General features: G+C 35.4%; 10 protein-coding genes and 2 non-coding genes across 14 annotated transcripts in view; 5 read left to right on the forward strand and 7 right to left on the reverse strand.

Annotated features, from left to right (window-relative positions):
* Positions 1-1,388, reverse strand: part of LOC132847558 (uncharacterized) — a 6,971-nt gene extending 5,583 nt beyond the window's left edge. The window contains exons 1-3 of one of the 2 annotated variants that reach the window (XM_060872957.1): positions 1,245-1,388; positions 1,103-1,142; positions 651-765 (exon numbers count right to left, since the gene is read on the reverse strand). In XM_060872957.1, the coding sequence (XP_060728940.1) occupies positions 651-696 (46 nt within the window). In that variant the 5' untranslated portion in view covers positions 697-765; positions 1,103-1,142; positions 1,245-1,388. The remainder of the gene's footprint in view (positions 1-650; positions 766-1,102; positions 1,143-1,244) is intronic. The other variant, XM_060872958.1, reaches the window with a different exon arrangement.
* Positions 1,389-2,984: 1,596 nt separating this feature from the next.
* Positions 2,985-5,949, reverse strand: tmem109 (transmembrane protein 109). The gene is made up of 3 exons (XM_060872974.1): positions 5,435-5,949; positions 4,153-4,255; positions 2,985-3,860 (listed from the first exon to the last, which is right to left on the reverse strand). Exons 1-3 carry the CDS (start codon positions 5,612-5,614, stop codon positions 3,496-3,498), a joined length of 648 nt encoding a protein of 215 aa, XP_060728957.1. The 5' UTR covers positions 5,615-5,949; the 3' UTR covers positions 2,985-3,495.
* A 3,706-nt stretch (positions 5,950-9,655) lies between these two features.
* Positions 9,656-13,758, reverse strand: tmem176 (transmembrane protein 176). Of its 2 annotated transcripts, none has more exons than XM_060872978.1 (7): positions 13,621-13,758; positions 12,337-12,475; positions 12,030-12,140; positions 11,890-11,946; positions 11,186-11,332; positions 10,901-11,017; positions 9,656-10,365 (listed from the first exon to the last, which is right to left on the reverse strand). In XM_060872978.1, the coding sequence occupies exons 2-7, from the start codon at positions 12,460-12,462 to the stop codon at positions 10,354-10,356; spliced, it is 570 nt and encodes a 189-aa protein (XP_060728961.1). In that variant the 5' UTR covers positions 12,463-12,475; positions 13,621-13,758; the 3' UTR covers positions 9,656-10,353. The 2 variants fall into 2 exon arrangements, with proteins under 2 accessions (XP_060728961.1, XP_060728962.1); XM_060872979.1 differs by lacking the exon at positions 13,621-13,758 and adding an exon at positions 13,167-13,350.
* Positions 13,759-13,785: 27 nt separating this feature from the next.
* si:dkey-9i23.16 (uncharacterized protein LOC571915 homolog) lies at positions 13,786-20,039 on the forward strand. Its single transcript, XM_060872980.1, has 6 exons — positions 13,786-13,922; positions 17,538-17,612; positions 17,886-17,996; positions 18,179-18,235; positions 18,509-18,664; positions 18,786-20,039. The coding sequence occupies exons 2-6, from the start codon at positions 17,538-17,540 to the stop codon at positions 18,891-18,893; spliced, it is 507 nt and encodes a 168-aa protein (XP_060728963.1). The 5' UTR covers positions 13,786-13,922; the 3' UTR covers positions 18,894-20,039.
* A 573-nt stretch (positions 20,040-20,612) lies between these two features.
* Positions 20,613-27,555, forward strand: vps37c (VPS37C subunit of ESCRT-I). The gene is made up of 5 exons (XM_060872968.1): positions 20,613-21,115; positions 21,807-21,915; positions 23,058-23,229; positions 24,825-24,907; positions 25,075-27,555. The coding sequence occupies exons 2-5, from the start codon at positions 21,823-21,825 to the stop codon at positions 25,720-25,722; spliced, it is 996 nt and encodes a 331-aa protein (XP_060728951.1). The 5' UTR covers positions 20,613-21,115; positions 21,807-21,822; the 3' UTR covers positions 25,723-27,555.
* Positions 27,556-28,687: 1,132 nt separating this feature from the next.
* Positions 28,688-37,283, forward strand: LOC132847568 (T-cell surface glycoprotein CD5). Its single transcript, XM_060872971.1, has 7 exons — positions 28,688-28,795; positions 29,433-29,487; positions 32,854-33,246; positions 33,373-33,492; positions 33,750-33,800; positions 34,064-34,129; positions 36,100-37,283. Exons 1-7 carry the CDS (start codon positions 28,778-28,780, stop codon positions 36,177-36,179), a joined length of 783 nt encoding a protein of 260 aa, XP_060728954.1. The 5' UTR covers positions 28,688-28,777; the 3' UTR covers positions 36,180-37,283.
* Positions 37,284-41,336: 4,053 nt separating this feature from the next.
* On the forward strand, positions 41,337-49,412 carry tmem132a (transmembrane protein 132A). Its single transcript, XM_060871516.1, has 11 exons — positions 41,337-41,400; positions 42,190-42,404; positions 42,504-42,713; positions 43,638-44,140; positions 44,235-44,387; positions 46,093-46,288; positions 46,554-46,697; positions 46,839-47,041; positions 47,671-47,890; positions 48,048-48,239; positions 48,570-49,412. The coding sequence occupies exons 1-11, from the start codon at positions 41,337-41,339 to the stop codon at positions 49,299-49,301; spliced, it is 2,832 nt and encodes a 943-aa protein (XP_060727499.1). The 3' UTR covers positions 49,302-49,412.
* Positions 49,413-49,925: 513 nt separating this feature from the next.
* Positions 49,926-49,997, forward strand: trnae-cuc (transfer RNA glutamic acid (anticodon CUC)). Its single transcript has one exon. It is a non-coding gene; the product is annotated as a tRNA-Glu (tRNA).
* Positions 49,998-50,550: 553 nt separating this feature from the next.
* Positions 50,551-50,623, reverse strand: trnak-cuu (transfer RNA lysine (anticodon CUU)). The gene has a single exon. It is a non-coding gene; the product is annotated as a tRNA-Lys (tRNA).
* A 1,230-nt stretch (positions 50,624-51,853) lies between these two features.
* Positions 51,854-59,895, reverse strand: si:ch211-89o9.6 (zinc finger protein with KRAB and SCAN domains 5). Its single transcript, XM_060872946.1, has 8 exons — positions 59,365-59,895; positions 58,234-58,358; positions 57,581-57,680; positions 57,239-57,342; positions 54,968-55,076; positions 53,934-54,019; positions 53,690-53,792; positions 51,854-53,530 (listed from the first exon to the last, which is right to left on the reverse strand). Exons 1-8 carry the CDS (start codon positions 59,654-59,656, stop codon positions 52,680-52,682), a joined length of 1,770 nt encoding a protein of 589 aa, XP_060728929.1. The 5' UTR covers positions 59,657-59,895; the 3' UTR covers positions 51,854-52,679.
* Positions 59,896-60,631: 736 nt separating this feature from the next.
* On the reverse strand, positions 60,632-64,405 carry dok1a (docking protein 1a). Its single transcript, XM_060872907.1, has 5 exons — positions 64,263-64,405; positions 62,857-63,156; positions 62,648-62,720; positions 62,077-62,249; positions 60,632-61,736 (listed from the first exon to the last, which is right to left on the reverse strand). Exons 1-5 carry the CDS (start codon positions 64,317-64,319, stop codon positions 60,837-60,839), a joined length of 1,503 nt encoding a protein of 500 aa, XP_060728890.1. The 5' UTR covers positions 64,320-64,405; the 3' UTR covers positions 60,632-60,836.
* A 3,000-nt stretch (positions 64,406-67,405) lies between these two features.
* Positions 67,406-72,493, reverse strand: paip2b (poly(A) binding protein interacting protein 2B). Its single transcript, XM_060872908.1, has 4 exons — positions 72,334-72,493; positions 70,509-70,666; positions 69,939-70,112; positions 67,406-68,080 (listed from the first exon to the last, which is right to left on the reverse strand). Exons 1-4 carry the CDS (start codon positions 72,467-72,469, stop codon positions 68,024-68,026), a joined length of 525 nt encoding a protein of 174 aa, XP_060728891.1. The 5' UTR covers positions 72,470-72,493; the 3' UTR covers positions 67,406-68,023.
* Between the last annotated feature and the right edge of the window lie 71,686 nt (positions 72,494-144,179).

The raw sequence follows: 144,179 nt of genomic DNA on the forward strand, positions 1-144,179 counted from the left end.
TACCTAAAGTGACTGATGCAGCAGCACATTAGTCCTTTACTCTGTCCATCTCTGTAACAACCTCAGCTGTACACTCTGCTCAAACACACCAGGTTCCAAACTTTTGAACTTTCTTATAATATCCCCATCGAGCTGAACTGAGACTCTGCATTAATTCACTGCAACGGTGTTGTATATCTGCATTGCATTCTGGAATTGTAAATCCAACATTTGCTATCTCCACTACTTCTACTCCAGATCTCCCATAAGTAAGATATTCAACAACAGTAAAAAACGGTGAGAAAACATGCTCTTGCTCTTTTTTAGGATTTAACAGTAAAACTTGATTGCTTCAGGCTTGTTCAACATGGGAGTGGCAGACAACTGTTCATTTTTTATAGGAATAACAAAAATACAGCACTAACCAAATTAGAGCCAGTATCATAACACAGCACAAATATTTTACTATGAATATACTTTATATATGAATGTGTTTCATGGTGGGCTATTAACTAAAAACTGGGACTTTGCTTGAATATGCAGGGTTTTTTTGCATTCACTTAGTGATGACAAAACAAGTATTACATTTTGATAATTGTACAGCCCGGGTTAAGAATTAAACTCTAGTAATTTGTAGGATTTAAAAAAAATCTTATTAGCTATACAGTTACCAGTGATAAAGTTTCCAGTTAAGAGTAGAATCCAAAGCACCCACATGTTTTATGGAAAAGGTACGGCACCACGAGGAAGAGTGAAAATATGACAATTAGATTTTCATGCCCAAACCTGAAAGACAAAAGACAGCCAAAAAGCATTTTCCATAGTTTGCTCACTGATATACAAGTAATGACAGTCATATTGCCATGTAAAAGTTCTTAATCACAGTGTACCTTTGAGATTGTACACCCTTAATTTGTATAGACTGCAAAATTAGTTAGTTTTAGAGTAGCAGTAAAGTAACTACAGGAAAAAGCTGTTATATTTCTTTAACACTGCATACTAATCATGACATGACATGCACGAAAGAGAAATCTGATCTGATGTTTAGATGACAACAGTCTACAACCACATGCAATAAGCATATGAACAGATTAAAGGAATGATTTTTTGAGTGAGTACAAACCTTGTAGGTAACAATCGTTTTTCTGGTAATCAGCTGGAAACTACAACAGATTAATATTAGGTTACCACCCATTAGCACCAATCTCAAATAGTTATACTACTCTTACAAGACATACATTTATACGTGGTTAAATTTTACTTACTTTCGTTTTTCTGGTGTAGAAGGAGGAAATGTGCTACTTTGCTTACTGCAACAATTCTAAAGCGTAAATTGCTGGTTCCCAAGAAAAAGCATGACAAAAAATGCAGGTACAGAACGAAAGTTGTCATGTACAGACATGTCTGCTTTTCCTGGATAACTCATCAAACAGGCTGATTACGTCAGTGCGTGTATGCAAGTTAGAGGTACACCCTGGAGGATATGCCTCTCCATTACAGAACATACACATTCCCATGGTGTGTAGTTCATTTGTACCAACAGCACCGCATAAATCATATTGCATGAATCAGGCTGGCAGAGAGTCTTTCTAAACTTGGAGTTGCAACTAATGTATTCTAAATTCTCACTAGAGCTCTATTCAGTGTGTCTGCATTCATCACGTTGGCAGTGAATATTTAAGTGAAGCCAAATTGCTATCATCAATCCATCACATCAACTTGAATTTGCACAAAAGGGTACGGATTAAAACTTTGGCCAGTAAGTGTGAGTACAGAACTGGTACCATTTTTGGATTCCAATCGATTCAGACACTGGCTGCTTTAATAATAATTTAATATTGCCTTTACACAAGCGAGTCATTTTCCTAGGAGGACAAAGTTGGAAGTGTTCTAAAAAACACCTAAAGAACATGTGTATGATGATTATTTGAAATGGGTGTCTCCAAAAATTTTATTTTTAGCTGAGCAATCATTTTAAGAATTCTGCCCTTGGCCATATCACCCAAATACGTTGATTGATGTTGCAGGCTTCAGTGAGTTTGAGCTCGCATGAACATGCCACTTTCCATAATATACAATACATAATACCTTACACTTTTACAGATACACCAATTGTAATGGCCAGGGATCCTTGCTGGCAAGACGAGAAGGATGCACTGGTCTGCAGTCACAACTCAGTAAAGGTCATTCTTTTATTAATGACTAGACACATTATGGCCAAACGTATGTGGACACGTGACCTGATATTGTTGAACATCCCATTTAAAGGCCAATTCTGGAGCTTGGAATGTGGATGTATGGATTTGTTTTCATTCATGCTCAAGAGTATTGGTGAGGGCTTTAGGTTAGGAAGGCCTAGTATTCAAGCATTTGTTCCAAAATATGTTCAGTGGGGTTGACGTCAGGGCTCCATGAAAGCCACGTGAATTCTTCCACTCCAACATCAGACATGTCAGTGGTAGAACAGGTTTGTAACTCTTAGTTCCTGTGAAGGGAAATCTAAAATGTAACAGAATATGAAGACATTCCAGACAATTGTGTGATTCTTGAAGTTACAATTATGGGAAAGCCCACATAGGTGTGATGGTCCAGCTTTTGGCCATAGTGTGCTTTTTAGAAGACTGAATGTTCTACCTGATCATAATTTATATTAGACTGCATCTACTGGATTCAAGGTCTTTCATGTTTTCTTCATGTCTTTGTATGTGCATTATTTCTTTCAGCATCAACTTCAGAGTCATACTGTTCACTATTTTGTTTCTCTGGTAGACCGGATTCATATAAACAACTAACATAAGCTATAATAAGCTAGAACAGATGGGTGACCAATCTGGTAACATTAGATATAAATAAGATTAAATCTAATAAATAAAATTAGATAAATTCCACATAAATCCGCATCCTTACTCATAAGTCACTCATTCTTAAGATACTGTGCTAACAGAAATCTGGGTGGATGGAGGACAGGTATGCAGACAACCCGAAAAATTAATGCCACGACAGAATACCAAAGAGGACATTTATTTATTTAATTATATTTCTAGATTCTTAATACACGTCAGAAAGAGAAACCTGTTCATAAATCATGTAAAATTTGGATAAAAAGTAGAATCTCTTATTTAATTATGCAGTGTTTTAGAAGAACAAATGTTTATTCTTTAAAATGGAAATGTACACAATAAAATAAACATAAGTTAAAGACCAAAAATGCACCCCAAATACACAATGTTTCTGAATATAACAGGAAACTGGATAAATATATATATGTTTGCCCAATAAAAAAAACAAACCCCACAACATCCACACCTTAATTAGTGTTTTCCAACATATTTACTGAGTGACTCTACACGTTTTATGTTCCTGCTGTTCTAACATGTCAGTCACTTCATGTCTGGAGCAACACTTAAAAAGACTAACACACTCCTAAGTCAATGATGTGCTAACATCCAATTCAGCAACAAAAGATTCAACATTCCTGTTCCTTTAACTACATCATTTATTGAATTTTTGTGGCTCTCATTCTTCTTTTCTCTTCCTCTCTACCTCTCTCAGCCGTTTCTCCAGCAACTTTATTTTTTTCTCCAGGTGGGCATTGGCGTCTCCCCTAAAATATGAAGGTCCAATTCCCAGCAGGACACAAGCAAGCACCAGGCCAGCTAGTCTCATCGCTGTGGTTTCAGCACTGGCTCCACCATCACTTACAATCAGCCCGAACACGGCAACAGCAACGATGACTTTCAGCAGAAACAAAGTCCGTCTTACAACACCAGCAATCAGACAAACTGCCAAGGACAGCAGCCAGTATCCAAGCACAGCCAGCAAGGCCCACTGCACCACAAAGACCACACCTTCAGGGGTGAAGTACTTTACAGGCAGTTTGGCTGGAGAGAATAAAAAAAAAACATTATTAACCCAAAGCTTTCATTTCATTTTTATCTCATAACTTTTAGCATGATGAAGTTGTGTGATCCATGTGATTTTAAAATTTTAAACACACAATTAATATAGAAAATATGCAATCAACTTAATATTTTCATTTTTACCATACGTCTGAGCAGACAACAGCACATGATTTCCTCTGATAAAAGCCACTTTATGCTTGGAATGTGTTGCTTTATGCTTTGGTTGTGTGGAATTTAGTATAATACTTAAACAATAATAGTATAAACTCACCATCAATTCCAGCAGCACCCAGAAAATCTGTAATGTATGAAGCCACTACATTCAGAGCCTGAGCAGCAGCATGTGATGTCACTTTTATGGCATCTTTCACGGTCTGTTTTAAGGAATAAAGACAACATTACCTATAGAACATTCTCGCTTTCACATATTCCCTGATATTTGTAGGCCTAGAACTAGGAGCAATAGGAATCCAATTTTCATCATGGAGTCAAACAGCTTACATGTAGATTATGTGACCTGCAAATCTGTTTGGAAAAAGTAATTACTGAAATACTGTAATGTTATGCAATTTACTATTTTGGCCAGATCATTTATCTGACATGAAACTTTTATTCGACTGAACTAGGAAAAAACATACAAAGGTTATAAAGGGAAGAAAAAGAAGGTCAAGAATGGTTTAAACTGACAGGAAGACTCTGATAACCCATATTATCACTGTTTACAAACCCGTTGAGCAGAAAAGCATCTTAAAACACACAACATACATAGTAGTACCTTATCAATGGGTGGCACAACTAGATATTCAGAACGGCTTTCTTCAAACAAGATGAAGGAGAATGAATGTGTGGATCATTTTCACCCTTTACTGTCGTCATTCCTTTTGTTAGTCGCTGCATATTTGCATGAATTTAAACTATTCTCAACTGGCGTGTCGCTGGACACATCCACTTCCAACGGCTACTGAAGCCCAAGTCACCAGCTTTTATTGAAAACGAATGGTTTCCAGCTGCTATACACTGAACACTATACTCCTTATAGCCAAAACCACAAATCTGACACTACAGTCAGATCAGAACATGATCACTTAAACCCGGGCAGTTGAATATTGGAACTATATACTATATTGGCACTATATACATATAATTATATACATAGTATTATGACCATCAGATGCTTCAGTGTTGATTCATTTTCCTGGAAACTTTTAAAAACTAAACAAACTGTATATTGAAATGAGGAGCTCCAGTTTCTAGCTGTAGACTTTCAAGTGAATCAAAAGCTTTAGGCTGGTCCTAGAATTGGGCTTTAAAAATGCAATGTCCAATGTTTTTGTGCCTGTTACACCAAACACCCACTAACATATCAGTGTCGCTGCATCACTAAGAATTTCCACCACCATCTGTAAAAAATAATGTACCTATAAAAAAGTGCCTTTCATTATATAATAAGTGCAAATAATAAAGTGGACCATTATAATGAATCTAAACTGGCTAGAGTGACACTTTTCTATTTAGTCTGTGCAAATCATTAGAGAAACATCAGGTCTTCTTACCTTTAGTAGAGTGTCGACTGAATTTTTACCCAAAAGTGATATTAGATATGAGTGAGCATCATCAGCCAGACTCTTAAAGGATGAATGTGCAGTGTGCCACATGGTTTCTGACACAGAACACACGCTCCCACGTGTCAGTGTGGACAAAACAATCACCATAGTGATCACAACCTTCACCATTTCACCAGCAAGCAACCAACAAAGCTTACAGTACGTTTTCTCCTTCGTATATCTAAATCTAATTTAAACCTCAGTTTATTCCATTAACTATCTAACATTCTGGAGGACAATAGCGAAAGTAACGGACATGTCAAAAAACCCCAAAAATACCGGAACTAAAAACACGTGGTTTGGAAAAGTAAAGCACGTGGTTTGGAAAAGTAAAGCACGACAATGTATTCTGTCTTCCAAACAACAACAACAACAACAACAACAACAACAACAAAAACACTTAAAACTTAAAAATAAACGTAGTGCATAAACAGCAGCAACATCTAAATTCCAGATATGATCGTTTTAGTGGTACATAGCAGGCTGAATCCCAAACTACTCCCTAGTGCCCTAAATATGTGCCCTATATCAGGAATAATGGCTTTTACACTGACTAGCCCACTTCATTTACAATATAAAGCCATTTGGGATCTAGCCTGTGGTTAAAAAAAACAAAACACGCAATACTGCCATCTACTGATAAATTCAAGAATAACATCTCAAAAAGCCAAGCTTGGAATGTCATAGTAGTTTAATCTGTATTCATAAAGATCACTGCTGGATTCTGTCTTTCATAAGATTTAAAGCTGCAAAACAAAAAAAAAAAATCTGTTCTGATTTGGTCTGATTTTGTGTGAAGAGGTTTAAGGCCCAATTCATCGCAGACTCTCTCAAGTTCTTCCACATCATTGTCTGCAAACCTTGTCTTCATGGCACTTGCTTTGTGAACAAGAATTATGGTATCTAGTCAGTGTTAATACTGATTTAGGGCCATAAGCTTGACTACTGACATAATGTGTCTTTCCCAACACATGCACACATGAGCACATAAACATACACATCAGCTGCATTATTCTTGCAACCCAGACATCTAGTTTCACTGGAGAGGTCAGTTAAAGGGCATAAAGCTTTCACAATAATGAAAGCTTTATTTTATTTCTTGTTTGTATGATACCTGTGAGTGTGTGAGATACCTGGATAGTTTCTTTAGCTGGATGATTTCTTTTAATCACTGTCTACTCTAGTTCTTCATGTCAAACACAGGTCAAAAATCCAGAACACAAAGCACTGGTTTATTTTAACATTTACCACTAACAGAAAAAGACAAGCTGCTCACTTTAATAATAATGGAACTCATCATCTGTGTTTATAAAAAGTATGTGAACCTTTTGGAAATTCATGGTTTTCTGAATAATTTGTCATAACATGTGTCATAAACATAATGTGTCTAAAAATAATTACACAAAAATTCTTTCATGTCTTTATTGAGAACAACCAAAAAACCTCATAGAGCATTGTGGAAAAAGTACATAAACCCTTGAGTTAATGACCTCAAAAAGCTAATTGGAGTCAGGTTTTAGCACACCCCTAAACAGGTTTTGTAACAGGTTTGATAAAAACCCCTCAAACATTTGGAGTTTGTGCTGCACAAGAAGAACATGCTTATGTGAACCATGTTTTGCCAAAAAGAGCTTTCGGTGGCCCTATGATCAAGAATTGTTGCTTTACATAAAGCTGGAAAGGGTTACGAATTTATTTCAAAGACTTTAGAAATTCACCATACAGTTAGGCAAACAATCTACAAATGGAGATGCTTTGGGACTGTTGCTACTCTACAAAGAAGTGGGTGCCCTGTCATGACACCAAGAATACAACGAAGACTCATCAATGAGGTAAAGAAACAACCCTGAATGACAGCCAAATATTTGAAGGCATCATTGGAACTTGCTAACATCTCTGTTCATGAGTCTACAACATGTAAAACACTGAACAAGCTGGGTATCCACGTCAGGACACCACGAAGAAAGCCACTGCTTACTAAAAAGAACATTGCTGCACGCCTAAAGTTTGCAAAAGAGCACATTGACACTCCACAGCAGTATTGGCAAAATGTTTGGTGGACTGATAAATCTAAGATTTAACTATTTGGAAAAAACACAGCACTACATCTGGTGTAGAAAGGGCATGGCATTTTCACCATGAAAACATCATCCCAGGGCCTGCATCAAATTTCAATCATTGAGGGGTAGATGAATTCCCAAGTATATCAGACAATTCTTCAGGATAATGTGAGAATGTCTGTCTGTACGTCAGCTGAAACTGTGTAGATGGTGGGTGATGCAACAGGACAATGACCCAAAACACTGGAGCAAGTCCACAACAGAATGGCTTCAGAAAAACAAAATTTGCCTTTTGGAGTGGCCAAGTCAGAGCCCAGACCTCAACACAATAGAGATGCTATGGATTGACTTGAAGAGGGCCATGCACATAAGATGTCCAAAGAATATGACAGAGCTAAAGCAGTTTTGCCAGGAAGAATGTGCTAAAATTCCTCCTCAACGATGTGCAGGTCTGATCCACAGCTACAGGAAGTGCCTGGTTGAGGTTATTGCTGCTAATAACAAACAAGTAGACTCTTGGAAACCAGCTGTTGGAAAGTTGGGAGTCGACTCTTGTTTCTGGAAAGAATTTCTTAACATAACAAATTGATCTCATGACACTCACTAAAATGCATTGTTTTTCTTTATTCATGATTTTATAATGTTATGTATCGTAGACAGTGCAACAATGAAAAAATTATACCATCTAACGTCTGAATTGTTTTGTACATCATAATTCTGGCAATGTTAAAACATGTTTGACTCTTGCTTTATGTGTGACTGGGGTAGCAGGCTGCTGCTTGATATTCTTGTGTGTGTAGTGTAATGGGGAAATGAACATGTTAAGTGCAGAAACAGCAGTACATCATAAGGCAGAAATGTTAGACGCATCCTTCTTATTTAAATGAGATATTGTTTATAATATAGTTACTTAAAAAGATTTTATAACAAACACACTGCAGAGAATAATGCAGTTTTAGTAATTACAAGGTAGACTTACATAAAGAATTAATTATATTCTAGAGGTCCTAATAAGCCCTCTAAAGGAGTTTGACATAAGTGAGTCCATGTGGAAGGAGATTGTTACTTAGAGATTTGGCTGTACTGTGGTTAGACCTCCTGATTGGGTACAGGCTTATACTCATGTAGGTTGAGGCTGCATCTTCCAAGGAAGATCATTGAGATACTTAAACTTTTAAGCCTGGGTCCCATCTCTAGATTTTCTACATTAAACTGGCATCAGTTAAAAAATGATATCATCAAGCAGTAAACATTTTCAGTGATCATCTTTACCCAATCTGCTTGACAAGGCAGCAGAGATTGCATGCAGAGGTCCATTCAGTAATGTTTATAGGCAACCATACATTCACAACATCAGTCCAGGGCAAAGAATGGAATGGAGAGGTTCATGACCTGGGCAAGGATGAGCTTGAACTTGTGAGTCACATTGTGATAGCATGGATCACCCAATCAAGAGTCTGCAGAGTTATATCTATCCAGTCTACCATCAACAGAATTGAGTTGTGGCTCAATGGTGTGGAAAAGTCGGGTTTAAGTAGCAGGTTCAAGTCTTAGATTTACCACAATTTAAATGAACCATCTAATCTCTATTAGCAGCAATATTATGGTAATATTATGTCATAGCACAGTAACACTGGATACATAGGTTTGTTTGTTATTTAAATGCCCAACATAACTAACTGGCTGATTTGTAAGAAAATCATTGCTTAACTAATTACTAACCACAAGCTTTGTTAAATAAGTGGTTCTTTTGAACTTACCGTTTTTAATGAATAAACAGATTTAGTTCACATGTCCGTCTGATTCAAAATCGTTTGTTATTGGTTAAAAACTCTAACACAAAACACCACACAATCTAACATATTTAGAACAAGCGAATTAAAAGCGGGCTTCTTTTCTATTGAAAGGCCTGAAGTACTTCAACCCTGGTGTTGGCACTTAAAAAGCAACCCTTAATATACTATATTATACTGTGTGTTATTTGTAAACAAACACAATGTGCCAATGAATACTGACCAGGGTATACTGACCAGTTTCAGTTCAGTGATTTTTTTTTGGTGTCGAAATACAACAGAAACAATGGATGAAAAGAAAAAATAAAACAAATGTATTATAGACATTTTTTAATAAAACATGTTTACATTATAAATGCATTATATGAAAATTAGTATTGTAACATTAAAAAAAATATGAAATTGTTCTCTCAGAAATTTCCATACAAAGATAGAAATCAATAAATTGTAATAAAGAAAAACAACACAAAACTAATTCGCTGTAGATAACAACTGAATGTGATCATTCATATTTGGCATCTCTATATTTGGAGAATATAAGAAATTTTGGGACAATTTACTGTACAACAATAGTAGACTGTTTCCCATTACAAATCCAGCAGAAGAGCTAAGTACTTCTGTTGTTGAGAGCCAGAAATTCTGTAGGGAATTGTGAAAGAATTTTGGAAGATTGAAGGCCACCAGCTGCAAGAATGGACATAACACAGCTTGTACTGTACAGTCAAGGAAACTAGCAAAACTGGGCCAGAATTATGTATGCAGCTGAAATGTACTCATTTAATACTGTTTTAGTGCAGCTCTGTTGCAATTTTGAAAGATTCATTGTATATAACCTATATTATAAAATGTTAACAAAATGTCTAATGCATCTTAATACATACTGTTCATTATATAGTACAATTTATCTAAGAATAAGTGAACATAATGTATTATAGAAATATGTAAAAAATAAAGATGTGTGGTGGTTAGTTGATTGAAGTTCAATGCTGTCAGTTTTTTCAAATACAGGACATCCTTAATTCACAAACTTTAAGAGAAAAAAGAGAGACACAGATTTAGACATACCAACAAAAAAGGGCTGAATATTGAAGATTCCGCAAATCTTTAGATCCCGTAATATCAGCCAATGATTTGGGTTTGCAATTATAAAATAAATGTATCAATAAATTTCAACATGTGAATAGTTTATAAAGTAATAATGTAAATAACCCAACAACAAAACTCATTTTAAAACAATGAATTGCAAATGCAGCTGTAATAAACTCTCTTGTGAATGTATTACTCTGCATAGTCAAAGGAAACCAAACATAAAGAAGCTTTTGTTTATGCCTTATATTCAGACCACATTTCCCAGCATCTCTTTAATTTTTTTTTTATCTAGCAAAATAGAGACAGAGAACTTATTCAGACTCTGGAACCTGTCCGTCACTAAGTTATAGATTGACCAGTGCATGAACCTTTGAACAAGTTGCACTAGCAAGAATGGTTTAAATCTATGATGAAAATAGTAGAACTGAGCTGGGTATGAAGTTAAGACAGCTGTTTTTATGTATTGATCTTACCATGTAGTTGTTAAAATTTTGCCTTTCTCTGTACAGAATTAATGCAAAAGCAGAAGCGATGCCAGTTTGAACCATGCTGAGGGACATGAGAATTGACTTCACTTCTACATTGAGTCTCTGAGAAAAAGCAAGGGGAAAAATTCAAAATTACAGTCAGTCAGTCAGTCAGTCCTCAGTGTAGCTTGTAGCATAAAAAGTAAAAATAACATGCCTCCAGGTTGTTGCAAACATTACATAATTAATGAATTGTAAAGTTTCAGAATGGCACAATAGCTTCTGCCATACCGTGAGATGATATTCTACACCACATTTAGGCATTGTGTTGCTCTGGCAAGTAGTCTGAGGGTGGTTCACAATATCAACCATGTAGATAATTATTGCAATGACCGAGATGACTGCAGCGAACAGTGTCAACACCATGCATATAAAGACCTAGAAATGTTAAACAAAAAAAATATTGCAAATAATGAGTGGAAATGATGTAATGAGTACTGGTTGTGCTTCTGCTGGAACATTTTTCTGGTCAGTGGATGAAAACCTCACATTTTGTGGCCATATGTTATATGATATGGCCCAATGTGAAGCAAGTGATTTATAGCTCTTATATCACAGTTTTGTATGCACTTATTTGTATTTAATGTTGTTGAATGTCTGTCTAACAAGTTCCTGTTACAACAAATGTTATAGTTTAAATAATATAGTAAAGTATATTCAGACCCAGTCTTTCCCTCTCCAGTGTCTCTCTTTTGTTCTTTCTAGGGTTAGAAAGTAAGCTTAATGAGCTTAAATGAGACAAGTGCTGAAGTCTCTTCTGTGCTGGAAAACTCCTTCCATACAAGCTCAATAACAAAATTTCTTTATAAAACAACCATTTTTTGTTAATGACAGTATGTTTTAGTTAGCTTATTATTAGGCTTAAAGTTATTTGGAGCATAAACATATTTTAATTAATATTTTAATGGAATAATGTGTGTGTGTTTCATTCTTACCAAAGAAACACTGCTATGTTTTTCCATTATAAGAGCAACAGTACCTGCAATGACAAACTGAAAAGAAAAAGAATACATGGAGATGTAACAGTGATTTTAAGTTTTATTAACTGATATTGAAAAAATAAATTATATCTTACGGATATACCACTCCACCACGGCACACCAAACATGACAACCTCTGTGAATTCGGAAGAGAGCAGTGGCACAGAGTAAGAGATGATCATAAATCCAAGCATGACCTGGGAAATCTAGAAGGAGATTGCTTTTTTAAGTAAAATGGGACTCATGTTGTGTCTTATAATGAGAGCCCTTTTGCATCATATAGATAATGAAACATTCATATGCCATTTTCTGGCCTGTATTTCACATTTTAAACTTGACAATGAAATATTGAATCTAACATGGGAATACAACATATGGGCTCTGTTTGACACAGTGACTTACCCCCAATGATTTTGATTCTCCTTTCTGTATTCTCCTTTTAAGTACCTCCTGCATGTCTGTTAATTTATTAACATTCTGGTCTGTAGTTACAGACACAGACAAGTCACTTGACACCGTCAGTGCCATTCTCGTTCAGTGCCTAGACATTCATGAAAAAGAAAACCGTTTAACAGTGATTTTTAAATAAAAAAATTAGGCTTCTACATAAACAAAGATTATTTAATAGCTACTAATATAACAGTAACATAAGAACAGATTACAGGGCCAGGTGTCACAGCATTTATATCTGGTTCACTAAGCGGTGTTGTTGAAATGATGATATTAAAATATTACGTTACCTTGGCATAAGTCATCTTACTTAAATCATGTCAGCAAGAGATTTGATATAAGAAAAGCTTTTCTGTTTTTCATAAACGGGATTGTCTTGATGATTATCAAGTGAACAAAGTGGAGTGTACTGTGAATGTTTTTTGCTTATTTTCAAGGGTGGAGGTCATTAGCATGCTCTTAAACTCTCCTTGTAAGGATGAGTGACACAGGCATCAGCCACCTCAATAACTGTATGGTACAGGATATGTGTGTGTGCAAAATATGGATGGTAGAAGTGTTACAGGTTGATAAATGTTTTCTAAATTCTTTGCTTTTTAATGCTTTCTTATGGCAGGTTTGGTGTTAGGTACATAGATAGACATAAACTATATCAACAAGATGCCTAGGTATGAGACCTGTATCAGTGAAGTTACATAATAATAATAATAATAATAATAATAATAATAATAATAATAAAAGTAGTAGAAAAGCAGAGACAAGTAAATATATGCATAGCCTACCTTAAATTTATTTGAAGAAACAAATAAATTACAGTGAGGATTAATAAAGGCAGCATAAAAATGAAATTAAACCTAACAGTTTATTGACTATTAGGTTTGACAATTACTTTAAGTCTTTTGTAGCACTCAAACTGAATCACTTCAGATAAAATAATTTATCTTAATTTTTCAAGGAGATCATGTCCGAAGCAAACTGTCCAAGTCACTAACTTTGCTGGTATACTACTATTGCCTACTATTCAGTGCGTTATTGCGCAATTTGGGACGCAGCCGCTGTAGTGTCACAGCTCCAGCATCGCTTAGACACTGACACGACGACATACACACACACACACACACACACACACACATAAAAACACACACACACACACACACACACACACACACACACACAAACACACACACATTTAAAAAATATATACATTTTGTTATCAGTGTAACCATGTGAACCTACCTGAAGTGTTGAAATATTCAGAATTGCTCCAAACTTTCAACTTGGATTACACTGTGGAGAGAACAACAATCAGACAGAGAGAGATTTGCTGAAATGCGGACACATCACGTCCCGCCCGTTTCTCCGCATTTCTGAGAAAGAAATGGGGTCTTTCCAGCAGCCCCCTTCCCCTCCTCTCCTCTCCCCAGTACATTAATACATGCGCACTTTATTTTCTGTGCTCCTCTATATCACCACTACCCCAGTTTCCCTTTCTCCTGCTGAATACTGTGATTTCTGGGTCACAAACTCCTGCTGTCAAAGTAAGTCCATGGCTTTGATTTGACTTTCTTAGAAATAAAATATCAGATCTTTTTTTTTCTTCATGTAAAGTCAAATGTTACAAGTGTATGGTGTGTATACTGTGTGTAAGTGTGTGTACTGTGGGGATACTAATAGTAAGATTTGTGCAGTGGTTTCAGTCATTTTTGGTGAATTACTAAGTTGATCCTTCTTAGAATTTGATATGGAGTCATCGTGCTATTTAGCAATGAAGGGCTCTGTGTGTGTGTGTGTGTGTGTGTGTGTGTGTGTGTGTGTGTGTGTGTGTTTGGAGAGGGGGTGATGGTGAGTTACTGGCCCTAGAACAGCTGGATACAGTGTTGCCAGAGTGTTAAAAATGGCACCAAATCCATGGGTTCCAGTAATGCAGTGCTGTAGGGGACACAGTTTAGCAATCTACTCAATTAATACACCATATTCAGCTCATTGGTTAATTATAAATGACATTTGCTATGCTAGGTTTTGTAAAAAGATGAACACAATTCTGTTAGACTGCTATGCAGGCAGGAGTTTGGAACTAAAGTGAAAAAAAGTTAAGATATTATCCCTTTCATTTATACATGCACAGCAGGATTGTTTTTTTTTTGTAGTAAAATCTCATGTCATCTCATATTAATTACATTCGTTGAATGTAGTTACATTTTTCAAAAGTGAGTTTGTTTGTGTCTTATGGTGAGGACAAGAAGTTGAGGAGGGCTAAATGTAGTAAAAGATGAACTTGAACATTTTTATTGTAATGCTACACCAACAAGCGCATTAATAAAAATCTGATTGTTTGAAAAATTAATCAACACCTTCAAACTGATCAGATGTGAGCTTTGAGGTAGAATAATGAATAATACTCATGAAGATACCCTTTTTATTCTGTTTTCTATCCCTCTGTTTTGTGGTGCTGGAAACGTTCATAATAATGTAACAAACAAATTTCTCATTCTCCCCTGAAAAGGGGTTGTGGTAACAGGTTAAACGATACCTCACCTTTTTGCATAATTCTGTGTATATATTTAAAATGTCTACTTGTCATCTTTCTGTACCTATGAACACATAAATACTCACTGATAAAGAAATAGACTGTCTCAATCTGTCAGAATAGCTGACTGCATGGCAGTAATGTATTGATAGATTTTGTATTATTATGATGATGCCTCCATGTTATAAAACAAAAAAGAAACACTATTTACAAAACTGATGCCGATGACTGAGAAAATGTTCATCATTTTTTGAATGTTGGCCAATCTGGCAACACTAACACACGAGTCCACCCTGTCTTTCAATATTGATTTACTGGAGTTCGTTGTTCACCATTTTAATGACCCATTTGACAGTGTTTTTTTTTCATCTTTGAGGCACAAACCTACAAGTTTTGTGTTCATAGTTATGCATGCTATTAGCTATGTCTTAATGGGTGTAGAGCCTGTGTCTCTCCCAAACACAGTTTCATTTTGCATTCCACAACTTTGAAACCAGAACATATGGTTTTCATCAAAGCTCCCTGTTGTTCCCTCTCTCAGTGTATCTTTTTCTCCTTGGATTGGTTCCAGTATCCACTCACTTCCTGTGTAGAAATCTCCAGTGAAAGAATAAATACACTTCAGTTGCTTCATAAAACAGTAGTAATTTTGTTTTGCCATTCTTTGTGAAATTCACTGTAGAATAGTACTTGTAAACTGAAAGGCTTAAGTTGGAGAATTTTTAAGAAGCTGCATCATTACAAATGTCACTTGTGGCCCCTGCAGTGTACATTCCACCAGTAAAAAGAATTTGTTCCACTCTTCCCTCCCTTCACAAAATTGTCCTGCAGAAACCAATTGTAATACTTTCATCTGCGTCAACAATGAGGACAACATATTATGTAAGAAATAACACACAACAGACCATGTAGTTATATATAAATAATACAGTAGGGAGTTTGTTATTCTGATTTAAACACAGCAGTTGATTTTTTAAGGAACTAAATGCTGCACATTTAAATGGTTTATAGCTAGATTTAATCTTGTGGAATGTTCATGAAACAGTTTAGTATCTGTTATCACTTAAGTTGAAGCCACATTAAACAGTCATTCGTTCCTCAGTCTAAAGTATAAAGTCCTTTGTCCTGAAGATTTTCCCAGGTTTGAAAACTTCAAAAAGCACAGCAAAAACAGCGAAACCAGCAAACGTCACAACACCAATGATTATACTTTTTTTTCATCACTTAAAACAAAAATATGTTTATCTTAGATCTTTTAGTCCATCTACCATGCAACAGCCTGTGCAATATGCCTGTGTGTGAGCTGTGATTATAGACAATAAAAATGTACATTAAGAGTACATTAACATAAACCTATAAGTCATGTGTCAGGAATTACAGAGACCGTCTCTTACCGGACAGGGTTCTGGCAGGCGTCTTATCACTTGTTTAATGGCTCATTTCGTTATATTCAACATATATTGTCATGTCTTGTCATGTCATGTCTTTTGCTGTACCAGCCCATTCATGTCTTTTTATTTTTATGTTTATTAAAGAAGAGACTGAGCAATAGTTTATCAACTGTATTTTTTCTATTTTGCTGTTCTCCCTTTCTACTGATTTACAACCAGCCTAACAAACATCCGCACCATTAATCTATATACATATCCTCAGTCCAATAAGCTAAAATGTCTATACTTAGTCTTATTATACACTGTTCTTTCCTATTTAAATTACAAGTATTACTATTACTGAATATTGGATAATATATTATATAACCTTGGATAACTACAAGGTTATATAAAATGCAAGATTATATACTAATCTGGAAGAACAAAAAATTTAGCTTTATTGCCACAAATTTAAATAGTACAGAATAGTGAGAACCAACACACACACACACACACACACACACACACACACACACACACACACACACACACACACACACACACACACACACACACAGAAAAGTGCATACAAGAGTAAGATGATAGTGTTTAATTTTTTCTCAGGCCTTTCTTATTTGAATTAACTAATAGAAATACAGACCAGAAGGTGGCGCTAGTGAACAAGTATATATTCCAACCTAGTAGAATCTATTAGACTACTAGACTATCAAATTAACTAACTAAAGAAATATACAAACAAACAAACAAACAACAAACAAATAAACAATTTTCTGTGCACACTTTCTTTTCTTTTCTTTTTTTACATAATTTGAGGTAGGTATATATATTCATTTACCATTAATTTGTATATTTCTGTGCTATACCAGTTTAATGAATGATTAATCCAATATGAATTGTAAATTAAATTAGATATAATCTGGCCTATTTATTTATGAGTGTGGAGAGATATAAAGATTTCCCACTTACAAAACCCTGAACACCATAACTGATCACCATACTGAATATTATTGAATAAATCATTGTAGAGGCACAATTAGTGTCACAACATGTACAGACGAGGTTCATTTCAGCAGTGTCCATTAGACTGCTTTGTCGTTAACATTAGAGCAGACCTTTCCCCCACTGTTATTTAGCTGCAAGAAAGGAACCAAGGTCTGTATTTAAACTGGCCTTAAACGTAATCAGTGTTTTTGCTCTAATGGTCATGTTAATTTTCATATTCCTTTTCTTTTTAGATGGCAGACTCACAGAGTGTACCACCATGCAAACTGCATCGTCTGTTCAGGGTTTATGATCCTGAGGTTGTAGCGGTGAGTGATGAGATGTGGATCTGTTGGTTAAACTTTTATTACTAAGCTTTTATTTATTATTTTATTACAAAAGATCAGGCATCCCATCAAATCTATTGTTTTTTTGGTTTTTTGCCTATTGATACTGTATATGTACCAGTGGAGGTACAGTAAAGAAGTCAAGATCTCAAAGATGTTGCTGTTAATTTCCTGCACTAATTATTATTTTGTGGTATTTGGTTGTAGTTCATTATGAAATTAGTCCATTGAAACATGGTGCTTTGTCTTTTATAGGTTATGACAATATTACTTGGACTGTTCCAAATGCTTCTGGGACTTCCAACTTACTACATGAGCGTCAACATAAAAGTACTACATGTGTGCCCAGTTGTTGTCGGAGCAGCAGTAAGTTTTCTTTTCCTGTCTTTTTTTTTTAATGAGTGCAAATGAATCACACAGATGAATTAGTATCTTGTTCGATTACCATAAAATTGATTTTAAATATTAACAAAGACACAAATAAAGGGAGCACACAATTAAATGTACAAATTTTTCAATAATTATTCTTTATTGTCATCTCTGTGCAGTTTGTAGCTGGTGGAGCATTTGCAATGGCATGTGAAAGAGCTCCTAGCAGGCAGCTGGCAAGTTTTTTCTTTTTTAAACCTAAAGTGTTATGTTTAAAATCAAATCTAATGTTGGTAAAATATATTAAAGCTAGAGTATGTTCAGAATGCAGCTAAAGCAGCTAGCTTCAGGTACTGTAACTTCTGGCAATATTTCTACCTTTAACTCTAGGCAGAGCCAACTGCAGATTAAAAAGAGAAAACTAACAATTTTATAGAGGACAACTGGCAAATAACTTACCTTTTTGATGCTAAAACAATTCTGTTTAATTGTTTTCATTTTTTTTCTAGATGAAATCCTGTGTTTATGCCAGTGCCTTTGGGCTGTTGGTGGGATTGTGTGCCATTATTATTTATGCCTATGCAGTCAATGACATAAAATCTGTAGAATCTGTTTGTGAACTCAACGAAGGTCGGCGAATTGGTTGTCAAAAAGATCTTGTCACTGTGAGTTTTCGCAGCTTTAAACCTTTTATTTGCCCTTATTTCCTTTAATACGTTAAGCATACAATGCTGGAATGTTTCTAAAATCTGCTAAAGCTTTGACCTTTTTTTGTTTTCATTACAGGAATATTTCATATCAGTCTCTGCATTGCTTTTGATTTATGACATCGGAGCACTCACCCTTCAAGGTCTCATTTTATTTTCAGCTATGAAAGGTTTGAAAACAAGCTGAATATACAGTATTTTTTCATAAGTGAGAAGTTGAAAAATGTAGAGTATAACTCAGAAATTTAAATGTATGTTCATGTACTTTTTAATTTTGCACTTTTTTTTAATAAAAGTGACATTTTAAAAAGTAAGCATAGTAGTGTAAACTATAGTGTACACAAAAATGTTCTCCATTTAAAGTGGAAACAACATATGACTTGTGTGTCTTCAACTCTGTATGTCAAAGTCATTTTGGATTGGTGTTGTAACTATTCATAACATTGTACATTGTTTTCAGGTTTTGTTTGTGCTTGAAATACACAGAGCCTGCTTTACTAATTTGTATAATACCATCATATACAGTAATATAATATATGAAACAATACAGAAGCTCTACACAGTACCTACATAAATTGCATTGATTATAATGCAGTAAGTGTAAGATAGGCAGTACAGGCAGAACAACAAAAGATTAATATGAATAAGATGATGCACATTGTAAAATAGTAAATGATAAATTGAATATACAGCATATCTGCTATTAGCTTGTAATAATAAAATGGCAAAACTCAATAAAAATAAGGAATTAGAATTATTTAAAATGATTTCACTGTTTTTTTTGTCTAGTCACCTTTATTGCTTTATCTGATGTATACACTCACTGGCCGCTTTTATGGAAACAACCCCTGCTTATTCGTGCAAGTATCCAATTAGCCAGTCATGCATGAATGCTGTAGTACAGCGCATTAAATAACAATAGAAATGTGCATGTGTGTGTGATTCTACAGAAGTCTGCCACTACCACATGATTGGTTTGGATAAAAACATATAAACCGCACACATTAAAGTGGCCAAAAAATGAACGTCAGTTTATATAATACACGTCAAAGTCTTTTATAAACCCTTTAAACCGCCCTGACTAATGTGGAAAAAGGAAATACAAATTTTTAGAATATTTATCATAATTACTGTAGTTAACTACTATATTCTAAACCAAACATACTGTGTCTAGATTACCCGTGTCCTTGAGATTTTACATGTGCATTCCTGTTATATTAGTTATCACTTTTTGGATTTAGATTTCATACATTTTTACTACAGTGTTTGGATGTTTACTTTATTTTCCTTTGTGTTTTTTTATTTGTTAAACAATAAAGAAATATTTCAACAATATTGTTGTTTTAAATGTCTATATCTGGAAAGCGTATTTGCAGGGAAAGGATCCTTTTAGTTCTAACATAATATATTTATAACAAATCAAAGGTTTAATTAGACAATTTAGAAATTAGACAATTTGCAGAAATAAATGTATCCCATTGAAAAAGGTCTAACAAGAGAAATTGTAAGAAATCTTGACTAATTGATATTTATTTAGGTTCTTTTTTTTTTTTTTACAAAAGGGAATTTTCCAAAAACATTTTTAAAGAATTATACACAATCTTCCGTTTCTGTGATCTCATAAGCAGCAGTATAAAGAGTTTATTGATGCACAGAGATATTTATAATGGAAATAAGCCTCTGTTCTGAGCTCCCCTGCTGGTACAGAGCGAATGGAACATTCCCGTCACATTGGAGTTTCCCATGAATCAGCTGAACAACAGACGATACCACTGACGAATAGTAGTCGGTTATACATTTAAAACGTCCTTATTGCCATTATTAAACGCTATCGTATTACACGTTAAACTCGTTAAAATTGCGATTAAATCATACTGTTCGTTTGTTATTTGTTCTAACTTCAACATTTCTCATGTTACATTTCCACCGTCCCCCTTGACAGGGTCTAGAGTGGATTATTCCTAAATATGGCGGCGGTATCTGTCAGCAAGAAGTGAAACTTTCGCTTAAGAGAGTGACTATTTCCTATTAAAAGCAGCATTTCCTGGATGTTGTCGTCGGTTCAGCTTTTAGGTCGTTTAAAGTAGAAACGATATTTCGTGTACTTTTTGTGGTCGTCTTTCATTCGACGGTTTTTTCCTTCTATATTTGTTCTTAGCTGCTAGCTGACTAGCTGACTGTAAGGCTGTCGATAAACACAGCTGTGAGGACGGAGATCAACATTAACGGTTAAAACCGGCTTCGTTTCACATTAACGGCTGATTTGAAGGTTAATTCTGCGTGTAACGTTTCATGAGACGTATGTTGATAAGTTATTTATTGACAACCAGCGCTTCCGTGTTCGTTTTACGTCACTGGATGTTTGTCGATGTGTTTTCTGTCCCAAGGAATTTGATTTGCTAGCACCTTGTAAGTAATTCTACTTTCTCATGAATTAATAACGCATGATATCGACACAGGCGTTATTAGATACATGTATTGTTGTCCTTGTAGATCATTTATTGTTCACTGGGGTTAGATTAGGATTGTGGAGATTAGATTAGTTTAGACAACATAACAACAAACTACTTTATTAATCCATCCTGGTGAAATAACCCTGCTCCGTTAGCATGTAAATACATCTTTAGTAGTGACAAGGACAAGTGTCAAGTAAAATATGTAAATAAATAGGGATGTGGTAGCCTTGTGTTTAAGGTGTTGTTATTTATTATGTTATTAGTCTGCCAGATCTCAAGTGCAGTTTTTGTATTTCAGTTTCAGTTTTAGCAGTTTTGACATTACCTTTATAATTATCGTCTGGCAGACATGACACAGTAAAGATGGACTCCCAGTTACAGTCGTGTATGGACCAGAACCTAGCAAATTTTTTTGCCCCTTTGCTCAAAGACACCTGTTTCAGTTAATCAACCTGCCAAAGTGTTTGAGAGAAGGGAAATTATGTGTCTAACATACCTCATGGTGTTTTAACTGGTTGACGCAAACAAGATAATTACAAAAAAATACTATTCTTAAAAGTAAAAACAGAAATGGCCATGTAAAGTATGAACAATTGCAGAGGTATTTATATGCTTGTCTTTTTGTCTGCAATTTTGACTGATAGCTGTACTGGCAAATCAATGGAGAAGCTTCAGGATCTCAGACAATCCGAGCTACAGGATTTGCTGGATAATTCGGAGGGGGTGGAGTCAATGGCACTGGAGTCCGATGAGGTGAGATCCTATAGGTTTCAGGTTTCAGAATTTTACCTAATGTGTAAGTATTTTTGGTTGTATTGTAGTGTATTGACCTTTTTAGTTTCTCGTTTGGTCATTGGTTCTGTGGTACTTTCCAGGGTGATCTAAAGTTAAATGCACTTAAATCCACTTAAATGTACTTACTACTAATCCCTTAATGGGTAGGTAGAGCAGGTGAAGTGCTTCTTTAAATAAACCTTTTGTGTTAACCATGCTTATATGTGCAGTTAATTGTCAAGAGCACACATCAATTCAGTGTACTGATCAGAAAAATTGTATATACAATCAAAGGTTAGATTCCCTTTTAAAATGTGCATTGTTCGTGACTAATGTAAAATACGTTAGTCACTAATATACAGACCTCTGTTATTCTACATTACCATCAAACATTGTTGTTAATGTTAATAGTTAATTTCTGAAAATGGCAGTGGAGTTTGTTTACTCATAGATAGCCACCGGCTAGAGATCATTGTGCAAAACAAGAAAATGCTGTGTGAGAGGAATTTCTTTAAAAATGTATTTTGCTTCTAATTAATCAAATACCGACTCAGCTTCCGGATGAGCTAGCAGCAAAATGCGACAGTAATAAGTAACTATTTCTCAGAAGCAGTACGTGTTGATTGCTTACATTCACACAGAATGAACTTGTTCTACGGATGAACAAATGTGAAAAAGGCTAAGCAAGCTTTTGTTCAGCTAATTAGTTTTCCAGATGTTCTCTTCACAAACTGCCTGTTGCTTTATTCTAAGCCCCACCACGGAGCAAGAACCTTAACCCCAGAGTAGAAATGCTGTTGCCCAGTGTGAATCAGCCAAAGAGGGCTTAGATCACTTTGCTGTCTTGGGCACATCCAATTAGATTATGGTGCAAGTGCAAGCTGTCACTTTTACAGGATACACAAATTAAAATGCAGAGTTAACAAAACACTTTATGGCATTTATATAGACCACACTCTTATAAAAAGCCTTAAGATCATACAATTTCTAGTATTAATTAGAAATGAACGAACATAATGACTTATTTTTTTAAATACCACTTTATGTATGAATGTATCACTGGGAAATTTGATTTCTGTCCATGGAAGGAAAAGTCACTTTTGAACTTTCTTTCTTCATAGATCCAGAATATTCAACTGGAAAGGGAGATGGCTCTGGCTTCCAACCGCAGCCTGGCTGAACAGAACCTTGACATGAAACCGCAGCTGGAGAGTGGAAGAGAACGGCTAGTAGGGAAATATAATGAACTGGAGGAAGTGAGGGAGAGATACAAAAAGCACTGTGCTCTCAGAGGTAAGGACTGGGTATGCTAAAAATGGAAAGTGTGGATGAGAGATTAGGAAAATGAGATGCAGTAAGATTAGGGGGATGAATTATAGCTGCATATCTTTTATAGTACAAATGTTAGTTTCATTCATTGATTCAAAATGTCAAGCATTTAACATTGGAAAACCATGTATAGACACAGACCGCTACATAAACATGGTTCTGTTAGAGATGCTGCCTCACAGCCCATTGGTCCCCAGTTTAATCTTGAGTCCATCTTACGGGTTGTGAGCAGTTTCACACACGCACACTGTGTCTGCATGGATTTCCTTCATATTCTCCTGATTCTGCTCATTTTCCGTATACATTAGCGGACTTATCTAAATAGCGTATTTGCTTTTTTGATTGTCCGAAGCCCAAACCTCCTGTTTGTATATTAATTAAAACTGTAAAGCCTTTTGATGGACGTGTAAGTACAAGAGACAGTACAATTACTTAAAATGAAACAACAGTAAAGAAAGGAGACCTAGTTGAAAAAATTAAACCTACAGTACTTTGTGCAAAGGGGAAAAAACCACTGGTAAGATGAAATAAAATTGCTTTTCACCTCCACAGCTAACACTTGTACTAAAATTAGGTGATGTTAGCTTGTGATAGCATTAGGAAGTTTCTCCTAGAGGTGTTATTCAGTGAATATAATTTAAGGGATTCCTATTCTGATCCTAAATTTAACCACACTGACATGATACAGAGGAAATACAAGAGCAGTATATGTCTTGAAAAACATGACCTCATTAACAATAGATGAAAAAAATTGCAGCTATTATTTAATTGTGGATGATTTCATTATCCTGTCATCTGTTTTGGTAAAGCAGTAAGTTGCTCAGCAAGACTGTCCAGTTTGTTCTCTTAAGTCACAGACTTGATTTCTATTATCTTGTTGTGTACTTACTTACGTCACCTTGTTCTGGGAGTCTCCTAGAATTTAGACAGACTTTATTTTGTTTCTCTAGTAACCTAATTGTGAACACCAGCTCTTTCTATGGTCATATGATTTTTCTTTTCTTTTTCCCCACATTGGAGTCAGTTGTGGGTATTAAGCATTAAGTAGTCAGTAGTACTCCCTTATTTTTTCTTTACGTGTTTATACCCCCATCCCCCACCTTTTTTTTTTATTTTTTTTTTTACTATAGACTTAAAATCTGTTCATTACCTAACAGTTGATCACAAATATATACTTGTTTTTATTTTGTTCTTAAATATTGAATCAATTATTTTTTGTTAAACTGCTTTGTCAGTGTGAAATAGTCAAAATCATTTCATTTCTTTGTGACTGCTGCTTTATTTAATGTATTGTGCCACTGTGGTTTAGGTGATATACATCCCATACTGAATAACACCACTTTTAAAAAGGTTTAAAGAAGCAGGTTGTTATCTGGAAGGTGAACTTCAGCTGCAATTAAAATATTCTCAGTTCTCTTTTAAAGTGCGGGTTCATTCACTCTCTTCCTGCCTCCTCTCTCTCTCTCTCTCTCTCTCTCTCTCTCTCTCTCTCTCTCTCTCTCTCTCCTTTTCTCTTTCTCTCCCCATCTTATGCCTCCTTTCCTTTTTTTTATTGGTAGATGGGATTATGGGCCTGGTGTCACCTGAGGGGTTGTTTACTCGTCTACAGGCAGAGGGCGCCAACACAGAGGCAGAGTCAGAGGTAAGTGGCTTTTCAAGGCTGTGTAACAAAATATTGTTCTAAATATTTCTTTATTGTTTGTAAACAATTAATTTCATGTTTAGCTATCAGACTTTTTATTAACTTACATCAGTTCACTTGCTTTCACACACCAAGTGTTGTCTCCTTTACACTCTTGCTTTCCGCAGGCTCTAGCTGATGAATTTCTAGAAGGTTCCTTGTTACTAGACTCATTCCTTGAGCGCTTCCACTCTCTCCGCTGCCTCGCTCACAGAAGACGTGTGTGCATCGAGAAGCTGCAAGAGATTCTACGCCAGAAGAACCAAGGAGCCGGGGAGTCTGGTGTGACGTCAGAGCCGTGCTCCAATCTGGAGGCCGGCTCAGTGTCACTGTGGCAACAGCAGCAACCCCAGCAACAGCCACAGCAGAAACCTACCGTGAGCAACAACCAACCCAACTGTGCCCTGCCATACACTCCATACCCTGTTTCTCCTCCTAGCCAACCCTGTTCAGCCTCTACAGCCGCCCCTTCCAACCCCACTGGTGCTTTTCAGCCCTACTCAAACCATTCCACAGCTTTTACTCCATCCTCAGGCTACCCTGCTGCCCGGCCTGCCTTTGCCCCATCCACATGCCCATACCCTGCCCAATCTGCATTTCCAGCTCCCCAAGGTCCTCCTTTTGGGCAGTTTGGCCCTAGTAATGCACCCTACCCCAGCCCGTACCCTTATGGAGGTTATAGTTACCCCATGGGCTCACATATGCCCCCTTCTCAGTCACCTACAGGTAGGCCGCTTTATAGGCCAGGGTTTGGTGTACCACAGCCGTATTCCTGAACCACATTGTTCCCATCTTCCCCACTTCCTCCCCCTTTGTCCATTTTTCTCTGTCTCTCTGTGTCTCCTAATCCCTCTGTTCTCTGTCTTTTTTCCCTCCTCCTTTGCCTTCAAATGACACTGAGTTTTGTGGTCTGCATACCCCGAATTTTTTCTTCCTGTTTTCAGGCTTGCACAAAATGTTTGACATTGGGTTGCCATGTGTTTTTTTCCTCTGACACCTCAGTGAAAGACTTTCTCCAAAAAAAATTAAATGAAAAATGTCAGAGACCAAAATGGACATCAATGTCAATCAACTTTGGACTTTAGTTCCTGACTGTTCTAGCATGTTTCCAGCTTTGAGACTTTAAATTGTTGATTGAACTTTATGCCATTATGTTTTCATTTAATTCAATAGAATTGTGTTGATGTCTGGCCTTCAGACTTCAGAATCATATCTTTTTATTAACGTATGAGATGTCACACTAATTAATCATAAGACTAATTTATCACCTGGCTGCTTTCTGGTTCGTGTAGCCACTTTTTCTGCCCAGAAAATGACATCACTACCATTCATATAAGACACAGGCTACTTTACAAACTGTAGAAGTCTCCCAACAAATGTTTAATGCCACATTTTCAGGTACTTTTATTTGGGTGGATTATTTGACCCATGAGTCATATTGTCTATATGTTGTTACAAGAATAGTCAGTTTTGTATTTAACGCAACTGTGCACTCGTTCCTTCATCTCCTTGTCTGCTGAGCTGACTTTTTTTCTCCCCTCTCCTTCTCTCTTTCTTAACCGCCCCCCCATCCCCTCCATTTTTGTTTTGATCACACGGTCCTTGCTCCGTGTACAGCGTGTTGATTGAGAACAATGGGAATTAGCTGAAGGGACTGTTTAAATACGCTAGTGAAGACTGTGGGATTTGTATAAACAGATAATAAGGGTAAATTAAAAAAAGGGGGGGAAATAATATAAACATATCTTTATCTGCTATAGCACAGTATATGGTGTGGTGTTTGAGGCAGTTGGAACCATAACACAGCACAGTGAGCAAGCGAGGGAGTTTGAGCTACATCACATCCTTTGGCGTTTACATACAGCTTTCTGTAACCAGCTTGCCGCTGAAAATGTTTTAGAATGAAGATTGTGCAGACAAGTTAATCTTGTAAGCTTATATAGGTCTGTTACAATGGTTTAATGGTTTATAAGGGTTTAATTAATTCAAATATGATTGTTATTAATTCCTGGCAAAGCTGTGGTTTCCTGACATGGATGTAAAAAAAAGGCTGTATGTATCTGTGAGGTTGTATGTAGTCCCCGCAGCAACCCTACATTTTGGAGTGAAGTGTGTATCTTTTATGTGTTGATTGGTAGATTGATTGATTATTTGGAATCACTTTTGCACTCCACAATAACAGCTTCCGTCCCTACGGTAAAAGGACCTGGGGGCGAGCCTGCAAAAAGTTTTAGAAGGGGTAAACTTTTGAATTTTATTTTCAGTGTTTATTTGTAAACTTGGAAGCAATCAAAAAAACAAAAAACAGAGGCATCCCCAATCAAACCTTGTGTGGCTTTAATGAATTAATGATCTCAGTAATTAAGACTCAGGTTCGGAGTAAAACCCTGTCATCTCTAGGCCGTCCTCAGGACCTGAAACGAGGGTGAAAGCTGGCATTACATAAAGCGGGGGAAACGGGGGTTATTTAGTCGCACACTGTGATGTGCAGCTTTAGAAGAAAGGCATTCTGTGGGATTAATGGTGATGACTGTAACCTGTTAAGTGTATTATTTTTTATTTTTATTTCCTTTGGTGTGGATATTAAACACTAAAGTTGATCTATGAAAGCTGTTGTCTGCATTATTTTTGTGTCGTGCCTCTTAATTTCCTGGAAAGGAAGTTATATTACCTGTTTTGCCCTTAAATTAAAAAATAATAAAGTAAATCAAATTCTTAGTGTTTAGTAGACTTTTGTCACTAAAATAGAGTGAATTGTAAGTACACTTTTAAGTGTTTAAGCAATAGAGGTATTACGTTTACAGGTTAGTTTTTTTTATTTAATTAGGAACAGGCAAAACAGGCAGTTTGACTCACTTTCCAAATGTATTGAAATACAGTTAAAACTGAATCATAATCGAGATTTGAGGAGGTGTTGTGGGGATTTTTGTTCGGCAAACCAGAATTTACGGGCCTTTTTAACACTGCTACGGCATGGTAAACCAACAGAGCGAAGCATGACAAAGACTGAGAGACTGAAGGAGGAATAAGAGGCGATAAGGCAAGAGTGTAAACAAAAAAGAAATGAGCAATAGTAAGATGAAAGGAAAAAAGAAAAGGATGAGCGACAGGGTATTAGGTTCTTGCATCATTTGCATTCGGTGATTCACCTTGACTTGTCATCTGTTGTCATTAAAATTAGGCCTAACTCTTGGGCCTTTTATTTAAGATTTACAATATGTAAACTAAATATATGATATATTGTATTATGCTCGCTCTCTAAAAAAAAGGAAATTATTCTCTGGTCACAAAAATGGGGCAAATTATAAAATTCCAGATGAACTCCCAAATTTTTTCCTTTGGAAAATTTAGAAGTTAAGAGAACATTTTATTCTAAATTAAAGTCCTCTACAAAATGCTCAAATAAAAACACGTCATATAAACAGGAAGTTCGGCGAAGAAAATATTCAATCTGTCTTTTTGGTTTTATTCTGTAGTGCCTTGGCTCTACAAAAGGCAGAGGAGTTTGTATAAAAATGAACACATATAAAATTACTCACGGCACTACATCACTATTTCTCAGCCTCGTTTATTATGCCACTCACTGCACTAACACCCACTTATTATAGTCTACATGGCTTTTTTGCTCAAGTTTAACAATTTTTGTCTTGCTTTGAAGTGAGGAAACGGAGCAGCGTGCAGAGAGCAACATTCAAGCTGTGGAGATGCACTGTATGGAGAGAGTGAGTTAGACAGAGATGATGGGGGAGGAGAAATGAAAAAAGGATAGCTTTAACACCTCTGCCTGTTTCCTTTGACTTCATTTCTATCTGTTGCTTTGTATGTTGCTACATGCTTTTTTCAGCTAAGGTAAGATCTTATATATATTCTTTTAAGTATCTCTAGACACCTGACGCAATTGAATCTAAAAATCCTGGTGTGGGATGCTGGTTAAACACGGAAAAGGATATGTAATTCTATAATAAGATTCATTTCCCTCCAATTTATTAATGTGTGTTCTGTGACCGTCTGCGATCAATTCACTGTAAAGACTTCATTTAATGATTAAAATGAAAACTTCAGTCATGAAAAGTACAGCGATTCTACTTAGGTTGAGATTTAGGCCTTAAAAATTTGTAACGTACTCAGTTTTATAAAATTTAATGGAAAACACACATTCTGGGCCTGTTATGTGTAAAAATTCAAGTGTTGATTTGCTGTGGTTCAGGAAGATGGTATCTTAAGGAACGGAGACCTTATTTGTTCTTCAAAGACAAAGCTACTTGTTTTGAAGTTTTAGATAAGTCTATTTCTTTCTTTCTTTCTTTTTTTTTTTTTTTTTAATTTTGTTTTCTTTTAACTCCTACATACACTAAATACACTATCCATGACACCTCAGCATTCAGCTCTTAAATTACCAGGAAAAATAAGGTTTGAATAATTGTGAAACAATATATTTGGAATATAAATTCTATTCTCAATTCGGTGTCTTCATATTTTCTGATAGTTACTGATGGACCGCATTTTTCTGCTGGTGTTCATGCCTGCTCTCATCACTGCTGGTGAGGACCACTTTCTATTTCTTTATATTTACAAAAGATGGGCCATGATCTATGTTTCAACACCATGTAAGCAAAGAATATTTTTGCTGAATAATCTGTCATATCAAAGATATTCCATGATCGGTTCTGCCCTGGATCAAGGTCACTTGAATAAACCCGTAAAATTTGTGGATTTATGTGGATTTATTTACAATTATGTTGCAATGGGTGTGTATTGTGAAAAACTGCATTCAACACAATATTGCTAGAATATTAATAATCCAATTAGGCCTTTGATAGCTAGAGTCCTATTTAATATTATTCAGATTCTAACCATTCCTCATCATTGAGTTTTAGACAATAAGACACTGTTTCAAGTCCCTGATACTCAATACTGTATATTTAAAGCAAGAAATGTATTCAGTTCAGTATTTGATTTATTATCACATCTAATTCTTGAACCTGCTTAAAAGATTCATCCTATATTAATGCGGGTTTAGATTTTAGGAGTTAATAGGAGTTTGCCACTGGCTAATCAATATATTACTGTAGACCATTCTAGATTTTGACTGCACCTTCAAAACTCCTGATTGTGCACAGTGCATCTGTGTTCAAGCCACATGAAAAGAAAAGTACTACAGAATGAAGCAAGTCTTCAAATGCAATGTACGAAAACAGCAAGGCACAAATGCTGATTTTTGTCATATGTCATGACCAGACACCAGCTTTCCTGCACTGGAAAAATTATATACTTCATCTTGCTGTTTCGTTTCTACTGAACGCATCAATATTTTGCAAATGTTTCAATAGGAACTTTTACTCTAGAAAATTTTTAAACACAATCTGCAATTGGTTTTTGTTTTTGCATCAGTCTACAAATGATTGATTCATTCGCAAAGGCTTATCAATAGCTGTGGTGTGTAAATAATGAGCTCTATGCCTTCAGTATAAAGCCAGAATATATTTATGTGTCCAATATATGTATAAATGTATTTTGATCGTAAAATCTGATTAAATTTATAGTTTAAATGGTCTCTCAATAAATAGCTGGTTTACAGATGTGATTGGTTCAATCCTGTGTGCTTAGATGGTCTATTAGTGATTATATGATTTATATGATATATTTCACAAGGACATTTTTCATGAAGATAAATCCCTTGCCTATATCTAGTCTGCATAAAAATAGGTATTTTTATGTATTTTAATATTTTCAATTTGATTTTATTCATGTATAGTGCTTTTACAAAATGACGTGGTCTCAGACATTTTTGATCCATTTACATGAGTTATTACCTCACCATAACATAATTAATGTCGTATCAGTGAGTTTTAGATTATGTTAGCATTTTAATTACATAATTACGATAGCATTATCTCTGTTGCGTCTATTGTGTTTGAACTGTGAAATCTTTTTTGAAAAAGTGCATCAATATACTGCATAATCTTTACAAAGACACAAATTTTATAATATAATGTTTAAAATCCAGCATAACAATATATTTCATGCAGCAAATTAATTTAGTTTAGTGTTTGCTTTGTCATGACTGATGCTATACATGCTTAATAGGAAGATTAGCAATCATTAAGGTATTATATAGTGTTTTTATATGAATAATATTAAATGGTATTTAGTAGCTTTTACCTTTATTACACCAAAATAAATGTTGCTTTAGAGTTAACAAGTTTGTCTTTTCAACATGCCACTGGCTAATCACGCTTCATCTAGATTTTGAGCGTACTATCAAAAATTCTGCAAAGCCTGAGCTTGCACGGTGCAACTGTCTCAAGCCACATATTTTGAGAAATACAAAATGTGAGTGCATGTGAGCAAAGCCGCAAATGTTGATTTTGTCATACGCCATGACCTAGCATTATAAAAGCTTGTCATGTCAAGGTGACAACAGCAAATGTAATTAGAAGGTTGTGTTTTTGGCAGTAACACATAATCACATTCAGTCAGTGGGATAGTGGGAAAAATAAATTTTTTATCTTTTTAATAGATTTATACATTTTATTAGCAATGCTTTATGAAAGCGTTCATTCCCTCACCCATAGATTTCCAGTTAAAAGGTTTTTTTAATGTTATGCTACAATTTATTTATTTACTAATGGTAAATAAATTAAAAAAAAAAAAATGCAAGAATCATTCCGTCAAATACAAGCCTTTGTATTTAATAACCTATGTATAGTCCAGAGACATATTCTAATGAAGAGGGCTTTATTATACAGATAAATATACATTTATAAATCGCACTTTAATCCTAGATTCGTCTTACAGTTAATATTAGAAATTCGTCAAGTGTAAAACAAATACATGTTGGGAGTTAAGAGTCTAATTAGCATAATCCAGCACTTTCAGTGTGTATTGGGAAGAAGATCTTTTACAGAAATTATATTTATTTAAAATGATTTCATTTTGCAAGACCGATTCAATTATGACTTCAGTCAAAGTTGCAGTTGAGCAGCTGAGGGATGACGACTGCACAATTGGCCAGCCATTTACCTCTTATAACATTTTTTGTGTTATCGTTTTCATCATTGTGTCATCATGCAAAATGTCTGTAATTTCTTTTCACGGATTCTTTGGACAGTGGCTGTAGTTTGGTCTTAAATCAGTAACTGGGTTGAATTATATCATTTGTACATAATGAGCAAATAATTAACTCAACTTCATTCTAATGATTTAACACGTTTTTAAAATTTCAAAAAATAAAAATAAAATAAAAGAACTTCCTGTAGTTCCATGTTCTTAAGGACATCCAGATAATGAAACATCCAAATCTGAGTGTGTACAAATAACAAAGTTGAGGGAATGTTGTGGTACAGTATACGCCGAAAATGTATGTTTTAATAATATATAGTAGATGACTCATTGAAAATTATTATTGAAGATTTGATAATAATATAATAATATATTTTGTTAAGCAAGCAAATTGATTAACACATTTATAAGAATGAAAAATAAGAGTTTTTAAATATTTTAATGAATATATTTCAAAGTAAAGTGTAGTTATTGTGGGCTGTGACAGGCAAAAATGGGTCAGACAAAGTGCTTTAGATAAGCATAAAGAATATTAAATATTTTATCCGTTTTTCTTCAAATTTACATGCACACATATTTTTGAAGGTAAAAACAGTGGGGCAAAAATGTCAGACCGATCATGGAATCACACAGTGGGTCTCTGGCAGTGCTGTAGTTTGAATTCATGATTTTTCTGATTACTAGCAAAGTGTTTTAACTGCTCTTGTGGAAACTTGTCCAGATTCAATTCTAAAGCCACTACAAAATATTCTATCAGAGAATAATATCTAAAAGATTTATGGTTTTGTCACTCAGGTTGCTTCCAATATTTCATAACCACATAGTCTCTGTGATTTCTGTTACAGATGCAGTTACTCTAAATACGGTTTCATCTAATTCGTCTGCTTGTTCTAATACTAACTGTACTTGCAATTCTACAACTATGTCAACAAGAATCAGCCCTGTGCCCAAGATTATATATGTGACCCTACCGCCTATAATGGGCAGGTTAAAGGTGAAATGGGAAAAGAAAAAGCCGTGTCAGGGCAGCATACAGTTCTCCATAAATTTTACACAAACAAGTAAGCTGTGTTCTGAAAAAATTATCACTCCAACATTGGGTAAAGAGTTATGTGAGGAAAGAAGATGTGGAGAGTTCCTTGGGTTCAAGCACAATGCTGAGAAAGGGTACATGATCCATGAAAACCTAACTACGGTCAATGAGGCTCTGTGTAACATAACAGTCCTTACTTGCAAAGGTATGTGCATGTGTGTGTGCTTGCATGTGTCTGTGTGAGCGTTTGTGTATAACATTCAATTAAATTACTGAATCATACTTCGTACACTGTATTTACAGTAACCATTGTATTTCTGTTTCTCCCAAGAGGAGAGCACCAAAGAACTGACTGTCTACAAAGTAATAACAGGACTGTTACTGACACTGATTGCTGTCGTCCTTCTCTGTCGATTTGCACAGCCAGCGTACATAGCTGTCCACAATAGATGTGAGTCACGGAAAGGTTCATTTTAATTATAATCATTTGTATTATTCGTTATTCACCCTAAAGCACATTATTTAGGATCTATTAAAAATATTTAGTTATTATGGTTGAAACTAGTAGGAACACATTTGTACAGGCTACAAATCATTCATGTTTACTGTTAAAACTGATTAAATACTGTTAAATACTGATACTGTTAAATACTGAATATATATGTTTCAGCATTAATATATACAACCTGTGGTCTTCATTTGATGTAGTTTCACAGAAGCAGCAGAATCGCTGGATTGGACCAACACAGAGTCAGAGTGGTGAGTCATTTTGCTCTCTCTCTCTCTCTCTCTCTCTCTCTCTCTCTCTCTCTCTCTTGCCCTTGCCCTCTCTCGCACACACACACACACACACACACACACACACACACACACACACACACACACACACACACACACACACACACACACTCATACATGAACATTCTTGCAGTGGTGAGAATGTTCATCATTCACTCTTTCATCCTTTTTATTATTTCATTTAATTCATTAATTCTTTTTTTTCTTGAATTTTTTTCTTCCAGTGTCATATCATAGAGGACAGGGCAGTCAGCCCAATAATAATAAAATGAAGAGGCAGTCTTATCCAGGTAAGTGTTTGTACACACACACACACACACACACACAGAGACCTCTATTTACTATTGAAGCAAAGATTAAGATCAATTATATCAGTTAAAGTGTCTATTTTATTTTTTATAATGCATTTATAAAAAATGCATGATATCCAACACAATTTACAGATGCTGGATGCATGACTACATTTTTACAGTACTTTTTTACAATGAATTTCCCCCCTTTTTTTATATTTATATTGTATATTTTCTCAGTTTCCTTAATTTCATGTGGCATCCAGAAGTCTGTAAATGAACTAACAAACTATGCGTTAAGTTCTTGAGTCTTGAATACATTAATACTGAAAGAGTGCAATCGCTGTAGAGCCTAAGAAATGTCCAGTGCTGTGCAAGTCTTTTTCTTGATAGATGATTTGCATATCAGATATGATGCAGCTATATTATATCAGCAGAATAGACCTTTCCAGATGTTCATTTTCCAAAAAATAGTTAATAGAGGATCTTTTATACCAAAAATATCTATTTTATATCATAAAAATAAACCAAATTAAAAGTTAGACCATTTTATTCTAAAGATTAATGTTGTATGTTTTTAGTGTTTATTTTATGTGTATTTTTTTTATGTGTATGTTTAAAAAAACAAACAAAAAAAACCCTGAACAAAGTTTTAGGTTGATGGTATACTAAGTGTGTAACCTAGTGAACCAGTGTTAATGTATTCACTGATAGAGACTTTAAAGCACTTTTGTCCATCTCTCTGGATAAGGGTATATGTCAAGAGCCATAAATGTAAATTAAACAAATCATACAGGGCCACACGTCCACCACAGATTCAGTTTTCTAATGCACTTTACAGAATTTTTTTCAAATGCTTTTCATTATTTTGACGGTATTATTACCGAGCAGATGTTTCATACAGTAAGTGAACTGACTGTGCAGACTGCATAATAAGACATCTAAGTTAATAAGAGTACACTAATTAATTACTCAAATAATAATACAATTCCTTATTGTAATTTACTTGAATTAAAGTATAGTTTAAGTCATTATTTAAAATGAAACACCTAAGTTTCCTGAAATTATATTATCGTTCTTCTGATCAAGAAATAAAGGAACATCTGAAAACATTTACTAAGCATAACCCACAGCAGCTACAGGTGCATCCCAAATGGCTGAATGTTAGCTAGCATAGTAACACTACAGTACATCTAGACTGCATGCTAATAATTTACTATCAATGCAAATTGATTAATTGATTTCTATTCAAATTTACATTTATCGCATTTATGATGAACACAAGTTCTTTGAAGACTCTATCTGTGAATACATTAACGCTAGTTCACTAGATTACAGACTTATGATACCATCAACTATGTTCTTTTTAAATACATAAAACAAACGGAAAATAATCGCTAGTTTAAGTGTTTCAGGAAGACATAGGTCTTTACCCATCGTTTTGAAGATAGCCGGTGACTAAGCTGTTCGGACATCTAGGGGAAGTTCATTCCACCACCTTGCTGCCAGAACAAAAAAGAGTCTTTAATGTATACCTACCTCTTATCTTGAGAGATGGAGGGTGTAGTCAAGCAATGCTGGTAGATCGGAGAGAGCAAATTTCTTGAACCTCAAGAGTTTTTCTCCTCGCACATCCTTTATGCTTGCTTGTGAGTGTACAGATAACCAATCACAAATAAAATACAGATTTTTACATCAAGGTATCATTCGACTACCTGTTCTTGTTGTTTCAACAAATCACCAAACCAACTGATTTCCAGAAATATATAGATTGCAAAACACTCAGTTTATTTTTTTCACAAATTGTAGTGAATAAGTGAAAGAAACTCATAATACATGTACTGAAAATATAAACACATACTCTTGATTATACATAATTTTGCGTCTTATCAATTTTGAATTTTTACCTAACTTCTGCTCACTGAACGCACACACTGGAACTATGATACAAACATTTTTTGTGTTTCCAGGCTTGGATAGACTTACAGTATATCCCAGCAGAGAGCCTTCATCGAACAGGAACAGCGACTATGACTCATATGGTTTTTAAGCCCCTCTCGTACAGTGTAGGAGTTTGTGAGAATACGTCTTTTGAAGGCTCGGATGTTACTCGAAGATCAACTTGGTACTCATAACCACCAGTCTGATATTACATTTTGTCAAATTTCAAAATAATGTATAGTTTATAATGTTAGCCAGAAATTTTTCCAGCAGTACTGATTTTTTTATAATCACTATTCATAAATTCATAAATTTGCTACTAATTTATTTGTTTTCACATATTTGATTTGCTATAGTAGATACATTTATAATGTTTCTGATCAACTAAACCCACATGGCATACTAAAGATTATTGTTTATTTATTGGTTTGCTTTTTTGACCAGAGATTGATTCATATCCCTCATAAACTTATTCTTTATCTGATTTTTCATACTCTGATCTGTTAATAGTCAATTATATTGTCCATTACTGTTGTATAGTTTAGATTGTATTTTTCTATTCTAATTTTATTTGAATTCCTGCATACTGTTACAGAGATTTAATATGAAATGTGATACAGTTTTATTGTGCTTTAAAAGTGTTTAAAATATTAATAATTCTTTTCTTTATGGCTCCTGCGACTAATATTATTTAGTGCATTAGTTAACATAAACAAACCACAGACACCAGCATTATAAATCATAAGTACTGTTAACCAAGTAGTTAACATGAGTAATGATTGATTTTTGTTACAATGTAAATGAGATAGACCTGCGTTGACTGTTAAGACACAAGATAAAAGAAAAATAAGTCCACATAAATAAGTAAAAATTCAATCACAGCATGATGCTATATATTGATGACATATTTCTTTCTGAACTCTGGTCTCTAGGTATAAATATTCCAGCCTCAGTTCCCAATATTCCCAGTTCTCTAACATGAATATATTTATTCGTTTTACTTCCTGATGGTATGAATGTTGATTTATTCAGATGATGAATATTTGGCTTATTTAATATTTGGCTTATTAAATATTAGTTATTTTAGTAACTAATACTGGTTACTGGTTTATTTACTAATGCATTCCATAATGTTAGTTATGTGAACTTTTGTGTAAAGACTTTAATGTAAATTTCCCCTAGTCCTTTTATTTAATAAATAAATTTTGATGAATCTCTCTCTCTCTCTCTCTCTCTCTCTCTCTCTCTCTCTCTCTCTCTCTCTCTCACTGTGTGTGGGTGTGTGTGTATGTGTGTGTGAGAGTTAGTGTGTCAGAGCATGATTCCCATTGTGTGAATTTGGGTGGAGGAGGTAGAAACAGACAGACAGACAGAGGCAAGAGGGGAGTGTGCGAGCAGGTGATGATGGGAGACAGGCAGGGAGGAATATGAATGCAAAGCTTTGCAGCGCTGTGGTTTCCTGTCGTGTTTGGACTAACTTCCTGTTTGTGTTATTTCTGTCGTTCATTCTCTCTCTTGCTCTAAAAATATTGCAGGTTCAGAAGAGCGCCTTTATTTGTTTCTTTCAAAAGTGCAGACATTTCACTCATTCATTTTTATTCTCTCTGTCTATTCTTTTCTACTTCTTGTCTTCCTTCCTTAATTTCTAATAACGTTATGCAGTGGGAGAGGGATTTTCTTGATTTACTTTATCCTTTTCCATCCATAGCTTAGCCAACTTAATCTTAGCCAACCAATCTTTTTTCTGACATTGTTGATATAAAGCATTATGGATACGGAAACATTTAAGACTAATGCACGTGTGAGAGAGACATGCTTTGTTAAGAATGGTTAGATAAATGTAAGAGTATGTATGTTATATCCGATTGATTTGCTTTGACATAACCTTGATGAACAGGCAGTTCATCCACACCAACCCTCCAATGCGGCTGAATTAAGACAATTCTATGTGAAATGAAATACTCATTTATGTTTATCGTAAATGCTTGAGTGTAGTTGTTGGGTAACAACTTGTTATTAGGTTTAGGTGGCAATTACTTTTTCACATAAGGCCAGTAGTTTTTTTCTCTTAATAAATGAAATCATCATTTGAACGCTTGATGATCTCAATTATTTAAGAGTGACCAATATGCAAAAAAAAGGAAATAGGAAGTAAAAAAGGCACTTTGGGTGCTGTTCATTTAAACAGATAAGACAGATAACATCATCAACAACAACAACAATAATAATAATGATGATGTTGATGATAATAATAATCATTATCATTATTATTATTGCTATTGTTGTTGTTGTTGTTGCTATACCTCCAACCTAATAAAATCTTTATGAAATTTAAGTATTGACAAAAAAGAGAAAAAAGAGACAAACAGGCCATTGTTATTACACAATAGACTTTAATATGCTCCCATTTAAAAAAAATAGGAAACTGGAAAAAATAGAAGTTGTATATGCGTGAGGTGATTAAAATGACTTAAAAAAATGTAAAGCATCAAGCTTTATATGTTATGATAAGTGTATATGTAATCACTATTCATTAGTCATTCACTGGAAAGGAATGACCAGGAAAGAATTCATATTATGCCTGTAATGAATTCTGACCTATTAGATGAGCTCTTGTTTTTTTTTTTAATTCAACTTGAGTATAAACTTTTGTAGACAGGACATTATTTACATTACATTTACATTATTTCCTGTCCAGGGTCACCTAAATGAGGATGAGGTTCCCATCTGAGTCTGGTTTCTCTCAAGGTTTCTTCCTCATATCATCTCAGGGAGATTTTCCTTACCACAGTCGCCTCCAGCTTGTTCATTAAGGAGAGATGTTAGAGATATATAGTAATTTAAATTTAAACATTAAAATTTTTATTCGGTTTCTATGCTTCTGTAAAGCTGCTTTGAGATAATGTTAATTGTTAAAATTGTTACACTATACAAATAAATTAAATTGAATTAGTTAGTTATTCCACAATGAATTGTACAGTTGTATCTCCAGCTTCCTATAATTGATTTGAAATTGGATAGTGAACTTATAATAATTTCTATATGCCTGTACAATAGCAGTTATATTGTTGTAAACAATATATCTTTTTTAATAATAGTGCACATATAAGACATAATTTGTGTCTGTGTGTGGGAGAGAGGGCAAGTGGGTGGTTGGATAAGTGCCATCTCTTCCTCATCCTCAGGTCAGAAAAGACGATTATCTCTATTGTTTGAATGAGGTTGCAGCAGAGCACAATGACAGCTGACAACAGATTACACATAGAGATTAGCACAGCGACTAAATTCCTCCACAGACATCCATCATCCTTCCTTTCACGCACGTACTGCAACACAAAAATAAATTGGAAGCGTAAAGCAAGTTTTTATGCTTTTAAGCTTTAATTATATAAATATATTATGTTAATCTTTGTATATTATACATCAAAAAAGGTTTATTGTGCTGTTTTATTTAAACAGCACCAAAGACACAGACATACATGCAGTACACGAGAGAAGGAATAAGCAGCAGACATCTGTGTTTATCACTGTGTTTGTGTGTGTGGGAGAATGATAGTCTGACATCCTGAGTGTGTGTCTGCTTTGTGTGGTTTAATGCTATAGGGTTATGCTAAGCTCTTTGTCTTTAATCTCTTTCTATTCTATCAGTGAGCCAAACTGTATCTGATAAAGGAATATTCTGGGCTCCTCTTTGGTGAGCCTTCACGTAAGGCTGATGTACATAAGGCTAGAGAAATTAAGATGAAACCCTATTAGCATTTATAAAGGCTTATTCTTACATGAATAAAATTAAACTGACTCCAACTTTAACAAAAATATTGAATAAAATGTTGAATGTTTAGTTCAGGACCATTGTGAGATGTTACAACATTGCTCATGAAGGTTGGCACCCACAGGTTTATAACAGTTGTCAAAAAGAACTTAAGGTCAAACGTAAGCCTATGAAAACTGCAGTTAGTGAAATGTTATTGACATATGTAAAGAAACTTATCTTCTCAAACCTGAAATTATAAATATTTATATGGGAAAAGAGGGCATTTCCACAATATCTACGTTCAGCTGGCTACACACACTATATGCTAATGAGGATTATGACTTTAAAACATCATGTACTGCTTTTGCCCTCATGGTAACCCTTTTCCTTTTACATTTTAAGTGTTGAAAGCTTTAAATATTTAAAGCTTAAAATGCTCAATTTAAGCAATTTATATCTTTGTTTATTTACTGTGATGGGAAGAAGATATTCAGACACATTTGTTAATGTTAATTAATATACTTCCACTTCCAGTTTAGACATCTAATATCTTCTGAATTTGTCATTTTAAATATAAAATTGGCATAAACATATAAATGTTTTTAAAATCAAATAAACAGAAAAACAGATATTTGCCCACCACAAAGTAACATCATTATTGCCTTGTTTGCAGTTCCAGCTTTGAGACATCTACATAACATCGGCGATTCAGTTTTGACTTGTCCAAATCATCTTCAATTCCCAAAGGCTGCATGGATCAGTCTGATAGATTTGCACTTTCAAAATCCTCCATAAACAAAGTTAGACAATTGACAAAATGTTTGTTTCCACTGACCAAATTATATTGATCGAAAAGAGTTCTGATTTGTCTAAATGCTTTTAGATGAGTGACGTGACGTGACATACAGTACAGCTAAGCATGGTGACCCATACTCAGAATTCGGTCTCTGCATGTGCATGCTGTTGTTTCTGTTTGAGCAGAGGAGTTTTGCGTGGGTTGCAGGAATGGAGATGATTATGGTGCAGATCATTGTGTATTGTGTTTTGCTTGATAGGTGTTACGGCTGTTTTCAGGTCGTCATGCAACTCTTTTTGATTGACTGCTGTTAGCTGAGAGCATGCTGGAAATTCTTGTGCTGGGAGAATTCATTGTGATTCACTGATATATATATATATATATACATTGTGTATATCCTTGTATATACAAATAAACACAAAAGGGAGATGAACACACAAAGGGGAAAGATGATAGTGAATTGGAACAGAGAGAAAGAGAGAGGATTATTTCCCATTTTAAATAAATAAATCTACATTGTGTGAGTGAGACGGAGATGGGGGGGTGCAGTTAGAAGGCAACAATCCTGGCACAACTGAGAAAAACAATTTCAAAATCACTTTCAACACAACTAGACATTTAGAAAGTGCTGGCAAAATCTAGCAGCTGTTTAACTCAGTATCATAGTGAGAAACAATGTAAATGCCACAGAGAAAAATGCCTTTAATTTAGTCAAGATGACTGAAGAGAGAAGCCAAATATGTTGGCTGTTTTACATTCTGGAGACACCAAACAAAGAAGGTAAGAAAATAATTTAATTCTTAACTACAACAGCCAGAGTAAACATATAGTAACTCATTGATGTGATTCTTTTCCATTTAACCATTTATGCAATGTAATTACCAACTATTTGAGATTATATGTGCTTCATTCAGGAATACATGGCAAAAATATTTTAGTATTTTACAAATAAGGTTGGACTGGGAGGATGATTTATTTTATGTTGTTTTAGGGATGAAATGATGGTTTCAAGCACTATGTCTATGACTCTGACTATGAAAGTGATAATCCTCTGCTGCTTTGTGGTGTATTGTAAGTTAAGTATTCACACATAACAATCACATTTGCTTCCTCAAATATTGTAATTGTCAGCTACTGTTCATTTAAAGAATCCTAGTTTACCATAGTTAATATGCAGATAGGTTTATGCAGGAAATTAATGAATTGTTTTGACAACATCCTTCCATTTGTCATGTTGTCCTCAATGCATTTAATATGTTGTTTTCCTTGATGTACATTTTTTTGTCTAGCATCTGTTCTCAGACTCATCTCAGGCTGTGATTGGTTGTGTATTTAATATCAATATCTTTGGTGTATTTTAACATTTAAACGAGAGAGAGAGAGAGAGAGAGAGAGAGAGAGAGAGAGACAGACAGACAGACAGACAGACAGACAGAGAGACAGACAGACAGATAGTGAAGTACTGAGATTTTTGACAACAAAATATGAATTTAAGAAACCAGTTCACTTATCGTTACATAATGTGAAAATAAGTCTCCATCTTTTCTGTTCTCTCCACCTACTTAAAAGCCCACACCCAGCCTCTACCCTCTCTGTCCCTCCCAGTCCAAATCTCTGTTCTTCCCCCATGGCACTCTCTCACCGTGTCTCAGGCTGAGTTGAGCCTCCTCTTTACCAACTCCAGCCCTTTCTCCTTTACAAAGTCTCTGCTGCTTATGCCTCATGCAGGAACAGACTCTAAACCAGTCCTCCATGCTACCTTTGGTTCCTACTCTGTGACTCAGGTATACTTCCAATATTTAAAAATAATTCATTTCAACATTTTGGGTTTGAAGAAACATTTGTCCACCACTTATCATCCCCTGTTTTTCTTTATTCTCCAGCTTGTTTCTGAACCTTTAGCTCAGTTTTCTGTACCTATTGTTGCATACCTGCTTTCCGAAACAGTTGACCAAAAATGGGATGATGAAGGAAGGGAAGGTTTTACAGTCAGAGTGTTGTTCCACATGAAAGGTGACTCAAGCAAAAGAACATGTGTGACGCTTCATGCTTTCAAACACACAGAGGAGCACAAAGCATCCTGCATTTCCCAGGTATTGGCAAAGCTGCAGGGCAAGCTTTACATAAAATTCCTTCTTTACAAAAGTCTCTATGAACAAATAACAGAACTGAATGATGTGCACAGTTTCCTTTTAATGCATAATGCAGGGGTTACCAGTTATATTCAAAAAGAGTTAGTGTGTGTGGTTCAGGTGTTCATTCTGTTAAAGCAAGATAAACACCTTATTACACCTGATTACACCTTGGGCTTGGGTTTCTATAGACTCAGTTGTGGCTTCTGTTTGGTTGGCTTTAGAATGAATGATTCATTTAATACTTTTTATAAATAAGACAAATCAAAGTGGTTATATTTAGTTTCACATTGGCACTGTCAATTTTTATCTTATAATAAATATAAAATTCACTATTTGTCTATGACAGCTATTTTTCATTGATTTATATTTAAACAATTACTGTTGGAAGTTTACTAATATGACCACTGAGATTAAAAGACTTGTGAAAGTGTCCCCCCTTTCTGGGATTATACCTCTAGCACTGTTGCTAGACTTTGGTCTCCCCTGCATAAAATACTTTTCACAAATGCATGATTTCTATAAGCCACAACAGAGGATCTGCTACAGAAGCCACAATGTCACAGAGTCACTGAACGATTTTTTCATTAAAAAAAAGTTAGCTGAACTTTTGTCATGTACTCAGATTGGTCCAATACTTTGCAGAGCCTGCATCCAGCCCACTGTCTGCCAGTATGTCAGCCCTGCCTTGTAGCAGTGCAAGATTTCACTGTTGTAGAGAGCCAGTTGTCATGTCATGCATTTACATAACTGGTTATGCAACCAGTAAACAAGATGTTTGATGAAACCTTTCTGCTTGTATCAATGTTTGATGTATTGCATTATTTTATCCAAGTATTGTTTTTCTTTTCCAATAACTGTACCTTGTACCATGTTCATTGGAAGCCTCCTCTAGGGCTATGTGTGGTCACCATGACTTTACCAAAAGACTGGTTTAAGCCTGATCAGACTGCTCAATTATACCAGAGCCAAAGATTCAGACAACGGCATCCATACAGACTCTGGTCCCATAACCGCAGCCAATGGGGAAAAAACTTCCCAGCATCTCTCAGGGCCAAACCTGGTGTTCTAAGGGATATGATCAAGCTCTACTACTCTTCTATTGGCAGTATCACCAACCATAAGATATCACCTCTAAGATGCATGGTGGACAAGCATACACAGAGAAATCTATACTACATTGGATCTGTGGATCTTCCGGATAAAGAAACCAAAAGTAACAAACCAATGCAAGGTTATTCCTGCTCCAGTGAGCTAGAACAGGATGAGATATGGCTGAATCCAGACGTACTAATTTACTATAACAAGGGGCCTGTGCAAGTTGGACAACCAATTGAAGTCTCATTAAACATAAGAACAAATTTTAGTGGCGATTTCCTCATTGTAAAGTATGATTTATTATTTTTCGAATCACATTTTTTGATTGATTACACTCTGGAGCTGCAGGTCATTACAATTAATGCTGCAATTTTTTATCCTTAGGCTTAAAATGAAGAAAGGGTTACTGTCACTACAAGCCCATCCAAACAAAAACTCTCACCTGTGGACTGTTAAAGTGGAGAAGACATCAGGCAGCAAACATGACACAATTTCAATAATCTCTCAGAGAACTGGTACTGCTCTAGACAGAAGTGGGTAAGGCTGAAAGTTTATATAAGAAACACCTGCTATTAACCTGACTTTTAATTAGTCAATTGGTGTTAGAAATAACTCATATGAAAAGCTAAAACCCTCCCAAATGATGTTTAATGCACTGAAATAAATTAGTTTCACTGAAAAAAAGATTTATCATTTAATCAAGACAGAAATGTCAAAATTTGTCAAGACAAAAGTTTTGTCGCCTATACAGAAATTGAACAAATTTACTGCAAATACAAAAATATGTCAGCAAATTAAGTAGTGGTGCTGTGAGATCCAAATTTAATATCTTGTATGATTCCATGAGCTTGAAGGACTGCATCCATGCGGTTTGGCAAGGATTTATACAATTTATTGATGAAGTCATCAGGAATAGCAAAGAAAGCAGTCTTGCGTGCCTCCCAGAGTTCATCAATATTCTTTGGTTTCGTCTTCCATGCTTCCTCTTTCATCCTACCCCACATATGCTCAATGAAGTTCATGTCTGGTGACTGGGCTGGCCAATCCTGGAGCATCTTGATCTTCGCCTTGAGGAACTTTGATGTGGAGATGGAAGTATGCGATGGAGCACCATCCTGCTGCAGAATTTGGCCTCTTTTATGGTTGGGAATATAAGAGGTAGCTAAGATTTCTTGGTATTTTAGACTATTGATGTTGCCTTCCACCCTGCAGATCTCTCGCACACCCCCATACTGGATGTAACCCCAGACCATGATTTTTCCGCCACAACACTTCACCGTTTTCTGGGTGAATCTCGGATCCATGCGGGCTCCAGTAGGTCTCCTGCAATATTTGCAGTGACTGTGGTGTAATTCAACAGAAGATTCATCTGAAAAATCCACCTTCTGCCACTTTTCCAGCGTCCATCCTTTTAGCAGGCTGTGGGCCTTGGCAAGTGCCACACGGTTTTTCAATTGTCTTTTGTTTAGTGCTGGCTTCTGGGCACTGATTCGACCATGGAGGCCATTTCGAGACAGAATCCGACAAACTGTTCTGGTTGACACAGGGACTTCAGGTGACCAGGTCTCATGGAGCTCTGCTGCAGTGGGAAATGGGCTGGCCTTGGATTTTTGAGCCAACAAACGGTCCTCTCGAGCAGTTGTCTTGCGGGGTCTGCCTGACCTGGGCTTGTACAAAACGTCTCCAGTCTCTTCAAATCTTTTTTTTATCCTCTGTACTTGACGCTGAGACACATTGAAGGTATCTGCCACATCAGCAGTGGATCTGGTCTTCAGCCTCTTGATGATCAAAACTTTAGTCTCAGGGTGAATCTTAGGCATGTTTGCAGAGGTCTACTTGCAGTTGATGTGAAGGTCTAATGTACTGGGGTTCTTTTTATACACACCTGAGACCTAATTGATCCTTTATTAGTCACAGGTGAAGCTCATATGACAAGGCGACAACACTTATGTCTTTGCAAAAATTGACTCAATCTGCTTTACCAAGATGTGAATATTAGAATACTTTTGACAGTTTTGTTTTGCACTGAAACATTATTACAAAAGCTGTTGGGATTAAAAAATTGTAAAAAATCTTGATTAGAAATATATTTCAGCGGCACTTCAGGTCAATTTGTACACAAGCGACAAGACTTTTGTCAGGGACTGTAATGTTTTATGTATATATATATACAGACAACTATTTGTTAAATCTCAAACTATTACATGTATTTATTCATGTCTCTTTTCAACACCTTGCTCAGCACCTCAGCGCTGCAACTGGTGGCCTGTTTCTCATTTGAGGGCTTATACAGGCGCTTTGGAGTTGCAATGACAATTCCAGTAACCTGGTGGGTGGAGGACATCATGCGCAATAAGCCTGTTTCTCCAAATGGGGCAGTAACAACTTTCTTCTCCTTTTTGGACAGAGAGATAGTGGGCATCGCTCCCATTACAGTGGTAAATCATTAATATAGCATAGACTATAGCTTGTAACACACATATGTATACACACAGAGAAAGTGGTGGAGGTTTAGTCCATTTTTTCCTAAAAACATTTCATTTGTCTTTTACAAGGCTGGGGAGAAAGGGGTTGTCAATAATTAAGGACCGATAAAGACTATTGGGACATGTGATTTTGGACTTCAGATAAACTTGATCTGAATTGATCTTTGGTTTTGAAATTTATTACCTATTGTACTCTTTATTTTTCATACATTTACAGAGCAACACAATAATGAACACAGCCATCTTGTCAAGCCAACCTGTTTCCCTTCCGGTCTTAGTACTGGCAGTTGGGCAGGATAGCAAAGTATCGGATATTACTGCAGCAGTAAACTGTCATTCAACCAATGAAGACATTGTTAAGGTAAAGTGGTACTTGTGCAGAGCACATACATTACAGTATATAAAAATAATTATATCTGAGGATACATTATTTGTACAATGTATGTATACACGCCATATACTTTAAATATGCTGATGTCTTGGAGGTGCTCATTTTTTGCAGGTATCAAGTGATTGCTCTGCTGTTTATGTAGATGGAAGTGAATCTGGTGTGGGAAGTACCTGTGTCAAGGTGGTGTTTTCTCTGGGCATGATCAGAGGGTCTTTATGCCTGGCTGTGTGGACTCCAGTAGTTCCTCTCCGAATCTCTCTATCTGACACTGTCCTGAGCCCCATTGCAGGCTGGAGCTACTATACAGACACCAGGTATGCATAAATCCATTGAATAAAATTATGTAAAATATTTAAGTTCATGAGATAAAGAATAATAGTGTTAAACATTCCCCAATATATATAAATCAGCAAAGTTTGTGGTTGCTGTGGCTTGAATTTCCTCGATTAATGACAGAATATTTATGCCTTTAATTTCCAAATGTCTGTTGACTAGCAAATTCAATCTAGTGTACAAGTTTGTTGTGGCATGGTGACACAATCTCTGGTTCAATCCCTGAACTGTGTGCCATTTCACGTGCTAGCTGTCTCTGTATGAATTTCTTCTGAGCTCTCAGGTTTTTTAAGTTTAACAAAAACGTACCCATATGTGCATTGTTTTGCACCCAGTGCTCTCTGAATCCATTTTGACCCTGACAGGATAAAACAGTTACTGAAGATGAATGAATGAATGAATGAATGAATGAATGAATGAATGAATGAATGAATGCTTTGTGTGCCACTCAGTTCCACAGAATCCACTGAATATAAACACCACTGATGTACTAAAGTGAATGAAAGTATTTAAAAAGTACAATTGGCATAACTATCTTTATACATTGTGTAATTGTCTTCCCCTGTCTTTATCTCTCTTCTGCTGTCTTTCCTTGTCTTTTTTCTTTCAGATGCATTCCAGTTTATCAAAGGGCTACCGTACAGATTCTTGCACAATTCAGTGCCCAGTCAGCCCAGGGAAAACTTTCCTACATGCTTAGTTCACCTGACTGGTTTGTAGATGTGACAGATCTAGTTCATCATTGCCTGAAGATAGACAACTCTCGTGTTGCAGCTGTTCAAGAGAAAAATTATGTCATTGGATTAGAGCCTGGAGCTACTTCATTAAATGTTAGTATTTAAAAATATAAGTCTTAGAATTTACCATAAAACATACAAACATTCTTATGACATCATTACACCATTTTGTGTAAATTTATTATGCTGATTTATGATCTGCTGAATCCATGTTTGCAGCATTAAACTGATCTTTTTCCTTCTTTCTCAGCTTATATCTAGTCAGTGGGATGGTGTGCTTGGCACTGCTGATGTCATTGTGACCTCTGAACCTGTGGCCCCTGGTGACCTTTCTGTGCATTTAGTTGGTGGTCTTGGTCTGTCTTTCACCCCAAGCTCTTCAAATCCTTCTGTCATCACAGCGACTGTGACTTCTCATAACACACTATATAACCATGGGCAAGTAAGTACTGATAGTTTGGGTTGTATCCCTTGTGTTAGCAATGACAAGCTGCTTAAAATTTCTAAAAGCAGAAAGTGAAGGTTACAAGACTGAACTCATGTTCATTTTGGAAGCCCTTTTTAAAAGGTCTTCTTCTTCTTCAAAAAAAAACATTGCATGAGTAATGAAATCTCTTTAAGAGTACAACACAAGTCCAATCACCATGCAGTACTACAAGTTTAAGAATTATTAATTACAAATCTTGACATCTTTTACATTCTCTCTCTTTGTTATGTTCTCATCAGTTAATTTTTCTTTTGTTTCTTTCTCCACATTACCCTTGTCTCTCAGGAAGCTTCTCTTAGTGTTTGGTTACAGTTTGGTGATGACACTGCCACTCTGCTCTCTGCGTTTAGTCAGATCCCTTTCTCGCTTCATCTATCCTCACTGGCTGAGTCTGTGGTTGCTATAACACCTGCCCCGTTGCAGCGTGTCCTCGCAGAAGGAGATGGTGGAGGGCCCCTTGTGAAAGCCGAGCTTCTGGTCTACACTTGTGAGCTTGTGTCTAACGACAATAAAATGGATGAAATCAAAGAGAGACGTGGGACTCAGAAACTTGCCAAAGGATCAGGCTGGATAAGAGTGAACCTAGATGCAGACCTTTGGCCTCTAGAAAGTGAAGATTCTGACTTTGAGATGACTGATGTATCAGATACATTTGCAGAGTTAGACACAAATCTGTACCGTAACTTTGAACAGGAACAAGAAATACCTAAATCTACTAACTATGATGACAGTGCAAGCAATGACATGATTTCCTGGGACGACTTCGAGAGGGCCGTGTTGAAACCTGGCCATGAGGAAAATGCAATGGATTTTTCACCTGATATAGAGTATGGAATTGGGAACTTCGCAAATCGAGAGTTATTATTTGGAGTTGGAGCTGTCTTCTGTTTGCTGTGTCTTTCCTCCCTTTTGTTTTTAGTCAACTCCATGCCATGTGTAATGAGGGAACTTAGAAAGAGTCAAAGAAAAGAAATTAGGGAACAGATAGAGGTAGAAATATTCACTCAAGAAGAGTAAAAAAACAGGGAAAGATGGGACATGGGGTAAGAGGACGGCCCAGGGTAATGGAAGTGGACACACTTGTCCCTGTCTGTCTAAGATGAGATAAACCTTTTCAAATGTGAATTAGAATAATGTAAAATATTGTCTTGTCAGTAGTTTAACATAAATGCCAGAACAGCAATCTTCTCTAATGCTTTCCCCAAACAGTTTAAATATACTTTAAATGAATATTTGACATTTTCATGTATTATAAACCGTGAGGGTTTATTAAAATGTTTATCAAACATTTTACTTAATTGTAGACTCTAATAAAGGAGACGTTTGTCATTTTTGTGACTACCTAATCTCTATAGGACTATAGATGGATAGATAGAGACAAATGGGCTTTGACATAAAGCGGTGTTTTGTCGCCCCCTGGTGGGAAGAGTCTCGTCTGTACTTAAATGCCTTGTCACTCCGTTAGAACTTGGTTCACGCTGCCATTGTTTTTATTTAAATTAATTGGCAAAATAGTTTTCTTTTCGAAGCATAGAGGATTGATAGAACGTAATTTAATTTAATTAATTTCTTGATAGAACGTAATTTAACCAAGACATTATACACACATGTATAGCTAGATTTTCTTGTGCACTTCAGCTCTCCCTGGTGGTCTAGTGGTTAGGATTCGGCGCTCTCACCGCCGCGGCCCGGGTTCGATTCCCGGTCAGGGAACAAGTACGTTTTTATAATTAATATTATTATATTAAATATAATTTATACGTCTGTTTTAAATGTATTATGTCAGCTTCGAATTTTACATTTGATTGGTTTTTATTTGTAATACGTTCCATAAACTCACCATACAGCCAAATCTACAGGTTTTACCATATACTATAGTGGATAAATCTCACACTTTTATAAATCATTATCTTAAACTATTGAAAAGTTACCTAAGTTGGACTTCAGAGCTTTTACATGGTCATATATATTTGTATATGTAGAATACACATATATATAGATACCCATACATGTTTACACGCCTAAATATATAGAATACAAAAATAACGAATAAAACGATATGGCGGTAGCAGAGTGGCGCAGCGGAAGCGTGCTGGGCCCATAACCCAGAGGTCGATGGATCGAAACCATCCTCTGCTAATTTTATATACATTTTTTTTTTTTCCTGGGTATTCTCGAATGGATCAGTGACATTGATAAAGTGGATCAGTGAAATTGTTAAAGCCGTTAAAACCGTTTGACTTCGGCAAATCAAAAATTATTTCCTCGCCCAACGTGGGGCTCGAACCCACGACCCTGAGATTAAGAGTCTCATGCTCTACCGACTGAGCTAGCCGGGCTATATCTTTCGCAGCGCCAGGATTGGGGGAGAAAGATGGAATGGCCCGATGTGATTTGCTGAGAAAGATGGAAAGCGCTAGCTCGGATTGGCGGCTGAACCAGCGATCTATAGGGCCACATTGTACCCCATTAACTTAGTTATAAGCCATTAACTGCGGGTCTCGTTTCTAAACAAAAATTATGTAATTTTAAAAAAGACCTTTTTCTTCTTCTGTACTTAAGACTTTCCCGTGACTTTACGTTACTAAGTAATGTAATGTAATATATGACTATTTCCACTGTTACCCCTGTCATGTTCATTCTAAATAATGCTTTATAACTGATTTTATATAACAACAAGGAGTCAAATAGTATTAATTATAAGGGTCACAAAAACATCTCTGATGCAGATACGCTAAGGAATTAAACATTCTATAATAAAATGAATCATTCTTACCGGTTTTGGGGGCCATAACATGCATAAATTAAAAGTGGACACAATAACTAAGAACTACACAAATAGTTTCTGCAACGCTTCATAATTGATCACTTTGGTATTTGTCCATAACAAGGCAGACGTAACATGTGGCTGAGTCACAAAATGTTGACTTTTGTCATTGCAAACAAAAGTATTTAAGCTTGAAACAGTCTGGGTCGTCTATGGTCTTATAAATATGGGGAATATTCAAAGAATATCTTAAAATCTATAGCTATGAGCTCCCACAGTATGAAGCTCACCCATCCAACATGACAATTCCCCTGTGCAGAAAACTATGGTGCCAAAGCTGGAGTGGAAGAACTCAAGTAGCCTTGTCCTCAACCCCACTGAATCATCCACCACTGGGATGAATTACAACGCTGACTGCGTTAACACTGACTAATGCTTTTTGAAGGTTGAAGGAGCGAATCGTTCCCATTAAAATGAAGGTTATTAGAACAGCAAAATAGGAACTTCATCTGGAATGGGCTCAGATGGGACAGGTAACTACAAAGTATTGACCTTATGTTAAAAATAAATCACACAAAAAGCATCACCATAGGAAAAATTTTACACTTTGTTAAATACCAAGATTTGTTCAATCTTATATTACAAAGTATAAAACTGTTATAGAAAAGTAATTAGCATTGTCTGACCAATCAGGATGGAGGACAATTTAGCAGTGGTGTAGTCTAATTAATAATAGTGTGTTAGTATCAATTTTAGTAATTCAGTTCCCATTCAAACTGTGAAGTGCCTACACAAGAGTCACTTTTGTTTTACAAATGATTCCAACATTTAAGGTGATCTTTTCCATTCCTTTATTTTACAATGAGTCAACATACACTGGAGGTCATGGTACATTGCTATTGTCATTTTCAGATGAACATGTTATGGTGTTGAATCATAATTGGATTCTCTTTCATCTGGTTCAAATATATTGCTTTGTTTTTGTCTGCAGAAAAATTCAAGAGGTAGAATGGTGTTTGCAATTTCTGAAATCTTATAACAGACCAAGTTTACAGATAACAATTAAGGCACCAAACCAATATAGAGGAAAGCACCGTGTGTCTTTTAAAACTTCCAGCTATGTTCATTCTTGCTCATCCACACTAGGGGTGGGCGATAGGGCAAAAATATCATATCATGATACTTAAACACACCTTTATGATGCACAATATAATTTTTGTGTGTAACTTTCTGCTAACACACAATGCCTACACAAGCTACTGTATGTTCAGAAATGTTTGTCGGAAGCATTTAATGAAGGAAGGTGGAAAAGAGGGGAAAATTAAAATACTGGTACAAATACTGTCCATTAAGATTTTTTTTATAAAAACACTGATACCTAATGTTATAGATGAAAGGTGTATCATGACGTTATTATATCAAGATATCAATATCATTTTGTCATATTGCCCAGCCCTACTCCACACTCAGGTCTTCTACACTCATGTCTTTAAACATGTTTAGTTATTGTCTAATAATTACTGGATCGACCTGATTTCACTTATCCAAATGTTTTTAAACCAGGCACACAGATTTGTGCATTATATTTGCACTTTTTCAGTGTGAATGAGCAGATCAGATCTTTTTCCTTACACTCCCCCACAGGAAGCTGACTGCTGATGTGTCCTGAGATTGCAGATCCAGGCAAAACGCTTCCCACAACGATTACACACAAACGGTTTCTCTCCAGTATGAACTCTCTGATGCTTTTTCAGGTTTCCTGCTTCTGTAAAGAGTTTCCCACAGGTCTCACACTTGAAAGGTTTCTCTCCAGTGTGGATGCGTTGATGAGCCTCTAAGTTAGACTGCCCAGTGAAAGCCTTTCCACAGTACCTGCAGATATAATTTTTCCTCTTGCCCTTTTCCATGCGCCTTGGAAGCGGTAGCCCATCGAGAGAAACCCCAGGATGTGGCAAATTTGGAATGGCCTGAGTGAGTTTTGCTCTGTTTGCTGACTCTATTCGAGTCTTGTTGAAGTGACTGAACTGCTGAGGATGAGCTTGGCTTGAAGCTGTGCTCCATTCTGCCCCTACCCTATGAAGCCCTCTGGCAGCCTGAAGTCTGTTGGACACAGTCCCTTTGTTCGTCCCCCTAACAGACACAGGTCCTGGCTGTACCAGAACACAGTCTTGGTCTTGCTCTACTTCCACAATATAAGAGCAAGATGGCTGACTGTCAGATGGGCTATTTGCAGCCCAGCGTGGAAAAGAACTCTCCAGCTCCTTCGCCCTCTCATACAGTGTACTATTTGTCCCTAGCACATCTACAGACACTACCGTTTTTCTCTGAGCATCCAGGTTTGAAAGTGGGATGTTGCTGCTCTCATCTGGCCCTTGGAGATGAGACTGGGAAGAGGGAATATCCCACACTTTGACGTTTCTCTGAGGAAGAACTGGCTCGTGTGAACACAGAGACCCAGCAGTCTGGGAGTCTACCACATCTGCAAAACAGAAGAAATGCATCAGTAATGTTGGTTGTCTTAATTTTTGTTGTATCTCCTTTGTATACCAATGAAACAAGAAATAAGCTATTTAAAGGAAAAATACAAGGAATTTATTTTTTGAGACTTTTTAAGTGACTTAATGCACAGATGTCTTACTCTGTAAAGTAATCTGCATGTCTGTTGACTGATTGGAAGTTCCCTGGTGTTCTTCTTGTAGTCTGCTTTCATCCTTCACAAGAGACGACTCCAACTCAAGAGTCTGAAAACAACAAAATAAATAAATAATAAATAGATAAAAACCCTGCATACAGCACGTGTTACTGAATAAAAATGAAGTTAGCATTATGTAGATTCTGTATGAACTCTGAGGATAGAGGAAGTCAGTAATATCCAAACTGACCTCTGATACACTGAGGGCTAATTTGATCTGTGCAGGCGAGGAAGAGACTCCGTTTCCACAAATGTCTGTACTGGACTCCACAAATCCTGAGGAGCAGACAAAACATGAATTAAATTATAGAATATAAACGTGTTTTTTGAAAATCTATTTATTTTATTTATAGTAACATGACAGTGAATTTTTTAGGTTTCCATTCATTATTAAAAAAAAGGGGGGGTGCAAAAGTTTTAGGCAGGCATGAAACATGAAAAAAATGCTGTAGTGTAAGAATGCTCAAAAATAGAAGTGTTAATAGTTTATATTTATCAGTTAATAAAAAGGAAAGTAAATGAACAGAAAAGAAATCTAAAATCAATTCAATATTTTGCCTGCAAAACACAATCAACTCTTCTAGATACACTTGCACACAGTTTTTGAAGGAACTCAGCAGGTAGGCTGTTCCTGCAGAGACTCATTACTGTACCCCATTCAAACACTGCCTCATGCTACAGCCAAACAGCCTGCTGAAGACCAATTCTGGCCAGACTTCTCTAGACAGTAGATGCGTGTACCTAGGTCCAACTGGTTTCACCAATTCTTTGCTGCTGGTTTCCTTGGCCAACCAATGCAAATACAATCCTCAACATTGCCGTTTCTTTATGCTTCTTCAAAATAGCCAAAACAGCAGATCCTGAAATCCCAGTCTGCTTTGAAGTCTTTACTTTACCAGACCACCCAATTTCTAGGTAAGTGTCAGAGCTCTTGCTTGCAATAACTGCATGATGCCGGTTACTCATTGCTCATGATATACTTCATATATCAGCCCAAACAATCCAGTCTGCTTGGATATCAGCATCTCACAGGGGAAAGTTAGGTTGATCTACAGCATAGGTTTTTACTTGCATTCATTATTTAAAAAGGGGTGCTGCAATATTTCCTGCTTTGCCCAATCTGAAGCATACATACCTTGAATAAACCAAACCTTGAGAGACAAGAGTACGATGTGTGGCCTATTTACTGAAATTCATCATTTCTTCTCATGCACCTTGACTCACCATCTTGCAGGGTCATGCCTCCGTGTGTCTGTCTTTCTTGCTCCTCCAGCTCTGAATGCTCTTCCTTGATGAACAGCACGTCTGGCTCTTCATCATCTGTCTTTTGGTGCTGTAGTGCAGACACACACCATACAAAGACTGAGCATTACCACAGAGGCCTGATGTTGCATACACAAACACAATCAATGCAGCAGCCCATGAATTAGATATTGGTGTGTGTTACATATTTGCTTTTGTAATGCATTTAGAAATTAATTCACAAGTCATGATCGGTCTCCACAGACACATTGCAATAAAGCACAGTTTTGCATTATGTTCCGAATTTAATTACCGTGTCAAAAAACACCCACGTTTCTAGCTAACATTTGTTCCATACATTTGATAATTAGCTTAAGGTAAATGTTATGAGTGTTAATATACTATTTGAAAACAATGGAAAAGAAAAATACACAACATTACTACATGCAGTAATGTATATATACACTAATATATACTAAATAATTAAGAAAAAAAAGCAGTGTGTGTTTTATGGCACACTAGTATTTACATTTGATTTATATTAGCGTTACTAAATATCTACTGGATGCGTTGACATGTGCAGATGTTAAATGGCTTTGTTATGTGCACAGGCATACAACTGAATGTACAATCCATTATTTTGCTTAACACAACTTTCTATCACACTTTTGTTCCTAGTTTTTTTATTTTTACAAAATTCGTATGGCTGCAGACACATACCCAGGAGATTCAGATTGAAACAGACAATAATACCCATGTTCAAAAGTTTCTACAAAGTGGAATTTTATTGAATATTGACCACTGAATAAAGCCAGTGTTTGTTGATCATTTCTGCTAGTAGCAAAATAGTTGTGATTAAATGTTACAAGTACTTTTTTGGTTGACTAAGAGGTAATCAAACAAAGCAGAATTGATTGATTAATTAATTAAGGTAAGACAAATGCCATTGTAGATCACTTCTTAACTCTTCACCTATTAGATAGTCTTAAGTTTCAGCTGAAGCTATTTCGATAATACATCTAACCTTAACATACAGGTCATACTTTTGGGAAAAATATTTAAATAGAACAAAGATTTTCTGTCAAAGGAGCAAACAAATGCACTGCTTTATCAAAGTTTATTTTGGAGTCATACATTTCCAAATAGCTGCCACTAATCCACATCTATCTGGGCATGAAAGTAACTATAGCTCCACATTTTGATTACTTAGTTCAGCTGAGTTAAAAAAATAAAATAAATAAAAAATAAAAAATAGAAAAAGTGAACCCCACTTAAATCAAGCAATACAGACTTTAAAATACTTGGTTGGACCAAATTCAAAGCTGATGCTTCTTATCAATATCTCAGATGTCTGTAACAACATACTATAAACAACCCACATGCAGCTTGATCCATCTACATGTCCATAAGTCACTTTGGTCAGTTGTTGATTGGCCCAAGGGACAATAGTTCCTCTGTCGTGAGCATATCAGGGTGGTATTTTTGCTGATGGGTTTTGAGGTTTCGTATCCAGGCAAATGCCTTCCCGCACTGAGTGCAGCTGTAGGGCCGTTCCCCTGTATGAACTTTTTGGTGCTTCTTTAGGTTTCCGGCTTCGGCAAAGAGTTTCCCGCAGGTGTTGCAACGGAATGGCTTCTCACCCGTGTGGATTCGCTGGTGGATCTCCACCTTCTTGGGGCGGTTGAAAGCTTTTCCACAATATTTGCAAGTAAAGAGTTTCTCGTTGTGAGCTCGTTCAGGTCTTGCCTGTGCAATTCTTGGCTGGTATAGGCTAATGCCTTTGGTATGCTGCCAACTGTCTATGTCTGGTATAGCTGAAGATGTTGAAGGTACCACTGGAAAGTCACTGGTCAACCGCGATAAGTTGGATGAGTGCATGCTAAAATTATTATGGTGTTCTATGCTTGAGGTGGTGTACTTTTGCAAAGTCTGGTGTATTGTTGATTTCTTACTGCCATCCCAAACAGTGATGTCATCCCCTTCCTCTGCAGACTCAACCTCTATAATCTCTGGTTTCTGTCGCAGATGCTCAGGTTGACTTTCAGTTTTACTGTCACTCATCAAGTACGAACAAGACGGATGCTGTGGGTCCGCATCGTCACCCCCTTGCATAAATAGCTCCCCCAAAGGCGCGCACTCCCCACTTACATCAAACTCTGCCTGTCCCTGTTCTCCCAAGGGCTCCTGGGATAACCTGGGATCAGCGTTCTCAAACTGTGGCTCAGATTTAAGCACTTTGTCAGATCCACTGACCTCCAAAGCCTCGTGCCGTGTCCTGGAGATCTGACCATCCACTTTATCCACTTGAGCAGCACCATAATCTGCTTCCACACCTTCACAAGCTGGTTCTGCCACTCCTGAGAAATAGTAGAAGACAGATACAATAGGTTATAACCATGCATGCTTCTATGTAACAGTTTTTTTTAATAATTATAATGCTTTATTTCTATTTTTCCTTTGGGTTTATTCCTTTTTACACACTTTTGGTTTTCTTTTTTTAATCACAGACTGATATACATCTCATTTTTAAATACATAATATTAATAACAATTAATATGTATAAATAACAATAAAATCTTCAATCCATGTACTTACCATCTTCTCGAATGAATAGTTGCTGCTGTATGTGGCCCTCATCGGATGTCTCAGCCTTGACAAGTATATTGTTTGGTCCAGCCTGGCAGGAGTCTTCATGCTTTTGAGAAAAAACAGCAGAAGCTGAACTAAAATGTTTCATAGGAGAATATGGAAGCAGGTCTTGTACCTCTAATCAGCAGGTGATGATATGAACCATATATTTTGGTGTATATTTAAAGTCCGATACATTTTAGTTATGTCTTTCTTAAAACAAACCTGATTCAATTACTCAGTTCAGGTTAGAAGGTGTGTTTGAGCATAAAAAACACTCATGTATTTTAAACTCCTATTGGTTATTAAATTTAACAGATAAATGTCACTGACAGTTTTAAATGCTGAAATTAATTGGTTACATATTATACTGGTGAAAACATAGTTATGCTCACAGAAATACTGTTTAACTGTTTAAAATACTGTTTTATAATGTTGCCACAAACTATTTCTAATGTATTTTATTCTTCTATAAAATACATGTATAAGGTAACAAGGCACGAAAAGGCTATGTACCGGTGAGGTACCTAGAGTTACAGTTGCTTAGACAAGTATTACACTGAATAATGGACAGATTTATCTAATCAAGTATTTGTGCAGGTCGTATAACCTTTGCTTACCCCATTTTCATCATGTTTGATGACAGGATGCCCGATTGGAACGTCTGCAGCAGAAGGTTCCCCATCTCTCCAAACATCCTCATTTAACTGCCTCTCATAGAGTTCAACTTGATTTGGAAAAATATCTTGGAACAGAAAAGCAAAACGCAACAGCACGTAATGAATATGCAGCATCTATTGTGTGTTTACATAGAACACAATTGTGTAAGAATATTGCAAATTCTTATACCACAGCACAGCTGAAATCTTAATGCTGCCTGACTAGATGATGATGATTACATTTCTATAAGACGTAGTAATGGCAGCTGAAAGGCAAACTATCATGCATGACGATTTCTAAAACAACAACTCAGTTATGGGGGCTTATATAACAAACACTATACATCAGACAAGCCCAATAAAAACTAATTTTGGATTTGATGTGTTATTTAACAACAACAAAAACATACAGTTATAAATCTAGTAATCATAGTTTAAGAAGACATTTATACAAGTCACCACAAACAGTGTGAAGGTCTAGTTTTAACGTAGAGAGAGAAAAAAGACAATTATGAATGATTTACTGTTTGTCGCAGTAACTGTAATTACATTCTTGAGATTATAGGTTTTTGATCAGAAAGTTTTTGTGGGTGTGTGATAGACTACCGGTTAAATTGTCGGGCTACCAATTTGGAAGGTTGTGAGTTTGAATCCCATGACCACCAAGCGGCCACTGTTAGGCCCCTGAGCATGGCCCTTAACCCTCAATTGCTCAGTTGTATATACATGAGATAATGTAAGTCGCTCTGGATAAGAGCATCTGCCAAATGCTGTAAATGTAAATATAAGGTGATGGGTTCAAATCCCAGGACCCCAAAACTACTGGAACCTTGAGCAAGGCCCATAACCCTCTAAAGGCACTGGATCATGTCTGACCTGGAACTCCAGGTTTCTGACAAGCTGGGATTATGATTATAACAATAAAAGTTTTTTCTTCTAAAATGTGATACTGCTGTGGTATAAAAGCAATAAAACACGTATTAAGATCATTGATGCTGTACACTAATTAACTCCAGAGTAGTTGATTGATGTTTATCTGTAACAGAAGATGTACCAGGTCTGTTTAAACCGTACAGATATCGCGGTACTTACCGGAAACAGGAGCTCTGTATTTGTCTGCTAGATTTGCGCTCACTTGGACTCTACTGGAGCGATTTCCTGAGCTTTCTCGGATTCTCCTCTCGGCGTAACCGCGGGCCATCCGCAGCTCCATCAGATGAAGTTTCCTCTTCAGTGCCTTGTTTTCGCGCTGGCACTGAGACATCTGCAGGTTAATCACCGCGTAATCATCGTCCACCAGTTTACAGATTTCTGCCACGGCTGCGTTCGCTAGTACCTCCATGATGGAGGCTAGCTGAGTCTGAAAGGCCAGACGATTCGACATGGTGAAAGACTCCGGAATCGACACACAGCCGTCGTCTCTTTCACTGTGCGCACGTTTCGCTCGGCTCGGATCTCTTTTTAGTATAAAAACAAAGACACAAAAAAAAAAAAATGGATCCGATGATCAAATGTAACCAAATGTATTGTTGCAACACCGTCGTCTTGTTGCCGTGCGCCGGTGACGTCACGAGCACTTCCGGCTGCCCTGTAGTTGTGACGTCGCGGACCCTCGTGATGTCTGTGACGCACCAGAGAGAAATCAAACACTGAAGGCGCACATCACATCAACACTGTGCACGATTAATCCCATCACGACGTGGGCTACATTCTAGCTGATTGTATACATAATTAATAAGCATTGTATTAATTCATTATTTTTAAGTAAGATCTTTAACCTGGTCAGGGTCGCAGTGGAGTCTATCCTGGGGACAATGGGCACAGATACACTCTCAAAAGTACTTTGGACTAACAAGAGAACGTGCAAACAACCATCCACATTTATAGCAGACACCCTTATCCAGAGTGACTTATGGGTTAGACTGCAAATACATAAACACTCAAATATATGAGCTATGAATTTTTATAGCACCAGGAAGTGTTTCTTTAACTACTCTGATGAGTTTAATTAGTACAGATGGTATGGCCTTAATTAAAACATTATTAAATATTATATTATTATTAAATTAATAATATAATTATTGGAATTATTAAACATTCATAATATTATACCAAATATTATGAAAAAAATTCTATAAACCACACTTACAAATAATAATAAAAAAAAATACAGAGAGCTACAGATGTCTGTCTGGGGAAACCCACGAATGTTCTATGTAGAACCATTTTATGAAGTTAAGCTTAGACCACAGCAACTCTAAAATCTTGAATCTGACAGAGGTGAAGATTTATTTTCTACAAAAGCAGATCTGATAGTAATTCCAACTGACAAGTCAAATTTCATGTTTATACACTAATGATAAGATAAGATATACCTTTATTCGTCCCACAATGGGGAAATTTCACTGTTACAGCAGCAAAGAGTAAGAAAATGCAAATATATAAAAAGAATAGAGACATAATGCTCTTATTGTAATAAATTATATTAACAACTTATACACTGATTTGTATGTTCCACTTTAAGTGTAGCAATATAGGAACTCATATGAAATGCCATTGCACTTTTAAATCAGTCCGAGGTCTTCAGACATTATCTCTTTTGCTTTGTAAATGTTGCACTTGTCATGAGGCTTTGTGGATTTCTTTGGTTTGTTGACTTGACTGTAAATGACTTCCTCCGTAACGTTGCTTTTCATGTTCTGCTTACTGTTGTTTGCATCTTTGGTAGGAATGCCCTCCTGTGCTTTGTGAACTGAACAGACCACTGGTAAACTGTAGATACGTTCTTCCTCATTCTGAACCACACTTCCCTTTTGCTGCGATGGGTATGGTGTGACATTACATATCTCTGCATACACTGGTTCTGACTGACTGTCACTGACATCATGAAGTGTTTCTGTTGATTTCGTTAGATTAGCAGAGACATATTTTTGGGGACTAATTTTAGGCTGGATAACATCAACAGGATCTGAATACACTGGTTCTAAGTTCTCAGTATAGCAACAAGCAAGATTACTGTTTTTCTCAATCAGTGACCTGACTGATTGTGTGTGCATACACTTGTCTAACTCAACAGCATCAACAGGATTTGAGTAAACAATTTCAGGCACAGAAATAGATTCACCGAGTTGCCTCGGTGTTGTTTGGAAAGAGCCAGTAACAAGTTTGATGCAATCTGATTCAACTGATCCTATTGGACATACAGAACTTGAGTGTGCAGGACTAAAGCCAAAGTCAGAACTGGTGTTGATTTGAATGTCCAGCTGGTTGCCACTGCTTGGTCGCTTAGGCAATGAGGAGCAAGGTGAGATAACACCAGAGCTACCTCCAGTGACAACCAGACTCTTCTGCTGCTGGATGGCAAGTTCCATGAGACTCAGTATCTCATCACCTTGCTTGGTGTCAAATATGAAGGCACCAGGGCCAGAATCACAGCGTCTGCCTGCCTCAATCGAGAAAGTCACCTGAAAAATTACACAGGAAGAAAAAACACAATTGATGCATTGGGCTATAAACTAATCTCTTTATTTGCTGTGCACTAATCTAATCTCTGATAATTAAGGCTTACTGGATTCTAAAGCATTTTATATAGAATCCATAATACATACATAAAATGGTATCTAATATACTATTAGTATTGATAATTATGTCTAATATCGACATTTATTCATACCGTGTCACTGGTACTGAAAAATATGTATGGCATGAAACAAAGAATTAGCATTACATAATCTATAATTCATTCTGGAACTCGGCATTTAAAGTTTGAACAATTTAAAGAAAAAAAACTTGCTGCTTGCAAACCTTGTCTCGCCCATAGCGGCGCAGTAGCTTGTAGGGCCATGCCATCACTCTCTGCTTGCTGTCAGTGTCCTTTAGCATGAGCATGTCCTCACCAACCTGTAACCAATATGCTCCCTGCAGACTACAGCGCACTGATGCCTCAGACTGCTGTACAGTCACCGGAAAATCAAACACTGAGGGGAGAGGAACAATGACATCCAGCAGGAGATCAAAGCAATAATATTTGCGGATTAATTTTCAGTTTACATTTTGTGATTCATGAAGTGATTCAATGAGTATAAATACATATTGATAGTTTGGTTACATTTTGGTTTTATTCGTACTTTATACTACAATAATATCTACAATACTTTCAGTGAGCTGCTCAACCTAGCTGACTAATTAAAGTGTTTGTTTAGATTTTACAGAAATGTATATTATTATGCAAAATGCAGTGTGAAGAGAAAACTTTTGCACACTCTCGACATTTTTTTTTTTTTTTAGATTTTGTCTCTCACAAGCATAGAACAACATGTAGCATTCACATGCAAAAGCTCATTAAAACATAGGAAACTAAAAACTTAAAACTAACCTTCTTCTCTGGAAGCATAGATTTCATTCTCTTCCATCTGTAGCATGGGCTGTGGCACATTATTACTGTTCTTCTGTTACATTTAGAAAGCAGGACACCGAAGACAACATTGGAGTTAAACTTCTAGTTTTAACTACATTTTGTTTAGTTTTTAATATAATTAAATTTTCCATTTTTTAAAGTTAAAAAGTAATAAAAAAAATCAGCACCTGAAAGGCAATTTCACAGATCTTTTCCATCCACTCTCCACAGCCCTCTTTCTCTACAGCAAACACCAGCCTCTTTTCATCTGTATCTACACAAAAGGCTGCCATATTGTCCCCAGGCAGGGCCTCTGCATGTGGGGGGAGTCGAACAACACTAATACAGTAAGCTAGCCTTATAATCTTGCGGTCTGGCTGCTTCCGGACAATAACTGGCGATCGTTCTGGGCCTGTTTCTGTGAGCTCCAATCGAGCCACACCATTCCGGCTGTTTGGGTAAAGGTTTAGCCAGTACCGTTTCCATTTCTAATGAAGAGAATTAGAAGTTATAAGTACAGAGTTTAAGGCAGGAAGGAATAGACCAGTAAAAACAAGTATTGACAGTGCTGGCAACATAAAAGGTGCTATATGTTTATCCTTCTGAGTTCATATCAGTAATCTGGTCAAAAACATTTATTTTTTTTTACCAGTTACATGTGTGATACAGAAACATATACACAATGCAAATAACAGAAGAGGGCACAAGTAAAAATAATTAAGATATGCAAAAATATCTTAAATATAAGAATATATTTAAAAGAATATAAAAATGAGATGTAGAGATGACCATATTCATTTTTTTGTTTAGTTCATAGTCTCCCATCCTTGGTCTTGCACATTTTAGGTCTTTCCTTGCTTAAACACACCCAATTCCACTCGGGAAGGCTGTTAATTAACTCATTTTGTGTAAATGATGGGAGCAGATTTAACACTTAAACATGCTAGACAGAGGGTACTCTAGGACCATATGAGATGAATTATTATACAGGTCCTTTTTTCATGTGGTTGTGTGTGTGTGCTTAGGGTTAGGGTTGGTGCCTGGTGCAGCAAATAATGAAAGTGTGTGGAACTGCGTCACCAAAAATGTGCTACATTGCGAAATAAACTGAAATTTGCGCCCTGTCTTGACATGTTGAAACCCAGCCCACTACACACACCTCTTTCATACCAGCACATAACTTCCTTTGAGAGACTGCAAATGCAAGGACTTGTCCAGACAAAATTGAAAAATGAACCTCAGACCTAATACACACACATTTATATACACTTTCTTGTGTGGGTAACTGGCTGGAATAGTAATGAAATTGGCATTAATGAGAGATAGAATATCTGAGTAGTTTTTTTTTTAAAAATTATTATTACAAATAGGACCATTAGATTGTAGATCACAATTTATTCTACTCAATCATATTCAACTTGTGGATCAATAGTCTACCACAAGGCACATATTATATATTATTATAGGCACATATAGATATAATTTGCTATATTTAGGCTTATACAACATCCCATTTATACTGAGATTTGTTTCAAAGGTTTGAAAAGTTATTAAAGTTCTAAATTAAAGAAATCCAAACCAAGAAAAACCTTACCTCAGAATATTTCTGGTGTTGTAAGTGAACCTCTCCTCGTTTTACATGGGTATCCATTTCCTGTTTAAGTCCAGGTGGTTTGAGTTGTCCAAGAAGATTTGACTCAGTATAGTTTGAAGATGAAACCCGCTGTGTTGCTGGTATGTAAATGGGGAAATTTACTCCGCCTTTAAAAGGTGAGTTTTTATTCAGCCCAACCCTTCGACCAAAAGACGCACAATGTGACTCGAGAGTATCGAGATAACGTCATTGTACAGCATCACATAAATGCTGTGCCTTTCATGCAGAATGTTGAGGTTATTCTCTCTACAATACAGAATATTTATAACATATTTATTAAAGTTGTGTGACCAAAAGCAACTCTCTTTAATTCGCTTTCAAAGCCGGATCTTTTCCTGAGAATGAATTTTGCACGTGTTATATTTACTTATGAAAGAGAACACATGATTAGGGTTAAGAGGGACATGTTGTCACTCTTCCCAATGCGTCATACACTTATTGGGTGTGGTATATTACCATATATCATACTAAATTAATATCATTAAATATCATACTAAATTAAAGAATGATGCCAAAACACGAAACCATTGAACAAGCTGGGGGCAGTGAAAGCTCAGCATGTAAAGTGTTGGCCTTCTGTTTGGAAGGTTGTGAGTTTGAATCCCAGGACTGCCAAGATGCCACCCTTAAGCAAGGCATCTATAGCTCATCTATATAAATGAGGGAAATGTAACTCACCCTGGATAAGGGTGTCTGTCAAATGTTTTAAATATAAGGTAAAAGAAAACTTGATTCTTCATACCTGGAATTTCTTTTCTGAGTTCTGATGCTCACATGCGGGGGCACGGTGGCTTAGTGGTTAGCACGTTCGCCTCACACCTCCAGGGTTGGGGTTCGATTCCCGCCTCCACCTTGTGTGTGTGGAGTTTGCATGTTCTCCCTGTGCCTTGGGGGTTTCCTCCGGGTACTCTGGTTTCCTCCCCGGTCCAAAGACATGCATGGTAGGTTGATTGGCATCTCTGGAAAATTGTCCCTAGTGTGTGATTGCGTGAGTGAATGAGTGTGTGTGTGTGTGCCATGTGATGGGTTGGCACTCCGTCCAGGGTGTATCATGCCTTGATGCCCGATGACGCCTGAGATAGGCACAGGCTCCCTGTGACCCGAGGTAGAATAGATAGATAAGCGGTAGAAGATGAATGAATGAATGATGCTCACATGCCCATTGTAGACCCTTTCAGTGGTGGACGGGGTATTATGGGCAAAACGCATAGCACTTTATATTAAGGTTCATAAAACTGACATTATTTAATACTTTAATACGAACAAATCAATTTCATCATTTAAACAAGTTACATTCATGCAATATTGCATGTGCAAGAGTAGGTTATTCTGAACCCTGCTACAGCTGTGATTTGGCTGATTTGTAAACAGGACATTACTATTGATTATATGCTGGGTATAATATAATCAAATGTTTCATTTATTTTGTCTCCAATACTGGAACTAGATCCCAAATAAGTCACAGATGGAGAATATATTGTGTGGTGCCAACACAGACTCCCTGACAAACTCATTGCTTTGTACATTCTCATTAAAGGTGCTTGTTGTGAAATTGGCATTGCTTCTTTTCCCATGACTGCTCATGATTTCACTGATATATCCTGATATTACCTATAAACAGTTTCTATTTAAAAACTATAGCTAGAATTAGAATTTTACATAGTGAACATAGAGAAGTAGAGTGATACAGTAAAAAATTAAATACTAACAGTAGGTCTGGTCCACTAATTCGATTAAATTAGCAGCTTTCCAAGAGGTCGTATATTTAGTATTTATTTTTTTACTGTATCACTCTACTTCTCTATGTTCACTATGTAAAATTCTAATTCTAGCTATAGTTTTTAAATAGAAACTGTTTATAGGTAATATCAGGATATATCAGTGAAATCATGAGCAGTCATGGGAAAAGAAGCAATGCCAATTTCACAACAAGCACCAACAAGCACCTGTTTTATCTATTAATTAATGAAATTTCTGCACATTTAACAGTTCATTATAAGTTTGCTCCTGTTCCCCATAATCTTACAGCCACAACAATTCAGGATTACTAAACAAAGTACTCAACAGCCTTGGATAAAACATTGAACTGATTTATACACAGTAGCGGCCGAAAGTTATGTCCGACCTAGGAAACTAGATACTTTTACCTTTATTCAAGCATGTTTATAAACACTTGTCAAGAGACCATCAACCTTGCTTTATTACACAGATATCGTTGCTGCTGTTCAAAGCTTGCATTCATTATTTCCAACCTATGATTGCTACAGGTGCTTCAATTATTATGTATGCCATATTATTCTGCATTGTTTTGGTGCTGTCCTCTATAAAGGGTATTGTCAACATGCCTAAATCTGGTTAGTTGACTTTGGATATTGCTTGTGTGCTGGATTTGGACTCTTGTACAAAAGAGAGAATTACTGTGGAACATGACAAGACCAGTATGGTGCAGAATTTAAGTAGATGAGATGTGCAGTGGTCAGGAGCCTCCAAATTCATTCATCACTACAAGGCAGCAGCTACAAGAGGCTGGATTAAAAGGTTGTATAGCAGTAAAATAAAAAAAAAAAATCTGTCATAAAGATTGGAGTGTGGAAAATTGGAGTTCAGCATTTGCTTTGGATGGTGCCAGGTATGTTTGTATGAGATGTGGGGAGCGTTTTGATGAAGGGGAGGGGAAAGAGGAAACATAAGGGTATCTGGAGGCATGTCTGTGGCAGTTGGAAGAATATATAATGTTGCTGGCACTTTAAAAACGGACCAGTACTATTTTACAGAACATAATGTTGCCGCATATGGAAGATCTTTTTGTTGATCTAACGTATCACTTTTAGCCACTGTATATTTAACACATCACACTGAATGATCCTGAAGCCTGAGACAAACAGGCTGAGTACAATTTAGCATGAACAGAAACTTTGTTAGAGATGTCCATCATCACCATGATGATCCTCAGCGTTTAAGCAATTTTCACTGATTGTTGATTATTGTTGCAATACCTCATACAAAAAAAATAATATCTTAAATACTCCATATAGTGAGTCATTGCAGAATAGTATGCATTAAGACCCTGGGCAAAACACAAAGCCGGAACCCACTCTTTTATTTCATTACGCTTTTTTTTCTTCATTTTTGTAAATGCAAGTTGCACAGTGAAAGGACTTCAACCGAAGAAGAAAAAAATAAAACACATTAAAAAAAATCCCTTACAGGAAGTCAGCTGCCGTCATCTCCAAACACTCTTAACTGGTCCACCTGCCAATGATCCTTTTTGCTGTGTCAATCATTCTTCATCCCACCCATTTCCCCTCCCACTCTATTGACACATTTCCTCCCTTAAAAAAAAAAGAGGACAGGAACAAAAGGAAAAGGAAAAGAAAGGAATTTAAAGGTTTTAACAATGTCCAGGGACAATCTGGTAGTCACTATCACAATAGTGGAAATAACATAGTTGCCTCTTTTAAAGCTAGTCACAAACTGAAGCGGTCCAATAGGAGCATTACTTGGATTCCCCAGCCCACCCTATTGTCCCGCCCAGGGTACACATGGAGACAAATAAAAATAGAAAGCTTATAGAAGAGAATCAAACCCTCACCCCACCAACCCCCCCACACACCCCAATTTTAATTGAGGCATGAGGAGGGGGTGACCACTGACCATCAGCAGTCACATAAAGAGTCTCTATAAAGGAACCCAGTAGATCCCTAGTATTTTACTCCCGGCACAAACTCCTTCGCTTCTGGGTTCAAACTGCTTTTGCGCTGAAACACAAAAACAAAGATACAACAATAATGAGAGCTCGTCAAACACATGTCAAATGATTAATCATTTCAATCATCAATATCATTCTAGATACTTTGTTGAGTTATGCGGAAATGCAGAAGTGATTGTGGGAGGATTAAATGCCCCCGTCAGGCCTAAACGTGGAGAAATCCATATTTGAGGATTCAAAGTTTAAATTTGTTGCGGACATATACATCAGTCTGTCTAATCTACAGTGTGCAGATCATGTGGTGAGGTGAAGACACAGGGAGATGTACACACCACCTACAGTGTGCACGTTCTCCCCAATAACGGCTACTGATTTAGAAAGAACCTAATTTTCATGGGTGTACTGATGCGTTATTGGTTGGAATGCTGGACCTCTATTGCCAGTTAAAATGGCACCTCTCCGTATCTTTCTCATATTAAACCAGACTAAATAAGAAATAAACTTAAAAAAATGTTCCCAATAAGATGATTTAGGATCATTTTTAAAGTTTGTTTATTATTTTTAAGATCCTGTGAAACCTGGAGGACCTGGTTCATTTTGTTTAATATGTGAAACATTTTTCTATATCAATTTTTAGTGTATTAATCTCTATAGACAAAAATGCACATTGTCAGGGTTCCCACTCTTTTTCAGAGACCATTTTCCAGGACTTTTCCAGGACATTTCAAATTTAGGAAAAAAGACAAGGATCACAGATTCACGGAATAAAGTAATATGTTCTTCTCTCCAGAAGTCTTAAAAACAACTTTATGGCTATTACTTAACTATAAAATTAGAAAAACACCAGACACACACACAGAGCTTCTGAAGTTAAACTCTTCTCTTTATTATAATGAATGAATAAACAACATTTAATTGTCTGTCCAAAACATTGACTGCATTATGCTCCAATGAACAGTATCCTTTTGAACTTTTCAGTGTAGTTGCTTCAAGCTCTCCTGCATGTTTTCCAAACTTTGTTCTAAAGCTTCAAACTCCTCACTTTTCTCTGTGACACATTTTCGATAGGCATTTGATTTTGACAGTAAGGTGAAGTCATGCTTTCTCTCTCTGTATTTATAAATGTGTCATTGACTCACTTTCACAAACGATTCGTTAATAAACGCATATTCAAAGAAACGCCACTGTATTGTATGTTGCTAAAAACGTTCTGCTCCGGCTTTGTTTGGAACTACTATGGTTAGTGAAGAATAGAAAGGAAGTCACTTAACTTCTTGTTTAGTGAACTGGTGCAAAAATCAATATCACATTTGCAAACGTGTTTTTAAGTTTATATAAGAAAAAGTATTATATGTTACTGGCCTTCGCCTTATGTTTACAACACTAGTCTGTGCCGCACTTTGAGCATGCAAATAATTGTTCAATGTATGATTCGCTGTGCATCGCGTCATTAGAATATCTAATTTTGACTTCTTATATCGCTCATAAAACAGGTTTGGGGACTGTGTGGATGGATTACTTTTAAAGACAATTTGTCATGTGAATGAAATGTCAACATTTATAAAATTTTTAAAAGTTTTACCAGTTGTAAACTGTTCTTTAAATGATCAAGAACATTTAAAAATAATAAATTTTCCAGGACAAGATGATTTTTTTCCAGGACAATTTATGTTTTCTCTCATTTTCCATGTGTTTTCCAGGACTGGAACATTGGTCATTCATTTTCCAGGATTTCCAGGATGCGTGGGAACCCTGATTGTGCTTCACAAAAAAAGTACTGAGATTTTCTTCATTAAAATCTGATTTGGTATATTCTCAAACAAACTGAATAAATTATTGAAGCCATTATTATGTTGCCCTCACACTAATGCTATATCAGTTTAAGTGTTTTAACTCAAAGAACTTACTGCAATGTCTTCAGCATTCGAGTCATTGACAGACAGCCCACTGAACTGTTGCTGAATGTGTCCAACACCAGAAGGAAGGTCCCGTGCAGGAATGAACCAATCTTGATCTTCCTCTTCTAACATTTCTTGGAAACAGCGCTCCAGAAACTCCTGCTCCAAAAGCTCTTCCTCCACCTGGGTGAATTTAGATAAATAAAATTACTGATGTAAAACACAACTAGGAATGCTTTCTTATATTTTTATGGGGTTTTTACGTCTTATTTAATTCGCTTCATTATGTTCAAAGCATACAATGAAATTCTTTCTATGCTGTCCACAGTGAATGCCAAGACGTGCAACACACACATACAAACGAAATATATAAAACTAAGCCTCAGGAATAGAAATAAAGACTACTAGAAATATGCACTATGTACATCTATATGTGCAATGCTGAATATGACTTATGTGCATAGTAGTACAGCAACATGCAAATCTTTCTGCAAACTCTTTAATTCCGTTCACCCCCCAAAAAAAAAAAAACCCACACAAAAAAACGACAACATTCATCTACATTGAAGTTTCACTAACCTGCCTGTTGTACTCCTCTTCATTCTCCATCCACATGTACTCTGCAAAGGGGTTGGCTTCTCCTTCCTTGTGTCCGTTCAGCATGCTGTCTTCTTTCCCAGAGCCACTGCTACCACCTGGCGTCTTTGCAACCTCAGGACTGTTAATTTCTGCAGGCTCTGAGGGAAGTTAAATTAATATTTCAATTTGAGTACCTCCTTTATACACAAAAAAAAAAAAGTCTTGTATTTTGCATAACCTAGTATTAGCAAATTCTGAAGGATGAATGGTTCTGTTACTGTCAGAATTAGAATGAGAAACTATTGAATAGAATTCAGAGAAAAAAAATCCAAAACAGAAAACCGTCTGCACTAATGGGCTCACGTTTAGCTTGAAAACATGGGTAAGAATAATAATATTCTGTATACTCATGAAATTTTTACAGCATTTAGCAGACATTTACAGCAGCCATGTCCAATCTTATCCACAAAGGACTGGTGTGGGTGCAGGTTTTCATTACAACCAAGCAGAAGCCACACCAGAGTCTACTAAAAGCACAAGAACAACTAATTAAACAGGTGGAATCAGGTGGGACTTCTGCTTGGTTGGTATAAAAACCTGCACCCACACTGGCCCTTTGTGGATAAGATTGGACATGGCTGATTGACAGCATTTAGCAGACACCCTTACCCAGATTGACTTACAATTTGTAATGGTTTATACAACTGAGCAAATGAGGGTTAAGGGCCTTACTAAAGGGCCCTGCAGTGGCAGCTTGGTGGAGCTGGGATTTGAACTCATGACCTTCTAGTCAGTAGTCCAACACCTTAACCACTAGGATACCACATCCACATGAAATTACAACTCACTGGTTAGATAACTGCCTATGTATTAAACAACGTACAAAACACCAATAAACATATTTAACCCTGGGTGACATGAATGAGCAGAAGGTAGAGTTGCATCCTCAGTCCCTGGTTCAATCCCAAGTTTGTTCCTGAGTTCACGTTCTTCACGCGTCTCTCCCAGGAACATGCTGGTCGGTGAACTGACAATGCGATGGTTCTGTGAGATAGACTGTAATCCCATTCGTCCTGTATTCGCTCATTTCTGTCCAGTGTTTCACAAGGAGATTCACAAGGACCAGGGAAAAAGTCCATAGTGAACACGAATGAGTGAAAAGAAGAGAAAATCCTTGACATGCAGTGAACTGTTCTGACTAACAAAGATCTTTTATTTTCAATCCCTTTTCAAAGCTTTAGATCAGCCCAGCTGTGACATTTCACCTTGTAAAACAAACAGGCTCCTTTTTTAACCCTTTTGCTAACACGTCCACGTTCCTCACGTGTTTAGCATGAACACGTTTGTGCTTGTTTATCACTTCCTTAAGATAACGATCGAGCTTTATACTCGAGCTTAGACACTCAGATAGAGCCGGAGTGGCGTAGAGTTTGTGGGGAATTCCGTGACAGATCAACCATAAAGATAGAAAAACAAAGTTAGGGTATTTTGATGCATGCAGTCTGACTGAAATCTCGCGAGATCTCGAAGCTGCGCTAACATCGAAGTTCGGAAACAAGGCCTCGCTTTTTAACACCAAACCGCAGCTCTGTTCTAGCCGACTAAATAAACAAAGCTAATGTTTTGAAAGATAACTCGGATATCATCTGCTGACCTAAACACACAAAACAAGCGATGAAATCCGAGCGTTCGTTGCAGAACTAACGAACATTTGTAACCTGGCTAATATTTAGCTAGCAGCTAAAAAATACATAGCGTGTTTTTTATCCGACAGTCGTGTAAAAACAGAACGACTGGTTTTATTTTCAAATATACTATGACTTACCAGGCATTATGTCGACGTTTTTATCCCGAATAAGCCCAAAAACAACTCCTGTGATAGATAAAATTTCCTTTTTCGGCAACACCGTTACCTGGCCAGCCTTCAATCCCACGTCAGGATCATTCATGTGGAGCTGCATTTGAAACGTTAACGTGTGCGCCCCCTTGCGGCTGCCCTCCGCCAACACAGCTTTACATGCGATCAGGTACCACCAGAGGGCGCACGTCTGAATTTTTTGGACAATTTTTTTTTAAGAATAACCTGCATGTAAAATAGTTCTCTACGTTGGCCGAGAAGTGCAAAAAACTTTAACAAAACCGAAAACAAATTAACAAATCCGAAAACAAATTAACAAATCCGAAAACACATTAACAAATCTGAAAAAAATTTAACAAATCCGAAAACACATTAACAAATCCGAAAACAAATTAACAAATCTGAAAACAAATTAACAAATCCGAAAACACATTAACAAATCCTGAAAACACATTAACAAATCCGAAAACACATTAACAAATCTGAAAACAAATTAACAAATCCGAAAACACATAAACAAATCTGAAAACAAATTAACAATGATTTGATGATTTACATCGTTTTTGAAGGGTCAGCAGTGATTTTTCCTGCTCAGTTTCTGCTTCTTGTATGTTACAAGTCTTGGGGAGTGGGCAGGGGAGCACCAATTGTTTTTTCAACAACTGTGTGTTGCAGTCTATTCCTGTCCTGTTTTGTTGCTGCTCCAAACCATATAGTGATGGATGTACACAGGACAGATTCAATGACCTCAGTGTAGAACTGCATCAAAAGTAGACTAGCTTTAGGAGTTGACAATTTCAGGAATGATTGTATTAAAAGCCGAACTGAAGTCGACAAACAGAACCCGGGCATCCCCATCTACTGTATTGGAACATGGGTGCAATTTGTGCATTACATTTACAGTAGTGAAAAATAGTGTAATATGCATGCAAATTATGAGAAGTGATATATTGGATCTCCTCATGGAGGTGGAGACATCACCTGCCATACCTACAACTAAGCCCAAAACAGTTGAGAAAACACAAACGGCAAACACGAATCTTTTATTATATTTGAAGTTTCATTTTGGATTCATCTTCGGTAACCTTTTATTCCTGGTCAGGATTACAATAGATCTTGAACCCTGACTAGTATAAAATATGGTGGGCAATCATTAATGCTGTGTGATTCCTGGACTCCCAATTATCCTTGTGTCTTTGGGAATATCAATGGAATCATAAATGCTTAAAAATACCATAACCTTGGATGCTCAGATTAAAATATCTGCATTAAATATTTGTCTAAACAGAAAAGAGGTGTCGCTAAAGCACACCAACAACCAGGTCAATTTAACTAAACTTAATTTAAACACTTTGACAAAGAGCTGCAAGTATGTTTATATATTTATATTCTGTATTTCCAAATAGTGATTTTGCCTGTATGTAGCAATCCCTGTTTCATGAGCAAGTAAGATTTTGGGCATGACTGAGTCATATTGCATGGCATTAAACTGGAATTATACAATTCCTTTACACATAGGAATATCTCTCTTGATGGTATGAATCTGTACCCTCTAGGAGGAATAGTAAAATGTTTGGTTTTTAAGCTTCACTTCCTGTTGCCAGTGGTTGCACTATGGCAGTGAATCACTACTGGCATGTGCACGTGATTATACTTCATCACTAATGTAAATTTCAGGTCATATCGTGTGAAATACAGTGGAATTATCCCCTATTTCCATTGTGTATTACACATGATGAATCACCTAGAAATGTATTTACAAAGCTTGCTTTTTAAGATTCACTTGCTGTTGCCAGCTGACACCATTTCTAAGATTTCTAATGTTATTTTAAGTTTGGGTCAAAACTTCTTGAGAAACATGCTGGGGCCAAGGATGATGATGGCAGAACGAAGGAAATGCTGCTCAAAAAACAACATAAATATGGTTGAAATTATATTTTTAGAAAACATCGGTATGTGTTTCAGCTGTGAGCTCTTGAGTATAAGACAAAACGTTTATATCAAACTTAGTGGGCACATGTTCCAGTATTCCCAGGGTAAACTATGCCTAGGTACTGTAATTATAGCCAGTGTGTATGAAATATTTAAAACAATACATAAAGTACTTAGTCAACTGCGCATTTGTCAACGATTATCATTAAGGGGTTTGAATTACCTCAAAGGATTGAATAATTATAGGATGTATAGAGAATTATCCATTCAGCAGGTGAACTGATTATATTTTGGAAATTGATTTAAAAAATATCATGGCACAAGATTTTCTTAAATAATTTTCTTTCTGTTTGAATTTTATACAGACGTTACTTACACATTTATATTTTTAAACCTCGAGGCAGTTTTGCACTCCTGCATTTATTTCTTAAAAATTCCCATCTGATATTTTTTGAGACAAGTACATAAGTACAAATTAAAAGTACCATCGCCCTAATTTTGCCGTGTCAATCAACATTTATAGTATAAAATCACATTTATACAGAAGACTTAAAGTTTTCAGCTTGTTAGAAGTATAAAAGATATAAAATATAAAGTAAAATGCATACATTTTAAATAAACATTATAAATAAACAGAAATCAAAATTTCTTCAAAATGATGTGAGACAACAAAGTTATTGTTGCTGCTGGTTCTATATGTTACTGAAATATATTGAGTTATTAAGTACTTATTTTCCCCCACCTGGTTCCCACTTTTTATATGTGTTTTTTTAAGGTACCAAAAGTTATTGGACAACTGTCTGCTAAGCTGTTGCATGTCCAGATTGTCGTTCTGTCATACCTTTACTTAAATACATATGTGTATTTTGAGTAGATTGCTATTAACTTTTTATGTGAAGCCCAAATAACTTCCGAGTAAAGAAAGCCATCATTATGCCAATGAAAATAATACTGTCCAAATATTTATTTACCTAAATATATACAAGCTTTAAATTTAAAAAAGGGAAAACTTGGAAAAAAGCATACAAACCCATAGTAAATACAAATATCCAGTGTTTATTTACTGTACATATCATAGTAATTCTGCATTTACACTTCAAAAATCAAACATTTGTAATCAATGTTATCAAATTACAATCAATTAAATTTATGTACAATTTTTTTTATCAAAACCATAAAATAACATTATAAAATTATAGAGCTTAATGCTGGTGTTATTCACTGTAATTTGAACATAAGCCCGATATAAAAGGAAGTTTTCCAATCTTGTGAAGATACAGACATGGATGAACAAATCCAGAAAACACCAAAAAGTAAGAGAATACTAATGTACACATTGATTTCTGTATATTTGACAGATAATCATACACAAATATTAAAATCATCATTGGAAAATAGGTAATTAACATGGAAATGAGAATAATCAGAATCACCCAAAAAGCCTTCTTTTTCATGCGGTTGGACTCTGCATCATTTGCACTTAATTTCTCACCAGGTGCAGGTTTTCTCAAAGCCTTAAGCACTGCTATGGAGCAGAGAATTTTAACAGAAATTACAAATAAGTATTCTGGAAGCAGAATATAATAAAATTTATATCTTATTTGTAAAAATGAACAAAACACACTGACTCCTAAAACCATTAGCCAGGCAACAACTGAAAGTGCAATGCGGTATCTTGGTGGTTTGTATTTTAGGAAGATAACAGGATGGATCACTGCCACATATCGCTCCACACAGACACAGAACTGGAAAAAGGGGCGGCTGATACTATGCATGCAGGATAAAAACATTGTACTATAATACAAAGGGCTGTATGGCTCATTTTTATAGAGTATAATATTGAATACACAAATAAATGAATTGATGGAAATGATGATCTCACATACACAGAGGTTAAGAAAAAATAATTCTGATGTTACTCCATTACTTGGACCTTTTACAAGCAGCTGTAAAACATGTACATTGAGTGGAAGCATCACAACCAGTACAATCATGCAGAGACCAAGAATTGAATAAAGCACAGAGTCATCATTATCATCATTTGGAAAGTAAAATGAAGAGTTCATCACAGTCTCTATGGTTTGTGCCACTAAATTGCTAAAAAGGATGAAATTAAGAACATAGAAAAATGTCAGATAAAGACAGCAATGTTACAGTTACCTATCACTTTTATAAAACATCCTGAAATGTTAATATTTAAAATGATCTTTTTCCAACTATTAAGTTAAAAAATGTTCACATTTTCATATGTATTCAGTCATTAAAATGTAATTATTTTATTGATTCTACAATTAATTCATATGCAAATACAACAGACACAGTTTTAAATAAAATTGTAAACCTAGGACTCTAAATAATTATAATTAGTTTTTCTCTTTCATAAATGTTTCAAAAGGAACCACTATTAGAATGTTAGAACTCTAATCCCTTCACATTTTTCACTTCCCATTTTTCCCTAAGGGTATAATGTAGAATTTAATATCTTAATATCTATTTAATATGTAGTGCTATATTTGATGTAGTCTTTGACAGCATATTCCAGTTTGCTATCTTTACCATAATGGACAGTGAAAAATGTTTTGCCAGATAATGCTCATTCAAGTAATCTAGATCCAAAAAATATTTACCTTTTCTCAAGTACAAAATTGTCCATCATGAACTCAGTAATGTCTATCCTTAATACTTTTTATTTAAATGGCAAAAATCTCTGTAAAAGAAAGAAAGGCGGTAATAGCATAATTAACCTATGGTTTCTCTCAGTATCAATGGACTGAAATGTTTTATACCCTGTGATATAATGATGATGGAGAGCATGTCTAAATGTGGTGAGTTCAACAAAGTTCAACAAATATTTATCATCATTTGAATGGTCAAATGAGGTAAGAACTGGAAAACAGAAAGACCCCCACCCACACACACAAACACAGATAAATATTAATCTATTTATAATGTAAATACATATCTAAATAAATATTTAAATGTATTTATAAATATCATCATAAATATTGTATTTTTTCAAAAACATTGTGTAAATATGGCAGCTTGATGTGTACCAAAATATGACATATTCCTAAAAATGCAAAACAGAATATGAAAGGAAATATCCTACCACAAATGCAAAGATACGGTCACTGAGTTGTTTATGTAAAAAATCTGAACAGAAAACAATGCAAAGCAAGAGTAAAAATTACTGCAAGAGAATAGTGAATGTGAAATAATGTGAGTAAAAATTCACATCTTTATTAAATGTGAACATGTATAAAAACAAAAAAAAAAAACTGCTTTATTAAAACATTAGAATAGATATAAATATGTGGGTCTGATTTTTTTATTAGTACTTGGACCTAGAAATAGTTTTCATGTGGAAAACTATACAGTGCATTACTTTAATAAAACACAAAGGTTTTTAATTCATGTAAACTAGACAGTACCCCAAATTCTAGGCTTTATAGGAGAAAAGCCAGGTCATTCCTTTAGAATGTTTTTATGTAAGCTAAACTAATGAGGTATGTCAGAGGTTGTATATTTGATTTTTGATATTGAATTAATTGATACTAAAAAAAATCTAATGTAAGGAACCATCTTTTATATGAGAGAACTGTGAAAGACTAACTACGTATTGTAAGGGCTCCACCTGCGCCTTACCCTCCCACTCACCAGAGGGAGACATCTCCATAATTCTGATCACTAAGCTGTACTTCCACATAAAGTATTGTCTGTCTGCTGCATTACCAAGCCTTGCCTCATTGTATATGGACTTTGTATTCTGTATATCGGTGTTGTGTTTATTGTCTTATCTGCCATGCATACTGGTTATTTGTTCTTTCATTCTTTGCTTGCTCTCTGGTTCTGATTCTGCCTTTTGTTTTGGATTGTTTGCCTGTGTGTATTTAAGAAACTATGCGAATGGATTCTACACCCTCTGCATCTGAGGGGTCATTACAGAATACCTCACCTGATATGAATGCAGTGGATGCGTCCCAGCTGTAGCAAGGTTCTTGCAGCCTATTGGGTGCAATTAGCAGTGCTACAGGCCACTAACGAGTAGCTGGTTCAGGTCATTTGTGTCCTATTCCATGTCAAAGAGCTAGTACTCTTCATGACATATTCCCCATTATACTATGATACTGTGCATGCAGGATAAAAACATTGTACTATAATACAAAGGGCTGTATGGCTCATTTTTATAGAGTATAATATTGAATACACAAATAAATGAATTGATGGAAATGATGATCTCACATACACAGAGGTTAAGAAAAAATAATTCTGATGTTACTCCATTACTTGGACCTTTTACAAGCAGCTGTAAAACATGTACATTGAGTGGAAGCATCACAACCAGTACAATCATGCAGAGACCAAGAATTGAATAAAGCACAGAGTCATCATTATCATCATTTGGAAAGTAAAATGAAGAGTTCATCACAGTCTCTATGGTTTGTGCCACTAAATTGCTAAAAAGGATGAAATTAAGAACATAGAAAAATGTCAGATAAAGACAGCAATGTTACAGTTACCTATCACTTTTATAAAACATCCTGAAATGTTAATATTTAAAATGATCTTTTTCCAACTATTAAGTTAAAAAATGTTCACATTTTGAACCCCATAATTAGAAGATTTCCATGGTTCTGCATTTACTACCCCAAGCTCTGTCTCCATTCTCGCACAACCTCCTTTAAGAGCCCCGAAACCAGGAACATTTTTGACATCCCTAGAGAATCGCATGACCTGAGAGAGTACTTCAGCAAGTAACAGGCCAACAAACTGCCTTCTAACAGGCCTTGGGACTGAGTCACTGATTTCGTACCCAGCACCTCTCTGCAGCGTTTTTTACCCAGTGACCCTAACTTTGGAGGACTATATAGAGGAAGCTCTGGCTTCGGTCTTCCTTCGTCCATCCACCGCTCCTGCAGCAGCAGGCTTCTTCTTTATAGAGAAAAATACAGTGGTCTGCAGCCATGTATTGACTACCAGGGCCTAAACATGATAACTTTGAGATACCCTTACCCATTGCCTCTAATCCCCACTTCTCTCGAACAACTGCGTGGAGCTCACTATTTATTTATTTATTTATTTATTTATTTATTTATTTATTTATTATTTACTAAACTGCATGAGTGGAAGACAGAATTTCTGTCACCAGGGGGCACTATGAGTACCTTGTTATGCCGTATGGCCTGATTAATGCACCCACAGAATTTCAGTCCTTTGTGAGTCTTCAGAGATCTATTAAACCAATGTGTCATTGTTCATATTGACAATATCTATCTATTACAAAATCAGAGACTCTCATGTGAACCACTTGCACACAGTGCCATCTAGACTACATCTAGACTGTTACTACATCAAGCCAAAAAATGTGAATTTCACATCTGCCGCCAGGGGGTGGATCTGGAGCAACTGGAGTGGCCTACTCATACCAGTCTGTAGAGGCCTACTCATACCAGTCTGTAGAAACTACAATGGTTTCTCGCCTTTGAAACCTTCTATTCTTGTTTAATATTGGATTACAAGACTATGGTCGAGGCCCCTGACCACACTCTTATGTGGGAATCCGAAGAGGATTACCTGGTTTGATGCTGCCCAAGCTGCCTTCCAGTGACTAAATAGAAGTTTCATCCGAGCGCCATTCTGTGACACCCGGACCCCAGAATTCCTCTGTTTTGTCACAGCGGCATGACAACCCAAGTAAACCCCACCCCATAGCCTTCTATTCAAGATAGTTAACCCAAGCAGAGACCAACTATGATATGGGGAACAAGGCATTAGTATAGGGTAAGGAGGCCCTGGAGGAATGGAGACACTGGCTGGGTTAGCTCTGTACCAGTTTTATGTCATCATGGGACATAAGTCATGATATCATGGGGACCAAATTTGGCATGAATCTGTACCCTCTAGGAGGACTAGTACCCTCTAGGAGGAATAGTAAAATTTTTTTTTTAAAGCTTCACTTTCTTTTGCCACTAATAATGAATCACTACTGGTCACTGCATGTTATTATACTTTACAACTGATACTTCAGGCCATATTGCATGATATACAGTGTAATTCCCCATTTTCTTAGTGTATAAAAAAATTGCCTAAACTTGCTGGTGATTCGTTATGAGTTAAGAAATAAGAATCATTGATAATGATTCATCAAGGAGGATATTAAAAAGTATGCTTTTTGCATGTAATCCTTAAAAAAGGCAATTCCCATTCTGTTATTTTCAGAGAAATGACCATAAGTAAGATGTAAAAATACCAAAGCCATAATTTTGATGTGTCATTCACCATTTATTAGTATAAAATCAGATTTATACAAAAGACTGAAATTTTCAGCTGCCTATAAGTAAAATATTAACAGCAAGACCCATAAATATACATTTTAAATAAACATCAAAAGTAAACAGAAATTAAAAAAAAATGTCCAAAATGATGTGAGTAATAAGTTTTTGTTTGCTGGTGGTTCTATATGTTAACAAATTATATAAAGTTCTTATTTTTTCCCCACCAGGGTCCTGAATGATGGTTTATTTGGTAAAAATGACTGCATATTGAAATCTGTTGTTTTTATTTTTGTTGTCACTTAAGGTTATTTGCTTGTTTTTAGACTTGTTTGCTAAAGACTACACAATCGCTAATAGGGCTTTCTTTTTCTCATGTCTGTATATACAAAGGTGTAGGTATTACAGTACTTTTTATATGGTTTCCTCATTTTTGAGGGCCCAGATGTAATTGGACAACAGACTGCTGCATGTCCAGGTGTGTTGTTTTGTCCTTATTTCACTTAGAATTGAATAAATTGGGATTTTTTTGTTCAAAGTTCAAAAAACCTGTCACTGTAAAAATGAACACTGTACAAACAGTTATGCAACTGATTATAAGCATGGCTAAAACAAACAAACAAACAAACAAACACACAGACAAAAAACAACACATTATTGTGATATAACCAAATAAAACATCTAAACTCCATCACAGTAATTCTGCATTTACACTAAAAGTTCTACACATTTTTAAATCATTGTACAATATTTATAAACCTATAAAAATAATATAATGAAAAAAATAGAGCTTAGTGCTGCTGATAGTCACTGTAATTTGAACAGAATCATAAGCCTGATATTAAAGGAAGTTTCCCAATCTTGTGAAGATACAGACATGGAGGAACAATTCCAGAAAACACCAAAAAGTAAGAGAATACTAATGTACACAGTGATTTCTGTATAACTGACAGATAATCATACACAAATATTAACAATAGCGTTGGAAAGTAGGCAAAAACCATGGAAATGAGAAAAATCAGAATCACCCAAAAAGCCTTCTTTTTCATGCGGTTGGACTCTGCATCACTTGCACTTAATTTCTCACCAGGTCCAGGTTTTTTCAAAGCTTTAAGCACTGCTATGGAGCAGAGAATCTTAACAGAAAATATAAGTAAGTAATCCGGTAGTATAATATAATACAAAATATTTCTCTCTTTTAAAAATGAACAAAGCACACTGACTCCTAAAACTATTATCCAGGCAATAACTGAAAGTGCAATGCGGTATCTTAGTGGTTTGTATTTTAGGAAGATAACAGGATGGATCACTGCCACATATCGCTCCACACAGACATTGCACTGGAAGAAGGAGCGGCCGATGCCATGCATGCAGGATAAAAAAGTTGTAACATAATACAAAGGGCTGTTTTGCTCACCTTTATAGAGAAAATAATAGAATAAACAAATAAACGAATTGATGGACATGATGATCTCACATACACAGAGGTTAAGAAAAAATAATTCTGATGTTACTCCATTACTTGGACCTTTTACAAACAGTTTTAAAATATGTACGTTGAGTGGAAGCACCACAACCAGTACAATCATGCAGAGACCAAGAAGTGAATAAAGCACAGAGTCACGTACATTATCATCATTTGGAAAGTAAAATGAAGAGTTCATCCCAGTCTCTATGGTCTGTGCCACTAAATGGCTAAAAAGGTTGAAATTAAGAACATAGAAAAATGTCAGATAAAGACAGCAATGTTAGTTACCTATCACTTTTATAAAACATCCTGAAATGTTAACATTTAAAATGATCTTTGTCCAACTAGTAAGTTAAAAAATGTTCACATTTTTCACTTTCCATTTTTCCCTAAGGGTATAATGTAGAATTTAATATCTTAATATCTATTTAATATGTAGTGCTATATTTGATGTAGTCTTTGACAGCATATTCCAGTTTGCTATCTTTACCATAATGGACAGTGAAAAATGTTTTGCCAGATAATGTTCATTCAAGTAATCTAGATACAAAAATATTTACCTTTTCTCAAGTACAAAATCGTCCATCATGAACTCAGTAATTTATATCCTTAATATTGTTTATTTAAATGGTGAAAATCTCTGTAAAAGAAAGGAAGGCGGTAACAGCATAATTAACATATGGTTTCTCTCAGTATCAGTGGACTGAAATGTTTTATACCCTGTGATATAATGATGATGGAGAGCATGTCTAAATGTGGTGAGTTCAACAAAACTATAAATATGGTAAATATGACATATTCTCTAAAAATGCAAAACAGAATATAAAAGGAACTATCATACCACAAATGCAAATGATACAGTCACTGATTTGTCAAACATCACAATACATCTATTTATCTAAGAAGATCAATACATAAAAAATCTGAATAGAAAACAATGCAAAGCAAGGGTAAAAATTACTGCAAGAGAATAGTGAATGTGAAGTAATGTGAGTAAAAATTCACATCTTTATTAAATGTGAACATGTGTGAAAAAAAAATTATTTATAAATAAACCTGTTTTTATGAAACCTTAAAATAGAGGTTTAAATATGTGTCTGTTTTTTTATTAATACTTGGACCTAGAAATAGTTTTCATGTGGAAAAATATACAGTGCATTACTTTAATAAAGCACAAAGGTGTTTAATTTATGTAAACTAGACAGTACTCCAAATTCTAGGCTTCATAGGAAAAAAGCCAGGTCATTTCTTTAGTTCCCTTTCGGAACTCGAGCTGCGTCGAAACGCTATGGGAACGCCCCTGCGTGACCGCGCTCTGAAGCACGTGTGTAATCTGACCAATAGGCGTTGGGACGTGATGTCATCGGCGGGTGACGTCGCGTAAACAGGAAGCTACAAATGGCTGCAAGATGGACAAGACGCTAGCTTCTGCTCGTTCAGGTAAGCGCTGTGTTTTTCTGATCGAGTGATGGCTAGCAGACAGAGATTCCGTAAATGTGTTTATCCGTGTCCCCGTTTCATTACCGGGAAGGATTTGCATGATCGGTGTGTTGTTTGCTTGGGAGTGGAGCATGCACAATCGGCTCTCGAGGGAGTCGATTGCTCGCATTGTAGGCGCACGCTTCGCTCTCGGTGTGCGCTCTTCGAGAGGAGCTCTCTCGCCGGCGCTCAGCCCCAGCCTGGTCCTTCCGGGCACCGCGAAGCCCAGAAACAGAGCGTTGCCACCCGATCTCCGTGGGCGGGGCCTAAGGGCCCAAGGCGACGCTCTAGGCCCAAGAAGGAGCAGGATGACCTGGGGGTCACCCTCACCTCCGACAAACGGGCAGTGGTGCGTAGATCCTGCCGGTCTACGGTTGGGGGGATGGGGCACACCTCACGTTACGGTGACCATCCCTCCCATGCACCACCGGGGTGCCAGGCCGTTGGGGGAGACCCACCGCCTCTCAGGAGGTGTCAATGGCCACAGTACATTGCTCCGGCCGTTCGGGCCATGGAGGCCGGTCTGCCAGCCCCGCCACAAGGTGTTTCACGTTTCCATCCTCTCTGCACACAGGAGGTTCCTGAGGTTTGCTTTCGGAATCTTACCAATATCAGGTCCTCCCGTTCGGCCTAGCACTCTCGCCCCACACCTTCACGAAATGCGTCGACGCAGCACTGACCCCGCTGCGGCTCCAGGGCATCCGCATTTTAAATTACCTCGACGATTGGTTGAGTCTGGCTCAGTCGGAGCGCCGGGCGATTCGTAATCGAGATGTCGTCCTTGCCTGCATGAAGGTGCTTGGGTTTTGACTAAACGCCAGCAAGAGCATGCTCTCTCAGGCGCAGAGAACCACCTTTTTGGGCGTGATATGGGACTCGGCTGGGATGCAGGCACGGTTGTCACCTGATCGGGTCGAAGTCATCCTCACCTCTGTCAGGAGAGGGCGGGAAGGCCAGCCACTCACTGTGATGCAGTTCCAGAGGCTGCTGGGTCTCATGGCAGTGGTAATCCAGCGTAATCCTGCTCGGCCTCCTGCACATGAGGCACCTCCAGTGGTGGCTCCGGGGCAGAGGGTTTTCTCTCAGGGGAAACCCATATCGTTCCATCAAGGTCTCGCGGCGTGCCCTTCGAGCCTTGGATGTTTGGAAAGACCGAACGTTTCTGTCCCAAGGCCCCATGTTGGTGGCTCCATGTCGTCGTGTGATGCTAACGATGGACACTTCCCTCACGAGGTGGGGTGCGGTCATGAGTGGCCACTCCGCCCAGGGTCTGTGGAGCGGCCCACGTCTCTCGTGGCACGTAAATTGCCTGGAGATGATGGCGGTGTTTTTGGGGTTAAAACACTTCCTCCCAGACCTGCAAGATCGCCATGTATTGGTCCGCATGGACAATACTGCGGTGGTCTCCTACATCAACCACCAAGGGGGTCTCCGATCTCGCCCTTTGTACAAGCTAGCATGAGCGGTCCTCTTGTGGTCTCGGGACAGACTCCTCTCTTTGAGGGCCATTTATATCCCGGGACGGTTGAATGTCAGAGCAGATGCCCTGTCGAGGCAGGGGCCGAGGCCTGGGGAATGGCGTCTCCACCCCGAGGTGGTGGACTTCATATGGCGGAGGTTCTACAGAGCCCAGGTGGATCTGTTTGCGACCCGGGAGATCCACCCCGCTGACCTTCGTCAGGTTCTATGACCTTGACCTCAGAGCCACCCCGGGCTCCTCTGTCCTACGTGCAAGTGCCGAGGCCCTCACTCTCTAAGCAGGGTCTGGTCAGTGTGGCGTGATTGGACACTCGTTCCCATAGCGTTTCGACGCAGCTCGAGTTCCGAAAGGGAACGTCTCTAGGTTACGACCGTAACCCTAGTTCCCTGAGGAACGAGACGCTGCGTCTCCGTGCCACACTCCCTGCATCCCTGCAGCGCTTACCTTCTCTCAAAGGAGCTAGCATCTTGTCCATCTCGCAGCCATTTGTAGCTTCCTGCTTATGCGACGTCACCCGCCGATGACATCACGTCCCAATGCCTATTGGTCAGATTACACACGTGGTTCAGAGCGCGGTCACGCAGGGGCGTTCCCATAGCGTTTCGATGCAGCGTCTCGTTCCTCAGGGAACTAGGGTTACGGTCGTAACCTAGAGACGAATGTTTTTATGTAAGCTAAACTAATGAGGTATGTCAGCGGTTGTATATTTGATTTTTGATATTGAATTAATTGTTACTAAAATAATCTAATGTAAGGAACCACCTCTCATATGAGAGAACTATGAGACTAGCTACTTATTGTAAGTGCTCCACCTGCGACTTACCCTCCCACTTACCAACGGGAGACATCTCCATAATTCTCATCACTAAGTCGTACTTCCACATGAAGTATGCTGTACTTCCACACTGCTGCATTACCAAGCCTTGCCTCATTGTATAAGGACTTTATGGATTGTGTTTTTGTGTTATCTGCCATGCATACTGGTTCTGATTCTGTCTTTTGTTTTGGATTGTTTGCCTGTGTGTATTTAAGAAACAATGCAAATGGATTCTACACACTCCATGTCTGATAATAATAAAATAATCCTTATTTTGTTATTTGATCTTAATCTGTTATTTTCAGAGAAATAACCACAAGTAAAATGTAAAAATACAAAGGCCATAATTTTGATGTGTCAGTCACCATTTATTAGTATAAAATCAGATTTATACAAAAGACCTTTCAGCAGTTTTCAGTTGCCTATAAGTAAAATATTAACAGCAAGACCCATAAATATACATTTATAATAAACATCATAAATAAACAGAAATAAAAAAAATGTCCAAAATGATGTGAGACTAATACGTTTTTGTTTGCTCGTGGTTCTACATGTTAACAAATTATATAAAGTTCTTATTTTTTCCCACCTGGGTCCTGAATGATGGTTTATTTGGTAATAAATGACTGCATATTGAAATCTGTTGGTTTTATTTTTGTTGTCACAAGATTATTTTCTTGGTTTTAGACTTGGTTTTAGTGCTGAAGAGCACACAACCGCTAATAGGGCTTTCTTTTTCTCATGTCTGTATATACAAAGGTGTAGGTATTGCAGTACTTTTTATGTGGTTTCCTCATTTTTGAGGGCCCAGATGTAATTGGACAACAGACTGCTGCATATCCAGGTGTGTTGTTTTGTCCTTATTTCATTTAAAATTTAACAGATAAAGGCAGATGTGTCAAGAGGTGTTTGTATTTGTATTCTCTGGGAATTGTTGTTCAAAGTTCAAAAGACCTGTCACTGTAAAAATCAACACTGTACAAACAGTTATGCAACTGATTATAAGCATGGCTTAAACAAACAAACAAACAAACAAACAAAAAAAATAAAAAAATGAAAAATAGAGCTTAGTGCTGCTGATAGTCTGCCAAATGCTGTAAATGTAATAGTCAATGTAATTTGAACAGAATCATAAGCCTGATATCAAAGGAAGTTTTCCAATCTTGTGAAGATACAGACATGGAGGAACAATTCCAGAAAACACCAAAAAGTAAGAGGATACTAATGTACACATCGATCTCTGTATAACTGACAGATAATCATACACAAATATTAACAATAGCGTTGGAAAATAGGCAAAAAACATGGAAATGAGAAAAATCAGAATCACCCAAAAAGCCTTCTTTTTCATGCGGTTGGACTCTGCATCACTTGCACTTAATTTCTCACCAGGTCCAGGTTTTTTCAAAGCCTTAAGCACTGCTATGGAGCAGAGAATCTTAACAGAAAATATAAGTAAGTAACCCGGTAGTACAATATAATACAAAATATTTCTCTTTTTTATAAATGGACAAAATGCACTGACTCCTAAAACTATTATCCAGGCAACAACTGAAAGTGCAATGCGGTATCTTAGTGGTTTGTATTTTAGGAAGATAACAGGATGGATCACTGCCACATATCGCTCCACACAGACATTACACTGGAAGAAGGAGCGGCCGATACCATGCATGCAGGATAAAAACATTGTAACATAATACAAAGGTCCGTTTAACTCACCATTATAGAGAATATAATAGAATACACAAATTAACGAATTCACGGAAATGATGATGTCACACACACAGAGGTTAAGAAAAAAGAATTCTGATGTTACTCCATTACTTTTTACAAACAGTCGTAAAACATGTACGTTGAGTGGAAGCACCACAACCAGTACAATCATGCAGAGACTGACAAATGAATAAGGCACATTACCATCATTAGGAAGGAAAAATGAAGAGTTTCCCACAGTCTCTATGGTCTGTGCCACTAATTTGCTAAGGATGATACAATGGAGGACATAAAAAAAGGTCAAATAAATACAGAAATGTTACAGTTACCTAATAATTTTATAAAACCTCTTGAAATGTTAACAATTTAATGATCTTATCCAGCTTTATTCAGTCCTTAAAATGTCATTATATTATTCTCAGTCCTTCATTCAACAACTAATTAATATGCAAATAAATTTCGATACCACAGACACATAATGGACAGTGGAAAATACTTTGCCAGATAATGTTCAAGAAATCCATATACAAAAACATACCTTTTCTGTACAAAATCGTCCATCATGAACTCAGTAATGTATATCCTTAGTTTTCTTTTTATATTTAAATGGCAGAAATCTCTGTAAAAGAAAAAATGGAGATAAAAACATTAGACATATGGTTTCTCTTTGTGTCAATAATTTCATCTTTACCTGGTCTTATTGCCTGTATATTTCTACAGTATACAAAAAATATTGGTGGAGCAAAGATCTGGTTAATAATACCACTGAAATGCTTTATAGCCTGGAACTCTATGATGATGGAGGGCATGTCTAACATGTGGGGAGTTCAAAAAAACAAAATATTCATCATAATTTGGAGGTAAGATCTGGAAGACAGAAAGACCCAATAAGGCAAATTAACACACACACACACACACACACACACACACACATTTACATTTACATCTACAGCATCTACTCTGGGTCACTAGGTTACATACTTAAGATACCATAAGACTGGTAACATTGTTCAAAGTTTTTTTTTGTTTGTTTGTTTTAATAAACATATATGCAACAAACAGGGAAGGAAGTGCTAGTTGAATTGTTTCATGAATAAGTAGGTCTTCAACCATCGTTTGAAAATAGCCAGTGACTCAGCTGTCCAGACCTCTAGGGGAAGTTCATTCCACCACTTCGTTGCCAGAACAGAAAAGAGACTTGTAGTATGCTTACGTCTTACCCTGAGAGATGGTGGGATCAGTCGAGCAGTGCTGGTAGATCTGAGGGTGCGGGTTGCTGTACGAGGATCGATGAGGGCTTTGAGGTAAGAGGGAGCTGGTTCGGTTTTGTCTTTGTAGGCAAGCATCAGTGTTTTGAATCTGATGCGTGCAGCTACCGGAAGCCAGTGGAGGGATCCCAGCAGCTGGGTGGTATGCGAAAATTAGGCAGGTTGAAAACAAGCCGTGCAGTTGCATTTTGGATCATTTGCAGAGAACGAATTGCATTCATAGGTAGACCTGCCAGCAGTGCGTTGCAGTAATCCAGTCTTAAAATGACAAGAGATTGAACAAGTACCTGAGCAGCCTGTGTGGACAAAAATGGCCGAATCCTTCTAATGTTGTAGAGAAGGAACCGACATGAGCGAGTCACATTAGCAACATGAGAGGAAAAGGACAGTTGATTGTCCATGGTTACCCCAAGGTTGTGAGCTATGGCTGAAGGGGAGATCAGATATAGCAAGGTCATGAACCTGGGGATGAATCACCTGGGATGATCAGTAGTTCAGTTTTGCTAGGATTGAGTTTTAACTGATGAGCAGTCATCAATGATGATACACACACACTAAATAAACATATTCACTACCCGAGGTGTGAATTATTTAGATTATAATTGAAATTAAACGTTCTCTGCTGCTACACAAAAGTGTTGGGTGAGGGACTACCATTAGTGTCATGACCAGGTGCCGAATGCAATTGCCTACACCCTTTGCAGTACCAGGTACCAGTGCAAGTGCCCCTGACCAGCAAGGCACATTTCATAGCAGGAGAGAAGCCCCATGCAGAGCTAAAGGATCCAACCAGGCTTATTGGAACAGTACATGATTGGCAAATGAGGGGGACCTGGGGATGCAGCTTTGACTCCCAGAAAATATCACAAATACCACCTTCAGATAAGACTTTCAGGGCCCTGGGAAGGAGAGAACAAAGGAATCCAAAAAAAGGAAGCAAGCCAAGTATACAGAAAAGTACTGCAGATACGGGTGGAGATTGAGATCATTGAGGTTCGATGCAGAGTCTTTGCAAATTCTTTGCAACAGAATTCATTATCACTGAGAATATATTTTAAAATGAAATAATCAGTTCACCGTGACCTTCTGAATCAGAACCAAGAATAGTCATACTCCCTCTTGAGCCACTATGACCTCATGCACCCACCTATGTGCCAACCAACATTGTGTCGGATTTAGGAACTCAGTTCACCTCCCAGTGTGGCAAGCATTCTGTGGCCAAGTTTGCATCAACGTCAGCCTAACTACTACAGTAGCTGTCATGGATTCTACACCATCTGTCTTTACACAGTGAAACTAATAGAAAGAAAAAAAAGGTCTGTAGCTCAAGTGTAAACAATGGAAACGAGTGAATCAATTTATTAATTGTTTTTGAAGACACAGCATGATAAATGAAATAACCTTAACTTTAAATGCCCTTAGACAGTAATGACTAAAATTCAGGTCTTATATGTGATCAGTCATGGTTTCAAAAACATTGTGGATATGTGACAGCTTGTTGTGCACCAAAATATGATATATGCCCTAAAAATGCAAAACAGAATTTGGAGGGAAATATCCCAACACAAATGCAAATACAGTCACTAATATTTCAAACATTGCAATATACCTATTTGTCTAAGAAGATCAATATGTTAAAAATCTGAACACCAAAACAAAGCACTGCAAAACAAGAATAAAAAGAATTGCAGGAGAATAGTGAACATGAAGTAATGTGAGTAAAAAATCCATATACCCGTTAAATGTGAACATGTACAAAATGTATTCAGGAAAAAATTAAACTGTTTTAATTAAACATTCTATAAGACATAAAAATGTGTGTATGATGTTGTCATTAGGACCTGGACCTAGAAATAATTTTCATCTGGAAAATTATACACTGCATTACTGCCAAATCACAAAGGTTTTTAAGTACAATAGACAGTACAACAAACAATAAAAGTTACATTAACAAATCTAAGCAGTCAGTCATCATATTATACACTGTATACAATTATTATTTGCATTGACTGAAGTAAAAGATTTTACAATGGCCAAATCCCTGATCAATCACAAGTTTGGTTTCCATGATACACTTTTTGGTGAATGAATCACTAGTGGAATTGGAACACACAGTACACTATATGGCGAAATGTTACACTTCTCCATCACACTCATATGTGCTTGTTAAACAGCCAAGAAGGAGCTTAAAATGTGTGTGTGTGTGTGTGTGTGTGTGTGTGTGTGTGTGTGTGTGTGTGTTAAATATGCACCAATCAAACAAAAATGTAATGAACTGAATGAATTTCAGTTTTCATATCATCCTTCATCTTTCATGAAAGTTTGAAGAATAAATCACTGCACAAAATATGAATATTATTATTTTCACTTGAAGACCTGAACTCAACCTCTCTGCTGATTTTCACTGTTTCAATGTTAGATTTCTTACTTATATAGGCTATTTCTATATAATATTATTTTTTTAATTAGATATTTTACACATTTTATATTTATATTATATTAGATGTGATAGAATATATCATAGAGTAGATCTATGCATTAACTGTACAATGTACTACACTACTTTTTACAGACTTCCCCTGTTTGTCCTTTCTGGCTTTCCATATGTCGTTCAAGCTGTGTAAGCTGCAGACTAGTCTCAGAGTTTATTGTTTTATAAATGCCTTTTTTTTGCCTGACATTTGACTTCTTTTTTATTTTAAATGAATTTTTGTCATTTGTTGGCATTCGGTTTTGTCTTTATGTATTGTGTTTTAATGATTTTATAGATGCATATATCTTTGTCTGAGCGTTACAATTGTCCAGTCACAATAAAAGAAATGATTGTTTATTTTTATAATAATAATAATAATAATAATAATAATAATAATAATAATAATAATGATTACATTTTATTTAAATTCACCTTTCTGAACACTCAAGGTCACCGTACAAAAAAAAAAAAAAACAATATTTTGTAATATTTATTGCTCTTGAATAGGGTGGCTGTAATATATGATATACCATTATGTACAAATAATATTGTACCCACTGAGGAAAAACACAGATAGTATTAAGCCTTCCCATTAAACTTATTTACAAAAAAATATATAGTTGACAGTTTTTAATGACAAAGTATAAAAAAAATCAAAGTAAAACATGTAGTATAAATATTAACAATTGTTACAACAAATGATTTTACAATATTGCGATGTGTAGTTAGTACAACAGCCTAACAACATTACGTCAAATATTTTGCAAATGCAAAACAGAAAGCTTGCAAATATATCACATATATAACTAAATGCAAATGTGGAAAAATTCATGACTGAAGATCAAGCGCCAATTTGTTTAACTATATATATACATGTCTAAAAGTGAGATCATTTATTAAGCAGACATCTGTGAAAATAAAATGTTTAAAATGTTTAGAGATATACACAACAAATTAATCTCAATGGAAAATGACACTACAAGCATTACAAAATCCTCCACATAATAACTTTACATTAACATTTGATAAAAATACATAAAATATATAAACACATTGCCTAAATGACTCCCTCCAAGTCTTAAAACACATTGTTTATGAATTTAATAATCTTATAACATATTGTATATAACAGCTATGTTACTATGCAATTATTTGCAACAGTGAAGCTAATAGGAAACGTACTTATATACAAGTGTGAGGCTCTTCTGCTTAATTCTGATTAAGCTCCAATGTGTTTTTTTTTAGCATTACTGCCATGCAGAACAATTAAACTCTTTTGAAGCATATTGCAACATATTTTTGCTTCATCTGTAAATAAGAAACATTACTTTTTTATTTCACAAGCTTCTAAATAAAAGGAAGTTTTCCAACCCTATAAAGATACAGAAATAGATGTACATACCCAGCAAATATCATAAGGTAGTAATACACTGTCAGACCCTTCCATGTTTGTGTTTCTGATAGAGAATCATACACAAACATGAACAGCATTACTGGAAGGTAAGTAATAAGCATGAAAACCAGACTAATTAAAATCACCCCAAAAGCCTTCTTTTTCATGCGGTTCGACTCTGCATCTTTATTACGCAATTTCTCACCCGGTCCAGGTTTCCTTAAAGCCTTAAGCACTGCTACAGAGCAAAGAATCTTAATTAAAAACACAAGTAAGTACTCTGGTAGTAGAATATAATAAAATACACATCTGTATAATAAAAATAAAGAAAGCACACTGAATCCTAGAACAAATATCCAGGTAACAATCGACCATGTAATACGATATGTTAGTGGTTTGTATTTTAGGAAGATAACAGGATGGATCACTGCCACATATCTCTCCATACAGACACAGCACTGGAAACATGGACGGCCGATACTATGCAGTGTGGACAGTAACAGAAGAAAATGATGCAAAGGACTTTTCCCATCATTTCTATAGTATATAACGTTGAACACACTTGGCACTGAACTGAGGCAAATTATGATTTCACACACACAGAGGTTAAGAGTAAAAAATTCGGACGCTACTCCCTTGCTTGCCAGTATCAGCTGGAAAACATATACATTGAGTGGTAGCGCTACAAACAGCACAATTATGCTGAGACAGATGAGTGCGTAGAGCACAGAGACAGGCGCATTGCCATCATTAGGAAGGAAAAATGAAGAGTTCATCATCGTCTCTATGGTCCGTGTGAATAAATCACTGAGGAGGATACAATGAAAAAGGTTATGCTGATGATACATTTGCATAATAATTTTATTTTAAAAAATCTATTTTAAAAATCTATTTTATCTTTTTTATTTGTTTATTTTATTCTTAACCTTTTTTCTCTATTAAGCTATTCATATGTGCAAATTTAAAATTCAAAACAGAGCTCAATATGTGAAAAATAATCCTAAAATTAAAACCTGATTAAAGATTATGGATATAAGGCGAATCCCTTAATGGGCAGTGGAAAACTTTTTGTTTGATAATGTGGATTCAGAAAACCAGGATATTTACCTTTTTTGAAGTGTAAAACGTTCCATCATGAACTCAGCAATGTACTGTACAGTATATGCTTAGTTTTTTAATGTAAATGGCAGAGATCTCTGAAAGAGAAAGAATGGACACTAGATAATATTGATAATATATAATAACACTAGACACATGGATCCTCTGCAGTAATTAGGCAGAAATCTGTTGCAAGTGAAATCTTTACTCATAAATATATATTTATATAAATCTATATTATATGTATATTTCCACAATATCTAGAAAATTACTAGTGGAGCAAAATCTAGCTGATGATATTGCTGAAATAGTTTATATAGCCTCTGATATTGTGATGAGGGTGGGCATGACTTAAATGTGGTAAAGTAAACAAAACAAATATCCATCAATTTTGAAATGTCAAAAACAATGGGCTTCATAAATCAAGTAAGTCAAATTAACATAAAACACGCTTGCTTTAATTGAGTGGATTACTTGGTTGATAAATAAAAATAAAATAGTTGTTAGTGAAAAGAAGCATGCACACTTTGAGGATTTAAAGATCTTTATGAGAAGCAATGGTTCAAAATAGAAATTAACTTGCCTTCGGAGGAATACAAATCTAATAGTGACAGAAAGATTCATTGTCATTACCACTGACCTGTACTGTCTAACCAACTCGATGGAGTAAAAACATACATATGTCCATGTGGACAAACAAACAAAGCATGTGTTGCAGTCTCAGGTCACGGTCCTGCCCATGTGTCAGTGAGCAAAGTCATTTCTGAGATTCAGCCTCTGTTTATGTTTGTTTCCATCACTGTCTGCTTCATTGACCCTCTAAAAAAACAAATTTGATTTTTTAGTGTATAACCTTTCCCTGGGTTGAGAAGACTTCAACTCTACAACCCTAGAACATCAATTTTCTGATTTTGTCACAAATTTTGAATTCTCCAAATAGTTTGCTTCTAGCGGGTCAATGAAGCAGACAGTGATGGAAACAAACATAAACAGAGGCTGAATCTCAGAAATGACTTTGCTCACTGACACATGGGCAGGACCGTGACCTGAGACTATGCAACACATTTTTTGCCAGATCCACCTACTGGTCAAAAGCTATAATAACATGTTTCTAATAAAAAGCTTAAATGTCATTATTGCTACTCCTTCTCTGAATGTGATTCAGTTTTCTCCAGATTTGGCTTACATCCTCTTGACACCTGACTAGACATCAAAGACGCAACAAAAACAAATCAGATCACAGCATTAGAGCAAGTTCCATGGTCATTACATACACACTGTGAATAAAACTCTTATGTCCCTTTGCCTAAAACATTAGCTTTGCTTTCCTGTGATTGATCTATCATCAGGTCTGGGTTATTCTTCTTCTCCCCCTTCTTCTTCTTCTTCTTCTTCTTCTTCTTTTTCTTCTTCTTCTTTTTTATTTATTTATTTATTTATTTATTTATTTATTTATTTATTTATTATTTTTTATTAAAAATAGAGAAATTAAATGGGTATATTGCCAGTTTTATTAGACATATATTAAGCAGCTTCTCTGACTTATTCAGCAACAACAGTGAAGCTAATATAGCTACAAGAACAGATCTGGGCCCACCAAAGGTTCCTGGATGCTAAGAAAGATATTCATTCATTCATTCATTCATTCATTCATTCATTCATCTTCTACCGCTTATCCGAACTACCTCGGGTCACGGGGAGCCTGTGCCTATCTCAGGCATCAAGGCAGGATACACCCTGGATGGAGTGCCAACCCATCGCAGGGCACACACACACTCATTCACTCACGCAATCACACACTAGGGACAATTTTCCAGAGATCTAAGAAAGATACGAGTTTTTAAATTTGTTCATGACTAAATTAGCATCTAAGATTTATTTCTCACTCACTCATCTTCTACCGCTTATCCGAACTACCTCGGGTATCGGGGAGCCTGTGTCTATCTCAGGCGTCATTGGGCATCAAGGCAGGATACACCCTGGACGGAATGCCAACCCATCGCAGGGCACACACACACTCTCTCATTCACTCACGCAATCACACATTAGGGACAATTTTCCAGAGATCTAAGAAAGATATGAGTTTTTAAATTTGTTCATGACTAAATTAGCTTCTAAGATTTATTTAAAGTATATAATTCCTAAAACTAGAATATATTGTTCCTAAATGACTGTGGAAATATTGGAGCTTATTCCACCTTGACATTCACACTATGACATTCACTACAAATGCAAAACAAAAGCATGCAAAGAAATCACCAACCCGAAATGCAAATGATAAGCCAGTGGATTTTCAAGCAATGTAATATCTATTTATCTAGAGGGATTAACACATTGAAAACCTGCACAGCAAAAAAAATCTCATGCAAAGCAAGAGTAAAAATTACAGAAGACCTACATGAACATTGCAATTGGAAAAAAAAATCAACATAATTTTTCCCATAATGTTAAAATATATGTTTAAATTATGTATAGCTATAGAGTACTATAGAGTACAATTTACATTTAACAAGTCTATCTGGTGATGTTACTAGGGCAAAAAACTCTTAAAAAAATCTATGAAAAGAAATCCAATATAATATTTCAGACGAGAGAATGTTGAAGCCTACATAAACGTTTACTGGTATTTCTATTGGTTACTAAGCTGGATAAAAAAAAAAAAAAAAAAAAATGGGGCAGAGAGCATGATTATGTAATATATGATTATTTCCATTGCCTCCAGTTTGCTCATTAGGGAAAATTATTAGGATGTATAGAAACTTAATTTAATTTTTTTTTCTGTTTCCATACTCATGTGAAGCTGTTTTGAGACAATGTAAATTGTGAAAAATGCTACACAAATAAATTCAATAAAATGAATTAAATGTGTTATTTGAAGTTAATATCATAAACATTTTATTGGAGAAATTGTTAGTTATCTTTTTCAGCAATTATAAATTGGTAGACAATATTCATTCATTTCTGGATATGTTTATTTTATTTATATGTTTGTATGATTAGTTTTTTTTTAAAACAATGTATGATCTGTGAATAATAATAATAATAATAATAATAATAATAATAATAATAATAATAATAACAACAACAACAACAACAACAACAACAACAACAACAACAACAACAATAATAATAATAATAATAATAATAATAAATATTTATTATTATGCATGGCACCACAATCCCTTTACATACAGCATACCAACCTACATTTGCAAGGAGTTATGAGCATTACATAAGGGCATTTTAGTACCATAACCTAATATCACTTGCTGATCTAGGTTATTTTATTTTTAATAATTAATTATTTATTAATTATTTATTAATAATATTTTTTATCAAGTATATGCAGCCCTAAGTATTATAATATGTTTGTTAACTATAGCTCCCTGTGAAAATAAAATAAGAACATATAGATTGTATGTTTTTTGCACTTTTCTCAGACTTCCCTTTTTTGACCCACTTCACATTGTACAATATTTACATAGGTTTCTTAACTGTCTAGACACCTTCCTAGCTTGTCTTTGTTGAAATCATTACAGTTTAAAGCATTGGGCTTCTTTCTTTATTCATTTTTCTGTAGATTCTAACTCTCTGAATTCCGTTTTCACAATTTTTCAGTTATTGCCTCAATTCTATGCACAAGCATTACAATTGTCCAGTCACTGTTTCATTAATATTGATTAAATTATTTAATTGCTTACATTATTGTTTGGTACTCTAGATTAGTTTTGTTTTAATTGTTGTAATAATTAAATATAATAATCTGATAATAATGTGCAATAATGTGATTTTTTGCTGATTACAACTAATATTGCATCTCCTAAGGAAAAACAGTCGAACAGTATTCATATTCACTTTAAAAAAAACTTTTAATTGTACTGGTAACTACAGCATGAAATATAAGATAAAATAACTGTAAAGCACATGGTTTACTATTTAACAATTGTATAAAATTACAAGTTAAAGAAGTGTCATTATAACAACAGTCTAGCGACATCGCTTCAAATGTTTTGCAAATGAAAAACAGAAAGCAAATGTGAAAAAAAAACATGACAGTAAAAGAACAAGCAGTAATTTGTTTTAATAAAATGAAAATGCATTTTTAAAGGTGAGAATTTCTACTGCATGTATAAGAATGTAACATTAAACTTACACAGCAAGCACTACAAAATCTTCCATATTCTAATTCATTAAGATTTCATGAGTATATAACTTTCCCCAAATGGATCCCTTAAATTCTCTGCTTTCTATGCTGTTATACATCTTAAAACCATTATTTAATAACTACTATGCACTAGAGCAAAACTAATATCAAATTAAGTGTTCAATCTTATACAACAATAATGGCAATCTTATTTACTGACTAATAAAATATTAAGGTTATTAGACTTGATGATTTCTTCCTGAAATTGTACTCTTTTTATTAACATTCCAACATTCCAACAATCTGATATCGAATAATCTGAAACTGTTTCCAGACATTCAGGAAAGACTTCCAACCCTATAGATGTAGAGAAACGGACTTACAAAACCTAACAACAAAAAGATGACAAACCCAATACACCAGAGCAAGTCAAATTCTACCACAGACAGAGTTTTTTAAAGAATCCCCACAAAAAACATTGGAGTATACTGACAAAACATGGCCACTGTAATTATCAGGATAAACGTAATTGCTTTTTTCTTCATGTGATTGGCCTCTTCTCTGTCCTTCCCATTCTTGCCTGGACCTGGGTATTTCAAAGCTCTAAAAATGGCCGAAGAGCAGAACAATTTAACAAAGAGAAGAACAAAGTGCAATGGGAGGTAAGCACAAACAAACAGGAATCGATTATTAAAGGTTAAAACAAGCAGAGAGTACACACAGTAGCATAGAGTTGTCATCCAGATTACAGCAGAACATGCCAGTCTGTATCTCAGTGGTTTGTATTTCAGGAAAGAAATAGGATAGAGCACTGCTAGGTAGCGCTCAAAGCAGATCACACTGTTAATTAGAGGACGGCCAGCATTGGGAAATGCTACCATAAAACAGGCTACGTAATAAAGTGGTGGACATTTTGAAACTGGAAGGAAGGCCAAACTACCCAGACAGAAGAGAATCTCACAAATAGAGAGATTGAGGCTGAAGAACTCTGCCACTATTCCACTTCCTTTTCCTGTGCAAATAAGCCACACAACATAGGAATTGACTGGAAGGCCCAAGATGATATTGATGGAATAAGCCGTAAGGTAGATATATGATGAAACAGGTCTGTGGAATGTAAAATTGCTGACTGCATTTGGGGACGTGGAAAAATTAGTGAAGTTCATCTTCAAACTTGTAGGAATTATTATCTTTGAAAGAGAAAAACATGAACACATAGTAATATAAGCATAAAAACATTGCATACTCAAATTCTAACTGATGGTTTTATTAGATCCCAAGAATAAAAGACCTTGCTTTAAGTCTTTCACTATTAAATGTGGCTGTAGTTCACCTTTAAAAAGTATTCATAGGTACTGTAATACATAAATTAACTGTAATACGATTTGGTGGAATGTTTTAAATGCTGTATTATACTAGATACAACTTTCTAGGTATAAGATATATGCTAAAGAATGTGCACAGGGGTGCCAACCAGTGATAACAAAATGTACATGTTAATAACCATTTTTTTCCCTGAGAATAAATTTTGTTCCCGTTTCTGTTAAATATCCTTCTCTCCTCTGCATTCAGTCATAACAATGCTCATATTTTTAATCAAGAAACGTTTAATCAACTTTCACTGAACTTTTAATTAATGTAGAATGTAAAGAACGCAAACATGTAATAAAAATGAATATTGATTAAACACGATAATTTATATTATTGATGTATTCATATAAATCAAATTGAAATGTAACTTTGGAAACCTGTTAAAATGTCTTCATCCAAACAACAGGTTGCTTAATATAATAATTAAATGCATTGCTTAATATAATAATTAAATGACTTGGACATAGTCAAATATGTATAAACAATATATGCCTGTAGTATTTCAAACTACTTTCATACACTACTGTTATTAAGACTTATTAGTAAAATTACATTTACTGAAAATGCATGATTAAATAACAATAGATAGCTTAGCGTATACATACTGTGTGGAGACAGATGATGGTTTAATTCCCCGCGTTAGTCAACGAAGGCAAGACGTCTGGTTTATTTACCTTCAAAGACACCTTTATATGCGTACTGTCACATTTACACACATTAAAATTTATGGTAATTTCAGTCACAAAGCATACAAGGTAGCATTACTACCATTACATTATGTAATTTGTTTTCTAAAATATTTTTTAAGCTAGTGTAGATAATATGTATTTGAATATTTCTTGAGAAAGTGCATGCTTTGATACCATGTTTGATTCAGACTTCTCATTCATTGTCTTCTTAAATAAATAGCAATCTGCTTTATCCATTTGATCTTTTCTTTCTATTTTTCTGTATGTGTTAGTAAGTATGAAAGTAGCCAATCCATCTTATTCCACACTTACAAAGGGCTTGTTTGGATAGGTGGGTGCAAAGAGCAGTAGAAAAGGCAGCTTGACACGGTCAGATTCCTTTGACTAATAAACTACATCCCTGTATAGACTTTAAGCATATATTTTGTAAAAACACTTGTAAAGAACATGAATGTCATGGTAGTCTAGATTTCTACAACTCTACATTCTTTGATGAATGATTGGAATACATACATCTTTGTCACAAAAACTTTTATGCATTTTGGCTCTTTTACGGTTCAAGGTTTTTATTGTCAATGCCACATATGTGCAGACATACAGAGGTTTTGAAATACAGTTTCTCTTTGCCGTTATCAAGTCTTTACATTGTCAATGCAATATAGAAAGTTTGTATAAGAATATTAGCAGTTAGTGCAATATAGAACCACCATCTCTCAGGGTAAGAGGTGGGTATACAGCAAGACTTTTTTGTTCTGGCACCTAGGTGGTGGAATCAACTTCCCCTAGGTGTCAGAACAGCCGAGTCACCGGAGTTAGCGTTCTTCAAACGACGGGTGAAAACCATCCTCTTCCTTAAATACTTACTTTGCTAGTGAGGCGGGTGTGGAAGATGTCCATAAGGGAGGGCAGAGAGACACGGATAATCTTGCTGGCTGCATTCGCTATGCGTTCAGTCAGCTGCTGATGCAGCTGGTGAGGATGCTTACAACGGTGCCCCAATAAGAGGAGCCATGATGGGAGGTGGGACTCATGCTTTCCGTAGTTTGCAGAGAAAGTAGAGGCGTGATTGAGCTTTCTTGGCCAAAGATGTGGTGTTTGTCATCCAGGAGAGGTCCTCAGAAATATGCACCAGTATGAAATTGGTGCTGCTCACCCTTTCTACTGCAGCACCGTTGATGGTTGATGGGGGGTACTGTGGAGTTCCTCTTCTGAAAGTCAGTGGCAATTTCTTTGGTCTTCCCCATGTTGAGGAAGAGATTATTGTCATTACACAACTGGATCAGATACTTCTGTAGTTTGCCTCATTGTTGTTGATCTTGAGGCCCACTACAGTCAAGTCGTCTGCAAACTTGACAATGTGGTTGGTACTGTAACTGGGTACACAATCATGGGTCAACGGGGTGAAGAGAATTGGGCTGAGCTTATACCCTTATTGTGCCCCTGTGCTTAGCGTGGTGATCTTAGATGTCTCTCCTGCTGATTTTTTTGGTCTCACTGATAAAAAGTCCAGCACCCAGTTTACAGAGAGGGGAGTTGAGTGTAGGTTTGTAGGTTCTACAGATTGTAGGTTTGAGGATATATGGATTTTATGTGCTGCATGACCAGTTGCTCAAAGGACCTCATAATGACAGGGGTCAGTGCATTGGGCCTGTAGTCCTTGTGGCTGGATGGGTGCGGCTTCTTTGGGACTAGAATTATTGTGGTGGCCTTGAAACACTTGGGGATGACTTTTTGACTCAGCGAGATGTTAAAGATGTCAGTTAATACATCCTGGAGTCCTTTAGAACCCGACCAGGTAAGTTGACCAGGTAAGCCCAGCTTATCCGGTTTATCCTCGTGATGATCTTTTCCATGCTGACTGTGGTCAGATACACAGACTGCTCTTGTGGAAAAGGTGTGATCTTCTGTGATTGTGTGTTGTTTTGGGTCTCAAATTGGCCTAAGAATTCATTAAGGTTGTTAAGTAGAAATATGTAACTGCAGGGCTCTCAAGTTTTGAAGACAGTCAAGCGTGACATTTCCAACTCCCCGCCCCCTTACTCCTTATCTCCATCCTTATAGGGGAGTAAGGATCACTGACCACAATTTAACCAAATACAAAGTATTTGTTTAATTTCCATCTATTAATTTGTGTGTGTGTGGGTGTGTGTTTGAGAGAGAGAGAGAGAGAGAGAGAGATTATGACTGGTGTTGTTTATTGTAAGTGTTTGTTGCCTTTTTGAACTCCATTATCATTTTAAATGGCTCCCATTTAAAACAGTTCGGCTCAAGCCCAGCCATTTTTAGGGTCATGATTGAGCACAATGTCCCTTCCAGAGACAAGCTGTTTCGTGTTGAGGTTTTGTTCAAACCGACCATCAAAAATACCCTCTCTTATGAATATGTTGTTTTTTAATTGGTTGTTGCGTTAAATCTTACCCATATACAATAGTGCTATTTTCTGATTGGCTATTGTGTAGCCTCTTTTTTTGATTGGCTGATAAGTGGCAGCTCGACTAAGAACTCCAGGGGAGACGCACTTGATTCCTGCCCCGTTCCATAGAGACAGCGGTGTGGACAGATACATTTTTGGGCACTGCAGCATATTAAATATATGATAAATAGTCAAAAAGTTTTTGAGAAATACAATGTGTGGCGGGACAGCATAACAAAATACCCAAATGCATGACTGTCACTCTCAATGCGTGATACTTGAGAGCCCTGTAACTGTCACAGGTCTGTGGTTTATAGTTTGGATGCCTTGCCATAGACTTTGTGTTTCTTTAGTGTTGCTGAAATGTACAGATATTTTATTGCTGTATTGTTGTTTTGCTTCCCTGATTCTATGAAACATGTTGGCTCTTGCTGTTGCTAGTCGTGCCACCGGCTCAAAAGGCTGCATCCTTAGCCCTCATAAACTTGTGCACTTTTTCTGTCAGCCAAGGTTTCTGGTTTGCCCGAATAATGATGGTGTTCCTATGTGGAAAGATTAATATATTAAAATATGGAAATATGGCAAAATCAATACATATTGCAACTTCTTGTTATACATTTTGTTGATGCAGAAAGTTGTTTCAATAAAATTTGTTGCATGGCTTCTTGCGAACGATTACAAGTTTAGCTGTGCATACTGTACATTTCTATGTAAGTATTTGTAAAAAGCATGGCACATTGTTATACTAAATATTCACACTTCCCAAAACCAGTTTATGCTCATCACTCACCTGGTCACTGGATAATCTCACCTGCATGTACTAGTAATAATACTTTACAAGATTTTAATTCTCATACTGAACATTCTTTCAACACTCTTCAACATTCTTTCATTTTCTTTATCCTGTTTGTATTTATAGGCTTCATATATGTTAGAGTAATTATTTATAATTGCATTATCCGTCTGTCACCCAGAAGGGAATAAGTTCCCATTTATCTCAAGGTTTTTTGCTCACAGTGGCATTGCCGGGGTAGGTGTCGTAGTTGTTCGGCTGAGGACAGCAGTTCTGTTAGAAAAGTGTCAGTTAAGTGTGACCTTTTTGTTGTCCGAAAGTATTTCATCTTTGTAGCTATAATTGTTTTGCTTTTTGATTGTTTTTGATTGTTGTTCTAGTGTAAAGTGTACATTGTTTCACTTCCAATTAAGTTTACAAATGTATTTAAATTAATGTCATTAAATTTCATTAACTTGACTTGACCTAACATGAACAAAATTTAATACAACACTTGCCACAAAGGTACTTCTGTGTATTTAAGAGCAGGTTTGAAATATTCTTACTTGCTAAGACTTGTAAAGACTTGTAAAGATTTATAAATCCTTTATAAATACCTAAGTCAAAATATACAGTGGGCAACTTTAACTTACTATTGGGATCACTAAACATAAGATCTGACTGAATAATTTTAACTTTGGCTCCGTCTAACAGCCTAAACATCCATGTGACCATGTGAAAAAATAGGCATTCAGGCACAGGACAGGCAATTATCAAAAGAGTTTAATGTGGTTTAACACAAAGAGCAAAATGACAACAAACATAACATGTTTAAAAGGAAAGTGGTGGTTAAGGGCTGTGAACCAAATTTCTTCTTGGGTAGGTCTGCTTGGGAGGGGCATCAGGTGCTTTGGATCTTCATGGTTCCACAATGCTCTACAGTACAGACTCCTCTGAAACTACTGGAACGGTAAGGCCAATCAATTTAGTTAAGCTGTAAACATTTTGGTTTGAGATGAAAAGATGGATATTATACTCTAGTTTAGGATTTCAGATTGTTATGTTTATGTTATATGTAACATCTTGCTTTCTTAAACAACATAAAACATAGAACCTTTTATATCAAACCCTACAATGCTTAGATGAACAAAAGTATAGGTACAGATAAATCTTGAAGTAAATTAAAGTAAATAACATCTAATATTTGGTAGCACATCCCTTGCTTGCAATAGCTGCATCATGCTTGCAAGGCAATGACATCAACAGACTGTCAGTGTTAGGATCCAGCCCAAACTTTGGCCACGTGTCAGGACTCTGCCCGGACTCTGGCCACGTGTGTTTGTTTACGTTTCTCGTCACGTGTCTGCCCCGCCTTCGTCTGCTCCTCCCTGTCGTCACACCTGATCCTTATTGTGTCTTCATTGTCTTTTATATTTAACTGTGCTGCATTGCCTTGTGCAGCACGGCATCTACGGTGGTCTTGGTTTTGTTTAGTCCTGTCTCGAGTCCGTGTTCCTGTTTTGTGTTAGTGTTAATAAATCCCTTTTGTTTGGGTCCGCTTCTGTTCCGCGTCATGACACCACGTGCTTTTGTCTATGTTATGTGTCATGTGTCTGCCCCACCCTTGTTTACTCCTCCCCGCCTCTGCACACCTGTTCCCTATTGTTAATTGTCTTGTGTATTTAACCATGCCACGTCAATGGCGGTGCGGAATCCTCGTCTCGTGTCAAGTCTGGTCATGTCTTTGTCCCTGTTTCATGTTTTTTAGTTAATAAATTCCTTTTATTTTAGTTATCCTGCATTTGGTTCTGTTTTTTATCCCCGTGTCGCTGACAGAAGGATTCTGCCACTATAAGACCCAGCAGGATAACTTTTACCTGGACCTGTACTGTGGGAGGTTTTTTTTCTGTGACATTGGTCCGCGTTTGTTCAGGTGAGAGACGCCGCTCCGCTTCCGGTTTCCTGCGGAGGACGCCGCCTCACTTCCTGCTTGCGGATGATTTCACAACCCGGGTTGTTTTTGTTTTTCTCGGTGTCCTGTGACATCGCCCTGCACCTGGTCCGGTGGGGGACGTCGCTTCACTTCCTGGTTACCCGTGGAGGATGCCGCCCCACTTCCTGTCCACGGGGTGTTGCAGGCCCGTATGTTTTTTGCCCCGGGGGATATTTGTTTATTTTTGCTCTGGACTTTTCCCGCCCTCCCCCTTTCTGGTTTTCTGGACGTGGGTCTGGCCGCGGTGTGTCAGGGGTTGTGCTCGGCCCTTCAGCTCGGCTGTGGACATCGCTCGGCCTTTCAGCTCAGCTGTAGACTTCGTTTGGCCCTTCAGCTCGGCTGTGGACGTCGTGGAGGTCGCATGGCCCTTCAGCTCAGCTGTGGACGTTGCACGGCCCTTCAGCTTGGCTGTGGACATTGCTCGGCCCTTCAGCTCGGCTGTGCATGTCGTGGATGTCGCTCGGCCCTTCAGCTTGGCTGCGCCACCGTGGACGTCACTCGGCCCTCTCTGGCTTCGCCGCCGTGTGCCTCGATCCCCCCACCTGCCTCGACGTGTGCCTCGTTACCCCCTCCTGGATCTCGCTGGGATCGTGGTCCTCTCTGATATTATTTGATATGGGGTTGGCGTGTCGGGAGCCACGCCTCGAGGGGGGTACTGTCAGGATCCAGCCCGGACTTTGGCCACGTGCTTTTGTTTAGGTTCTGTATTCACATGTCTGCCCCGCCCTTGTTTACTGGCGTGGAATCCTCATCTTGTGTCAAGTCTGGTCATGTCTTTGTTTGTCGTGTCCTTGTTTTGTGTTTTTTAGTTAATAAATTTGATTTATTTTAGCTATCCTGCATTTGGGTATTTTTATCCACACGTCACTGACAGTCAGTCAGATGTTCCAATATTTCTGCTAGGCAAAAAATTGGCTTGATTGATAGCTCTGTGCCATTTAACACATCTACATATAAATGCCAGTAAAAAAAAATTAAAATCCTCTGCTTATATTCATCTCTTTATCTTAAACCCAAATGCCTTCAATCTCTACCCTCTTTTACAATCTGTTCACACCATGCTTCATTCCAGTGGCTCCACTAAAGGAAAGATTCAAACACCTAGAATAAAGCAGGCCACCCTATTCTGAGTGGGGGTATGTGGCAGCATAGCAATATTTTATAATATATATAATATTTATAATAGCGTTTTTATTGAAAAAAGAGATAACGAATGCTCATTAATAATGTAGCATGATTTACTTTGTGGGCTTCACTGCAGAAGGGGCTGAACATCCCATTGAAGGGAAGTTGATAAATATAAGCAAAAAGTGAGTTACTAAAGTACTTTTTACTAGTTACTAATCCGTACATGGGACGCTCTTAGTAAACATAAATAAATGATTAGTCCCTAGGTTTTTTAAAGGCATCCATTTTAAGACATTTCTTTAAGAAAAAACATCTTGACCTGTTAGATTTCTCCAATTACCATGAAGTGTATATAGAACAGAAATAACAAGAATGATATATTTCTGGTTGTCAAAAGTGTCATATAAAATTTTTGCTGGTAAAAGTGGTTAATGATTTACTGCTTGCATTTATATCATGTTTCTCATTTGGTGTTATAAGATTTAATAGTTCAATTAGTTATTATGTTCTGATCCTAACTGATATCATATTTGGTTCAGTGATATGGTATTTTGCATGCCAATGGACCATCTGTCTTATAAGCCACAGTCAAGTCATTTTACCAAAGAAAAATGGGTCTATTATTATATATAATATACATAAACATAAATAGCATATATTTGTGATTTGTTCTAAGTGGATAGAACAGAAAATGACTTGTTTAAAAGGATACCAATGTTAGACAAAAATAGTTTAATAATAATTTATAACTAAATTCAGAAAGAATTGTTTATAGCAATTAATTTTATTCATGTAATTAAAAAGAAATATTCAAAGAAATAGAAAAAGAACTGTTATTAAAGAATTACAATGGTTTGGAGTTAGAGAACCATGACCAATAAAAAATATCAACAAATAAGGAAAATTACACATTAAAATATTAAAAGTAAAATACATTACAAGTAAAATATGCAAAATCACAAACATCTAAATTCATAATTAAATAGTCATAGAATGGTGTGGAAGAGTTTAAAGCTCCTTTACAGCACAATGCATCTGAAAAATCTTTTGCATAGGTAAAGCAATGATAAATAAAACTCTGATCTTTTATACTTCTATACTATTTCTTCACCCCAAATATGAAACGTGGAAAATCACATTAAAATATACCACTAATAAAATATTACACTAATTATAAAATATTTGCATAAACACCCAACATGATCTTTTCTGGAAGCTTATTCAATCATCTCACTAGGAGAATGGGCAGGAGAACCTGCAAAGATTTTAATATAACATCAGTCGTTCAAATTTGGTCTTAAATACACTGTATTTGTTTTAATAAATATTTTGTTTTATCAATGTTTTCTAAACCTGTAGATGTAGAGAATCGGACTTACATGACCAAACATTAAAAAATTGGCAACCCCAATAGACATGAACAGGTTTGCATCTGACAGACTGCTTAAGAAAAGCCCTCCACAAATCAAAGGAGTATATTGAACCAACATGCCCAATATAATTATCAGTATGACCCAAATTGCTTTTTTCTTCATGTGATTTAACTCCTTTCGCTCCTTCCCCTTTTTACCTGGTCCTGGGTGCATCAAAGCCCTAACTGTAGCTAGGCAGCAAAATAATTTAATGAAGAGAAGAACAATGAATACTGCTAGATAAACACAAATGAATTTGTGTATGTTAAATGAAATTAGAGCGAATAACCAGCCAAATCCAAGAACCATGACCCAAATTACAGCAGAACATGCCAGTCTGTATCTCAGTGGTTTGAATTTCAGGAAGGAAACAGGATGGAGCACTGCCAAGTAACGTTCAATGCAGATCACACAGTTAATCAGAGGACGACCAATGCAAGGTAGCGCTCCTGAAAACCATGACATGTACAAAATTTCTGGACAATTATAACCACCAATGGACACTATACTAGTCAGGCAGTAGGCAATCTCACAAACATTGAGATTGAGGCTGAAGAACTCTGCCTCTATTACATGCCTTCTTCCCTTGCAAATAAGCCATAAAGCATAGGAATTAATTGGAAGACCCAAGACGATATTGATAGCATATGCACACATGTAGATGTAGGATGAGACAGGGGTGTAGAATGTAACATTGCTGACTGTAATTGATGAAGTGGAAATCTCATGAGTGAAGTTCATCTCCAGACTGTACCGTACTCCTGACCACAAGCTTGAAAATTAAATAGTAATTATAAGCTTTGGAAATAAAAGTATCACCATATAATGATAGAAGTAAACAACACTAAAATATTCATAGGATAAAATAAGCATGCTGCCCCATCTTATAATATTCAATAGGCTTTTAACTTTCTAGGTTTAAAGTAAAAAGGTCTCATTGTTTTTCTAATCATTACTCTGATCATTGTTTTCTTCAGTTATAACACTGCTCATCTACTAACAAATTTCATAGCATACTTTCTTTTGCTTTTGTGATTTCTCAGAAAAAGAAATCAATACATAATACACTTTTAGACTCAGTGAACAAAGACTGTTTCATTTAATACTAACGAGTATAGCAGGTTCTGACATTATTAAATGAATGATCAAATATATATATATTTGCCACTTTGGTTTACTAAAAATGCATTATTAAATAACAATTGTAAAATAACAGCTTAATGTATACATACAGTGTGGAGGCAGGTGAAGGTTTACTTCACTAATGGAGAAAAGCAAGATGTATGGCTTACTTACCTTTAAAAACCCCTTTTTATATGTGTACTGTCTCATTTACACATTCATTTTTAATGCAAATTTTCATTGTTTTGTAGTTCATTGTGTATGGACTGTGTTTGAAATACAAAATGTCTGTGCATGTAGTGAATTCTGTCTAACCAAATAAGTTCATGCCCATATATAAATATACACATTTTATACAATTATGAATACTTCATTCTGTCTCCATATGAAAGTGCTGTGTGGTCCATATTCTATAAGTGCCTACACAGTGTACTTAAATTTTGTTGAATTGTTTAATACTAAATAAAAAATGGTGCAAAACTATTTCAGTTTAAGGAGAATTAATAAGACTATTTATATATTCCTGTGTAGTAAGAAGAATCAGTTTTAAGCTCTCCTAAAGGACTGCACATCTGAATGCTGTTTTGCACATGTCAGAACAGACCAGAGACAAATGCAAAACTGACAACAAATGACCTATTATAGGTCCTAATCTTTCAACACAGCATGATATATTGTGACACTTTATGAAACAATTGTATTGCATCTTTCTTGCCATCTTTCTTTTCCACTTGCAGAAGAATTATGCAGAATAACTTTTTTTGACAGAACATACTGTATAGAAAAGAAAGCCTTGTTTCACTATACAGCCAAATTCCTTACTAATGAAGATAATAATATGAAGACAAAAAACAGTGTACATTTTGCAAGTAACAACATGTAATATCTTATTTATTACTGAAAATGAGACCGTAAGTGACACAAAAAACTAGTACATGAAATGTATCCAGTACATATCACAAATATTACAGCAGTTGCATTCTCACTACATCCTTTAATTAAAAATAATGTTTCACTGAGAAATAGATGCAAAAAGAATTAGTATAGATAGCATAGTTCTTTAAATTGTCTTACGCTGTTTGTACTTGTTTTGTACTAGTTTTTAAATTGTCTTACACAAGTTGTACTTGTGAAGCACTTAATAAACATAAATAAATGATAAGCAAGTCCCTAGGTTTTTTAAAGGCATCCATTTTAAGACACTTCTTTAAGAAAAACCATCTTGATATTGTGTAACAAGAATGATATATTTCTGGTTGTCAAAAGTGTCATATAAATCTTTTGCTGGTAAAAGTGGTTAATGATTTATTGCTTGCATTTATATAATGTTTCTCATTTGGTGTTATAAGATTTAATAGTTCAATTAGTTATTATGTTCTGACCATAACTGATGTCATATTTGGTTCAGTGATATGGTGTTTTGCATGCCAATGGACCATCTGTCTTAAAAGCCACAGTCAAGTCATTTTACCAAAGAAAAAAGTGTCTATTATCATATATAATATACATAAACATAAATAGCATATATTTGTGAAAGTGGATAGAACAGAAATTGACCAGTTCAAAAGGATACCATTGTTAGACAAAAAGAAGAACAGGACATAGAAGTCTTTATTATTGCCACATATACATTACAGCACAGTGGAATTCGTTTCTTCACATACCCCAACTGAGGAGGTTGGGGTCAGAGTTCAGGGGCAGCTATGATACAGCGCCCCTGGAGCAGGGAGGGTTGAGGGCAGAGCAGTGGCAGCTTGGCTGTGCTGGACCTTGAAACCTGATCCTACGATCAACAACGCAGAGCCTTAACCAGTTGAGCCACCACTGCCCCAATAGTGCCCCACTGCCCAAAATAGTTTAATAATAATAATTTATAACTAAATTCAGAAAGAACTATTTATAGCAATTGATTTTATTCATGTAATTAAAAATTTATATTTAAGAAATCACTCAATTACAATGGTTTGAACTACACTAATTATGAAATTACACTAATTATGAACTATTTGCATAAACACCCAACATGATCTTTTCTCGAAGCTTATTCATTCATCTCACTAGGAGAATGGGCAGTAGAACCTGAAAACATTTTAAATATAACATCAGACACTTAAATTTGGTCTTAAATATTTGTTTTATGACTGTTCACTTTTAAGACAGTTCCAAAATGTGTAACATGCCTTTGTGATTGATACTTGCAATTACAAAATAATAAAACCATTGTAAATTAATCATTGTTTTCTAAACCTGTAGATGTAGAGAATCTGACTTACATGACCAAACATTAAAAAATTGGCAACCCCAATAGACATGAACAGGTTTGCATCTGACACAGTGCTTAAGAAAAGCCCTCCACAAATCAAAGGAGAATATTGAACCAACATGCCCAATATAATTATCAGTATGACCCAAATTGCTTTTTTCTTCATGTGATTTAACTCCTTTCTGTCCTTCCCCCTTTTACCTGGTCCTGGGTGCTTCAAAGCTCTAACTGTAGCTAGGCAGCAAAATAATTTAATGAAGAGAAGAACAAAGAATACTGGTAGATAAATACAAATGAATTTGTGCAGATTAAATGAAATTAGAGCAAATAACCAGCCAAATCCAAGAACCATGACCCAAATTACAGCAGAACATGCCAGTCTGTATCTCAGTGGTTTGAATTTCAGGAAGGAAACAGGATGGAGCACTGCCAAGTAGCGTTCAATGCAGATCACACAGTTAATCAGAGGACGACCAATGCAAGGTAGTGCTATTGAAAAATATGTCATGTTCAAAATTTCTGGACAATTATAACCACCAATGGACACTATACTAGTCAGGCAGAAGGCAATCTCACAAACATTGAGATTGAGGCTGAAGAACTCTGCCTCTATTCCACGCCTTCTTCCCATGCAAATAAGCCATAAAGCATAAGAATTAATTGGAAGACCCAAGACGATATTGATAGCATATGCACACATGTAGATGTAGGATGAGACAGGGGTGTAGAATGTAACGTTGCTGACTGGATTTGACGAAGTGGAAATTTCATGAGTGAAGTTCATCTCCAGACTGTACCGTACTCCTGACCACAAGCTTGAAAATTAAATAGTAATTAAAAGCTTTGGAAATAAAAGTCTCACCATATAATGACAGAAGTAAACAACACTAAAATATTCATAGGATAAAATAGGCATGCTGCCCCATCTTATTGTATTCAATAGCCTTTTTAATTTCTAGGTTTAAAGTAAAAAGGTTTCATTGTTTTTCTAATCATTACTCTGATCATTGTTTTCTTCAGTTATAACACTGCTCATCTACTAGCAAATTTCATAGCACACTTTCTTTTGCTTTAAACATGGGTTTTGTGATTTCTGAGAAAAAGAAATCAATACATAATACACTTTTAGACTCAGTGAACAAAGACTGTTTCATTTAATACTAACAAGTAGAGCAGGTTCTGACATTATTAAATGAATGATCATATATATATATATATATATATATATATATATATATATATATATATAAAAATTTTACAAGAACTCATTGCATAAAATGCATTATTAAATAACAATAGTAAAATAACGGCTTAATGTATACATACATTGTGGAGGCAGGTGAAGGTTTACTTCACTAATGGAGAAAAGTAAGCTGTATGGCTTACTTACCTTTAAAAACCTCTTTTATATGTGTTCTGTCTCATTTACACATCCATTTTTAATGCAAATGTTCATTGTTTTGTAATTCATTGTGTTTGGACTGTGTTTGGTCATACAAAATGTCTGTGCATGTAGTGAATTCTGTCTAACCAAATAAGTTCATGCCCATATATAAATATACACATTTTATACAATTATGAATACTTCATTCTGTCTCCATATGAAAGTGCTGTGTGGTCCATATTCTCAAAACTGCAAAACTATTCCAGTTTAAGGAGAATTTTATTCAGGAGAATTAATTAGACTATTCAACTTGTATATCCTTCTGTAGTAAGAAGATTCATTTTTAAGCTCTCCTAAAGGACTGCACATCTGAATGCTGTTTTGCACATGTCAGAACAGACCAGAGACAAATGCAAAACTGACAACAAATGACATATTATAGGTCCTAATCTTTCAACACAGCATGATATATTGTGACACTTTATGAAACAATTGTATTGCATCTTTCTTGCCATCTTTCTTTTCCACTTGCAGAAGAATTATGCAGAATAACTTTTTTTGACAGAACATATAGAAAATAAAGCCTTGTTTCACTATACAGCCAAGTTCCTTACTAATGAAGATAATAATATGAAGACAGAAAACAGCATACCTTTTGCAAGTAACAACATGTAATATCTTATTTATTATTGAAAATGAGACAGTAAGTGACACAAAAAAAAATAGTACATGAAATGTATCCAGTACATATCACAAATATTCTCACTAAGCCCAAGTTGTGAATGGACGTTTTTATTGAAAAAAAGGGATAATGAATGCTCATTATTAATGTTGCATGATTTACTTTGTGGGTTTCACTGCAGAAGGGGCTGAAAATCCCAATGAAGGGAAGATGATAAATAGAAGCAAAAAGTGAGTTAATAAAGTACTTTTTAATTATTTTGGGAGTTGTACTTGGGGACTTGTATTTGGGGAGAGGTACTCCGGGAGCCCTTAATAAACATATATAAATGATAAGAAAGTCCCTAGGTTTTTTTAAAGGCATCCATTTTAAGACACTTCTTTAAGAAACCCCAACTTGACTTGTTAGATTTTTCCAATTACCATGAAATGTATATACTGTAGAAAAGCATGATATATTTCTGGTTGTCAAAAGTGTCATATAAAATTTTTTTTTTGGTAAAAGTGGTTAATGATTTACTACTTGCATTTATATCATGTTTCTCACTTGGTGTTATTACAGTAGATTCAATAGTTCAATTAGTTATTATGTTAAGCATCTGACCATAACCGATATCATATTTGGTTCAGGAATATGGTATTTGGCATGCCAATGAACCATCTGTCTTAAAAGCCACAGTTTATTCATTTTAACAAATAAAAAAGGGTCTATTATCATATATAATATACATAAGCATAAATAGCATATATTTGTTAAAGTGGATAGAACAGAAAATGACCAGTTCAAAAGGATACCAATGTTAGACAAAAATAGTTTAATAATAAATAACTAAATTCAGAAAGAACTGTTTATAGCAATTAATTTTATTTATTTAATTAAAAATAAATATTCAAAGAAATAGAAAAAGAACTCTTATTAAAGAATTACAATGGTTTGGAGTTAGAGAACCATGACCAATAAAAAATATCAACAAATAAGGAAAATTACACATTAAAATATTAAAAGTAAAATACATTACAAGTAAATTATGCAAAATCCCAAACAGCTAAATTCATAATTAAATAGTCATAGAATGGTGTGGAAGAGTTTAAAGCTCCTTTACAGCACAATGCATCTGAAAAATCTTTTGAATAGGTAAAGCAATGATAAATAAAACTCTGATCTTTTATACTTCTATACTATTTCTTCACCCCAAATATGAAATGTGGAAAATCACATTAAAATATACCACTAATAAAATATTACACTAATTATAAAATATTTGCATAAACACCCAACATGATCTTTTCTGGAAGCTTATTCATTCATCTCACTCGGAGAATGGGCAGGAGAACCTGCAAAGATTTTTAATATAACATCAGTCGTTCAAATTTGGTCTTAAATATTTGTTTTATGGCTGTTCACTTTAAGACAGTTCCAAAATGTGTAACATGCCTTTGTGATTGATACTTGCAATTACAAAATAATAAAACCATTGTAAATTAATCATTGTTTTCTAAACCTGTAGATGTAGAGAATGAGGCTGAGGCTGAAGAACTCTGCCTCTATTACACGCCTTCTTCCCATGCAAATAAGCCATAAAGCATAAGAATTAATTGGAAGACCCAAGATGATATTGATAGAATATGCACACATGTATATGTAGGATGATACAGATGTGTAGAATGTAACATTGCTGACTGGACTTGATGAAGTGGAAATCTCATGAGTGAAGTTCATCTCCAGACTATACTGTACTCCTGACCACAAGCTTGAAAATGAAATAGTAATTATAAGCTTTGGAAATAAAAGTATCAGCATAGAATGATAGAAGTAAACAACACTAAAATATTCATAGGATAAAATAGGCATGCTGCCCCATCTTATTGTATTCAATAGCCTTTTTACTTTCTAGGTTTAAAGTAAAAAGGTTTCATTGTTTTTTTAATCATTACTCTGATCATTGTTTTCTTCAGTTATAACACTGCTCATCTACTAACAAATTTCATAGCATACTTTCTTTTGCTTTAAACATGGGTTTTGCGCTTTCTTTCTTTCAGAAAAAGAAATCAACGAGTATAGCAGGTTCTGACATTATTAAATGAATGATCAAATATATATATATATATATATATATATATATATATATATATATATATATATATATATATATATATATATATATATACATTTTACAAGAACTCATTGCAATGCATTATTATGAAATGCATTATTAAATAACAATTGTAAAATAACAGCTTAATGTATACATACATTGTGGAGGCAGGTGAAGGTTTACTTCACTAATGGAGAAAAGCAAGATGTATGGCTTACTTACCTTTAAAAACCCCTTTTTATATGTGTACTGTCTCATTTACACATCCATTTTAATGCAAATTTTCATTGTTTTGTAGTTCATTGTGTTTGGACTGTGTTTGGTCATACAAAATGTCTGTGCATGTAGTGAATTCTGTCTAACCAAATAAGTTCATGCCCATATATAAATATACACATTTTATACAATTATGAATACTTCATTCTGTCTCCATATGAAAGTGCTGTGTGGTCCATAAAAAACTGCAAAACTGTTCCGGTTTAAGGAGAATTTTATTCAGGAGAATTAATAAGACTATTTAACTTGTATATCCCTGTGTAGTAAGAAGATTCACTTTTAAGCTCTCCTAAAGGACTGCACATCTGAATGCTGTTTTGCACATGTCAGAACAGACCAGAGACAAATGCAAAACTGACAACAAATGACCTATTATAGGTCCTAATCTTTCAACGCAGCATGATATATTGTGACACTTTATGAAACAATTGTATTGCATCTTTCTTGCCATCTTTCTTTTCCACTTGCAGAAGAATAATGCAGAATAATTTCATAGAAACAGAACATAGAAACTGTAGATAAGAAAAACTTGTTTCACTATACAGCCAAGTTTCCTACTAATGAAGATAATAATATCAAGACAAAAAACAGCATACATTTTGCAAGTAACAACATGTAATATCTTATTTATTATTGAAAATGAGACAGTAAGTGACAGAAAAAACTAGTACATGAAATGTATCCAGTACATATCACAAATATTACAGCAGTTGTATTCTCACTACATCCTTTAATTAAATATGGTGTATGTTTATACTCTGAGAAATAGTTGCAAAAAGAATTAGTGTAGCATAGTTCTTTAAATTGACTTGATTTAATAGATACAACATTATATTAATTATACTGAATAAATATGGCTTTTGTGATTATCAGGAATGTTCAGAATTCTAACCCTATTCATGTAAAAAAAAAAGTACTTCCATAACCCAACACCAAAAACATGAGAACTTGACATGAGAAAAAGAGGAGATTTGCATACATTTCTGTCTAACCAAATAAATTCATTCTAATTTATAATAAAAGGCCACATTTTTCTTTTAACAATAATCTAAGAACAAATAAACAAAGGCAAAAGAAACCCCACAAGAATTTGGCACTTATTGTATTATTATAATGTATAAGTCTCTACCCTCTTTAATTTGTTACTTTAATGTTTGTTTAATTGGTCTTTGAATTGGCTGTTTTCTGGGAAAAAACACTCCCGAAGCTTCTCCTTATCACATGAATCTTTCATTTAGATGTGTTGTCTAAAATTACTAGAAATTAATCTATTTAAAATGCTATGTCAATTTTTATGGGACATAATATTCACAGAATCTTGAATCTCACACACACACACACACACGCGCGCGCGCACAGACATTTTTTTAGCATTCTTTAGCATTAACATCTAGCATTCTAATACAATGGCTTTTCCCAGACTGCCACACATACTGTATGTATTATCACGTATGTATATGTCTAAATTAAGAGTATTTTAACATAAAGTGCACTAATGATTTTAGAATTAGGAGTGTTATATTTAGGACACAGTTTAAGAAAAGTTCCAAAATTTCGAATGATCAATCAAAGATTTCTAACCCTGTGGATGTAGAGAAAAGGACTCACAAAAGCCATCAACATTGAGATCGCAACCCCAGTGCACCAGAACAGGTCAAACTGTGCTAGTGAAAGAATTTTATAAAAAAACCCTACTAAATATATAGGAGTATACTGAACAAACATTGTTGCTGTGATTATTAGAATGATTATCATTGCTTTTCTCTTAATCTGATTGGCCTCATCTCTCTCCTTGACTTTCTCACCTGGTCCTGAGTTCTTCAAAGCTCTAAATATAGTTAGGGAGCAAAATAATTTAATGAAGAGAAGAACTGAATATAGACACAGATAAATGCAAAGGAACATGTACATATTGTTAGCGAGTAGAATAAACCTAATTAATACAGCAAAGCCAAGAACAATGACCCAAATCACAGCAGAACATGCCAGTCTGTATCTAAGGGGTTTGTATTTCAGGAAGGTCACAGGATAGATCACTGCCAGGTAACGCTCAATGCAGATCACACAGTTAATCAGAGGACGGGCAGTGCTGGGTTGTGCTATAAAAAAAAACAATGCATTGGAAATTGATGGAAACTTCAAAGAGGCAATGAAAAGCGCACTACCCAGACAGAAGAGAATCTCAGAAACGGTGAGATTGAGGCTGAAAAACTCTGCCACTATTCCACTTCCTTTTCCTGTACAAATAAGCCACAAAACATAGGAATGGACTGGGAAGCCCAAGATGATATTGATGGAATAAACTGCAAGGTAGATGTACGATGATGGTGGTATGTAGACTGTAACATTGTTGGATAAGTTTGATGAGTTAGAAAGTACATGAGTGAAGTTCATCTTCAGACTTCAGTACCTTGTTTCTGACCACAAGATTAAAAATTGAAAAAGGATTATAATCTTTGGACATGAGAAACATCATCATAGGACCATCAATATAAGCAAACAATAATAACATATTCATAACCCCAAAAATAAACATTATCTTTTTCTGATACTTTTAATGGCCTTACTGTATAATTAAAGTATAAACTGAATCAGTAAATCTAAGGATAAAAAAAATCCAAACATCAACCTCCGCAAACATGTTAATTCATATAAATCAAATTTAATTACAAGATCAGAACTCTTAAATCCATTGTGTTGTCTTCCAAATCTTTTTCTTATCCTCAGATTGATTTAGGATTACTCCCTCCCAAATGGTAGCTTGTTTCATTTATTTAATGCTAAATTAAACATACTTAGTATATCAAATACCAGAATTAAGCGCATGATCAAATATACAGCTTTTATACATAATGGCTGCTTGTTTACATGTGTTTAAGAAAGGCATCAGTAAATAAACCGACAGCTTGAATACCTACTGTGTGATGACGATGATTTAACTCCACGAGGTGGTCAAGGAAGGCAAGATGTCTGGCTTATTTACCTTCAAGGACCCATTTTTATATGCGTATCATCACATTTACACACATTAAAATTTATGGTCATGTCATTTGCAAAGCATGTATGCTAGCATTATGGTAGCATGTGTGGTTTTAACACACATTAGATTTTTTAAATGGAACCTTGTGTAAAAAACTCAAATTACAGTATTTTTTATAATTATTAACAAATGCCCACTTTTATGTATTAAATATTTTAGTGCAAATATTTATTTTTAATTAGTTTATTTAAAATTTTATTTTTCAAAATATATTTTTGTTTTGGGAAAATATTTTATTTAAAGTTTGCTTGTATTCATTTCTCATTTAAATTTCCTTTCCTTTATTGTGTTTGGACTATACAGGAGATGAAGAAGAGGGAATCATGAGGAGATGATCAAATAAATCCAGGCCCATAGATAACAGGTAATATGATTTGTATGACTATTATTTTTAAATAGTATCAATACATTACTAGATTCCCATTTGGTTTCACCTTATTGAGGCTGTGAGTGGTCCCTAAGCTAAGATGTAGAAATATTCCAAGTTTCTTTTAGTATCTTAATTAACATAAAATACATAGCCAGCACCTCTGATCTGATGCTAGGCTTGATAAATATTACATTTCTTATATCTAAAGCCTTTTGTGTAAATGAAACTTACTGATCAGAATTCACAAATCAATGCTGAGACACCTACAAATGCTGTTCATGACAGGTGTGTATTTGGGGCATCCTGACAGGTATTTCTTGGCCAGATAATTTTTTTTCCTGCATTTTACAGGAGAAAACCTGCCTTGCAATGGTGTGAGAAGGCTTGTAAAGGGTGTGGCTGATCCATCTCCATCGACTCAGGAGGATGTTGGCTTCTGCAGAATGCTGTTGAGTTTACTGCCATAATTCTTGTTTCTTGATCATGTTATGCCAGCAAATTAAAAAAAGGTAAACTGGTGCTGGTTATATAGACATTTGGTCTAATTCACATTTGCTAAAGGCAATATATTTACATTTGCCACATTTGGTAGATATCCTTATGCAGAGAGATGCACAAAAGTGCTTTAAAAGCTCTTTCAATAAATACATCAATATTGGTTTGCTAGGTCGCAGACTAAGTATACAGAGATTCTAAAACATTTTGGCAATCAAATATAGCATTTTTTAAACAATCAAACAAACAGAAAAAAGTTCAGGTTTGAATTTGTTGTTTGAATGTTGTTGGATGTCTAGGGGAAGTTCTGAGGGAACACGGTGCAGTGCGAGGAATGAGTTTTGAGATGAGTTTTAAATTAAAAAGGTTCTGGTCCATTTTTGGCTTTTTAGGCAAGCATCAGAGTTTTGATTCTTATGTATGCAGCTGCCAGAAGCTAGTGGAGGGGCCATAGAGGAGATACCACAATAAGGTGATAATGAAGAAACCAGCATGAGTGTGTCCTGATTTCTGATCAGGGGTTTAACTTGTAAATTGTATTTTAGAGAAACTTGGATTAGACCAAATGTATATATATAATTAAATGTAGCTAGCCCCATACATCTATATATGCTACTGTAATTTGTTTAAATTAATATAATAATGTTAATATTTGGTGTGATTTGCTGTAAGAAAATCATGCAGATGGTTGACAGTTGAAAACCCATAAGCACTAACCCATAAACTGACAATTCATTATATATTATAGGTACTAATATTTCAAGATATGATATGGCACTTTCTAAAGAATAGTGCTATAATAAACTTTAAAAGACATACATATAAAATAATAATGAGCTGAACATTTATAGTTAAACATTTATAGATAAATAAAGAGTTTAATTATATACATATAGGGAATGCAGAAAATGTACAGCATTGATTATTCAAAATAAAACCAGGATGAACATTATATGAAAATGCAACTGAAACTGTTGAAATATCAACTCTAAGTTTGATAAAAGTCACAAGATATTAGGTGTTCACAGATAAAATCTCTATATATATGAATGAGAAATAAGTTGAGAGTTTAACATTAAACTTAATCATTTTAATTACTAAAAACATCACCACTTCCAAAGCTGATCTTTAACAAATGAATGATTAAAATGACTTGTTTTTAAAAAGTAATTATATCCCTAAACATGGTGAAATGTTGGCAGTTTCTATTCTGTATATAACTGAAAACTACAAGCCTTCCTGACAATACCCCCCCCCCCCCCCTTTTTTTTTCTTTTTTTTTGCATGTAGCTTAACCATAAGTCATACCAGTTTTTTTGGTTACCCCAAAAGAAAAAAGAGAAATTTAAAGATTCCATATAACGATTCAATTATGTTCAATTCAATTCAACTCAGATACTTTTATAAGTTTATTTAAGACATGCTAAAATATATTTTTAGCAAAATCCACATTTTCACAAGCTCCCATACATATGCTTTATCCATTAATTTCACTGGCAAAATTAGCAGAAGAGATGTGTTTTTAACATTATAATATTACTGTTGTAATCAATATAACAACATGCAAATTCAGTCATATGTTGGTATATTCTGTATATTAGGAGTATTCCACTTTTAGGACAGTTCCAATTTGTAGTGTGTCTGTGATTTGATATCTGCAATTAAAAGAAAAGATTACTGCAAATTCAGGAAATCGGTAAGTTTTCCAACTCTGTAGATATACAGGAAAGGGTTTATGTAAGCAAACAACATAAAATTGGCAAAAGCAACACACCACAATAGATCAAATTAATGTGATAGAGTTCTATATAGAAGCCCTATTAAACACATAGGAGAATATTGAAAAAATATGGTCAATGTTATTAGCAGGATGAGTCTAATTGCTTTTCTCTTCAAGTGATTGACCTCTTCTTGCGCTTTCACGTTCTCACTTGGCCTTGGGTACTTCAAAGCTCTAAATGTAGCTACAGTAGGGAGCAAAGCACTTTACTCAAGAAAAGGAGCACATACATTGGCAAATGCTTGTGGAGAGTAAAACAAATATACAAAGTGCACCAAAGATACTAAGAACAATTATCCAAATTATAGCCGAATATGCCAATCTGTACAGTATCTCAGTGGTAGCAGCAATCAAGAGAAAACTACCCAAGCAAAAGAATATCTCACAAACTGAGATTCAGGCTGAAGATCTCTGCCTCTATTCGACTTCTCTTTCCCTTTCAAATAAGCCACAAAACACAGGAATGTATTGGAAGGCCCAATATCAAGATGATATTGATGGGAAAAACTGTAAGAAAAATGTACAATGATATTGGTAGGTAGTGCATAACATTTCTGATCAGGTTTGGAAGGTTCATATGTGGAAGAGGTGGAAGGTTCAAATGTGTACTGCATCTCCGGAGAATATATTGCTCCTGACGAATGAAAATCAGAAATAAATAAGTAAATTATGATTTATGTAGGGCACGGTGGCTTAGTGGTTAGCACGTTCGCCTCACACCTCCAGGGTCGGGGTTCGATTCCCGCCTCCACCTTGTGTGCGTGGAGTTTGCATGTTCTCCCGTGCCTCGGGGGTTTCCTCCGGGTACTCCGGTTTCCCCCCCCGGTCCAAAGACATGCATGGTAGGTTGATTGGAATCTCTGGAAAATTGTCCGTAGTGTGTGATTGTGTGAGTGAATGAGAGTGTGTGTGTGCCCTGCGATGGGTTGGCACTCCGTCCAGGGTGTATCCTGCCTTGATGCCCAATGACGCCTGAGATAGGCACAGGCTCCCCGTGACCTGAAGTAGTTCGGATAAGCGGTAGAAGATGAATGAATGAATGAATGATTTATGTAAAAATAACTATCATGCTATCTATCCACTATCCACTGCCAGGTAGCGCTCAATGCATATCATGCAGCTTATCAGAGGATGGCTGATAGTGAACTATCACATCATTTTTAAATAATAATTAAGAATAAATAACCAGTCAGAATAAAGTCTCACAAACAGCAACATCGAGCCTGAAGAAGTATCTATATACAGTACCACTGCCTTTTCCCACACTAATAAAAAATGAGTTAGATTGCAGGTTTAAGCTCATGAGTGGAATTCATCTTAAAAGTGCACCTTGCATCTGAACACAAAATTAAAAACTGAAATGAAATATATGAATGTAATGCTTATAATTTAAAAAATACGAGAGATATTAAGAGATAATTGTTGATTTTTTTTTATCCAAGACTAATTAAGATTGCTCCTGCAAAACCATTTCTTAATAAACTTTCCGTTTTATGATTACTGTGCAAGCTAACTTTCATGAGTAGGTCAACTATATACATAATGACACACGGAATACACTCACATACATTATTAGGAATGCTGAAAACAACATTAAATTAGAAAGTAATACAACAGCTTAATGTATACACACAGTACTGTTTGCAAACAGATGATGGTTTTACTCCTCAGTGACAAAGAAAGCACAATGTCTAGTTTGTTTAGCCTTGTGTGTATGTCACATCACATACAGTATAAACAAGCATGTGAACACATTAAAATATATGGTAATTTCAGTCATACATGTAAACTTACTTTGGTAAAGGTTTATTCTCACAAAACAGCGTTGGACTCAAAAAACTCTTAACAAGCTTTGTTATTGTAATAACCATCAATCCAGAAATTAAAATTTGCACTTTTCTAAAACATTGTGTCTCTCTTCCTGCTAGTTGTAACAGCACCACAATGTGTCTCTCTTCCTGCTACTTGTAACAATGCCACCTACAGTTTCCCCCCCAGAACCCTCGTCAGCTCAAACCAGCTCTGAGACCGTAAGGACGTCCCCCAAAAAAACACCTAGAGGTGTTCCAAGTAGGGGAGGTTCTGAAACCATGCAACCTATAGTTCCCCCCTCAGACAGCCATAGGGACCCCTCGCCAAAATAGTGAAGCACTACCATAGTCTTTTCCCACCACTGCAGGTATTTAAACCAGCAGTTTTAAAGACACTATACAAAGTGTTGTTAGGGCTAGCTACTTTATCATGACATTTGTTTTGCCACTTTTATTGTCGTTTGCATATTGACAATTGCTTTGTGTTTTGGATTTTTCATTTTTCAGACCTTGTTATTGTACCTTTGATAGACTGACTGGCTTTTCTGGTTTTTGGATCTATTTGCCTTATTTATGGATTGTGTTTTTTTTGGTTTTGTTTGTTGGGCTTTTTCTTCATTAAAACCTCCACATATGAAATCTACTTCTTCCACCTTGGTGAATCCTTCACAGCATGCAACAGGGTCAAATGCTTGTGGCATATCATCAACAGTTTAAGGCAATACAACTTCCATGGTCAACCCACTATGTTGGTCATCATAAAATGATTCTCAAAGCATGCTGGCTGGTGCCATTCAAGGGTCTACCCACGGCGATTGACACAGCTAAGGCACTCTTTCACCCTGTTTTCTGCATCTATGGCCTCCTGGAAGACCTGGTATCGGACAGTTGAGCCCAGTTCACATCATCTTGAAAACATTCTGTAAGAATCTGGCATTAAACCAGCCTTACATCAGGGTACCACCCTCAGTCTAACGGCCAAGCAGAACACCTCAATCAAGAGCAGGGCCATTACTTGCATGCCTACTGTGGCCAAGAACAACATACATGGAGTGAATTTCTCCCTTGGGCTGAATATGTCCAGAATTCTCTGATTCAATCATTGACAGGCCTGACCCGTTTCCAATGTATTCTGTGTTACTAACCTTGATAAATGATTAGTGTTGCAGGACCAAGACAGTGTGGGAGTGTGCCCACATATAGAACCTGAGGCTAAAGTTACCCTAGGACTCCCCAAAAGAACATCTAGATGTGTTCCAAGGAGGGGAATGTTCTGAAACAATACATAGAGGGACCCCTCACCAGACAAGTGAAGCACTTCCGGGTCTTCGAGGAAGCCACTACAGGTATTTAAACCAGCAGGTTTAAAGACATTATGCAAAGTATTGTTAGTGATAGCTACATTATAGAGCCATTTGTTTTGACACTGCTGTTGTCTATGCATACCTACCTTTGCTTTGCTTTATATTGTACTTTTGCTACACTGACTGCCTGTTCTGGTTTTTGGATCTATATGCCTGTTTTCTGTATTGTGTTTTTTGCCTGCGGTCTTGGATTTGTTTGTTGTGCCTTTTCTTCATTAAAGCCTCTGCATTTGGAATCTACTCCTGTTGCCTCTTTGAATGCTTTGAAACTTTAAAATTTAGCATTTAGAAAACTCTTACTACAAACTAACACTGTTCTGTCTGTGATATTATCTAACAAATTTAGCTGGCTCCATTTTAAAAAATATAAACTGTCTTGTAGTCTAATTTAAAATGCCATGACCCTGACCATGTGAACCCCAGCACAAGCTTGGAATTTCTGGATTTTGTGTTGGATTTAAAAACATACCTACTAAAGTGTTTCCACTGATCCTCTCAGCTCTGGAATTGCTTTTCTGCAGACATTTAACTATTGTTAACTGTTAAATACTATTGTTAAAACTGTTAAAACTATTGTTAACTGTTAATTTTCCAAATGGATGGGAAAGTCACAGAAGATAGTGCTCATTCTGCATTTGTGTAGATAATAAAGAATGAGGAAGAACATTATTTGAAGCTTATTTGAAGTATATATATATATATATATATATATATATATATATATATATATATATATATATATATATATATATATATATATATATATATATATATAAGCCTATATACTGAACATTAAACCAATTCTCACTTGAAACTGGATAGCTAAAGATTAGTTAAATATCACCTGGTTTAAATCTTTTTCAAATCTTCAAATCTGCCCAGTTTTTGGTAAGCTTATACCTCGGTTTCCTGTTCTTGACTGACAAATTAGAACCAAATGCTGCACTACAAAGCTTGATGCTTTGTATGCTCTGAGATGCTTTTCTGCTCAACATAGTTTTAAGAATGGTCATTTGAATTATTACAGACTTCACATTAGATCGAACAAGCCTGGCCATTTTCCTCTTTATGACGTCTTTCAGGATCTGCAAAACCTCTGTTCACTAGATGTTTTATGTTTTTCACACCATTCTGGGTAAACTTTTTCTGAAATATTAAAAGCAGCCTATCTGGCAGCGACAAAACTGCTGTGGTCAAAGTCATTGAGATCACGTTTCCCCATTCTGATAATTGATGTGTATATGAACTAAAGCTCTTGACCTGTATCTGGAAGATTTTATGCTTTGCACTGCTGACCCATAATCAACTGATTGTTTAGCAACATGATTTTGCGGGCAAACAGGTGTTTCTGTGAAAGTGTTGAGTGAGTATCAGAAAAATGACAAAATTTCTTTGGAAAGTTCTTTTCAAATTTGATTCACTAAAAAAAAGATAGCAAATACAGATAGAGCATGCTATATTACATACATAATATATTTGGAAAAAAATTATTTCAGTTGAATTTGAACCTCACTGAGTTTCATGTACAATACCTTTTTTGTTTTGCTCTTTCTTTTGCACCGTTAAAAAAATAAATACACTTATAACCCTCACTTTTCTAAATCCATGATATTATGATTTGTTTCAGTCTGGAAAATGTAAATGTGTCTGATGTGTGTGCTTTAGTAATACAGTATGTTAATTGTTGATTAAAATATTGTTGTTTTACATTTTATTTTATTCAGTGTTACTAATATTTGTATTTGTCTTAGTAAGTCCTTTTAAGTAGAAAGAAAAGTTGTTAAAATTAATTTGTCTATTACCTGCTTTTACCTTCGAAATAAAGATTTTTTTGTCAGAAATCCATCCATTCATCCATCCATCCATCCATATATTTCCCATCCAACCATATGCTAGCCATGGTTAAGCTAGCATTATCAACAACAACGACAACAGCAGCAATGCAAATTTCATTGAGTCAACATGTGGAAAAATTTTGGACATAATGGTGAATGCAAATGACAGATATCATGTCTATATCTCAGATAATTGATCAGCTGATTTAAAAACTGGTATTTGAATAATAGGTGTGCTCCATTGTCACTGTTTATTAAGCTACCATTGCAGAGAAAATCAGTGCATTAATGGAAAAATCTCATTTATGTTTGTTTACCAGGTATCATACAGTATGGTAAAGTAAATAATATTATATAGCTTTATTTTCTTCCATACAGCAATATATATTCATAAAAATATATAAATCAGTCAAATTCACAAACGAATAAACAATAACAAATAAATACAGAGAGTTTTTGCTTTGCACTGTTTATTAAAACATGAAGGATACTTATGGATATATATGATCATGATTTAATGACTTTGCTCTAACATAATTTCTAAAATATTAGTCATTTCTTTAAAGTTTTCTTAAAGATTTCTTAAAAATCTTTTTAGCTCATTCTAGTACTCTTAAGCTACTTTTCCCACATACAGTGTCATTAGCTATGTTTACTGCAGTTAAAATCAGCACATTCTTGACATTCTTCAAATTGATCTAGCAATAAAAATGCTTGATGCTCTGAATACTTGTTATTCTATTATATATTTATCTATTATAATATATATATATATATATATATATATATATATATATATATATATATATATATATATATATATACACACACACACACATATATATATATATATATGTGTATATATATATATATATATATATATATATATATATATATATATATATATATATATATATATATATATATTTAATTTTAGATAAACATTAGGTTACACAATGAAGTATAGAATGATTTAAACTGAATGTATTACCGTCCTCTGATGTTAATTTAAATCTTTTATTCTTTAAATAATTGTTTTGTGATCTTTTCAGACATCCATAAATAAGACATACTGTAAATGTGTCTATTTAAATTGAATTTGTGCATTGTTAAATTAAATCCCTTTCAGTTGGCTCTATTGATGCACTAATATTCTCCTCTAAAGCTGAACTAATAAATAAAAAATCTAAGTTCAGGTGAATTTATATTGAAAATTACAATCATATTGGTGGGGGGAAGGAAATATTAAAATAAGGCTTCCATACTGAACATCATTAAGACATATACACTTTGCTCTGCCCATACAGGCTGTAAAAATATAATTTTGTTGCATATTGCATAATAAATTTATGGTAGCATTTATTATTATTTATTCATTTAAGTTCACATTCTATTTACACATGAAAATGGGGCTTTGTACAGTATGTGCATCAGTGTGGCTTTGTGGAAAATGTATGTTAGATTGAATTGGTGATAAATAATTTGCCTGTTCAACACCAAGGCAATGTTTTGAATGGCATTATTAGCACTATTGGTTTAGCACTATAAACATTATTTGAATAGCAAATGTGACCATATTCATTTGCAATATTATTCACACAAGTGAAAGATAAATTTGTTACACATCAATGAATAATCAAATAACAAATCAAATAAAACCAGGCACATTAAACTCAACATTAAGCCCTACAAGAAATGACTAAAGGTATTTTCCCCATTTTTGAAAACTCCTTGAAAACTAAATAAATTCATCGGTCTATACTGCAATATTAGAGGATGGTTTAACTTTCACGTAATAAAATCATGGTCCCAATGAGTTCTGTTGAAGTTAATTGTTACTTATGAGAAACAGCTTTAGATGCAATGGTTTCTGTATCTACAGTATATAAGTATATTTACTGATATTGATACTTTTTCATATATAGACTCATCCTCAGCCCCAGTTGTTCTGTATTGGGGCTTGTTACACACCCTCTTTCTCAGCTCTCCATCAATTTACCTGTCTACCAGACTGAATAGCCACTGATTACCATGACTAATGCAGAATACATAGTTTATTTTTAGAATATCATACTTTATTTTTAATCAAATTAATCCGACATAATATCTGCAAAACTTATAGTGGGTTTGTGCAAACTGAAATAATATCCCTCCTAACTATGACATTGATATTCTAAATATAATCCTATATTGCCATAAGAAATCATAGTTCTCATATAACTTTATTTATCAGCAATCATATTTAGGTATCATTTACAACATGATTTATTGATTTGAATTATTTGTATCTATCAGTAACTACTGCTGCATGAAAATAATGGGTTAGGGTTAGGGTTAGCCCAAAGCATTAAAGATTAAAGATTAAATGCTATTGCCCCTGAGAGAGTTAGAATAGGATCACTATATATCTCCCTCTCTATATATATTTATCCTCTCTTCTTCCTCTCTCCCTCACATGTTTAACATGACTCTGAGCTGCTCTCAAGTCACTATCATGTAGAAACAACTTGATGCTTTATTTTATTTCTAAAAAAACATTCAAAGATAAAATGGGTTTTCTAAAGTAAAAAGGATTTATTAAATAGAAGAAGCTATACTTCAATTTAATTTAAAGTATCATTTATGGTCACTTATACCACTGGGGATTGGTTACACTAAACAGCAGAAAAGAGTAAATGAGTATATAAATGTGTGTGCATGGTGTCCTGGTGACAGAGTGACATTCCATTCATTGCTGCCTTACACCCAGTGTGCTCAGGGCAGGCTCTTGATCCACTATAACTATGACCCTGACCAGAGCAAAACTATTTGTAATGAATAAATATCCAAAAAATAGTTATTAGCTTATCGTTTACTCTAGGTGATTATCAGTATAAAGAGCTGCACAACCATAAGCAATTGTTTGCTACAAGGGTAAACACATATAGTAAAATGTTTTATTGAATAATGCTTAAATAATGAAACGTGAAATTACAGAAGTCTAATGAATATGCTTATAGTAGTAAGACAGATATAAATAAATACAGCAGGTGACACATGAAGTGACCCCATTTTTACCACAGAAGAAATGTTTTAATTTGACAACAATATTTGAATATCAAATGTGACCCATGTATTTTCCTTTAAATATTTCACAACATTGTACAACCTGCATTAGTCCACATTGTACAACAGGCCTTTTAACAACTTCTTTACTATGTAGAAGAATAGATGCTGTAAATTGGTAAAAGGTGGTTTTATAGAAATAATTTTATGTTACATTTTACTTTATGCTTGCTGCTATTTGGGATATGTGTGTACACAGATACTGTGCATGCATATTACTGTACATAATTTTATCTTTGCAGTACAAAGTTAATACAGAATGTCTAACACATCTGAACATCTCATACATTCTATGCTAGTTCCTTCATTTCAATGGAACTTTCAAGTATGTATAAAAGAAAAGGTTTTTGGAATGATGTTATTTTACTTTATCATGGCACTTTGCTTCTTCCTTGGTACAGCAGCTCATTCATGGTGTCTCTTCTTTTATTTTTCTGGTGACTGGAAAAACAAACAAACTCAAATCTTTCTTTTACATTACATTATAATGGAACTTATCCTGTGTATACAATGTTCTATTGAAATATTGAATGTATTTTTCTTTAATAATAATGTATTGTTTTGGATGGGTTTGTTTATTTTTGGCCTGTCTTGGGCTGGAAGGCCACTGATGCAAGTCTGTATTTGTTTTGAACAATACTTAGCAGTAATTCATCCGGTAACGTTCTTGAAATATAAAGGTATAAAGTACAGAAGTGCAGTTGTTGCAGTGGCTTGGATGATAGCATTTGGATGTGGCCTGTATTATACCTTTGGCTCATATTATTATTATTTTTCTGTCTTTGTGTTCTTTATAGCATTGTCTATGATATTCTTCTGCTATGTGTCTGTGTTGTGTGCTCTGAAACATCCAGGGCCAGGAGACCAGACAGGCAGAGAAGTAGGAAACCAACAAAAGAAGAACGCATTTCAAACCATCTTATTAATATTGCTTATAATTCTGTTAACATATCTTCCTCAAATATTCCTTTTAATTTTTAGTGTAATTAAAATAGATCAAACATTACTTGAGTGTAATATTATTCCCATTGTGATGTCTGTAAATGTATGTAGTGTGTTTATTATGCCATTGATGAAAATGTACAAGGAAGGTTGTCTAAAATGTGTAAGGAAATGAAATGAGTGGGACCTGTGGGGTTCCTGAAATTTCTACAGACTCTGTACCACCAGTGATTGAAATGAGGGACGAGCATAAAACCACATACAGTTTCAGGGTTGGTTGAGTTGATGTTCTTGTTTTGATTATCTAACTACTGTGGAAGAGTTCTACTGTAACAGTGTCCTATTTTGCTTTATGTTTTTAATTATGTAAAATAATTATACAATATCATTTTAATTAGGTGTAAACTGTTGCATATGTAATTGTATTCACTACATTATAATAAATCCTGTTGTTTCTGGACCGTGTTTATTCCTGGGTGTTATAGAATTACTTAATCATGATCTCTTTGCATACACATTTTAACATCAAATCATTGTTACATTGACATTCTCTACATTTGCAATTTTTTTATTTTGCTTTACAATAACTTAATACGAGCAACGCAAGAGAACCAGACCCTTACAAATGATAATAAAATGCCTGCTATTTCGTAGTAAATAAAATATGCCCACAAAATTATAACAGCAAAACAGCTTAAAAAAAATCTATTTTGCTTAAGTATAGTATATAAGTTCAAAAAGGCAAATAGGTACACAATAGTAATTTTATGTTAAACTAATAAGATATTATAAGATTATAAGATAAATAAGACATTTTTTAAATGTAGTAATATGGTCATTATATCAATATATATAAAAGCAACATACAACTATTAATAGTGCAGCTTCAATATCTATAAAATTAGGAATATCGATGCAATTAGTTAGAAGGTAAGAAATCAATAAAATGTATCTTAAATGGATTTTGCTTACATAGATATTAAAAATCAGGTTAGAGTGTTATGTATCATATAGAGAATTGAGAAGTGAATGGAGCTGATCATTTTAACTTGTCCAGTATGGGGTCACTTGATAAACATTTTGCATACAGTATTTGCTAAATATAAAGAATTAGTCATCTAAAACAAAAATGCAAAAATGCTACACATATTCCATCACAATTTCTGTACGCTATAAAATATTTATTTATGTCTGTGGAAATTCTTATGGGAGGAAGAGAGCTGTGAATCTTCCTGTGTGAGAATTTGTGTACAGTAGATAAGAAATATTAAGAAGGGAAGATAAAAAGGGTTAATGATTTGGATTACCAATCGGAAAGGTGGGAGTTAAAATTATAAGTGAAATTACATGAAATAGGTATAACAGGTATAACAATATTTCCTAAAACAAGCATTTATAATGGGTGTAAAAGCTAAAAAAGTGCACCTATTTAACCCACAAATCCTGCTTAATTTGGCAACAATATTTGAATAACAAATAGGATCCACTCTTATTGCTTTGAGATTCACTGTTAAGCTGAAAGTCTTGCACCAGCTCACAAAGCCTAAAAAACTTCTTTACCCCTGTAGGATTTCATACAAGGTAGGTTTGCAAAAATGCATACTGTAATTTATTTGTTCATTTATTTAAGATAAACATACATTTGTTTTTTAGAACTTTGACAGTTACAAGTTTAGTTATAAGTTTATTTGTCCTCTGACATTTATGAATCTTGGATACACATATAATATATTAGAACACATTTTATTTGTTATAAGGTGAAATCCTGTGGTGTTTACTGGGAGTTTTTTCATTGTTTTCCTTGTAGCACACAAAGAAATACAGAATGGCTAATACATCTGAAGAGTTAATCAATTCTACACTGTCATCTCCACTGATACATGTGGACTGTTTTAAAGCAGACCCTTTTAGTTATATTTTTGTTTACTTTATCAAGCTGGTTTCTGCCTTTCTTGGTACAGCAGCACATTTCTGGTGTCTTCAGTTCTATCTTTGTAGAACTGCATGCAAATTCACACCAACCCATGTATTTTTCCTGAATAATAATATAATGGAGCTCATGTACTGTCTACACTGTTTACCAGAAACACTGAATGTATTTGTTTTTAAAAATGATTTATATTATAAATTCCTTTTTTTCTTTTTTGCACTGTCCTGGATGGGAAGGCCACTGCTACAAAGCTGTATTTGTATTGAACAATACTTGGCAGTGCTTCATCCACTAACGTTTTTGCGATATAAAGCCATAAAATACCGGATTGCAGTTGCTGCATCAACATGGTTTCTAGCTATTGGATATGGTGTGTACACAATTAATCTAAAGACGTTCCCAGATACTGTTTTTAACTGTGTCTTTTTCATAGCAGTGACTGTGATTTTATACTGTTGTGTGTCCGTGATGTATGCTCTGAAACAATCAAGTAAACGTGTCAGTAATAAGACAGACGGATATGTAGGGAACCAACAAAAGAGGAATGTTTTCAATACAATCTTTTCAGCCTTGCTTGTAACTCTGTTGATTTACTTTCCTCAGATTTTATTCAGTTTTCTTTCCATTACAGAAATATACCAGAATATTTATTACTGTAATATACTTTCATTCATAAGCATCTTAAATTCTTGGTCTGTTTTGGTTACACCCTTTATGAAAATGTATAAGGAAGGTGGTCTAAAATTGAATGGTATAATCTGTAGAAGTGTGGAATGATGAGTAGGAACCAGCAATAGCGAAGCCTTAAAAATAGATTTAGATGTAGAGTTAAGATTGATTAGATTAATTCTACACTTTTATCCAAGCAGTGATCAGTTATGTATAGCTGCACAATTTTACATGTATTGCAATGATTATACAATACAGTAAACTCTTACATCTCTTACCTGAAAATATTCACTTCAATAACTTACAGTATATAATATGATTTATATTATATTATTATATTATTTTGAATTGAGTCATAAACCAGTATGCACAACAAAATCAACCAGCATGCTCTCAGGCCGAATAAAAAAAAACATCCTGGACAGTGGACATGGAATTGGTCACTTATGATTTGTTTAATTTCATACTGTTACTTATCACTATATTGGCTTTGTAGAACAAGTCAATTAAAAAAGGGGAAAAGTTCACAAAGTCACAAAATAATTTGGCCCAAATGTGCTGTTATGTAGAACTTGATTCTTCAGTAACTACTTGCGGACATTATTATTATTATTATTATTATTATTATTATTATTATTATTATTATTATTATTATTGATTATTCATAATGAATAAATTGTTGTATATAACTCCATGCAGTGGCTCATTTAAGATGCTTTGTTTAAGATAAATATCTCTCCTTAAAAAGCTGAATTCTTAACATTTTAGGTACAATCAAACATTATTTCTAAGAAACCCAACAATCTAAGAAACTTATTTAACATAAGCAAAGTAACTGCAATCAAAAATACAAGTGCAAAAAAAACCCCCATATTCAAAACACCAAAGACAACATAAAATAATAATAATAGAATAATCCACAAAGCATAATTTTAAATAGGCTATATCAACAAAATTAATCAAATTGCCTTCCTGAAAGTGCAATTTAATAAAAACAAATCTCAAAATATCCTTAAAGTCTCATAGTTTTCCTTTAAGTAGCCAATCTGTTTAAAAATAAAAACAAGCAAAAATATATAAAATAACAAGCAAATATATATATATATATATATATATATATATATATATATATATATATATATATATATATATATATATATATATATATATAAAATCACAGAATGTTTTGCAAATTCATTTTATAACTGTATTTCCTGAAAAGAGCTTTTTGTGTGCTCAGTATGAAAGATGCAAATAATGAGCACCTGTTTCAGAGAGTAGATATCTGTTATTTTGACAGCCGTATTTGGATAGCAAATTAAATATCTGCTTTTAAATCTTGCTATTAGAAAGAAAGGAATTTTACCACTGATGCTAAAAATTTAATTCATGTCTTTGGAAATGCTTACATTTACAAAGATAATAAACTTCAACCCTGTAAACATTTGCCTTGTCAATTTTTTCTTAACTTTTAATGTTTTCTTACCCTATTATAATGATTTTTATGTTCCCCAACCTTAAAGATACACTGATATACCTTGATAGTGACTTGTTTTAGATTCTCAGAGCCAAAAGATAGATATGTTGAAAAGCATATTGATCAGAATTGTTAGGGAACCAAAAAGAAAATTATTTTAATACTGAAAACCTAAAATGGTATAACATACTTTCTTACTGTGATGATTACACCATTGCTGAACATGAAGAGAAACATATGTTTCTTCTGAATTACATTACAATAGAGCTCATCTCCTGTTTAAAGTGTACTGCTGAAATACTAAATGCATTTCGTTTAAGAAATAACACACCTTTTATATTATATAGCTATATAACAAGACACTAAATATATATTTAATATTTCTACTTTTATGATTAATTTTAATATCTTAAAGAAGACATTCCTGAAAATGTACAAGAAAGGTCATGTAAAATGTAAAAAGAAATTAAATACATTTCACATTATTGATATAACACTAACGCCTTCATGCTGAAGCCTTCAGTGATGGAGACCAGCAACAGCAGTTTAAAATCCGTGCCATAATCTCCAAGTGGTTTTATCCACAGCAAGTCTCTTGGGTCTCCAGGCCGTCCACATGGAGCCAACCTCAGCAACAGTGTGCACCACCAAGCAATGAGACTCCAAACAGAGGTTGGACAGCAGGATGGATCATGAAGGTCCAAAAGAAAGTGGTTGGGCATCTCTGGGAACTCTGGGAAAGTGGTGGTCACTCTGGGAACTAAGAACACTGGGAGCGTCAGAGTAGCATGTAGTAGTTTTACTTTCACTTATTCCTCTAAATGAACCAGGTTAAGAAAGTCTTTTTACAAAGATTTTCTTTTAGAACAAAGACAGAGAGACAATACATGTTTGTCTTTTGATTGTACATTCTAACAAAAATAGACTGTGTATAATTCAGTAAAATAATACAATTTTATCAGATAATAAAAATATATTCATATACATCATACAAATAAACCAGCAAAAAACTTTAAAAATGGTAAAGGTGCTTAAGGTAAAATTATTAAACACCATTTCTATTGAAAGTTAAATCACTTCAGCCAGTGCTTTAATTCAGGATGTGATCAACTACAGAAAAGCAAATGAAATGATTTAAAAAAAAAAAAAACAGGAATTACTTAAGGGAATATGTCATAGTTTAATGCATATTGCATATTTAATTTATAACACTGTACATTCTTACAATAAATCAATATTTATTTCATATATAGTGCCAAATTCTTGATTAATTTTAAGTATTTATGATAGAAGATTCAGTTCTAATACAATTCACAGCTTTATACTGTAGTTATGCACTTGTTTTTATACATGATTGTTTCTGGAATAACAGTAAAATGTGGTGTTCTTTAATAAAAAGACATTTTTAAAAACCACGTTCGTATGGTGAGGCTTTTGAATGGTGAGACATTCATTTAACATTTACTGTAGGAGCAGCAGGTTATTGTACATTCTAAAAGTCTGAATATTTTCTATAATGGAAAATTATCAGGAAAGTGAAGTTTCCTGTCAAGACCTCTGCTGCACAACGGCATGTGTTTGTGTGAAGGCCTTGGATGTGGCCTATGTATAAGATCAATGCAATTGAGATGCATTAAATTATAATTAAAGAGACCTACAGTATATACTGAAACCTCCAGGCTTTATTTAACATAAACTGTTGTGAAATGCATTAGAAAAGCAAAAGACAGTGAGACATAAATATCAGGGCAACAAAAACAGATGAAAATATGCAGATGACAGTGTTTTGTACTGTAGACCAATTATGCTTTACTATTTTGTGTTATGACCATGAGAGTTTAGTACCCAAATGCATAACAGGTAGAGAGGGAAAATTGTATTTAAGGATGTGTTGATGAAGTGTGGATTGCTGCATCTGTTTAGGCCAAGAATCAAACTCTGGGTGGTGGAGTGAAAGTCGGAGAGTCTACCAGTGAGTCATGGCGGAGGGGAAGCATGACTTAATGACAGGGCTCAAACTTGGGTCTGTGGAAAGGGGGGATCTGTATTGCCCCTTTTCCACCAAAAAGAACCGAGTGCTGGTTCAGAGCTAGCACTGGTGCTGGTTCAAAGTTGGTTCCACTGGTAAACCTTCTAAGAACCGGTTTGCCTTTCCACCGGCTAAAGAGCCATCACAGAGCCGAGTCTGACGTCACTGTATACGTGTCACGTGTCCCAGCAACTTTAGCGCAGCAGCGGCAAACAAAAACACATCAACAATGGTGGATGTTGCTTTAATGTTACTGCTCATGGCTTTGTGAACCTACATTAGCATCCAAACGCGGCGAATCCAACGTGTACGTGCAGCTCCATGTAATTTGTATAAATGGAGGTTGTAATCGAGAAAGTACATAACGTTATTTTTCATTAACACAGAAAAAAGGTAGCCTTAGCATGTAGCTACTTACTATAATGTGTGCTTAAAGTAAAAAAGTATTAAACATTAGTATACTTAAGCTACATTATCAAATTCGCTAATAGTAGCCCCGCCCACAGCCCCTGACACAAGCGGTTCTTAAGTCTAGACCAGCAACGTTTTGGTGCTACTTAAGAACCACTTTTCCTGGTTCAGAGCCAGTGCTTTGGCTGTCGAAACAGAAAGAACTGGTTCTAAATTAGGCTCTGGCTCCGAACCAGCACTCGAACTGCCTCGGTGGAAAAGGGGCATATGTGAGCCTCAAGCACGTTCAAGCAAGGCTTGGAGCAGCAGTGTGAATGTGAGAGTTACTGTCCAGACAAGGACTTGAACCAGGCCCATGGTGTAGCAGTCAGATATTCCTGTCTGTGAGGCAACCAGGGTTAAGCATAACCAGGGTTAGGCATAGCAGGGTGCACATGTGTAGAGAGGGACGGATGTGAACCTGGACAACAGGAGAAACAAAGTTACACATGGCGCAAAAGGAGAGCATAAACGTAAAAATGCTTTAGCACCAGATGTATGCTTTAGAACACAGAAGCAATAGTAAATGGGGAAACAGCAGGAGCTTTGCCCCAGATCATGGCAGTTGCTATTGTTATTGAATGCCAATCCTATTGAATTCCAATGGTCATAATAAAAACAAGTTAATGGACAATGTGTTCTCTAGTATGGTTTTATTACTTCCTTTAATTAAGTCAATACGGAATAAATCAAATCAGTCAAATAAATTGAAAAGGTGTATTATTTAGTCAGTTTCCACTTAACATATGTATTTCAAAACACATGTCAAAAACATTTGAATGGATTATTAATTCCGATATGTGTTTAATGTGACAGGAGTTTCCACTTAACATATACAGTGATGCCTCGAGAAACGAGTTCTCTGACATACGAATTTTTTGAGATACGAGCTGTGATTCGACCATATTTTTGGCTTGAGATACGAGCAAACTTTTGAGATCCGAGCATCCGAGCTGCCGCCGCCGAAACAAAGATCCCCAACAACTAGGTGTGCTCTGTTTCCCCCGCCTCAGCTTCCCATGTCTCACTCGGTTAAAGCCGCCTTTCTACTGCACACGACAAACGACGGCCGATAAACAGGAAGTCATTCATTTCCTATGGAGAGTCTCAAAGGCGCTGCGTGAGGTGCCGACAATCTGCGGATCCGTAATTTTCGGATCCGTTTTAAGCGTTGGATCCGTTAAAGAATTTGAACTTGTGCGACTACACCGCATCTGATATGCAGACCGGACAGGTTTTTATTAAAACAACCGGCAGATGTTAGTGAGGAAAGAGTGACAAAAAAGGCAAAAACAAGTGAAGAGAAAAGCGATGAAGAAAATTAAGCAAAATTTAAAATAGAGCGGCTCTATGTTTGGGAATTTAAATGGTCGGGTAATATGGGTGTCGTAACCAGATTGGTGCGCGTCGTGGACAGCTGATTAACAGCTGATGCACGTTTGACGACGTGGCCTGCCAGAACTAACGCAATGCTTGATTTAAGTTCGTTAATTTTAGTGAAGTTTAGTTAAGTTCCATTTAAGTGTAAAGTAGCATTAAGAGTGTACAGTAGCGAGTAAGTGAACGAAAGCGAAAGTGTAGCTACGTACGAGACAAAATTCCTCCTGTTTAATCCTCCCTCAACCTCCATGCGCATCTTCCGTAAAGTAAAACCAGTTTATTTTTTTTAACATTCTCTTTTATTACTGTATGTTTTTATACAATATTTGTCATTTACATATACAGGTACTATAAATTTTTCATATTCAAAACACATAAACAAAACAACTGGAGTGGAATTTTGCGAGCTGGAACGGATTAATGAGATTTCAAGTCATTTAAACGGGAAAATTGTTTTGACATACGAGCAATTTGAGATACGAGCAAAGTCACTGAACGAATTAAACTCGTATCTCGAGGCATCACTGTATATTTCAAAACACATGTCAAAAACATTTGAATGGATTATTAATTCTGATGTGTTTTAATGTGACAGGACAGGGTTGTTCAACACAAATGTTCATCGCATTTTCATTTGGAAAGTCAATTTGAATTGAAAGCGAGGTCCGATCCCATCACTTTGAAATTTCACTGTTACACAGAAAACTCTGAGAGGTCTTGCATCAGTCTACAGGTAAAACTTTTTAAATCTTCATTACCCAGTGTGTCTCTCATTAGCCCTAATCTTTATTTTGTTAACTGACAGATTCTTTTCTTTTCTTTTCTTTTCTTTTCTTTTCTTTTCTTTTCTTTTCTTTTCTTTTCCTTTCTTTTCTTTTCTTTTCTTTTCTTTTCACAGAATGACTAATATATCTGAAGAGTTCATCAATCTCACTTTAGTTCCTCCAACACCATTTAGTATTGCTGACTGTCTAAAAGGAACTAACTTTGGATATATTTTCTTATACTGTATCATTGCAGTTTGCTTCCTGCTTGGTACACCAGCTAATTTGTGGTGTCTCTGGTTGGATACTTGTACTGAGCAGAAAGTCAGACAAGTTAGTGTGTTTTCTCTGAATGACACCATAATAAATTTCATCTTCTGCTTATCTTGTACTGCTGAACCATTATGTATGATTGTTTTTAAAAATAACAAATACTATAAGGCAAATCTCTTTTTTCTATGTGTGTCCTGGAGTGGAAGACCTCTGATACAAATTTGCGTTTGCATTGAACAGTACCTCGCAGTACTTCATCCAGTAACTTTCTTGAGATATAAAGCTATCAAATACAGGATTGCAGCAGTTATAGCAGTTTGGTTAATGTCAGTTGGATATACTGTGTATTATTTCAACACAATGAGTTACCGTGATCCTGTTATCAACTATTTGTACATGTTTGCAATGCTTGTGATTTCATTCTGCTGTGTAACTGTGTTGCATGCTCTGAAACATCCAGGCCCAGGAGATACCAGAAAACAGACTGGAACAAAAAGAGGGAACCAACAGAAGAGAAATGCCTTTAATATTATTTTTTCAGCAGTGCTTTTAATCCTGATCTCCTACCTCCCGCAGGCATTACTTAGCATTATTACTGCTGATAATACAGATCAGATAATGTTTATATGTAATATTGCTCCTTTTGTGACTTCTTTTAATGTCTTTGGTGTGCTGGTTACACCATTCATGAAATTATACAAAGAAGGTCATCTAAAATGTCTAAATTATAAGAAGAAAAAGTAAGTTTTTTCTTTCTGTATGTTTAGGTGATTATGCTGGTTATACATTTTTCAAATCTATAAAGTTAAAATCTAAAAAGTTAAGCTGCTTACACGATTCTTGAAATTATGCAAAGAAGGTCATCTAAAATATCTAAATTATAAGAAGAAAAATTAAGATTTCTTTTTCTTTCTGTATGTTTAGGTGATCATGCTGGTTATACATAAATCTATTTATTTTATTCTAGTGCTATTAAAATTAAACCTGCTTTTTTAAATTAAACTTGCTAGGACTAATGCTTTCTTCATTCCTGAAAAGCACAGAATGTTTCTAAAACTATCGATGTTGTCATTGTTTACAACAAAAATATCTATCTTCATGTATGGAATCTGTCGCTTACTAACTGATGATGAAACTTTTAAAAAAGTTAGATTTTTTTTATATTCACGTTATATTTGCAGTTTTATATCCAAATACTTTATATTATAAAATTAACTGCATTTGAAATATTGTAAATATTTGAAATAATATATATTGGAAATGAAATATATATATATGGGTCATTTTATTTGTATATGCTGTAAATATAGTGGATTGAAAATGGTGGCTATTGTAAACATATAATGAACAGGTTTATGATGCAATTTTGCTAAAATTGCTCTTCCTGTACCTGAAGGAGGTTTAGAAAGTTTTTCCTTTGTTTAATAGATATACTGATCAAATGTGAAATATTAAAATGGTGTAATGTTTGGTTTGCTTACATAAAAGCCTTTTTTAGTAACCACAACTAGAGAGATAAACTGATTATCTTTTTATTTGTCTTTTCATTGTACCTTCCTGGAAAAAAACAGACTGACTATAATCAAACAATGTATGTATTTATAATAAAACAATTTTGAACCACCATGACTAGTAACAGTTAAATAATTTTTTTTCAGTGTTCTATCTTAGAAAGAAAGTCTTTTGATAGCCCAGTGCTGCACATCGGTATATGCTTGGCTTGAATGTGGCTTCTATGAGATCAATGCAACTTTTTGCATTAAATTGAAATGAAAAAGACCTATTTAGTAAAATCTCTGGGCTCATTTAACTGAACCTCTTATAAAATGCACTACTAAAGCAAATGGAAGACAGGCGCAAGAAACATAAGGGCCACAAAAATGATGAAAATGTGCAGATGATGTTGGTTTTGTTCTTTTGATTACTGTAACTACAGTAGAGCAGTCCAATACTATCCTATTTCTTTTGTTTGTACTCCAAAGCAATTCCAGTGGTTATCTAATATTATTGAACAAATCTGTTACATCTTTTCATTTAAAATATTTACTTCAATAAATTAAAACAGGTTTATAGACAGCATGCACCTCAGTACATTTTAAATTTCAACAAACACTGAGAAAAATAAAACGAAAAGGAGAATAATTTTAAAGAAACTTTACTGAACTTAAACTTGGTTAATTTAGTGAATTTCCATTAAGGCATATATTTCAAAATGCATGTCAAAATAATTTGAATAGAGGATTAATTCTAATATGTGTTTAAATGTGACAGGACAGGGCTGTTCAACACAGAAGATTCATTATCATTGGGCAAAAGTGTTTGAATTGCAAGCAAGGTTTGATCTCATGACTTTCCAGTCTTGCCGTTGCATAGAAAACTCATAGAGGTCTTGCATCAGCTCACAGGTAAAACTTTTTAAAACTTCTTTAACCAGCTGTAAGTATTCAGTATATCAGTGATTTTTATGTAGTGCATGTAAGATGATCTAAACAGCAGGACGTAAAAATTTACAGAGTCTTTTTAAATTTTGGTCATCTCATTAGCTTTAATCACTATTTTGTGTCTTAATACAAGCTTTTGTTTTCTCTTCACAGAATGACTCATTTCTTTTTTGTTTTTAATTTTTGGTATATTCACTGACTTTTTGAAATGTTCTAAATCCATAACCAGTAAAGCAAACCAATAAAAAACACATTGTTTACACATATCCTTTTATATCTTGTATGAAGGCCTATCCCTAATCTTTATTTTGTAAAACCTAACACATTTTAACACACTTTTGTTTTCTGTTTGCTGTATAGAATTAAAACAGAATGATTAATATATCTAAAGAGATAACCAATTCCACTCTAATTCAGCCAGCTCCGTTTAGTTTTCTTGACTGTCTAAAAGAAATTCACTTTGGATATATTTTCTCATACTGTGTCATGGCAGTTTGCTTCCTGCTTGGTACACCAGCCAATTCATGGTGTCTCTGGTTCTATATATTCATTGAGCAGAAAGTCAGACAAACTCAAGTGTTTCTTCTGTATCACATCATCACAGAGCTCATTTTCTGCTTAACGTGTGCTGCTGAAATGCTAAATGTATTTATTTTGAGAAATTCTACACTTTATATAGTTGTTTCGTTTTTTCTGTTTTTATCCTGGAGTGGAAGACCTCTGATACAAACTTGCATTTGCATTGAACAGTACCTGGCAGTACTTCATCCAGTAACTTTCTTGAGATATAAAGCTATAAAATACAGGATTGCAGCAGCTGTAGCAGTTTGGCTCCTGTCATTTGGATACACTTTGTTCGAGCTCACCACAAAGACTTTCCCTAATCCTTTTATCAACTCTATGTTCATCATAGCATTGGTTGTGATTTCATTCTGTTGTGTAACTGTTTTGCATGCTCTGAAACATTCAGGCCCAGGAGATACCAGAAATCAGACCGGAACAAAAAGAGGGAACCAACAGAAGAGAAATGCCTTTAATACAATTTTTTCAGCATTGCTTCTAATCCTGATCTCCTACCTCCCTCAGGCATTACTTAGCGTTGTTACTGCTGATAATACAGATCAGATAATGTTTATATGTAATATTTCTCCTTTTATGACTTCTTTTAATGTATTTGGTGTGCTGGTTACACCATTCATGAAATTATACAAAGAAGGTCATCTAAAATGTCTAAATTATCAGAAGAAAAAGTAAGAGATTTTTCTTTCTTTCTGTATGTTTAGGTGATCATGCTGGTTATACATAAATCTATTTATTTTATTCTAGTGCTATTAAAATTAAACCTGCTTTTTTAAGTTAAACTTGCTAGGACTAATGCTTGCTTCATTCATGAAAAGCACAGAATGTTTCTAAAACTATCGATGTTGTCATTGTTTACAGCAAAAATATCTACTGTTTCTATTCTATCATCCACAATAATATTTCTTTTCTCACCTGATAATGTTTTAATATTAGTTTTATACATATTTGCATTTACAGTTTTTCCCATATTGTAAATCTAAACACATTTAGATAAATAATTGTTTTTATTTGTGTATGGGTGTCAAGTGTATTTTTCAATACATTTTTTCATATATTAATATATTATTTATGCTGTGTTTTTGCAGATGTTTCTCATATTCATGAAACTGAATTGAATAGAATGTCTGGTTATCATAATTACTTTTATGTCTGATGATTATAAATTAAGGAGAAGAGCAAGACCTTAGATTGGCCGCGAGTGAAGACATTTTTGTTTAAACCAATTGATGAAAAGCAATAGGATATAGCTTAATGTCTGTTCCATTTATTCCACTGTACATCTGCCTTTCTTGCAGATATATAAATAGATATATAACTAGAGGGGGGGGGGGGATTTCAAATCATATGTTTATATTAATGCACACATTCTAGTACACAGTAACAGCTTGTACGCAGGAATTTATTATTTTTTGTAAACCATTTGAATCATCTAACACTAAAGAAATGTAATTATTAAAACAAATACAAATGTATAAAGTTTTCTGTAAGGAGGCATTTGTGAAAGCTGTGTTTTTGCCTTGGTTCAAGAGATTGTAAAAAAGGTTGAGAGACAAAAGATAGATACAGTATATTTATAGCCGCTGTAACAGAAAATTGTTCTTTAGGATTTTCCACAAATAAATGTAAATAACTGGTAAAAAATGATGTAATCTCTGTAAAATTTGAATGACACCAGATGAATAAAACTCTTTGTATCAAGCTGTCCTAGGAAAATAATCAGCTTTTACACGCACATTGTGTTTTACTCATTTTTTCCATGGAAGTAGTAAATAGACATTGATATATGAACAGAACAATGATAAATAAACAGGTGACAAATTTGAGAAAAACCTGTATCTCTGTTACGCCGTTGGAGAATCATTTCTAACATGGATTAAACCCACTTATCTGACCTTCTTTATGCATTGATTACATTTAACAGACAACCTTATCCAGAGTG

This window comes from Tachysurus vachellii, chromosome 6 (genome assembly GCF_030014155.1).
Source record: "Tachysurus vachellii isolate PV-2020 chromosome 6, HZAU_Pvac_v1, whole genome shotgun sequence".
NCBI classification, from domain to species: Eukaryota; Metazoa; Chordata; class Actinopteri; order Siluriformes; family Bagridae; genus Tachysurus; species Tachysurus vachellii.

Excerpts from the sequence above, each read along its gene's own strand:
- LOC132847568 (XM_060872971.1), top strand. Across the intron at positions 29,488-32,853 it reads GCCTGCTCTCATCACTGCTG|ATGCAGTTACTCTAAATACG; the intron begins GTGAGGACCACT and ends TTTCTGTTACAG. Across the intron at positions 33,801-34,063 it reads ACCAACACAGAGTCAGAGTG|TGTCATATCATAGAGGACAG; the intron begins GTGAGTCATTTT and ends TTTTTCTTCCAG.
- dok1a (XM_060872907.1), bottom strand. The coding sequence starts at position 64,319 with ATGGATACCCATGTAAAACGAGGAGAGGTTCACTTACAACACCAGAAA. Across the intron at positions 63,157-64,262 it reads AACACCAGAAATATTCTGAG|AAATGGAAACGGTACTGGCT; the intron begins GTAAGGTTTTTC and ends TCTCTTCATTAG. Across the intron at positions 61,737-62,076 it reads GCCGCTATGGGCGAGACAAG|GTGACTTTCTCGATTGAGGC; the intron begins GTTTGCAAGCAG and ends GTAATTTTTCAG.
- tmem132a (XM_060871516.1), top strand. The coding sequence starts at position 41,337 with ATGACTGAAGAGAGAAGCCAAATATGTTGGCTGTTTTACATTCTGGAG. Across the intron at positions 42,714-43,637 it reads AAGCATCCTGCATTTCCCAG|CCTCCTCTAGGGCTATGTGT; the intron begins GTATTGGCAAAG and ends GTTCATTGGAAG. Across the intron at positions 48,240-48,569 it reads CACTATATAACCATGGGCAA|GAAGCTTCTCTTAGTGTTTG; the intron begins GTAAGTACTGAT and ends CTTGTCTCTCAG.
- vps37c (XM_060872968.1), top strand. The coding sequence starts at position 21,823 with ATGGAGAAGCTTCAGGATCTCAGACAATCCGAGCTACAGGATTTGCTG. Across the intron at positions 23,230-24,824 it reads AAAGCACTGTGCTCTCAGAG|ATGGGATTATGGGCCTGGTG; the intron begins GTAAGGACTGGG and ends TTTTATTGGTAG. Across the intron at positions 24,908-25,074 it reads ACACAGAGGCAGAGTCAGAG|GCTCTAGCTGATGAATTTCT; the intron begins GTAAGTGGCTTT and ends TGCTTTCCGCAG.
- paip2b (XM_060872908.1), bottom strand. The coding sequence starts at position 72,469 with ATGCAGCTCCACATGAATGATCCTGACGTGGGATTGAAGGCTGGCCAG. Across the intron at positions 70,113-70,508 it reads AAGAGGAGTACAACAGGCAG|GTGGAGGAAGAGCTTTTGGA; the intron begins GTTAGTGAAACT and ends AAATTCACCCAG. Across the intron at positions 68,081-69,938 it reads CGAATGCTGAAGACATTGCA|CGCAAAAGCAGTTTGAACCC; the intron begins GTAAGTTCTTTG and ends TTTGTGTTTCAG.
- tmem109 (XM_060872974.1), bottom strand. The coding sequence starts at position 5,614 with ATGGTGAAGGTTGTGATCACTATGGTGATTGTTTTGTCCACACTGACA. Across the intron at positions 4,256-5,434 it reads CAGTCGACACTCTACTAAAG|ACCGTGAAAGATGCCATAAA; the intron begins GTAAGAAGACCT and ends TCCTTAAAACAG. Across the intron at positions 3,861-4,152 it reads GGGTGCTGCTGGAATTGATG|CCAAACTGCCTGTAAAGTAC; the intron begins GTGAGTTTATAC and ends TATTCTCTCCAG.
- si:dkey-9i23.16 (XM_060872980.1), top strand. The coding sequence starts at position 17,538 with ATGGCAGACTCACAGAGTGTACCACCATGCAAACTGCATCGTCTGTTC. Across the intron at positions 18,236-18,508 it reads GAGCTCCTAGCAGGCAGCTG|ATGAAATCCTGTGTTTATGC; the intron begins GCAAGTTTTTTC and ends TTTTTTTTCTAG. Across the intron at positions 18,665-18,785 it reads GTCAAAAAGATCTTGTCACT|GAATATTTCATATCAGTCTC; the intron begins GTGAGTTTTCGC and ends TTTTCATTACAG.
- si:ch211-89o9.6 (XM_060872946.1), bottom strand. The coding sequence starts at position 59,656 with ATGTCGAATCGTCTGGCCTTTCAGACTCAGCTAGCCTCCATCATGGAG. Across the intron at positions 58,359-59,364 it reads ATACAGAGCTCCTGTTTCCG|ATATTTTTCCAAATCAAGTT; the intron begins GTAAGTACCGCG and ends TTCTGTTCCAAG. Across the intron at positions 53,793-53,933 it reads TAGCCCTCAGTGTATCAGAG|ACTCTTGAGTTGGAGTCGTC; the intron begins GTCAGTTTGGAT and ends TGTTGTTTTCAG.
- tmem176 (XM_060872978.1), bottom strand. The coding sequence starts at position 12,462 with ATGGCACTGACGGTGTCAAGTGACTTGTCTGTGTCTGTAACTACAGAC. Across the intron at positions 12,141-12,336 it reads GAGAATCAAAATCATTGGGG|ATTTCCCAGGTCATGCTTGG; the intron begins GTAAGTCACTGT and ends ATCTCCTTCTAG. Across the intron at positions 11,018-11,185 it reads GTGTAGAATATCATCTCACG|AGACTCAATGTAGAAGTGAA; the intron begins GTATGGCAGAAG and ends GCTTTTTCTCAG.